Source organism: Leucoraja erinacea, chromosome 12, assembly GCF_028641065.1.
Source record: "Leucoraja erinacea ecotype New England chromosome 12, Leri_hhj_1, whole genome shotgun sequence".
Classification (NCBI taxonomy): Eukaryota; Metazoa; Chordata; class Chondrichthyes; order Rajiformes; family Rajidae; genus Leucoraja; species Leucoraja erinaceus.
In genome coordinates this window covers 44,960,451-45,104,629 of record NC_073388.1, presented here as the reverse complement: position 1 = coordinate 45,104,629, position 144,179 = coordinate 44,960,451, and the positions used below count along the sequence as shown (strand labels likewise).

At 43.5% G+C, this 144,179-nt stretch overlaps 1 protein-coding gene across 1 annotated transcript; it reads left to right on the top strand.

Annotated features, from left to right (window-relative positions):
- Window positions 1-25,976: 25,976 nt before the first annotated feature.
- On the top strand, window positions 25,977-137,617 carry mtnr1c (melatonin receptor 1C). Its single transcript, XM_055644026.1, has 2 exons — window positions 25,977-26,484; window positions 133,818-137,617. Exons 1-2 carry the CDS (start codon window positions 26,286-26,288, stop codon window positions 134,678-134,680), a joined length of 1,062 nt encoding a protein of 353 aa, XP_055500001.1. The 5' UTR covers window positions 25,977-26,285; the 3' UTR covers window positions 134,681-137,617.
- The last annotated feature ends 6,562 nt before the right edge of the window (window positions 137,618-144,179 follow it).

The following is a 144,179-nucleotide window of genomic DNA, read 5'->3' as shown; positions in this document are numbered from 1 at the left end:
AATGAATGAATGTTCACCAGGATCTGAGGAGACAGATGGACCTTCTTCAGTCTCCTCAGGAAGAAGAGACGCTGATGAACCTACTTGATCAGAGTAGAGGTATTGTGGGTCCAAGAGAGGTCATCGGAAATGTTGACTCCCAGGAACGTGTTTCTAGCTTCAGGTTCCTGGGAGTCAACATCTCCGATGACCTCTCTTGGACCCACAATACCTCAAGGCTCATCAGCGTCTCTTCTTCCTGAGGAGACTGAAGAAGGTTCATCTGTCTCCTCAGATCCTGGTGAACTTCTACCGCTGCACCATCGAGAGCATCCTTACCAACTGTATCACAGTATGGTATGGCAACTGCTCTGTCTCCGACCGGAAGGCATTGCAGAGGGTGGTGAAAATTGCCCAACGCATCACCGGTTCCTCGCTCCCCTCCATTGAGTCTGTCCAAAGCAAGCGTTGTCTGCGGAGGGCGCTCAGCATCGCCAAGGACTGCTCTCACCCCAACCATAGACTGTTTACCCTCCTACCATCCGGGAGGCGCTACAGGTCTCTCCATTGCCGAACCAGCAGGTCGAGGAACAGCTTCTTCCCGGCGGCTGTCACTCTACTCAACAACGTACCTCGGTGACTGCCAATCACCCACCCCCCCCCCCCCCCCCCCCCGGACACTTATTATTATTTATTCAAATCATGTGCTATGTCGCTCTTCCAGGGAGATGCTAAATGCATTTCGTTGTCTCTGTACTGTACACTGACAATGACAATTAAAATTGAATCTGAATCTGAATCTGAATATGAATATGACTTGCTCCACCAGTGCACCACGCTCGACTCCATAGACGTCTCAGAGATGGTGCTCATTATTTTGTTATTCTTCCACAAGCTGTCAGCAGTGGGTGCTAGACCACAATGTATCATCCTTCCCGTGAACTGAAACGTTTGATCGGCCGTTTCAAAGTTAAGTCATAAGCCAACCACTTGGTAGATTAGGGTCACATACAGGCCAGACCCTGAAAGGAACACAACCTTCCTGCACCGCAGGATATCAGCGAGGTTGATGTGTTCCACTGACCACAGTCTTTACTGATGCAGCTTTTTTATTTCAGGCCTGCTTAATGACATTAATTTAAATGTTGTGGGCCGTGGTGATCGAGGGCAATGGAGGAGGCCCTGCAGCAGCCTAGGTCAAACCTGGGTTTACCTGGATCAGGGGAGCTTCAGTACATCCAGCATGTGGACCGGACTGTGGTCTCTGGACTTTCTCTTTTGTAAATGATGCCAAAATATGGTGACATGTGCATGTGTGAGCAATGCAAAAAGAATTTCACAGTTCAGTGCACACATGACAACAAAACACTGCTCAAAAAGGATCTGCAGATGCTGGATAATCGAAGGTAGACAAAATTGCTGGAGAAACTCAGCGGGCACGGCAGCATCTATGGAGCGAAGGAAATAGGCAACGTTTCGGGCCGAAACCCTTCCTCTGACTGAAGAAGGGTTTCGGCCTGAAACGTTGCCTATTTCCTTCGCTCCATAGATGCTGCCGTACCCGCTGAGTTTCTCCAGCATTTTTGTCTACCTCTGACCACAAAGTACCACTGAAACAATGAACCATTGAACCAGTTGCAGTGGTGGGACCTGCATGAGAAACTGTGAGGCTAGTTGTAGTCCTTGAACCTGAGCAGGATCGTGGGGAACTTGGTCTCCATAGTGTCATAGAGTTACACTGTGCGGATGCCAACCATGCCAACCATGGTGTCTTCCTGAGCTGGCTCCATTTGCCTGTGTTAGGCCTATACCCCTCTATATCCTTCATAACTGTGTACCCATCCATATGTTTTAAAAGCTGTAATTTGAATTACCTCCACCAATTCTTCTGGCAACTTGTTCCATAGAGTCACCACCCTCAGCATGAAAAATCTTATGCCCAGGTATCCTTTAAATCTTTCCCCTCTCACCTTAACTAATTTAATTTAATTTGGCTAATAACGGTCATGTGTAATGAGCTACAGTGAAAAGCTTTTTTAGCATGTGCTATCCAGTCAGCAGAAAGACTATACATGATTACAATCAGGCCATCCACAGCATACAGGTACAGGATAAAGGGTATATTATTTGGTATAAGATAAATTCTGATAAAGTCCAATTAAAGATAATTTGAATGTCTCCAATGATGTAGGTGGGAGGTCATAACCACGCTCTAATTAGTGATAGGATCAGTTGATAACAGCTGGGATGAAACTGTCCCTGAATCTAGAGGTGTGCGTTTTCACACAGCTATACCTCTAACCTGATGGGAGAGAGGAGAAGAGGGAGGGACCGGGGTGGGACTGACCCGTGATTATAATGATGGCCTTGCCGAGGCAGCGTGAAGTGCTTTCTAGTTTTGGACCTGTGCTCTAGGTAAAAGGCTATGACCATCCACCTTCTCTCTGCCGCTCATGATGTTACAAACCTCCTTCAAACCATCCCTTAGAACTCTTTGCCCCAAGGAAAATAGTCCCAGGCTATCTAGTCTCTCCTCATAACTCAAGCCCACCAGACCCAGAAATATCCTTGTGAATCCTTTTCTGCACCTTATCTAGATTAATCCCATTTTCTTCCTAAGAAAAAAGTGCTTTTTAGCAGATAGCATGAGTAATTGTTTCCTTGACCACCCGAAATAAAAACAGAGAATGACTCTCTCTGGCTTCAAGTGCAAGGAAGATCCAACAGGTCAGGTGGCATCTGTGGAAAGAGAAACAGGGTTAATACTTCATGTTAAAGACCGCCATTTTCTCAATTTCTCCATGCACAGATGCTGCCTGACTCATTGAGCTTTTCCAGTATTTTCTGTCTTTATTTTAAATTCATATTTCCTGTATCTGTAGATTTATGATTTATATGTCACGAGCTGCCAGATGGAGTGGTTGAGGTAGGTTTAGATAGCAACATTTAAAGGACATTTGGATAGGTACATGGATAGGAAAGATTTGGAAGGAAATGGCTCAAATGCTGGCAAATGGGACTCGCTTAGATGGGCATCTTGGGTCAGCACGGATGAGTTGGGCTGAAGGGCCTTTTTCCATGCTCTGTGCCTCTGATTCCTTTGCACTGATATTTATTAAAATGATCTGAAACTTCCAGATTGTAATAACAAGGAACTGCTAAGACACAAATTGCTGAAGAAACAACAGCTCAGGCAGCATCTCTGGAGAAAATCGATAGGTGACGTTTCGGGTGGGGAAAGCTCTTTTCCAGCTTTTCTTCCCCACCCTCCCTGCAATCAGTCTGAGCAAGAACTCTGACCCAAAACGTCACCTATCCATGTTCTCCAGAGATGCTGCCTGAACCTGCTGAGTTACTCCAGCACCTTGTGTCTTTCTCCCAGACAGTATATTCATTTTCAAGGTTGAACAAGCAATTAATTAAATAAGCTGACAATTCCATCAGCAGACACGAAACTAAAAATAATCCAGGCACCAGCTCTGGAAGAGTTCCATTTAATTGCCTGTTTTGATCAACGTCATTGAGTCCTGCAGGTGTGAGTTCATGTCCAGAATCTCGGCTTCTATTCTAGGCTTGTGGCAATGTGGATGTGCTGGAGTGTCGGAGGACTCATCTTCAATGGTGGAGCAGATTAAGGAATGAATGCCTTTGTTGGGGTGTGTTGCCCTTGTTTCTCCACCATTGAGTACAATTTCTCTCCTATTTAATAGCCTTGTGCGGTCTGAGAATTCCTATTGCTTATTTCTCCACTTCAGTTGACTGATATTGTTCTGAGGGTCTACATCAAATGAACTTGGAGGAGGTGGAAATGGATGATCAACGAGCTATCTTGTGTGGACGGTCTCATTTGTGAGATATCATCATGCCTGTCACTTCAGACCTGAAGAAGAGATCCAGCCCGAAATGTCACCCATCCTTTTATTCCAGAGATGCTGCCCGACCCACTGAGTTGCTCCAGCACTGTATGTCTATCTGTCAGACTTAATCTAAGGATGTATTTCAATACTCTCAGATAACCCAATACTGACAATTAACACAATTCATACAAGTGATCTACCGCAGGCAGGTCATAAGGAATAGGAATAGAATTAGGCCATTCGGTCCACCAAGCCTACTCCGCCATTCAATCATGGCTGATCTATCTCTACCTCCTAACCCCATTCTCCTGCCTTCTCCCCATAACCTGTGACACCTGTACTAATCAAGAGGTGATCTACTCCCAGAAGTGATCCATTACTTGCAGGTTACCGAGTCCTCCCAGATGATCAGTAACATTCACAGTATCCCAGGACCTTCCTTCAGTCATCTGTTTGCAATTGAAATAACTGGAGGTACTTACGTCATTTTAGGGTGGCACGGTGGCGCAGCAATAGAATTGCTATCGTGCAGCGCCAAAGACACGAGTTCAAAGGTTTCAAAAAAAGCACCAAGACACACAACTACATAGAAGTTAACATAAACATCCACCACAGTGGACTTCCCACATTCATCACTGTGATGGACGGCAATAAAGTCCAATCTTCCTCCCTCATTCTTCTCCCGTGGTCGGGGCAGTCAAACCATCCGTTGGGGCGATCCAAGCTCCCGCAGCTGGCGGTCGAACGACATACAGGTTTGTAGGGTAATTGTTTGGCAAAATTGTAAATTGTCCCTAGTGTGTGTAGGATAGTGTTAGTGTGCGGGGATCGCTGGTCGTCGTGGACTTGGTGGGTTGAAGGTCCTGTTTCCGTGCTGTATCACTAAACTAAAGTAAACTAAACTAAACTAATACTCCAGGAGCAATCTTCTACCACTTAGCACATGTGCTGGCATGTGTTGGCACCAAAAACATGGCGATTCTTTGTGTACATTGATATTGCAAGCAAATACAAAGAATTTGACTAACTCGGTACCTAGGTAAATTTGACATTAAAGAATCATTGAAGTATCATGGGAGTGTTGAATGCGCTGAAATTTCCAGTTTCTAATTATCTTAACCGTAATTCTAGAATTTAACTTTCACAGGTTAATCAGGAGATTGTCAAATTAGGAGGCTGAACTGTTTTGTGCTTATCACCCTTTACAAATGATTGTTGCTTTCTGTTTGCTGATTTAAAAAAATTAAGTGTTTCATGACTATGGATGTAATTTTCTTCCCAGAATCATTACAAATAAGACACTGCATAATAAATATCACCCACTCGTGGATGATTGCACTTCTGTGCGGGCTTTGCCTACAGAGCTTGATTAACGAGACTTCTGATTGCCTAACTCAAAATGCTCACATAGAACATATCTATTTGGCTCATTGCAATTGCTCTGATTCTAATGCCCCTGTCCCACTTAGGAAACCAGAACGGAAACCTCTGGAGACTTTGTGCCCCACCTAAGGTTTCCGTGCAGTTCCTGGAGGTTTTTGTCAGTCTCCCTACCTGCTTCCACTACCTGGAACCTCCAGCAATCACCTGCAACCTCCGGGAACCACACGGAAACCTTGGGTGGGGCGCAAAGTCTCCAGAGGTTTCCGTTCAGGTTTCCCAAGTGGGACAGGGGCATAAGTGGGACAGGGGCATAAACCTTACCCTGCACTGTTTAATATATTTTAGTATAGTTTAGTTTAGTTTGGCGATACACGGCGGAAACAGGCCCTTCGGCCCACCGAGTTCGCACCGACCAGCGATCCCCAAACTCTGGCTCTATCCTACAAAATAGGGGCAATTTACAATTTTTAACTAAGCTAATCACCCTACAAACCTGCATGTCTTTGAAGTGTAGGAAGAAACCGGGGCACCCAGAGGAAATCTACACGGTCAAGTACAAACGGGGAGAACGTACAAACTCGGTACAGACAGCACCCGTAGTCAGGATCAAACCCGAATCCCTGGTGCTGTAAGGCAGCAACTCTACCACTGTGCCACCGCGCTGTGCTGTTTAATAGACTTCCTTAGAAAATAACCAAATCTCTTGCTGATGAGATAATGACCTTTGGTTTAATGGGCACTTGAATCGTACAGTCAGTCATGGGAAGATATGGACCAAATGCTGGGGAGAGTAAATTAGATTTAGGTTTATTATTGTCACGAGTATTGCTGCCGAGGACAAATAGGGATCCGGTATGGCGGGGCCATCATGAACAAAGTGAGACCATTATGACTACTTTGAAGTCTTTGTAACTTTGTCACCATCCAACCATATATGACTCTTTGCATACTTGGTGTGTAATGTGCAAAGCAAAGAATCTCACTGTACCCTGTTACATATGATAATAAAGTATCATTGATTTATTCATTCAGATACTTATTAGTATTAGAATCAATTGACTGATCCCTGATCCTCGATGAGTAAGATATGTTCTGATTCTCACCTGTGTTGTTTGATAATCTTTCTTTGTAAATACCAACTAATTCTCTTGCTGATCAGCATAACTCTTGCCTTAATGGGCATTTTAATCATATAGGCATGTAAGGGTATGAGGAAATTCATTGTTTCTTTCTCAGCTGATCGCAAAGGGGCTATTCTGAAGAGCAGCAGGAAATCTTTGCAATTTGTTCCTCATCCAATATCAGAATAAAGCATTATCGTCCTTTTAACATCTAACTTTCTATTGTCGCTTTTTACTGTGTGCGTCAATTAGCTTGTGGCTGTTTTAACATTGCAGTCAACTGTACATCCCAACCAGCAGTGTAAAAATGCTTTAAGTTTCCTATTGGGATAGGCACCCCATATAAAGAAAAATAAAATCACAAAATAGCTGGAAACACTGAGCAAGTCAGGCAGCATCTGCGGAAGGAGAAACAATGTTAGCATTTCAAATCGAAAACCCTTCATTTGAACTAAATAAATAAGGGTCTTTATGATCCCCTGTCAATTAGATCTAAATACCCCAAACGTTGGAATTTGATATGGTCTCAATGCATTTCAAACAAGGAAATGATCAATTGTAAATTTGGCATTATCACTGCAGTCAAAGGTTCTTGTTTTTGTACAGCTATGCCTTTACAACCTTGATTCTTGACCATTTTGTTGTACTCCTGATGGTCTCCCTCTATCCAAAGCACACATACACAGGAGGTCCGATCACTCAAGACCCCAAGACTCTGCTGCCAACTTCCCAACAGGTACCTTACTCCTTTCCCCAGCATCCTCCTGTTAGTTTTTGCCAATACCTGTAAAAATGTAATTCTCAATACACTTGACAATTAAACACTCTTGATTCTGTTAAACTCCACCTGGACAATGTGGAGCCTCTACATAGAGGTCTCCGCCTTCTATGTATAATGCGTAATTAAATCATTTAATTGAGGATGGAATAACATCATTGCAAACACAACATTTGAAATCCCCTGCATCTATTAGTCTGAAGATGGGTCCTGACCTGAGACATACCATTTATGTCCTGCCTGACCCGAGTTACTCTGTGTGATTTTTTTAATAACTTCATTGTGTCCATATGACTTTAGTGCTAGGAGCGGATGTGCCTTGCTGTGGGATCAGAGTGATATACTCACCTTTGTTTAGTTTAGTTTAGAGATACAGTGTGGAAACAGGCCATTCAGCCCACAGAGTCCGCATCGACAGCTAGTGGCTAGGGGAACCAAGGGATATGGGGAGAAGGCAAGCACGGGTTATTGATTGGGGATGATCAGCCATGATCACAATGAATGGTGGTGCTGGCACAAAGGGCCGAATGGCCTCCTTCTGCACCTATTTTCTATGACAGCGGTTACCCTTACACTAGTTCTATCCTGCACACCAAGGACAACTTACAGAAGCCAATTAACCTACAAACCTGTACGTATTTGGAGCGTGGGAGGAAACCGAAGCACTCAGAGAAAACTCATGTGATTACAGGGAGATTGTACAAACTTCATACAGACAGCATCTGCAGTGAGGATCGATCCTCTGGGTCTCCAGCACTGCCAGGCAGCAACTCTATCGCTGCGCCACCGTGCCGCAAAGTCTTGAAGCTGTTGGATGACTGTAGTTGAGCATGATCCATAGAACGGCATGGTCCAAACAGGATATTCCAAAAAAGGCTTCTTCAAAAGGGGGATGTGCTGGGGCTAGCAGAGCAGCCTTCCCCTCCCAGGCCGGTAGTCTGCTGGCTCTATGCAGGGGACGAGCTTGGCGACTTCTTCCTGCAGGCCGCGATCCGTGGGTCTCGAGTTTGGCCACGCAAGGGCCGTGACCTCCAGGGAGCTTCATCTGGGAGCTCAATAGCCTCTCTAACCCTTCAAAGCTTCAAGATAACCATGCTGTGTTAATTCTGGGTTCTAGTTAATTCCTACAACAACTGCTCCACCACTAGTAATCCTGTCATCTGCTGTCAGGAACCCAAGCTCCCACTTCTTTGATGCTTAGTCTTCCTTTAAGATAATTTTCCAAACCTCCCTATTCTTTGAAATGTGCGCTAATAACTCATTATATGTCTGAGCATAGTTTGGATGATTAGCCATGATAGTTTTGAATGGAGGGGCAAGCTTGAAAGAATGAATGCTTACTCTTGCTCCTAATTTCTGTTTTTACGTTGAATTTCGAAGAGTTTGCTTATCAGCCTGTCCCACTTAGCGATTTTTTAGGTGACTGTCGGCGACTAGCATAGTCCTGTCAGGTCGCCGAAAAACCGGCAATTGGTCCCCCGCCCCACGACAATGTCTACAACAAGCTACGAAAAGCTACAACCTAGTCGACGTCAAGCTACGGCAAGCGCCCGACAACCGGCGACTAAATCGTCGTGACTTAGGACATCCACCTACGACCACACCTACGACAACTTATGACGACACCTACGACAACCTACGTCCTTCCGCGACCGGCTACGACCCTGTCGGCGTCAACTGAAGCCAAATTACGTCATTTTCACCTCGAAAAGAATGGAGTCACCCATTTTTCCTGTAAAAGGGATTTTTTTATTGATCATAACATATGAAATTATTTGCTTTTCAATGCAGTGCAATGCTTGTGTTTGTGTTTGCTTTATTGATCAAAATATATGACATTTAAAACTTTGAATGTGATGCCATGAGACACTACTTTGAAAAATCTTATCTTCATACATCAATTTGCAGTCAAAATGTCAAGCATTTCCTTTACTGATGTTGAAACGTACAAATGTTTTAACAACAAAAAAAGTTGATCAGAACATGCAACAGTGTGTACAAAAATATTATAACCACATAAAAATTGAAATTATCTATAATAAACCTGTAAAGAATCATCACTTTAACAAAAGAAAAGTTTGATTGATTATTAGATTATAAAGAGCATACAACTGCTTAAAAAGTCTTATAATCGCATAAAATGTGAAATTGTCTATGATAAATCTATAAAGAATCATCACTTCAACAATAAAAGTTTGAATTATTATTACATTAGAAAGAACATACAACAGTGCATACAAAAATACCTTTATTATAATCACACAAAATTGTACTCCCATACCCCAAAGAGGTTCTTTGAGTATAAATAAACTTCAAACTTCCGATGTCCCCGAAACAAAATGTGCAATGTCCACGTACTATATTCGCGTGACCATGTGGAGCTGTGGACTTGGGTTTTTCCAATGAGCCAATGAAATTGATCGGTTAGCACTGGTGAGAACCTACGTCACCTGGCAAAAACCTATGTTAAACTGGCGACAACCTACCATAGCACCTACGTCAAGAGAAGTCAAGATAGCTTGTGCGTCAAACCCACTGTCGCCAAAAAATTTTCAATCTGTTGCAGTGACCAGAAAGATGCTACAACTCTGCGCAACTAAGGAGACTACTCACGGCCATACAGGCCACATCCCGGCGACCACCAGCGAACATGTGGCGACAGCCAAGTCACATGTAGTCGCCCAAAATTCGCCTAATTGGGAATGTCCCATTAGGTTAAATATTTTTATATTGGAAAATACAAAAACCTGCCCTATATTACAAATGCTGCCACACACAGGTCTTATAAACAAAGTGCCAGAGTAACCCAGTGGGTCAGGCTGCATCTCTGGAGAAATTGGGCAGGTAACATTTTTGGTCGGGACTACCCACTTTCTCCACAGATGCTGCCTGACTCGCTGAGTTACTCCAGCATTTTATGTCTATCTTTGAGTTAGATTTAGCTCTAAGGGCTAATGGAATCAAGGGATATAGGAAAAAAGCAGGAATGGAACACTGATTTTGGATGATCAGCCATGATCATATTGAATGACGGTGCTGGCTTGAAGGGCCAAATGGCCTACTCCTGCACCTATTGTCTATGTTCTATGTTTCTATGTTTGCTACAAACCAGCATCTACAGTTCCTTTTTATTACACCTTGATCAGTTATTGCATCTCATTTCTAGGAATGCTTATACCATGCTAATTCCACAGCGCCGTTCTATGCACTTGCACGCAATGCCTATCATAATTAACTGAGTAACTAAACTGATTTAAAAATAATGTATTGTGTTTAAAAGCCTTATAAAACAAATATCAAAACTAGATCTGTATTGCCATCTACAGTTAAATTGTAGTACTACATCTGCATTAATTTGGGCCTTTGAGTATCACCATCAATATTCCCTGTTTTTATTGTGATGTTGAATGTTATATTTTTCTAGTCATGCTTTTTTTTAAGCAAGGAATCCAGGTTTCTGGATTCAGTTATACACAATTTGGCTTGGCAAATGGCTTGGGAATCAAGGCACTGACAGTCTGGTTGCTAGATTTGTTGATGACTCATACATATTGACTCATGCAATTCGGACAAAGGGCCCTTCAGCCCAACTTGGTCAGAATTGACAAGTTGGGCCAAAAGCCTTTTTCCACCTGACCAAGTTGCTTAACCGAGCTAGTTCCACTTGCCTGTGTGTGGCCCATATCCCTTCAAACCCATCCTATCCATATAACGGTCAGATTCCTATAAAATCGTTCCCCATTTCACCTTAAACCTAAGCCCTCTGGTTCTCGATTCCCCTACTCTGCGCAAGAGACTCTGTGCATCTACCTGATCTATTCCTCTCTTGATTTTATACACTTCTACAAGATCACCACTCATTCTCCTGTGTCCCAAGAGCTCCAACTCTCGGGTCCAATTTGACACCATCTTTCCTAAATAACATGGTGCCCAGAACTGAACACAATACTCTAAATGCGGCCTCACCAACGTCTTATATAACTGCAACATGACCTCCCAACTTCTATACTGTAAATCTAGCCACATAATCTAATGGGCAAATATTGCAGTCCCTTGAGATGCAAAGAGAACCGGGTGCCGTGGCGTCTGATTTATGAAAAGCTACCACGTTATTAGAGGAAGGAATCAGCAAAGATAACAAGAGTTTTTTGTCCTCCCTGCCAGCCACCATCATTTCACCGGCGTGAAGGTCTGGAGGTCACACATTTGCTTCATTGAGTGGAAACAAGTCATCTGGATCCCAGGAGACTGCCTAAAGAAAATACAAAGAGATCTTTCATTGCTGTGGGAAACTAATACAACAATAGGGAAATTATGGTTCATTTATAGAGAGCACTTTTGAGACCACATTAGGAACATTGTGTACAGTAGTTTAGTTTAGTCCAAGGTTGTATGATATCTCTACATGATGCAACTCAGTTATTTTTTTGTATTATTGATTTAAAGCAGTAGACTCTGTCTTGCAGCGCCAGAGCCCTGGGTTCGATCTGGACTATGGGTGCTGTCGGTACGAAGTTTGTACATTCTCCTTGTGACCACGTGGGTTTCCTCCAGGTGCTCCGGTTTCCTCCCACATTCCAGCATTAAAGGACATCGCTCCCTCCGCTATGGTCCTTTATAATGAGGGTTTACTGTAAACAGACCATAACAGAGAGAGTAGTCGTTGTCTAACACCTGCAGGAAAACCACAGGATGTCTGAAGCCGACAAAGGTTGATCACGTGTACGAGCTGGCAGGCATCGACGAACCATCTCGAAGATGTGATCGGGCAGCTGCAGTAAAACGCTTCACTGCGGACACAGACCCCTGCCACCACTTGCACAATCACCAACATGCCAAGAAACGCCTGAAGGGTCGGAACAGCTTCATGGAACTAGAGCCAACCGCACCAGGCCCCAAAACCAAACTACAGATGGCACCAGGACACCACCTGCCTTATGCTACCTGAAAGCACTAAACCGCAACCTGGAGCAGTGGGACCTCTCGAACTCTGACAAGGGCAACGGTGGAGAGGTACAGACAATGGCCCACGCACTGATTTGTAGCGGAGAAGCATGCACTGTGGACGATCTCCGCAGAGGCACAGATGCGGCACTGGCTGTGGCAAAGCGATGGCAGAACGTCGTCTGACACACGAGCGAAAAAGCAGAGAGAATGGCATCTGTTATTGCTGATGACAGCAGATGATGGTTAATAGACAAAAGGACACAAGGTGCTGGAGTAATTCAGCGGGCCAGGATCTATGGAGAACATAAATAGGTGACATTGGGACTCTTCCTCAGACTGATTCCATTGGCTGAGTTTCTCCAGCACTTTGTGTCATTTTTGGGTCTGAAGAAGGGTTTCAGCCCGAAACGTTGCCTATTTCCTTCGCTCCATAGATGCTGCTGCGCCCGCTGAGTTTCTCCAGCACTTTTGTCTACCCACTCATTCGACTTCCAGCCTGTAAAAACAAAGAATCTAGTCTCCCAAACTAAGGTGCTTAATATTCAAATCTTCTAGCAGCAATCTCTCCCACTCAGAACACTTTGAATTAACAAAGACGGACAAAACCAAACCACTCAAGCAAGACTATACTCAAACAAGAAACTATTTCCCCAATTATAAGTGGACAAAGACCCACTCCAATGTAAACGATAAGCATACACTTATTATGACGATGAATCACGCGCTCTAATAAATCCTCCTCGTGGTATACACGGGCAATTGAATGATCTCTCCCCCGACACAGTGATCAAAAGACTACCAACCCTGATCGAACCACCACCAATCGGCTTCTAACAATACCGACAATCCCGATTTGAACAAATCCCATATATTCAATTTAAACACACTTTTACCCCAATTATCCAACACCCAAAATCCTTAAGCACCCACACAGTCAATACAAGTAGCGGTCCGTGATCTTAACACACTCCCAATATGTTTTACAAAATATTTATACAGTTTTGATCCGATAAAGATAATTTACAATACACTATAGTCACAACACACTCGTGCACAATTCACAAACACTTGATTTCAATCTGCGTTGAGCTGTTATCAACCAGTGAACCTCTCCCTCTGATACCGAAGATTTTCCTAGGGTACTCTTCGCTGAGGGGTACTACTTCTTAATTGACTACTTTTCCTCCTTCTGATACTTTTCTAAGACTGGAATTCTATTGGGGGACCTCTATCCCTCCACTCTCAAGGGCCTGTCCCACCAGCATGCGACTGCATGCGGCGAGTGCGATCAAACCGGAAGCGGGGGCCGCGCGGAGGTCGAGTGATCCCGTACAAGTTGACGTGAAGTTTGAGCAAAGTCCGCGGGAAGTTTGCGCTAGGCGTATGCCATCAAGACGCTGTGTACGGCGTCGAGACTCTGTGTATAGCGTCAAGACGCTGTGCACGCCTGTTGAGGCGGTGCGTATGGCCTCAATTCAGCTGCAAGCCGGCAGGCCATTGCCGCGCAGAATTTTTGAACAGTGTCAGTTTTTCGGAGCCCCGTACGATGTAGAGACCAGCTCCACACAACTCCATACGGCTCCGGCGATCGAAGTGGGACCGGCCCCGCGAGGCCATACGGCTCAAGCGACCACGTTAGGTCGCGCTTGCCGCATGCTCGTGGGACAGGCTCTTAATTTCTCAGAATCAGGGGTACTTTTTCCCGTCCGGTTACTATTCACCAAAAAATGAGGTTCCCTTCTCTCAGTTACTCTTCGCTATCAGGTACTAATCAACAATTGATCGGAGGGTTACTACTCACGGTTGATCAGTCGCTATTCGGAATAAATCTCAATCACGCTATACAAATTTTGAAGTTCTAAAAACACAGAATTCGAATTCTACCATACAGGTCAAAACCTCAATATGACATCCTGTATTTAGGTACTTTAATTCTGCAAATTTATGTTTGCAATCAGTTTTGGTGCGTACTACTCAACGTACGAACCCAAGGTTCAAATTAAAATTTACTCGAACAATTAAATCTCGAATGGACTAGAGTATTCCCGGCCAATCTATACTAGCCACCGAGCCCGATGCCTTTAAGAGAGTCCTCCTCCATCTCATCAGGGAGGGATTCGGATACCTTCACACAGACGTGGTCTCTAACCAACCCAGGTTTTACCTTGTCAAAAGGGCTTCCTTCTCACCTGCTTGGCATCAGGTGTCAGCGCCTAGCCTCTTCGTGCTGGCAGTTGTTGCCGATTTTCAGAATGCACCTTTTCAATCTGCGCTCCCAGCAATGATAGGTCAAATTCCTCACCGCTTAGCACGTATACCAGACTTGATTTTCAATATCCCGTCAATCGGATACCAATTCTGGGTAGGGCTTTTAAGCCAAGTCTGAATTTGTGGTTTTTGCCAGCAGCTGCAGCTACCAACTACGACCAGCTTTTGGACCTCTAACCAGGAAAGGGCTTTTAACCCAACCCCAGCAGGGCCTCTAACCCCACCCTGGTTTAAGGGCCTCTATTTAAGGCCCCCCCCCCAACCAAGCTTGCTAGACTCTGTTCTACGACCTCGTTGGGACCCGTACTCAAGCCCGTGAATGATCGATCTGATCCGACTGGCAAAGTGCCGAAAATCAATGCGAAAACTGCACCGTGGCGCCGATGTCTGCACTCGTGATCGGGACAGATCAACACGCTTAATCGTAAACTTGTGTTTGGGGGTCCGTTGAGGACCCGGACCAGCCCCCCATGTAAATAGCTCGTTCTAAGCTCCCTCCAGTCTAGTTTCAGTCAATAAAATACCGAATCAAGCACTTGAGCAACTAAAGTTTATTTAAGATAACACAACACAAATTCCCTTATACAATACCTAACCACCGCGGGTTCGATCCTTGTATCGGCTTGGCCAAACCCTTCTAGTCTCGTGCAAGCAGAGACACTCCAAAAGGGCACGCAGTCCCAAGCACTCTTCCAGAAGATCGACACAGGACCTCGTGGGGGCTACCTTTTATAGATCCCTGAAACTTGAGGGGCCGAACTACATGGAGGTGGTCTCTGTACAGTCCAATAACACATATCGATTACAACAGCACAAGATTGACAGTTCTCTAACCCAATAACATAGTAACTAATACATTGTATTTAAAAGGAGCTTCTAGAAGGAAGAAGCATAGATGAATAATGCAACATGTGCCTTGGGATTCAGACAACCCAGACAAAGCTTAACATTTCAACCAATCAACAACCATCCAAATAAGGCTTTGCAACATTATTTACACTATATATATATCTGGATTGCATTGACCCAATTAGCTCCATGCATTTTACACCTCATTGTCAGACTTCTGCAGATGTCCATTCTTTCTTTGCACCTCTTATCTGGGCCACAGCCAAACTGGCACAATTCAGCAGCTTGTTTCAGTTCTGCAAAGGCACATTTAACTTGACCAAAATGGCCTAGCAGCACACAAGCCCTTACTCAATTTTAATGCCATGGCTGCTCCAATTTAAGCCAGGATTAACAGGTTTGATCCTGACTATGTGTACTGTATGTACGGAATTTGTACATTCTCCCTGTGACCTGCGTGGGTTTTCTCCAGGTGTTCCGGCTTATTCTCACACACCAAAGACGAACAGGTTTGTAGGTTAATTGGCTTTGGTAAAATTGTACATTGTCCCTAACCCGAAACCTCACCTATTCCTTTTCTCCAGAGATGCTGCCTGACCCGTTGAGTTACTCCAGCATTTTGTGTCTATCTTCAGTGTAAACTAGCATCTGCATTTCCTTCTTACACAAGACTGTTTCTCTTCTGTCTTCATGTCCAAGGCCTGGATTATTGATCCAGAGTTAATGAATTTGAATGCAAACACGATACCTGGGATTTTACAATCAACGAATCAAATGAAAAAATCTAAATTAATGAGGCATGATCTGAAACGATCAATAATGATTTCTGAAAAATATTGGATTAGTTTAAAAACTGAAGAGGGTGACATCAACCCTTCAGCGAAATAAATCAAACATTCTTACATAGTGTGGCCTCGATGTGACTTCAGACTCATTAATGACTGATTCTTAATCTTGACTTGAGCTCAAGCACAATAGGGGTGGACAATAACACCAGCATTGCCAGTGGTGTCAACGTTCAGTTTATGAATGAATGAATAAATAAACAAATAAATAAATAAATAAATACATGTCTCTAATCCCCAACATCTCCCTAGTTTAATTCTTCCACACCCTCTACAAGTCCTACATAATGTTCCCAAAGTTTGGCTCCCATAATTGAACATAATATTGCAGATGAGAGCTCACTGGTGTTTTATAACGACCATAAATTCATAAGACGTAGGAACAGAATTAGGCCATTCGGCCCGCTGACTCTGCTCAGCCATTCGATTATGGCTGATCTATTGTTCCCTCTCAACCCCATTCTCCTGCCTACTCCCCATAACCTTTAACACCCTTGTGAATCAAGAACCTGTCAATCTCCACTTTAAAAATACCCAGTGACTTGGCCTCCACTGCCGTCTTTGGCAATGAATTCCACAGATTCACCTCCCTCTGAAGAACTCCCTCCTCATCTCCATTCTAAAGGTATGTCCTTTGTATTCTAATGATCTGGAATGTACTGAACAGGGATAAATAATCCACTGCGCATGTACCAGATCTTTGGCAGAGGTCACACCCTATCCTAAACCACTGCTCCTTTTCCATCGCCCCATCAGTTTTATTCCATTCAACCCTCCTCTGAATGTAACTAGTGAGTCTGCTTTCACGTCCCTCAATATTCAGCTGTGGAACCACATTACGAACAAGTGCTGGAGTAACTCAGCGGGTCAGGCGGCATCTCTGGAGCACATGGATAGGTGATGTTTTGGGTTGGAACTCTTCTTCAGAAGAAGGGTCTTGACCCGAAACGTTGCCCATCCATGGGCTCCAGAGATGCTGCCTGACCCGCTGAGTTACTCCAGCACATTGTGTCTTTTTGTTTGTAAACCAGCATCTGTAGTTCCGTGTTTCTATGTCCTTGCAAACAGCTGTCCATATATTACCCTCTTCCTCCAGCCACGGAGCCATTTTTGGATTCAACCTGTGAGCAATCCTCAAATCACATTGATTGTCTGATCAGAGGACTTTGCTGAAAGCCTCGCAATGCCTCCCATCCCCATATGCACCCTCAAATCTCTGTAAGACATTCTCTCCAGACACAACATGTAATTGAAAGTCATTCACTGAAGTTCAGCATGACTTGCACATGGCTTGTCAGTCAGCTAAAACTTCATGAAATGACACTACCTGGAAGATACGGCTCTAAAACAGACATCTTTCATTATTGTGTTCAAGAAGGAACTGCAGATGCTGGAAAATCGAAGGTACACAAAAATGCTGGAGAAACTCAGCGGGTGCAGCAGCATCTATAGAGCGAAGGAAATGGGCGACGTTTCGGGCCGAAGAATCAGTCTGAAAAAGGGTTTCGGCCCGAAACGTCACCTATTTCCTTCGCTCCATAGATGCTGCTGCACCCGCTGAGTTTCTCCAGAATTTTTGTGTATCTTTAATTATTGATGTTCTCCGGATAATTATAGCATTTTGGTCTTTTTGTTTGTCCACAGAACATAGAACAGTACAGGAACAGAAACTTTGGCCCACAATGTCCGTACCGAACATAATGCCAAGACCATCACTAATCTACCTGAGCTTAACCTATATCCCTCCCTTCTCTGCATATCCATGTGCCTTTCCAAAAGTCTTTTAAATACCACTGGTGTATCTGCTTTAATCACCACACCTGGCAGTGTGTTCCAGGCACTCACCACACTCTGTGTAAAAATGTTGCCCCGCACATCTCCTTTAAACTTTGCCTCTCTCATCTTAAATCTACACCCTTGAGTACTTGATTTTTCCATCCTGGGAAAAAGGTTCTGACTGTCTAACCTACCTATGCCTCTCCTAATTTTATCTACTTCGATCAGACCTACGGCAATTTTAGGTGTTCCAGAGAAAACAATCCAAACTTGCCCAACCTCTCCCTGTAGATGATATTCCTAATCCAGGCATTAATCTGATAAACCTCCTCTACCCACTTTCCAGAGCCTCCGCATCTTTCCCGGAATGGAGCGATTAGAACTTCACACGATTCACCAACTGTGCTGAACCAAAGCCCTATAAAGCTGCATCATGGCTTCTGCAACAATTCCTGGCTCTTATACTCAGTGCCCTGACCTACGAAAGCAAGCATAACATATGCGGCCATTACAACTCTATCTACATATATTGCCACTTTTAGGGAGTTATAGACTTGAACCCCAAGATTTATCTGTATGTCAATGCTGTTAAGGGTCATGCCATTAATTGTACATTTTCCCCTTACATTTGACCTCCCAAAGAGTAACACCACACACTTGCTCGGAGTAAATTCCACCCACCATTTCTGTAGCTGTTCTATATCTCACTGTATACTTTGATAGCCTTCCTCACAGTCTGCACCCCCAGCAATCTTGGTGTCATCTGCAAACTTACTAACCAATTTGTCTACATTTAAGTCATTTATATTTGTCACAAACAGCAGAGGTCTCGGAACAAATCCCTGCAGAATTCCGCTGGTCACAAACCTCCAGCCTGAATATTGCCCTTCCACCACAACCCTCTGTCTTCTAGTTCAGCCAGTTCCGAATCCATGTGACCAAGTCACTATTAATCTGGGTTGTCCATCCTCTCCTTTCAGCTAATATCCTCTACTCCAGGCAACATTATGGTAAGTCTCTTCGGCACCCTTGACATGGCATGCACATAACTATTCAGCAGAAGGTTCTTATAATTCCGAGGTCTCCACACCATTCCTGTAATGGGGTGACCAGAACTGCATGCAATGTTCCAATGAGGCCTCACCAAAGCCTTATAGTCAAGAGTGTTTTATTAGCATATGCTCTGAAATGGAACTATGAAATTCTTCCTTAGAACAGCAAACCAGATATGTAAACATAGTACTCTGTAAACACCATAGGAAACAACAAAAAGTGTTTTGTTGGGTGCTACCCGGTCAGTGGAAAGATTACTCATGATTACAATCCAGCAGTCCACCGTTTACAGTTACAGGATAAAGGAATTAACGTTTAGTGCAAGATAAAGTCCTGTAAAGTCCGATTACCGATAGTCTGAGGTAGATGGTAGGTCAGGACCGCTCTTTAGTTGATGTTAGGATGGTTCAGTTGCCTGATAACAGCTGGGAAGAATCCTCTATGCCTGAATCTGGAGGTATGCATTTTCACACTTCTGTACCTCTTGCCTGGTGGGAGAGGGCTGAAGAGAGAGTGACGGGTTAGACTCGTCCTTGATTATTCATCATTAGATGATGTTGGCTATGTCCATGCAAATTGTTCATAAAATGCATTACGTGGCTTGGTGCAATAAAGCACTGCTAGATGTGATCCTGCATGCAGGACACAAAGTAAGATGACATATACAATAAAACGCAGAATATTATTTTACCTTGTAGCTTGATAATACCTATTAAACAAATGCATGAATTTTATGACGTGAATCAGGATGTTAGTTAACAGATGGTGCAGTAAACAAAGGCTATTCATTATACAATAATTGTTACTGCATAATCATGGCAGTTTAGACACTGATTTTTTTTCCTGGATTATTAATTTAACCCTTTCCTGTTGTATGTTTTGAGTCTATACTATCTGCTTCCTCAAATGTCTTTGTTGACTTACTCAGACCACATAATTATGCTCAGACTACTAAATCCCTGGTCAATTCTTCCCTTCCCTCCCGCACCACCCCCTCCCTGGGCACTTTCCCTTGCAACTGCAAGACTTGTTACACAACGCTTTACTTCCCCCCTCGACTCCATTCAAGGACCCAAGCAGTTGCTCCAGGTGCAACAGAGGTTCACCTGCATCTCCTCCAACCTCATCTATTGCATCCGCTGCTCTAGATGTCAGCTGATCTACATCGGTGAGATCAAGCGTAGGCTTGGCGCTCGTTTTTCCCAACACCTCCACTCGGTCCGCATTAACCAACCTGATCTCCCGGTGGCTCAGCACTTCAACTCCCCCTCCCATTCCGAATCCGACCTCCCTGTCCTGGGCCTCCTCCATGGCCAGAGTGAGCACCACCGGAAATTGGAGGAGCAGCACCTCATATTCCGCTTGGGCAAGTGGCATAAACATTGAATTCTCCGATTTCCAGTAGCCCTTGCTGGCTCCTCCCCCTCTCAGCTCTCCCTCAGCCCTCGGGCTCCTCCTCTTCCTTTTCCCTTCTTCTCCCCACCCTACATCAGTCTGAAGAAGGGTTTTAGCCCGAAACGTTGCCTATTCCCTTCGCTCCATAGATGCTGCTGCACCCGCTGAGTTTCTCCAGCACTTTTGTCTACCCACTTAATTATGATGACTTGCAGGTCATAGTACAAAGTCTTCCATCTTACAAGAAGTCTGTGTGGGAAGTTCGGGGAAAACCAATGTGGTCAAACTTCCAAGGCAACTAATGGGGAAAAAAGAAGGAATTTCCTTGATCAAAAATCACAAAGTGCTGGAGGAACGGTTCTGGCAGCATCTGCGGCAGCTTGTTCTATACACCCACCATCCTTTGTGTGAAAAAGTTACCCCTCAGATTCCTATTAAATCTTTTCCCCTTCACCTTGAACCTATGTCCTCTGGTCCTCAGTTCCCCTACTTTGGGCAAGAGATTCTGTGCATCTACCTGATTTATTCCTCTCATGATTTTATACACTTCTATAAGATTACTCCTCGTCCGCCAGCACTCCATGGAATAGAGACCCAGCCTACTCAACCTCTCCCTATAGCACACACCCTCTAGTCCTGGCAACATCCTTGTAAATCTTCACTGAACCCTTTCAGATTGATAATATATTTCCTATATACTGGTGCCCAGAACACAATACTCTAAATACAGTCTCACCAATGTCTTATTCAACTGCAACATGACCTCCCAACCTCTACTCAATACTCTGACTTCTCGAACTTCTACCGCTGCACCATCGAGAGCATCCTTACCAACTGCATCACAGTATGGTATGGCAACTGCTCTGTCTCCGACCGGAAGGCACTGCAGAGGGTGGTGAAAATTGCCCAACGCATCACCGGTTCCACGCTCCCCTCCATTGAGTCTGTCCAAAGCAAGCGCTGTCTGCGGAGGGCGCTCAGCATCGCCAAGAACTGCTCTCACCCCAACCATGGACTGTTTACCCTCCTACCATCCGGGAGGCGCTACAGGTCTCTCCGTTGCCGAACCAGCAGGTCGAGGAACAGCTTCTTTCCGGCGGCTGTCACTCTACTAAACAACGTACCTCGGTGACTGCCAATCACCCCCCCCCCCCCCCCCCCCCCCGGACACTTATTATTTATTTTTTATTCAAATCGTTTGCTATGTCGCTCTTCAAGGGAGATGCTAAATGCATTTCGTTGTCTCTGTACTGTACACTGACAATGACAATTAAAATTGAATCTGAATCTGAATCTGAATCTGAATCTGACTGATGATGGCCAATGTGCCAAAAGCCTTTTTGACCACCTTATCTACCTGTGACTCGACATGCACCTGCACTTCTAGATCCCTCTGTCCTATAAAACTCCCCAGAGGCCTACCACTCACTGTGTAGGTCCTGCCTTTGTTAGACACCCCAAAATGCAACATCTCACATTTCTCTGTATTAAATTCCATCAACCATTCCTCAGCCCACCTGGCCAATTGATCCAGATCCTGCTGCAATTGTTCACAACCATCTTCACTATCTGCAAAACCACCCACTTTTGTATTATCGGCAAACTTGCTAATCTTGCCCTGTATGTTCTCATCCAAATCATTGATGTAGATGACAAACAGTAACGGGCCCAGCACCGAACCCCGAGGCACACCACTAGTCACAGGCCTCCAGTCCGAGAAGCAACCTTCCACCATCACCCTCTGCTTCCTTCCATGGAGCCAATTTGCTATCCATTCAGCTATCTTTCTTTGGATCCCGTGTGATCTAACCTTCCAGAGCAGCCTACCATGCAGAACCATGTTGAACGCCTTACTGAAATGCATGTATACAACATCTACAGCTCTGCCCTCATCAACCTTTTTGATCATGTCTTCAAAAAATTCAGAGTTCCCACATACAAAACCATGCTGACTATCCCTAATCAGGCCTGGCCCATCCAAATGCCTGTATAACCTATCCCTCAGAATACTCTCCAGTAACATTACAACTACAGATGTTAACCTCACCACCCTATAGTTCCCAGCATTTTCCCTGCAGCCCTTTATTGAATAAAGGCACAACATTTGCCACCTTCCAGTCTTCCGGCACCTCTCCTGTATTTAAGGACGACTCGTAAATTTCAACCAGGGATCCCGCAATTTCCTCTCCAGTTTCCCATAATGCCGTCGGATATATCTGATCAGGCCCTGGAGATTTGTCTACCTTCATACATGAGTACCTTTAGTACTTCTTCGACCGTAACACTCACTGCTCTCAAGTTACTTCCATTGACGGTATCACTGACTGCTCTCAAGACACTTCCATTGACTGCCCCAAGTTCCTCAGTTCTACGGTCTTTCTCCTTGGTAAATACAGAGGAGAAACTCACTGAGGACCTTGCTCATCTCCTGTGGCTCCACACACAGGTGTCCACTTTGATTCCTGAGAGGTTCCACTTTTCAACCGCACGTATTTATAAAATCTTTTGGGATTGTCCTTAATGTTACCCTCCAGAGCTAGCTCCTCGCCCCTTTTTGCCCTTCTGATTTCCATTTTCAGTTTACTCCTTAGTTTCCAAAATTCCTCCAGGGATGCACTTGATCCCAGCTGCCCATACCTGTCCCATGCATCCTTCCTGTTTTTGACCAATGTCTCAAGTTCCCTCGTCAGCCAAGCGTCCCTACGTTTGCCTGCTTTGCCCTTCACTCTAACAGGGACGCGCATATCCTGAACTTTTATCAGCACACTTTTAAAAACATCCCACTTGGCTGATGTTCCTTTCCCCTCAAATAACCTGCTCCAGTCAACTTGAGCGAGACCTTCTCCCATGCCCTCAAAGTTGACCTTACCGCAGTTGAGCATTTTACCATGTGGGACCTCTCTGGTCCTACCTGTAAATATCTTAAACCTAATCAAACTGTGGTCACTGGTGCCAAAAGGCTCATCCACACACACTTCATTAACATGCCCGTCCCAATTTCCCAATACTAGATCCAGCGTTGCCCTCTCACTTGTGGTGGCCCCTACATACTGTTTGAGAAAACTCTTCTGAACACTTTTGAGGAATTGCACCCCATTTAAACATGGTACACAACATACAACGTAATAAACAAACAAAGTTTAATAAATTAAATATATACTGTATATTAGTGCAAAACAAAGCAACAGCCTGAAGTCCCTAGTGCAACTAAGACAGTTTGTAGTTCGGGATTTGTTTGGTGTTTGTAGTGTTTAATAGCCTGGTGGGCTGTTGGAAAGAAGCTGTCCCTGAACCTGGAGATCATGGTTTTCAGACTCCTGTACATTCCTCCCGATGGTAGGAGTGGAATGACAGCACAGCCAGGGTGGTATGCGTCTTTGACGATGCTGGCTCCTTTTTTGAGGTAGTGTCTAATACCCTTCGATGGTGGGTAGGTCAGTACCCGTGATGGACTGGACATGGAGTTAGACACTTAGTATTAAGGACAGGGAGAGGCTCTTGACTCAGTTCTACTTTTAGACTTTAGAAATACAGAGCGGAAACAGGCCCTTTTGCCCACCAAGTAAGTCCACGTAGACCAGCAATCACCTTGTACACTAACATACTCCTGCACACTAGGGGCAATTTACAATTTTACCAAAGCCAATTAACCTACAAACCTGTACGTCTTTGGAGTGTGGGAGGAATCCGGAGCAACTGGAGAAAGCCCATGTACAAACTCCGCAGCATCTGGAGAAAGCCCACGTACAAGACTCTCTGGGAATCTTCTGTGGTGATTGTGAATCCATCCCAGAGACTTGGGGGATTCTTGTGCAGGAGATTGATAATATTTGGGATTCAGCTAAAGGGAAGATGTGGGGATTGTGCCGAGAGGGGGAGTTGCAGTTAAGGAAGAAGGTCACTGCGGTGAATTGTTGAATGGTGAAGCAGGTTCCTGGTGCCGTGCATCCTCCAACCAGTTTCACTGCTAATTGTTTAATTTAAATGCTCACAACGTGAAGGCACCTCACGAGTCTGCAGCTTGTTCTCGAAGTCTGTATTCCCTGGAAATGGGAGCAATTTCTGATAAATAATCTGGTTCTACTGTTCCATAATTTGGGGGTTGTGATCTCCATCCACCACCAACTGTTTTGATGAAGAACAAAATGAAAATTTCAAATAAAATCCTGCAGATGGTAGAGATCTAAAATAAAGATAAAAGGTTCTGGAAACAGTCATCAAGTCAGCAGCATCTGTGGAAACGAGGGCAAAACTGTGGAAACAGTTACATTTTCATTTCCAATACAAACGTAGTCCAACACTTAAACTTTCAAAACTAAAACGTAAACACATTATACTTTCAGTATCCTTTTAGAAGGGCGGTTAGCATTGAAGCACAGTTAACACATTGAACCTTAGTTGACATTAACTTTAATAATTATTTAATTTTATTTAATTAATAGTTATTTAACTTTAATAGTTAATATAGTTAACACATGACACCTAAGATAACACATCAACCTTAGTTACCATAGTTAACATATGGAAACTTAGATAACATGCTAACCATAGTTAACACGGTTAACATATTATCTGAGTTAACTCATTAACCTTTAGTTACCATAGAAACATAGAAACATAGAAAATAGGTGCAGATGTAGGCCATTCGGCCCTTCGACCCTGCACCGTCATTCAATATGATCATGGCTGATCATCCAACTCAGTATCCTGTGCCTGCCTTCTCTCCATACCCCCTGATCCCTTTAGCTCCAAGGGCCACATCTAACTCCCTCTTAAATATAACCAATGAACTGGCCTCAACTACCCTCTGTGGCAGAGAATTCCACAGATTACCATAGTTAACACATGGAAATTTAGTTAACGATAACCATTTGTTGACAGAGCTAACACACGTAACCTGACTTAGGAGTGTTATGTGTTAACCCATGTGTTCAACTGACTTAACACATTAACACATTAACCTTAGTAAACACTGTAAATGCATGGAACTTTATGTAACATATTATATCGGTTAATTTGTGGAATCTCGATTAACATATTATGGTAAATACGTGGGACATTAGTTAACACATTTACCTTAGTCAACACTGTTCAACAAGTTCAACCTTATTTAATATATTGGCCATAATTACCACAGTCTAACTGCAACTTTAGTTAACACATACACCTTTGTTAACACAGTGAACACATGGAATATCAGTTAACACAGTAACTTCAGGCCATGTAGTTAACGCGTGGAACTTTGCCTCTGGTTCTAATTTGAAGAGTTTGCTGTGGAAAGCAGTGCAAAACAAAGTTGTTCTCTGTATCTCGGTACACGTGACAATGGTATTAACTGAACTACAGCGATGACACTGATGTCAACTGAACTGAACTGCCCGCCGACAAATTAGATCAGAGTATAGCCCTCCTCTCTCGTCTGCCCCACCCACACATCCCTCTGGCTGGGATAGTCTGGTCGGTGGGGGGTTGCGCGGAGTTCGGGCAGAGAGTCCTGAAAGACGGACCGGTGGCAATGCAAGTTCTCACTGGATGGCGCTGTAAGCACGCGGTTTGCACTCGCTCAGAGGCTCAGGACGGAGAGATGGAGAGAGTCCTGCAAGCGGGCAGAAGGAGGAGGAAGAAGGGGAGGAGGGGGGAGGAGGGGGAGGGGGGGGGGGGGGGGGAGTGGGCATCGTTACAACAGGTCGTCAAAACTAGTGAAGCTGCCCCTCTCAGAGGCAGGAAGCCTCGCAGCAACACTGCACATGGGCAAGTTGGAGAAAGCTGGCGTGCACGGAGGAACGCTCAAGGTCCACCCATCGGAGAGAGAGGACCTCTATATAAAGGCGGTGCAATGGTGACAGGAGCGAGAGTGAAGACACCCAACATAAGTCTGCAATCCAGTTTGAGACGGGTGCTTGCGCGGAGCTAACTTTGAGAAGTAACGCTAGTTGGGCGATGGACGGATAGAGTGTGATGGGGAGGACTCTCAGAAGGCTTGTCCAAGACCCACACAGGGACTGAATGTGTCCTCCTGGAGGTCGGATCTCGAATGCAAAGCAGAGCTGAGATGTCGGGAGATGGGAACTGCTCGGAATCTGTCTCCTGGGCGTCGGAGCGGACTCCCTCGGCCGGCGTTGGGGTTACCACGGCACTGGCCTCGGTTCTGATCTTCACCACGGTGGTGGACATCGTGGGCAACGTGTTGGTCATCATCTCGGTCTTCAGGAACAGGAAGCTGAGGAACCCCGGTAAGACAGAGTTGGCCGCCTGGCCATCTCCCTGGTGAAAGTTGAAGGTCCCATCAAAGTCTGGTCCACAGGCATTCATTCGCTGGAGATGCGAATACCAGCACACGCGTGCGGAGCTCTAAGGGGTGGGACGGGTGAACTGAGGCTGACTCTGTAAATACTTAGGGTGACATTAAACACTTTGCCACAAAGAGCGGCGCTGAGTGTCACATCAACTCGGTGATATAATTGAGGAACATTAATTACATTAGAAAAACCCTCCTTTTTGACCATAATACATTGTAGCTCGAAGGACCTGTGCAGCACAGGTACATGATGCCAAGACCAAATCTGCCTGTATATCATCCACATCCCTCCATTCTCTGCATATCCATCTGTCCATGTTAAAATCTGTAAAATACCGCTGTCCTACCTGCTTCTATCACCACCCCCTGTTAGCGAGTTCCAGGCACCCGCCACTCTCTGAGTAAAAAAACATGCCCGCACACATCCATTAAACGTTTCCCCTCTCATCGTTAAAACTTTAATACCAGACCTCTAGTTTTTGATTGTTCCATCCGTTGTTTCTCTAACCCATACAAACGTTTTAATCAAATAAGGGAAAGTACTGGCTTGTGTATTTGGAAATTCGCATTGGAAGATTGGTCGTATTATAGTTGGAACACAACTAGAAACAAGTTCTAGTAGGTGCTAGTTTCCAAAGAAAAACACAGAAAGTGCTGGAGTAACTCAGCGGGTCAGGCAGCATTTCTGAAGATGTCTCTGGAGCTAGTCAGTAGGATCCCGACCCGAAGCGTCACATATCCATGTTCTCCAGAGATGCTGCCTGACCTGCTGAGTTACTCCAGCACTTTGTGTCTTTTTTTTGGAGTTTGATCACTTGTGTCTAATGTCAGTGGTGGACCCTGGACGATATGGACACAGTAACGATGATTTTGTTCTTTACTCGGTAACGTGGAGAGAAAAGTCCCTGGATCGTAAAATAAAACTTTTTCCCCCACGGTGTCTGAAATATCTACAGAAAATGCAAACTGATTCAGTAAAAAGTAAACTAGGAATTAAAAAATGCAATCGGGTTTACCACATAAACTCGGGAAGCTCCGGTTCCCACACTGTTCTTCAAGATAACTTGTACTCGATTACACTTGACCTTTTATCGAATACATTGTGCAACTCCGTGTTACCTTGTGTTATCGAGCAGGGGGTATCATAAAATATCGGCGCAGGACATGTTAACGCCAAGTAACGCGAAACTATTTCCAAGTACAAAGCAAGGAAAGCGACCAAAAAACTCGTTATGTGTCGCTTTCAAAACCAACGCATTCAATGCCAAAGCGTTGAAATGATTACTGAGCGAAACACCATGTGCTGGAGGAACTCGGCGGGTCTGACAGTGTCTGTAGTGGGAAATGGGCAGACCACATTTCAGGTCCGGACCCTTCTTCACATCCCAATTCTGAAGGAGAGTTCGGACTCCAAGCGTCCCCTGTCCATTCCCTCCCCAGATGCTGCCCGGTCAGCCGAGATCCTCCAGCACTTTGTGTTTTGCTCAAGCAAAATTCCAGCATCTGCAGTTCCTCTTTCCTCTGAAATAATTTCCTTCTGTTAGAGCTGATTTGGCTTATATTTTGTTCATAACGATTGGACACAGCAGTTAGGAAGAGTTTTGTTCTCTTGACTTAACTGAAATAGTGTGCATACACCTTGTCATGACTAACACATTTCAAACAGCTGAACTGTGTAGATTAACATTCAGATCACTAAAGCAGTGTTATTCTGCACTACAACACCAAAACAAGGATTACTATCATAATGATCCAACTGTTAGAGGCAATTACTGTATCAGTAGAAAGCTACTCATTCCTTGCACTCTTACTTATATGGCATTGTGCTTATGTATAGTATGACTTTACTGGATTGTATGAAAATCAAAGCATTTCACTGTTTCTAGGTACATTTCTTGACCAGAATGCTGTCTTTCGTAGCGGGGTTCAGCTACAAGTAGTTGGATAGACATTTTTCTCTGGAACACTGGAGGTTGTGGGGAGACTTGATAGAGGTTGTGAGAAACATAGATAGAGTAGACAGTCAGAATGTTTCTCGCAGGGTGGTAATTTCCAATGTTAGAGGGCATAGCTATGATCGGGGAGGGGGAACGTTTAATGGAGATGGGCGGGACAGTAATTAGTGGTGATCTGGAGGGGTGGTGGTGGTGGAGGCAGAAATGATAGTGGCATTTAGAAGGCGTTTAGACAGGCACATGGAAGCAGGCAGCATGGAATAGAGGGATATGGATCATGTACAGGCAGATGAGCAGTTTGACTTGGCATCATGTTTGGCACTAACATTGTGGGATGAAATGCCTGTTCCTGTAATGCACTGTTCTATGGTCTATGTTCTATGCCCTATGTTCTATGTGACAATAAGTTAACAACTACTAATTACTATGAGTGTATAGTTGACAGGAACGAAAGGAGTCAATTGTTGAACAATTACTAAAGGACGGGTGTAAGACTGGAATATGAAACTTTGGAAGATTCACCCACAATGGCAGACACATTTGAACTGTAAGACTAAGTTCAAGAAATGAATTTGACGGCATTGTTATGCTGCCAGACTTTTGTCAAAGTAGTACTTTCAATGGCACACGGTGTTAAAAAGGTGGCAGTTTAATTTGGGACTTAAATCCTGAATTATCTGTCGTGTGGAAATAATGTGCGTGACTCTAAAGAGAAGGCAGTTGCACCATCCGCCAGATAGTTCCAGCCTGTGAGAAGCCTCATGAGGTCCCACAGGAGGTCTATTAACATTGAGTGGAATCTTTCTTTACAGCGAGCAGCTGTGTGTCACCTGGTGCGAGTGTATCGGTGCAGAGAGACGTAGCTGCTAAATCAAACCAAGTCCGCTGAAGAATTCCAGCAATGCTGTGCACACTGGGCATTCTGGACTGCATACAGAGGAGCGGGTGAGGTCCACTGCCTGATGTGACAACATTTCCTGGAATGGCAACATTAGATTCCCATACTCCAGCTTCAATCACAGAATCCTCTGACCCTTGAGTGATTAATTAGCATCAATGTCACATCAAAAAAAAATCAAAGAAAGCTGTATTCCAGATGAAACTATGTACAAAACAGGATAGACAAAACAAGGTTTGAAGAAGGGTCTCGACCCAAAACATCACCCATTCCTTCTATCCAGTTCTGTTGAGTTACTCCAGCATGTTGTGTCTTTCTTCGGTGTAAACCAGCAACTGCAGTTCCTTCCTGCACAAAACAAAAACTGTGCAAAATTCCTCTGATATTCTCCACGGTTATACATACGTTGTTACCTTTATATTTGGTAGTGTTCCCAAAAAACATAAATATACATAGAAACATAGGTGCAGGAGTAGGCCATTTGACCCTTCGAGCCAGCACCACCATTCAATATAATCATGGCTGATCATTTAAAATCAGTACCGTGTTCCTGCTTTTTTCCCCATATCCCTTGATTCCTTTAGCCCTAAGAGCTAAATCTAACTCTCTTGAAAACAGCCAGTGAGTTGAACCTCCACTGCCTTCTGTGGCAGAGAATTCCACAGATTCACAACTCCCTGGGTGAAAAGGTTTTTCCTCATCTCAGTCCTAAATGGCCTACCGCTTATTCTTAAACTGTGACTCCTGGTTCTGGATACCCGGCATATTAGCCACTCATGTGGCTCCCTGGGGTGATATCCCTTCCCTTGTTTGAGGGGCGTGCCCACCACACCCTGCCCCAATGTGCAGCAGCGGAAGGCCTCTAGACTATGGTCCTCCATCACAGAGTCTTGGCGTTGGCTGCACCATGCTTATAATGGATAATCAGCTTGCAAGAACACAGTGGTAGGTCAGATCTGACCCAGAACTCCCAGGAGTCTGGTATCTCATGGGTCAGGGTGTGATTTGGATTTTTTAAACATAGCCTTCAACGCCTGTTGATTTTGAGAAAGAGATGGATGGTAATTTAGCATGGCCAATTTAATTTAGTTTCATTTATTGTCATGTGCAATAAAGTTTTGTTGCATGCTAACTAGTCAGCAGAAAGCCTACACATGATTACAATTGAGCCATCCACAATGTACATGATAAAGGGAATAACGTTGACAAAGGGGGCATGATAAAGGAAACCTGATCTGTAACCCTGGTGAACAGTGGGATAGATGAGTTTGTGTTTAGTTTATTGTCACGTATACTGAGGTACAGTGAAAAGCTTTTGTAGGATGGTTCAGTTGCCTGTTAACAGCGGGGAAGACACTGACTCTAAAATGATCAATACCATGGTGTGTGTGTGTGTTTCAGTATTACAAGTAGGACAGGGATTGCCAGGAAATGAACTGGGAAGCTTTAATGTTTTTAGGCTTCTATAGCCTGCTGTTTGCTTTTTTGCGTAGCCAACCAAATATAGTGGCAGAGTAACATTCAGTCACTAGAGTTCGAGACTCATAGCTGGTCACAGGGCTTCGATATCTACAACAGCAGTAGGTGAAGCATCCTGTCCCAGATTCAACTGGCAGCTTTAAAGCAGGTCATTATTGAGTAATTATGGATGATTCTTGTGGATCTGATTTTTATGCTCCTTAGATTCTGCTGAAGACATCGGAATGAGCACAGCTGGTAGAGAATGATGTTACTGGCAAGGGATGCCAGATTTAAGGATAAAGAGTTTTTTTAGGAGTTGGCTTTTGTACCAGTGAAAAAGATAGCTGATCCCTTTGCTGGGCGTGTAACACACTTAAGTTTGAAATTCCACACCCTTCAACACTTTTTCCTTTAATTTTGCACATTTTCTGTTAGCACCTTTAGACTAGTTTCGGGATACAGCTGGAAACAGGCCCTTCAGCCCATCAAATCAAGATGAGAAGGGTACAGACAAGCTGGAAAGGGTACAGAGAAGATTTACGAGGATGTTGCCAGGACTTGAGGGTCTGAGCTATAGGGAGAGATTGAGTAGGCTGGGACTCTATTCCTTGGAGTGCAGGAGGATGAGCGGTGATCTTACAGAGGTATATGAAATAATGAGAAAAATAGATCAGGCAGATCCACAGACTCTTGCCCAGAGTAGGTGAATCGAGGAAAAAGGACATAGGTTTAAGGTGAAGGGGAAAAGATTTAATAGGAATCTGAAGGGTAGCTTTCTCACACAAACGGTGGTGGGTGTATGGAACGAGATGTCAGAGGAGGCAGTTGAAGTAGGGACTATCTCAACTTTTAAGAAACAGTTAGACAGGCCCATGGATAGGACAGGCTTGGAGGGATATGGGCCAAATGCAGGCAGATGGAAATAATGTAGATGGGACATGTTGGCCGGTGTGTGGGCAAGTTGGGCTGAAGGGCCTGTTTCCACACTATATGACTCTCTGACTATGACCAGTGATTGCCCGTACACTAGTTCTGTCCTACACACTAGGGATAATTCACAAAGCCAATTACCCTACTAACCTGCATGTCTTTGGAATGTGGTAGGAACTGGAGCACCCGGGGAAACCTCACACGATTACAGGGAGAACATGCAAACTCCGTATAGACAGTATCTGTAGTCAGGATCAAACCCAGGTCACTAGCGCTGTAAGGCAGCAACTCTAACACTGCGTCACTACGCATGTCTCTCGGGTCAATGTTTATATTTCTTCTTACAATAATAAAATGACTCGGCATGAAGACAGATTTTTCTAACTTCTCTTGAACATCAGAAGTACATTTTTGATTGTCCCATAGGTAACTGAAATAGCAAATGCAATTCCTTGACATGCAATAGAATAAAATTGTTCCATTTTATTTGATCCCAACACTCCTTTTAGTTCCAGAGAAATTCATTTCATAAGCGCCTCACACAACCTGCGTTAAAGCTGCAAATAATAAGAACATTTTGTATTTCAATCACATTCAACAAGATTCCAGTTCTGATATTACAATAAACCTTACGTGATAAATTATGACAAAAACATAATCAATATGAATCTACATTTACCAACCTGAAGATTCTCTGAAAATACTTAGTTCATAAAACTTAATTACTTGCCAAAGCTTATTTGATTTACAATATTTTCACATTATAGTTTTATATATGGAAAATAATCGATATTCTGCATGGTTATGTCAATTTTATCCAAAATAACATATTTTTTGTTTGTATTGTGGTATAGATTAAATATATCTTCCAACCTTTCTCCTACCTAGTGTAGACACAAAATGCTGGAGTAACTCAGCGAGACAGGCAGCATCACGGGAGAGAAGGAATGGGTGACGTTTTGGATTGAGACCCTTCTTCAGACGAAGAGCCAGACTGAAGAAGGATCTCAGCCCGAAACGTCACCCATTCCTTCTCTCCCGAGATGCTGCCTGTCTCGCTGAGTTACGCCAGTATCTTCGGTTTAAACCAGCTTCTGCTTATCCTTCCTAACCAGTGTATCCATACTATCCACAAAAAAGTCTTAAATGGTGATATTCTGCTGATTTTAACTGGTCCATGTTGTAATTTATCTCACCGGAACTGTGCAGTGAGTTTTAAGAACGTAAAAGTCCAATTAATATTTTTTTACCGCTTGAATGACCAAAAGGTCACCCCATTATTGTCTTACTGCTTGAAGTATTGATGATGAAAACCGGGGGGAACAGCCAGATGTTCCAAGATAGGACTCAATTTTATGAAACTACTGCGGCATAAAGGTGAAATACACGAGGCATTTATTTTATTAAAGTGATGAAGAAAGATTATCGTGCCGATCCCAATATTAGTAGATTTACCTCATATTACTGCAGTGAACCTCGTTTGAACAGACCACTTTATAATGGATTTGGTTATAGCGTGTGGATCTGCTGTCCACCCCTGCCACCACTGACAAGTAGCGCCACTTTCACCACTGCCAGCCCACACAGCTTCCTCTGCCTCTGCCAAGCCGCGCCTGCCACAGCCACCACCACCGCAGACCCGTACCTGCACTCTGGCCGCCCACGGGCCGCGACCATCGACTCTGCCGATTCTCGCCTCTCCCCCGGCCACCAGCAGGTCACTCACCTGGATTTCAGGCCCAACTCCAGACCGAGAGGCTGAAGAAGGTTCTCAACACGAAACGTCAACGATCAATGTTCTCCAGAGATGCTGCCTGACCGCTGAGTTACTCCAGTGTATTGTAACCAGCAACTACAGTTGTTTGTTTCTACTAGTTACACAATGATAATCCCTTAATCCATTATAGTGGACAATCGGCAATAATGGACACCATTCTCCCCCCCCCCCCCCCTCCTCCTCCTCCCCTTGTAGCCCATTATAATGAGGGTTCATTGTATAATGATCTATATAATGCCCCTGCCATCTACAGCTCATTGTAACATTGAAAGGAGGAGAATCGTTGTCTTTCTATGATGCATAAAGGGCAAGGCTTTTGGTTTACTATGGACACATGTACCGAGATACAATGAGAAACAATATGCTATTTTGTGAAATATACAGGCAGATCATACCATTCCTTCTCTCCAGAGATGCTGCCTGTCCCGCTGTGTTACTCTAGCATTTTGTGTCTACCAGATCATACATACATGTGGCACAGTGGCACAGCTGGTAGATCTGCTGCCTCACAGCGCCACGACCTGGATTTGAACCTAACCTCTGGTGTGGAGTTAGCTGTTAGTGTGGAGTTAGCATGTTCTCCTTGTGACTGTGTGGGTTTCCTCTGGGTGCTGCGGTTTCCTCCCACATCCCAGAGACGTGCAGCTTTGTAGGTTCATTGGCCTTTGTACATTGCCCCTCGTGTGTAGGGAGTGCATGTGAAAGTGGCATAACATGGACATAGTGTGTGAATGGGCAATTGATGGCTGGAGTGGACAGGGTAGGCCAAAGGGCCTGTTTCCATGCTGTATCTCCAGTAAATGGAAACAAATACTTCAGATAGTCCAAATGAAAATGAGAAACAGTGTAGAACATAATGCTACAGCTAAAGAGCAAGTGCAGACAGAAAAAATGCAAGGGACACAGTGAGGCAGATTGGAAGATTTAGAGTTTATTCTTAACCTATGAGAGGTCCATTCAAGAGTTTGATAACAGCGCGGAAGAAGCTTTTCTTGAATCTGATGTTGCGTACTTTCAGGCTTTTATACAGTATCTTGTGCCTAACAGGCGCGGGGAGAACAGGAGTGTCTGGGGTGTGTGAGCCAACCATGATTACGTTATTATACTTGAAAGCGCATGGCCATATTTCAAATCTATTTCACACACCACAAAGAAAAATATTTTGCCGCCTATTGTGATGTGATAGCTCACTAACTTCCCCTCTGAAATGGTCAGCAAGGTATTCAATTGTTTAGTGGTCTATTCTGGCTTTTGTAGACTGAATTAGTTCCCCTCCATGTCGAACAGCACTTGGACAAAGTGTTGAAGAATATCAATGACATTGAACTTATTCCGGGTGGAGGAAGTTAAACATCTTTCACCAAGATGGATTGCCGGCACTACCAGTGATATAGTGGCTCATTCCTAACGGATGTTGATGCCAAATTAGACATGTAGACGGTATTGAGTGGATCAACACAAAAATTGTGCCATACATACAATTTGGGGCGGCACGGTGGCGCCGCCGTAGAGTGGATGCCTCGCAGCGCCAGAGATCCACGTTCAATCCTCTGTAAGGAATCTGTATGTTCTCTCCGTGTCCACGTGGGTTTTCTCCAGGTGCTCTGGTTTCCTCCCACACTCCAAAGATGAACAAGCTTGTAGTTTAATTGACTTTGATAAAAAATAGTAAATTGTCCCCAGTGTGAGGGATAGTGCTCGTGTACGGGGATTGCTGGTCGGCGCGGACTCGGTGGGCCGAAGGTCCTATTTCCGTGCTGTACTGATGCACCAAACTAAATTAACCTAATCTTAATAGGCTATTTAAACATAATTTCTTGATGCTCAATAGGGATGTGTAGTAAATATTTGGGAAGGCACAGTGACGCAGCTGGTAGTGTTGCAGCCCCACTGTTTGAGAGACTGGGTTTGATGCTGACCTTGGGTGCTGTCTGTGTGGAGATTGCATGTTCGTTCTATGATCTGTGGGTTTCCCCCATGTCACAAACACATGCAGGTTTTTAGGTTAATTGGCCTCTGTAAAATCGCTCCTTGTGTGTAGGGAGTTGTTGTAAAAGTGGGATAGCATAGAACTAGTGTGAATGAGTGATCGATGGCCAGTGTGGGCTGAAGGGCCTGTTTTCAAGCTGTATTTTTCAATCAATTCAATCCGTCAATTTCAGTTTGATGACCTTTCATTAGAACTAGGAAATAATGGAAATTAAACGTTTGCAGGGCAAAGGTGTACAAAGAATAGATTCTCCATCACATAAAACGTATTTGATTTCTACCTTTTCCTAGTTTTGACGAGAACTCTTTGACAAGGATCATTAACTATCTTTCACTCTTCACAGATGCTGCCTGACCTGCGGAGTGTTTCCAAACTTTTCTTTATTTTCTCTCGTTATTTTCAGCATCTGCAGTATTTTAGTTTTTGCAGTATTCATTGAATCTGATGTTGAAATAGAGTTGCAGATGAGAAATGTTACTCCAATGAGCCAAATATTCCAGTATGCCATTGAGTTTAGTGGTCCAAAGAAGCTGTACAGTAGCACTTGGGAGAAACTGAATATGGCGGCTTGTCTAGGTTGTGTGGAATCCTTCCAAACCCTCGAGGATTTTGAACTGATGTTCACTAATTACTGTGGTTAATACGATCATTAATTATGTTTGGACACTGCTTTCAAAAGTAGAGCATCGGAGATGAGATGATAAACTCTGAGGTTGGCAGGATGGAAAATAAACGGTGCTGTGGTTAAAATGAACTGTTTATCTACAGAGAAATAATTGGGATTTAAAATGTCAATACTGTGTATTGAATTTAGATTCTACTCACAGTCTCAACTCTGTGGAATTGTAAAGCAATGACCTTCTTTATGATGTATATTGTAAACTTGTTTTTTTAAAGCAATATATTTTTATAAGCTGGTAGAGCTGCTGCCTCACTGCGCCAGAGACCCGGGTTTGATCCTGACCTCAGGTGCTGTCCCTATGGAGTTTGCACGTTCTCCCTGTGACTGGGGGAGTTTCCTCCCAAATCAAAAAGATGTGCAGGTTTGTAGGTTAATTGGCCTCTGTAAATTGCCCCATATGTGTAGAGAGGGTATGAGAGAGTGGGATAACATAGAACCAGTGTGAATGGGTGCTCGATGGTTGGCATAGACTCGGTGGGCCGAAGGGTCAATTTCCATGTGCTATCTTTCAGTCAATTCAATCAAAATGCTAGCAACCTCTTTCAAGCTTGTTGAAAAGCACAATCATTGCACCCACCTGTTGCATCAAAGGAATACAATACATTGCTGGAATAAATTAATTTAGAGAAATGAAATGACTCAAAGTCAGATTCTAAATTTCAGATTTCAGATTTCAAATTTCAGATTTAAAACAAAACCTAATCGGGGAGTTTAGATAAAAAACGATCTATGAGAATGAAGTTTTCTTCATTTAAAACCACTGCTTGTGGCTTCATCTTAAATTATTACCTTGCAATTAGTCCAATGTTGAGCATTCTTCCCAGAAAGGACTGTTTCCAGTAAGATGTTAGCCTGATAGTGAAGCCAGGGGGATTATACAGGCATAAACTATTTCTACTGAGATGAGTTCAGTTTAGTTTATTGTCACATGTGGCGAGGCACAGTGAAAAGCTTTTTTGCTGCATGCTAACTAGTCTGTGGAAAGACTATACAGTGTTTAAAATCAAAATAAACTTTATGCAGGATTAATAATACATACAGAACAAGAAATGTGCAGAAATTCTTCCAACATTCGCAGTGGCCATTTATACATTCATTAGCATCATATTTGGTAATGTTGACAGAAATATTTTGGGATGACACAATGGCACAGCGGTAGAGGTGCTGCCTTACAGCGCCAGAAACCCGGGTTCAATCCTAACTACGGGTGCTGTCTGTGTGGAGTTTGAACGTTCACCCCGTGTTGTGCTGCAGCAAAGCAAGAATTTCATTGTCCTATCTGGGACACATGACAATAAAAACTCTCTTGACCCGCTTGACCTGCGTGGGTTTTCCCTGCGATCTCCGGTTTCCTCCCACACTCCAAAGACAAACAGGTTTGCAAGTTAATCTACCCCACCAGCCGTCACATACAAAAAGTAATCCTCCGTCAGTTTTGCCACCTCCAACGTGACCCCACCACTCGCCACATCTTCCCATCTCCCCCCATATCTGCCTTCCGCAAAGACCGCTCCCTCCATAACTCCCTTGTCAATTCTTCCCTTCCCTCTCGTACCACCCCCTCCCCGGGCACTTTCCCTTGCAACCGCAAGAGACACTTGTCCCTTTACCTCCTCCCTCGACTCCGTTCAAGGACCCAAGCAATCGTTCCAGGTGCGACAGAGGTTTACCTGCATCTCTTCCAACCTCATCTATTGCGTCTGCTGCTCTAGATGTCAGCAGATCTATATCGGTGAGACCAAGCGGAGGTTGGGCGATCGTTTCGCCGAACACCTCCGCTCGGTCCGCAATAACCAAGCTGACCTCCCGGTGGCTCAGCACTTCAACTCCCCCCCCCACTCCGTCTCCGACCTCTCTGTCCTGGGTCTCCTCCATGGCCACAGTGAGCAGCACCAGAAATTGGAGGAACAGCACCTCATATTCCGTTTGGGGAGTCTGCATCCCGGGGGCATGAACATCGAATTCTCCCAATTTTGTTAGTCCTTGCTGTCTCCTCCCCTTCCTCAGTCCCCCTGCTGTCTCCTCCCATCCCTCAGCCTTCGGGCTCCTCCTCCTTTTCCCTTTCTTGTCCCCGCCCACCCCCCGCCCCCGATCAGTCTGAAGAAGGGTTTCGGCCCGAAACGTTGCCCATTTCCTTCGCTCCATAGATACTGCTGCACCCGCTGAGTTTCTCCAGCTTTTTTGTGTAACCTTGCAAGTTAATTGGCTTGGTATAACTGTAAACTGTCCCTGGTGTGTGGGTGTTGTTAATGTACGGGGGTCGCTGGTCGGTGCAGACTTGGTGTGCCGAAGGGCCTGTTTCCATGCTGTATCTCTAAACTAAAAACAAAACTAAAATATCCTTACACCCGACAGCCTTGCCACTCACATGGCCCCCTAGGGTGATATCCCTTCTCTTGTTTGAGGGGCATCTTCACCTCATCCTGCCCCTCAATGTGCATCGGCACAAGGACCCTAGTCTGTGGTCCTCACCCACAGAGCCTTGGCGTTGGCTGCACCGAGCTTCATTGTTTCCCTCAGCACGTACTCCTGCAGCCTGGAGCGGGCCAGTCAGCATCATTCCCTGACGGACATGTCCATATAACCATATAACCATATAATAATTACAGCACGGAAACAGGCCATCTCGACCCTTCTAGTCCGTGCCGAACACATAATCTCCCCTAGTCCCATATACCTGCGCTCAGACCATAACCCTCCATTCCCTTCCCGTCCATATAATTATCTAATTTATTTTTAAATGATAAAAATGAACCTGCCTCCACCACCTTCACTGGAAGCTCATTCCACACAGCTACCACTCTGCTGGGAGGTCAAGAAGTTGTGGGCAGACCAGAGAGCGTCTTTCACCAAGTTGATGACCATCCAACAGCACTTGACATCCGTCTCTACATGATTACAATCGAGCCATACACACTGTACAGATACCAGATAAAGGGAATAATGTTTAATGCAAGGTAAAGTCCAGTAATGTCCAATTAAAGATAGTCAGAGAGTCTCCAATGAGGTGAATGAATGAATGAGTACTTTATTGTCACATGTGACGTCACAGTGATATTCTTTGTTTTGCATATGAACTTTGCCCACACCCCCCACGGTGGGCCCCCCACACTGGGTGCTCCTTTGCTTCCCCCACCCCCCTCACAGTGGTCCCACCACACCAGGTCCTCCTTTGTTCTTTCAGGACTGCTCTCTAGTTGTTGGTGGGATGGTTCAGTTGCCTGGGTGGTGAATTCAGGGGCAAGGACACAATCTATAAATTCAGAAGGTTTGTAAAGACACAATGCAGTCTCGGTCTAATTAAATAAGGAATCGCCCGCGGGCCTGACTGCACTAATCTTGCTCAATGGATGAGACGTTGTGAATGACTCTGACTTCCCATCAAAGGAGAGGTGAAGAGTTTGTAAGTTTACGGCAGTCAGGAAAGTGGGGTTAGTCATGTCAATAGCTTTTAAATATCCTGATGGAAAGAAAGGCGGACATTCCTCAGCAGGTGAGAGAAATAGAGTTGATGCATCAAGGCAAAGACATTCACACCTTGTCTTCTTCCTTCCTCTTCAACAAACTTTCTGCTTATTCCCCAGTCACACTGCTTGTTGACTTCAGTAGAATTGACTATGCAGCGGTGAATGAAGCCAGGTCTTGTGGTGCTTGTGATCAAATCAATCTGGTTCTCCCTCGGTCGGTCTAATACACTTTTGAGACAATGGATACAGACTTGTGTGTCATGGGTGTGAGCGACTTCCTGAAGTCTTCTCTTTTGCTCCTTTGTGTTTGGCGAGCCCGTGACCTTTCCCGATTAAAATTGAAACACGCTGGAAGGGGTTTTGAGCTGTGTGCCGTCTCCTGGTCGGGAAACGTTGCAGCGAGTTGTTGACATAGACTGATCGGATCGAGGAACCAGTCAAAGGTACAGTCATGTGTAATGGCATCCTAACTAACTTCATTATCCCAGCTACAGTCTATTCATTCAGATCGACCTGAAGTGTGAGGTGAAACGTTCATGCATGCTGGATCTAAATTAATCCAGTTTAAAAATACTTACTGATCTCATAGTGGTTTCACCACTGTATATAATGGTAGGCAGTGGCTGATAAACTATCAATTAACATGATCAGCAGAAATACGATGTGACGATTGTGGCATCACCACCCTTTAAATCCGGTGAGGGGTGGGGAGGGGAAAATTTAATTTTGAGTTCCTAAATTCCTAAATGATAGGAGCAAATTTAGGCCGTTCAAAACTACTCTGCAATTCAATCATGGCTGATCTATCTTTTCCTCTCAACTCCACTCTCCTGCCTTCTCCACATAACTCCTGATACTCGTACCAATCAAGAATCTATCGATCTCTGCCTTAAAAATATCTATTGACTTGGCCTCCACAGCTTCTGCATCTTTCGCCCAACTAGAGCAGTGGGGGGGGGGAAGGATTGGCTGGGGTGTGACGTCTTAGTGTTAGTGTACAGGGATTACCTTTTGGCGTGGACTCAGTGGGCTGAAGGGCCTGTTTCCGTGCTGTTTCTCTAAACTAAACTAAAACTCAGACCTCTTACCTGACACATACTTGACGCCTCGACAAGAGTGAGAACCTGGGACCAGGAGCTCATCTCCTGTGGATTAAATGGAGTCCAGTGTCTATGGAGCCTCGGACCCCAAAGCTCAGACTTGTTTATTGTTCCCTTGTTCACCTAGCTAATGGACGCAGTGAATGGACACAAGACCATAAGAAATAGGAGCAGAATTAGACCATTTGGCCCATCGAGTTTTCTCTACCATTCGATCATGGCTGATCTATTTTTCTCTTTCAATCCCATTCTCCTGCCTTCTCCCTGTAATCTTTGACACCTTTTACTAACCAAAAAACCTATCAATCTCACCTTTAAAAATACCCAATGACGGCCTTCAAAGCTGTCTGTGGCAATGAATTCCACAGATTCACCACAATCTGGTTATAGAAATTCCTCACCGTCTCCATTCTAAAGGCAAGTCCTTTTATTCTGAGGCTATGCCCTCTGGTCCTAGACTTTCCCATCACTGAAATATATCTTCTCCTCGTCCAATCTATCTAGACCTTTTGTTATTCAGTAGGTTTCAATGAGATGCCCTCTCATCCTCCTAAACTCAAACAAAAGGCATCAAACGCATTTCACACACATTAACCCAATCACCCCCCCTCCGAGATCATTCTCGTAAACCTCCTCTTCGAAAGAGACTCAAGGAACTGCAGATGCTGGTTTACAAATATAAAAGGTGCCAATTGCTGGAGTAACCCAGCGGGTCAGGCAGCATCTCTGGAAAACATAGATGGTCAGGACCATTCTTCAGACCGATTGTGGTGAATGGGGGTGGGGGTGGGAATGAAAGCTGGGCGAGAGGTGGGGGCGGGACAAAGCCTGACAAGTTATAGGTTGATTCAGGTGTAGGGTGGTTTGACCGGTAGATGGTAGAGATGAAGAGACAAGAAGTGTGAGATAAGGATAGAAGATGTGTGGAAATAGTGAAGCAAGAGGAAGGAATATAAGTGTTCAAGAAGGAACTGCAGATGCTGGAAAATCGAAGGTACACAAAAATGCTGGAGAAACTCAGCGGGTGCAGCAGCATCTATGGAGCGAAGGAGATAGGCAATGTTTCGGGGCGAAACCCTTCTTCAGGGAATATTCCGAAGGAATATAAGTGTAAGGGGACGGGGAGGGGGAAGCGGAGAAATGTGTGCAAATCCTATTGGGGCACAGAGAAGGAAAGGGGAGAAAAGTGTGTGTGGGATTGTTAATAGAAACAAAGAACTGCAGATGCTGGTTGATACTAAAGATAGACACAAAGTGCTGGAGTAACTCGGCAAGTCAACCCGTTGAGTTGTTCCAGCTATTTGTTTCTATCTTTGGGGGTTGTTAGTACAGCGTAGTTTGGTTACCTGAAATTGGAGAATTCAATGGTCATACCATCATATTGTAAGCTACCCATGTTTCTAACTCGGGGGAATATACTCTGATCTAATATTAGGAGTGTCACTGAGGCACATAGTATATAATTAGCCATGGAGGTCAACTTCAGAACATATCTGTAACATGAGTTTTTAAGCATTGCAATAACACCCCATGCATAAGGACTGACTGATATGAAAATGTGTTTTTCTTAATACCTCAATGTTCTGGCCCATATACATGTCAAATGTTGGATAGGTTGTCATGCATCACTGTTACAATCTGCCAACTCCTTACAATACAATACAATACAATACAATACAATGTATTTGTTGTCATTTGAACCCGGAGGTTCAAATGAAATTTGGTTTCTGCAGTCATACAAACAAGAAGAAGAACCAAGACACAACACAATTTACACAAATATCCATCACAGGATGGGAGGCATGAATTCAACTGGGACTTTATTCCTTGGAGCACAGGAGGATGAGGGGTGATCTTATAGAGGTGTATAAGACCACAAGAGTAATAGATAGGGTAAGTACACAGAGTATTTTACCTAGAGCAGGGAAATCGAGAACCAGAGGTGATGGGTGTGGAAGATTTAATAAGAACCTTGGGGGCAACTTTTTTTACACAAAGAGTGGTAGATATGTGGAATAAGTTGGCAGGGGAGGCAGTTATGGCAGGTACCATCACAACATTTAGACTGGTATAGGTACAGGATAGAATTACAGGGATATGGGCCAAACACAGGGACTAGTGTAGATGGGGCATGTTGGTTGGTATGGGCAAGTTGTCTGACTGCACTCAGCTGGATTGACATAAACCAACAGCATTCTGCTTACATAGTTTTCCAACAACAACTTCTACTTACATAAAATCTTTAACATGGTCAAAGGGGACTGTCAACCTAGAAAGTTGGAAAAACAAATCAATGATTTTTAAAGCTTTTTCTTACAGTAAAGTCACAAAAGGTGGTTCCTTCTAAAGCCAATTTTGTTTCTTCAATTTAAAATCGAGGGAAGCAGAGCATTGTGCTGGCAAGGTCCATCTCTGAGTAGATGTTACAAGGATTGCTCTCTCTGTGGAGCCTGAGATGTGCAGAACACCCTAATTAAAAGTAGAAGCCAGATGTACATTCAGAGAACAAATATGACACTTGTGTAACTCTCCGAGAGTAATGAAGCCAAGCTGTCAGGGAAGAGATGAGTGTTGCTGCAAAGATACAAGGAAACCCAAAAAGATAGCAGTGGCAAAGTACATCTTCTGACATCCAACCTCCTCAAACCTGTCTGTACAAACCTGTGGATTGAATCATCTACAATCGCAGCCTCTCTGGTGCCTTGATCTCGTATTGCCCAACCTACCATAAAGTTCAGCTTGCAACATCTTTCAGCTAAGTCTTACCTTACTTTATCTAACATGATTTTTATTTATATTAATAATCTAAAATCAGAAGATTTTACAAGGTAAAAAATAGTTCCATGTGAAATCACTTGTTTAGTTTTATTTTAGTTTAGAGATACAGCGTGGAAACAGGCCCTTCAGACCACCGAGTCAGTACACAAGTTCTATCCTGCACAGTGGGGACAATTTACAGAAGCCAATTAATCTACAAAACTGCACGTATTTGGAATATGGGAGGAAACTGGAGCACTCGGAGGAAACTCACGTGGTCACAGGGAGAACATGCAAAACTCCATATGGACAGCATTTTGACTTTTTTTTTTCAACTAGCATTTGATATTCATGTCTACATAAAGAGTCGCAGCAACATTTTATTATTGATGTCACCAAGCATGTTCTTTTCTGCATTCTTCTGCGTTAATACCAATGCCAATTATATTCTCCATTGCTATTCATTCCCTCAAAACTCCAAACCCTTTGGTGCTACCAACCTTTTACCCAAATGTTACCGTCTGATTTTTTTGGGATAAGCCCCTGTCCCACTTAGGAAACCTAAACGGAAACCTCTGGAGACTTTGCGCCCCACGGAAGGTTTCCCGGAGGTTGCCGGAGGTTGCAGGTAGTGGAAGCAGGTGGGGAGACTGACAAAACCCGCACAGAAACACAGCAAGTCCCCTCCGATCAGCAAGTATCCATACACGTGTTCTATCGTACACACTAGGGACATTTTACAGAAGTCAATTAACCTACAAACGTGCACGTCTTTTGAGTGTGGGAGGAAACCGGAGCATCTACAAACTGTGACTGATCCTGAATGTAGCAATGTTACAAAATTTTGAGATTTAAAAAATCAGTCTGCAATTTATCCCATCAGATAAAGCATACACATTTGACACCTAATTCACTTTCATACCTCAAGTAATAAAAAAAGTTATGGCCATTTTCATACTCGGAAATTAGCATCTTGTTCCCTATTGATTTTCTATGGACATAACAAAAAAAGCTGTGATTAAAAATTAAGAGAACTGAATGAAATTTTCGTTATCATAGATTGAACCACTCTGAAACAAATATAAAATAATCTTACTTGGAGGACCTGAAATTAAAGCATATAATTAGTTAGTTATCCAATTGTAGCTAATTTCAAACTTCAATTACTAGATCTAAACATCTATCCATTTCTTAATAAATGATTAACATTTTTAAATAGCCTGTGTCCAAATAATATTCACAAATAATTCACAATAAAACATGATTTTAAAATCTCATTTACATAAATTTATAGGCCAAATGGAAGGAATTTAGTGTTCAATTGCTGAAAATTAAAGTCCATTTTAAATCAGTTTTCTAGTGGGTTCCTGTGAACGCGCTGGTTTAGAACGTTCACATTGCGCTGGATTTGTGCCCTCAAATGCCCAGAAAAATACTGCGGGATATAAAAAGCCCAAAATGAACTACTCGCTATAGAAAACGTTATAAACGGGGTACTTAAGAAGCCCCTTTTAATGTAAAAATAAGGTACATACCTTTAATTGTTTGCTTTATAAAACCCTGGGGCTGCAAGGGGTTGCGGGTTGAGAGAGTGATTTTTAAACTACTATAACTATTATACAAGGCCATAAAAACTAATAATACCTTTTGCGACGGGGTCTTTCAGCGATTTTTCGTTAATGATTTACTAGGCTGAACATCTTTGATTGCAACAGCCTAGTAAAAATCGCGTTTTAAACCCGCCCCCTCTAAACAGCGCCAAAATCACACACACGGCCTGGGGCAGATTCTCAATGACGAGGTGATCCAGTAAAAGCAGATGTCGTTGATTTTGAAAGGGTGCGGAGAAGATAGGGTATGGAGGCGCAGCGGTAGTGTTGCTGCCTCACTGCTCCAGAGACCTGGGTTCGATCCTGACTACGCATGCTGTCTGTATGGAATTTGCACGCTCTCCCTGTGACCGCGTGGGTTTTCTCCAGGTGCTCCGGTCTCCACCCACATTCCAAAGATGTACAGGTTTGCAGGTTAATTGGCTTTGGTAAAAGTTGGAAATTGTCCCTAGTGTGTAGGATAGCGCCAGTGTTATGGGGATCGATGATTGGCGCGGACACGGTGGGCCAAAGAGCCTGTTTCCGCACTGTATCTGTAAACAACATTAAAATACAAGATTTACGAGGATGTTGCCAGAACTCAAGGGCCTAAGCTATAAGGAGAGGTTGAACAGGCTAAGATTTTATTCCTTGGAGCTCAGGAAGATAAGGGCTGATCTTATGGGTGTGCATAATATCAGGAGAGGAGGAATAGCTGGGGTGAATCAAGAACCAGAACATGTGGATTTAAGTTGAGAGGGGAAAGATTTAATGGGATCCTGTGGGGCAGCTTCTTTACACAGAGGGTGGGGGGGGACAAACTTTCAGTTGAGGCAGGATAATTTCATAACATTTAAGAAACATTTAGATAGGTACATGGATAGGATAGGTTTAGAGAGATATGGGCCAAACACAGGTAGATGGGACTAGTATAGGTGGACATTTTGGTCAGTGTGGGCTGAAGGGTCTGTTTCCACACTGTGTGACTGACTCTCTGACACCAGGACAATGGATCAAAGTTATCTACATAACATCACATCCAATCACCTTTTGGTACTGCATATTTTCTCACAGAATCATACAAGAATCACATGGGTGGCACGGTGGAATAGCGGTAGAGCAACCGCCTTACAGCGCTGAGACCCAGGTTCGATCTTGACAACGGGTGCTGTCTGTACGGAGTTTGTACGTTCTCCTCGTGACCTACGTGGGTTTTCTCAGATCTTCGGTTTCTTCCCACACTCCAAAGACGTACGGGTTTGTAGGTGACTTTGCTTGGTATAGAAATGTAAAAATTGTCCCAAGTGTGCGTAGGATAGCGTTCGTGTGCGGGGATCGCTGGTCAGTGCGGACATGGTGGGCTGACGGGTCTGTGTCCGTTTTGTATCTCTAAATTAAACTAAATTAAACTGAGGCCCTTTAGCCCATAATCTCCAAATTGGCACTTTGAAAGAAATATTTGGTGTGAAATTCATTGCCAGTCCATAACCCTAAACATAACATTTGCCATTACCCACTTGTTGCATTCTTCTACTGAAGTTAATTCCTGAAATCTGAGGGATGAATATCAAAGGCAGAATACAAGACTCTTTCGCTACATTATAGCATGACAGAACAAAGATACATTTCCCGGAACAAGAAATTGCAGATGTTGGTTTATACCAAAGATAGACACAGAGTGTTGGAGTAACTAAACGGGTCAGGCAGCACCTCTGGAGAAAAAGGATAGGTGACGTTTTGGATCGGGACCCTCCAATGAGATCCATTCCTGATCACATATCCTATGGGCCAGCATAACCTTCTTGTATAGTGCATAGCTGATTCCTTCTTCTCCCGCTTCGAAAAATCACAACAGCAGCACTCACCTGCTACAGCCCTGTTCCCACCCTCACCTGGCTCCTGTACTACTCCACTCACTGTCAGGGAGCACGATGTCAGACGGGTGCTCCTGGCAGTGAACCCCAAGAAGGCTACCGGCCCAGATGGAGTCCCTGGTAAGGTGCTCAAAGCGTGCGCCCACCAGCTCACTGTCATCTTCACCAGAATTTTCAACCTCTCCCGGGACCAGGCAGTTATTCCGTCCTGCCTAAAATCAGCCACAATCGTCCCAGTGCCGAAGAAGTCTCCCATCACCAGCCTTAATGATTACCGTCCTGTGGCCCTTACTCCGGTAATCACGAAGTGCTTCGAGAGATTGGTCCTCCAGCACATCAAGGACTATCTACCACCAGACTTCGACCCCCACCAATTCGCTTATCGCCAAAACAGATCCACGGAAGACGCCATTACCGTAGCTCTCCGCTCTGAGCTGAACCATCTGGAGCAGGGGCAGAGCTACGTCCGGATGCTCTTTGTGGATTATAGCTCAGCTTTCAACACAATCATTCTGGACATTCTCATTGATAAATTGGTCACTCTCGGCCTCCCCACTCTCACATGTGCCTGGATAAAAGATTTCCTCACCAACCGGCCCCAGACTGTGAGACTCGGCCCCCATCTCTCCTCCACTCGCAGGTTGAGTACCGGTTCCCCACAGGGCTGTGTGCTAAGCCCCCTCTTATACTGTCTCGACACCCACGACTGTAGTCCGGCCCACAACAACAACCGCATCGTCAAGTTTGCTGACGACACTACAGTAGTCGGACTTATTTCAAAGGGAGACGAGGCAGCCTACAGAGAGGAAGTCCTGAAGTTGACAACCTGGTGCTCAGAAAACAATCTGGCTCTGAACACCAGGAAAACAAAAGAGCTCATTGTCGACTTCAGGAGGCACAGCACCGACTTAGTCCCCCTACACATCAACGGCGAGTGTGTGGAGAGGGTCAACACCTTCCGGTTTCTCGGCGTCTTTATCTCTGCTGATATTTCCTGGACAGACAACATGACAGCGGTCATCAAGAAGGCTCAGCAGCGGCTGCACTTCCTGAGGGTCCTCAGGAAGCACAACCTGGACTCTAACCTGCTGCTGACCTTCTACCGCTCGTCCATCGAGAGCCTGCTGACATACTGCATTACAGCATGGTATGGCAGCTGCACCATGGCAGACAGGGTAACTAGGACAGCACAGAAGATCATTGGCTGCCCTCTCCCCTCCCTGATGGATATTTACACCTCCCGCTGCCTTAGCAGGGCAAAGAATATCATCAAGGACAGCTCCCATCCTGCGTTTGGACTGTTCGACCTGCTGCCCTCTGGAAGGCGCTATAGGTGCATCAAATCCAGGACAAATAGACTCAGGAATAGTTGTTTTCTGAAAGTCATAACTATTCTTAATTCACACATGCACTGACTTCACAGCCCAACACCCGGACTTCCATCTATTCTATCCACGTACTGAAATGTGGAACTGTAATGTGTATTGTAACTGTAATTTTTAATATTTTTTAAAAACATTTTTAATATTTAATATAACCTTTAAACATCTGCCTAAGAATACTACCTATTCATCCTTCACCATTTTGCCTTTATAGATATGTATATAGCGCCGCAGAATTGTGAACCTATCCCCCCCCCCTCTCCCTTTTGTTTTTGTTTTCTGTTTCTTGTTTTTTGTACTAAATTATATGTATGCACTGAGTATGAGCTGCTTTTAATTTCATTGTACATGTATAGTGACAATAAATGGCATATCTATATATCTATATCTATCATCACCATCAGATCGGTTTCTCTAACTCTTTTTTGGTTATACATTTCATAAATATTTAGTACATAAATAAAAAAAGTCTTACCCTTCCTTTGACATTTGTTTTGCATCAGTTTCTACTGGTTACCTGTGTAAATAGTTTATTTTATCTCTAAAAGTAAACTTAATTTAATCATGCATTGAACTGTCACGACCTCATTGACACCATGCTGTCCTCCACACCCACTCCAAAGCCTTGTCACACATCAACAGTTTCCATGCCACCACTGATCTTTATATAAACTGACTGAACGACACAATGACCAAAGAACCAGGACACAGACAGGAGTCATCTCAGCTAGATATAAATCAGTGGAAAATAAATGTTGATGCAAATGGAAGCATTTGGCATGTACACTGCCGTGCCTATGAGTTTAACAACAACAGCCATTGTTAAGTTAATAGTTCATTGAGCTAATAGTTCATTGAGACCTCAGTTTATTGGGAAGCATCACAGCGTGTTTTGGGAACAGCTCCATTCAAGACCGCAAGAAATTGTAGAGAGTTGTGGATGCAGCCCAGACCATCACGCAAACCAACCTTCCTTCCATTGACTACATCTACATTTCAATCTGCCTCGGCAAGGTCACCAGCATAATCAAGGACAAGTATCACACAGATCACTCCCTCTTCTCCCCTCTCCCATCAGACAAGAGGTGTGAATACACATACCTTCAGATTCAGGAACAGTTTCTTCCCAGCTGTTATCAGGCAACGGAACCATCCTATCACCAACTAGAGAGCGGTCCCGAACTACCATCCACCTCATAGGAGACACACAGACCATCTTTAATCAGTCTTTATCTTGCACAGACCCTTTGTACTTTACTGGACATTATCTTGTACTAAACATTATTCCCTTTATCCTGTATCTAAATACTGTGTGACAGCTTAATTGTAATCTTGTATCGTTTTTTTCACTGACGGATAGCATGCAATAAAACAGCTTTTCGCTGTGACAATAATAAATTAAACTACACACTGCCTCAGTTTGATCGGTGATCAATCCACTCATCATTGATTGTAGATATTGCCAATGATCAAGGAGAAAATATCGGCAATTTGTGGCATTACCCAATTATCACTGAAGTAATACCCAAAGGAATGCAGTACCAAACCTATCAATAATCAAAACCAAGTTGCTTTATTAATATTAACTAATAATTAACACTGCAATATCTTGTTTCTCGTCACAGTGTGACATTTTGGTATTAATTACTTTCCAATTTTCCGTCTCTTTTAATACCTCTCTCCCACCGAGGGTAGTGTGTATTTTGATCGATATTTCTGGCTGCACAATTGCTTCATTTCACGCAGTTCAGTAATTATTGTACTTTAATTTCCAGTCTATAAAAGGTATCAAATAAAATGCTGTATTCATTTTGTTTTGTATTTGTTGCACGATAGATGAGTTTTATAAGTAAAATGAATCAAATGATGCAAAACAGTTCATGTGGTTGACACATATGTGTGAAGTCCATATGTGTGAAGCAGTTGACGGCAATAGGTGCAAGTTTAGGTTTAGGTTTATTATTGCCATGTGTACTGAGGTGCAGTGAAAAGATTTGTTTCCATGCTATCACATAATATGATGCATAAATACAAACTGGTACAATAGGCAGAGCAAAGGGAAAGATGCAGAGTGCAGAATACAGTTCTCTGTATTGTAAAAGGGCCTGTCCCACTTTCACAACCTAATTCACGACCTCTGCTGAGTTTGCCCTTGACATACTCGTAGCATGGTTGTCACAAGGTCGTAGGAGGTGAAGGTAGGTCGTAGCAGGTCGTGATGCTAGTCGTAGGTACTCGTGGCATCAAGTAGGTTGGGGCGTTTTTTCGAGCCTGATGAAAAATGTCCACGAGTAAAAATGGTCATGAATTAGGTCGTGAAAGTGGGACACACCAGTTCCATGGACAAAGTACAATGTCCACAATGGGGTAGAGGTGAATCGGGCAGTCCACACAGACAGCAGGCGATGTCAGCATCAAACCCAGGCCCATTGATTGGCAACACTAACCACTGCAACATAATGAGCAAAAAGCAAAGTGCCGGAGGAACGCAGTGGATCAGGCAGCCTATGTGGAAGGCATGGACAGACGATGTTTCAGCTCAGTACCTTTCTTCTAAAACTCGTCTATCCAAACTCTCCAACTCATTATCTCTAAAATGCGCAGAAGCCGAGGGTTTAGGTCTAAGTTCAAAATCTCAAATCTCTAATGCTCGTTCCACTTTCTCCTTCCTACACTTGGGAGAAAGAGTTCAAATAGACTTAACTTTAGACTTTAGAGATACTGCGCGCAAACAGGCCCATTGGCCCACCAAGTCTGCGCTGATCAATGATCCCCGTGCACTCGCACTACACTACACCAGGCACTATTTTCTACCTAAGCAATTAACCTACAAAGCTCTAGAAACTAAGAACTGTGGATGCTGGTTCATATCAAGGATTGGCACATAGTGCTGGAGTAACTCAGCAGGTCAGGCAGCATCTCTGGAGAAAAAGGATGGGTGATGTTTTGGGTTGGGACCCTTCTTTAGACCTGGAGTGCTGGAATAACTCAACGGGTCAGACACCATCTCTGAAGCAAGAGTATAGGTGACGTTTTGGATCGAGACCATTCTGTACCCAAAACGTCACCCAGAGATGCTGCCTGACCCCCCTGAGTTACTCCAGCACTCCAGGTCTAAAGAAAGGTCCTAACCGGAAACGTCGCCGATTCTTTTTCTCCAGAGATGCTGCCTGACCTGCTGAGTTGCACCAGCACTGTGTCTGTCGAAACTACAAATCTGCACATCTTTGAAAATGTGGGAGGAACCCGTGGTCAGTCTCTGACGCTGTAAGGCAACAACTCTACTGCTGCACCACCGTACCACCCCATGCACCACTGTGCCGCACTTGAAACACTATTTTCTAGTTCTGGTGACATGCCTTTGACCTGAAACGTCAATTGGTTTCTCTTTCCACAGATGCTGCTTAACTGGCTGAACCTCTACTGCCATTTCTGTTTTTATTTCAGATTCCAGTATCTGCTTTATTTGTTTTTACTCTCATTAGATGGGTTTGCTTTTAACAGCCAAGGAAAACTTGTGCAAGAAAAAATTCAAAGTTAAGTTAGATGCACTGGAACCATTCCAATGGAATCTGCTCACATTGATACTGATCTCAAAGCTAAAGCATTAAAGATTCACAAAATGAGCATGAGCAAATCAGTACACATTTTTCAGTAGATGTCAGACAGGCACTTATTTATCATCCTTATGCAAATGAGAACTTGACTTGCTCTATCAATAACAAATATTTTTTCACTTTGTTCTTTTGTTTGGAAATGTGGTCATATGCTCTGCAGCGGTAAATGCGATTAATTGCATCAACTACATTCCAGTGCCTGCCAGCCATTTGTAATGTTAGCTATTTCATTAGAACTGATAAATTCTCACTCTCATATTCAAATTTTGTGGTTGTTGTGAGCGTGGGAGGAAAATTGGTGTGTGAGTGCACAGCTTTTCCTTTGTAATCGCCCTGGAAGTTAAATGAACTGAAATTAACTGATTAAAATGGAAGAGATGAGTGGGTGCAGTGAGTTAGCATTGTAACCTTTAATGCCTCCCATTTTCAAATGGATGATGCAGTGACAAGCATGAATTGAGATTGGTTTCCAAAGCCAAACAGGTGTGAGATTGTCAACCTCCTGTTGCGCTCCCAGCACTGGCATGTGTCTCCATTTGACTTAATGAAACTGAATGCCAAAAGTACAACACAAGCTGCAGTAGCAAAGCGTGCACAACCAAGGAAAACATTTCTCTCCCGTCAGCTGGGCGGTACAGTGGCGCAGCGGTAGAGTTGCTGCCTGACAGCGCCAGAGATCCGGGTTCGATCCCGACTACTGCTGCTGTCCGTACGGAATTTGTACGGTCCCCCACACTCCAAAAATGTGCAGGTTTGTAGGTTCATTGGCTTCTGTAAATTGTAAATTGTCCCTAGTGTGTAGGATAGTGCTAGTGTGAATGGGAGGCCGCTGGTCGGCATAGACTCGATGGGCCAAAGAGCATGTTTCCACGTTGTATCTCTAAAGTCTAAAGCTGTATTAGTGTCATGACCTTTTGGAGGACATATTAGAGGAAGGATGTGGAAGTTTTGTAGAGGTTCAGAAGAGGTTTACCAAGCCAATGACTGGATTGGAGGGGTTTAGCTCCATGGATAAACATGAATTGTTTTATTTGTGGTGTCAGAGGTTGTGGTATCACCTGATATAAGTTAATAAGATTATGTGCCACAGACAGGGTAGACAGTTGGAACCTTTTTTCCCAGGGTAGAAATGTCAAAGAATACAGCCATTAGCTTTAAGGTGAGAGGGGGAAAGTTTAAAAAAGATAAGCAAGGCATGTTTTTTGTACACTGAGTGGTGGGTGCCTAGAATGTGCCACCAGAAATGATAAAAGGTGAAAGCGGAGATGATAAAAGGATACAAATTGCTGTTCTCAGCAGGTCAGGCAGCATCTCAGGAGAACACATATGGGACATATTTTGTCTGAAGGAATGTCTCGACCTGAAACGACAACTATCCATGTTCTCCAGAGGTACTGCCTGACCTGCTGAGTTACCCCAGTATCCTTTTTGTGCATTAACCAGCATCTGCAGTTCCTTATTTCTACAAAGCAGATATGCCAGTTGTGTTCAAGAGGCTTTTAGATAGATATGTGGAAATTGGAGAGAGGTAGAGCAAGAGCAGGTGCAGAGGAGAAGTGTAGATGGGTATCACGTTTGGCATGGATATTGTGGGCGATTCCTATGCAGTATTGTTCCATGTTCTATGTTCTCTGTTGATCCATCACAGGAAGTCAATCAACTGCACAACTTTGGGAGCAATTGTCAAACCATGCAAGCTAAATTATTGGTCACCTTTGCACAGTGTCACAAGGTGATTGCATCTTCATAATAACATTACACGTTCAGTTCAGTTCAGCTTTATTTGTCATATGTAGGTTAACACAGGGTCAACGGTACAATGAAATGTGTTTGACAAGACAAGAGGTCACCTCAGCAATGATATTACAATAAAATGAAGGTAAAAAAAAAAGATAAGATGCAAGTGACATTGGTAGATAAAAGACAATAATAAATAAAATAATCAACTTATATGATGTGTTTATGAGTTCAGAAGCCTGATGACATGATGATAAAAACTGTTCTCAAGTCTGGTGGTACGTGCAGCCATGCTCCTGTATCGTCTGCCTGACGGTAACAAGGAGAACAGTCTGCGTGCTGGGTGGCTGTGGTCCTTGATGATGCTGTGTGCCTTCCGCAGGCACCGCCTGTGAAAAATGTCCTGAATGGCCGGGAGACAGTTGCCAGTGATGTGCTGTGCCGCCTTCACCACTCGCTGTAGTGATTTGCGGCTGTGGGCAGAACAGTTCCTGTACCAGACTGTGATGCAGCCCGTCAACAGACTCTCGATGGTGCATCTGTAGATGTTTGTGAGGATGCTGGCGTTCATGCCAAACTCCCTCAGTCTTCTCAGGGAAAAGAGTCGCTGGTGGGCTTTCTTAGTTATTGTGTCCATGTGCAGTGTCCAAGAGAGGTCGTCAGTGATGTGCACACCGAGGAACTTGAAGCTGCTGACCCTTTCAACCTCAGCATCACCGATGTGGATGGGGAGGTGTCCACTCCCCTGCTGTCTCCTGTAGCCCACGATCATCTCTTTAGTTTTGCTGACATTGAGAGAGAGGTTATTTTCCTGGCACCAGCTGTTTAGTGCCTTTACCTCCTCTCTATAGGCCGTCTCATTATTGTCTGGGATGAGGCCCAGGATTGTCGTGTTGTCAGCAAACTCTAGGATGATGTTGGAGCTGTGCAGTCGTGCGTGAACAGGGAGTACAGGAGAGGACTGAGCACACAGCCCTGTGGTGCGCCTGTGTTGATGATCAGTGAGGAAGAGGTGTGGCTGCCAATTCTCACCACCTGGGGCCTGCCCATCAGGAAGTCGAATATCCAGCCGCAGATGGAGGTCTCCAGTCCAAGATCAAGGAGCTTGGGGGTCGAGTTTTGAGGGAATGATAGTGTTGAATGCCGAGCTGTAGTCAATGAAGAGCATTCTCACATATGTATTCCCTTTGTCCAGGTGGGTGAGCGCAGTGTGAGTTGCCATGGCGATGGCATCGTCCCTGGCCCTTTTTGGTCTATACGCAAATTGAAGAGGGTCCAAGGTGTCAGGGAGAGAGGATCAGATGTGAGTTTTGACTAGCCGCTCGAAGCACTTCATGATGTGTCAGTGCGACAGGATGGTTGTCATTTAAACAGGAGATAACTGGTTTCTTTGGATACAACTATGTATTGTCAACGTGGTTGAAGAAGCAAGCAACATGTGGTTTGAAGGGTTTTGCAGAGTGACACATTTGAATCACGACAGAGATACGAGAATGTTTAATGCTGTTGTATGGACTCTTGCCTTTGTACAATGAAGACTGGCCATGTTCCATATTGGACTAAATGATTTTGACATCATGTCTACCGACACCAGTTATTTAGTGATTTTATTGAGGGAAAGATTTTCCAAAGACGAGACATGTTAAGCGTCTCATATAGAGTTTGAGGAATATTTCAAAGATGATTACGGGGATGCTGCCAGGAATCGATGGAGAGGTTAGACAGGGAGGACGTTATACCTTGGAGTGCAAGGAATCCTCGGAGGATGAGGGGATGATCTTATAGAGGTGTATAGATAGGGTAAATCCATAATGTCTTTTACCCAGAGTAGGAGAATCAACAACCAGAGGACTTAGGTTTAAGGTGAGGGGGTAAAGATTAAATAGAACCCGAGGGGAAAGTTTTGTATACAAAAGGTGGTAGGTATATGGAACGAGTTGCCAGAGGAGGAAGTTGTGGCAGGTACTATCATATTTAAAAATCATTTGGACAGATACATGGATCAGATTGATTTAGAAGGACATGGGCCAGGCAGCTGGGACTAGTGTGGATGGGACATGTTGGTCGGCATGGACGAGTTGGGCCGAAGGGCCTGTTGCCACACTGCATGACTCTGTGACTATATGATACAGAGCTCTAATACAACACAGAAGCAGGACATGCATTTATTTGGTTTCCCAGAAAATTGTTCAAAACCAATTAATTACTTTTCAATTTCAGTCACAGTTAATTTACAGACATTTTGGCATTAAATTTGCATGCATTAAATTCCGTATAGATCACTGAGATGAAGGCATGTAATTGGGGTTGGTTGGGTTGGCTGAAGGCTGAATTATAAGCTGGACATCAGGAAAATGTACCTCTTCTTTATCAAATAGTGGCGCAGCTGGTAGAGACACTGCCTCACAGCGCCGGAGACATAGAAACATGGGTGCAGGGTGGACCATTCAGCCCTTCGAGCCAGCACCGCCATTCAATATGATCAAGTACGTATGTTACAAAACCTACCTGAATCGTCATTGGGCCCTGTCCACGATTTTGGCCTGTTTGGAGGGGGCACGCACCAGATGTTCAGCCTAGTAAATCATTAACGAAAAATTCAATATGATCAAGGCTGATCATCTAAAATCAGTACACTCTCTCTCACTCCGACTCTCGCAGCCCGGGTTTTCGCCTATACATCCCGCAACCTCTCGCAGCCCCAGGGTTTTATAAAGCAAACAATTAAAGGTATGTACCTTTTTTTTACATTAAATGGGGCGTGTATATAACCCTGTATATAAAGTTTTCTATAGCTGGCATTTGAGGGCACTAATCCAGCGCAATTTTCTAAACCAGCGCGTTCACAGGAACCCCTAGAAAGTCGATTTAAATGGGCCCCAGTAATTGAACACTTTAGCCCAATTAGATATAAAAATCATGTTATATTGTGAATTATTTGTGAATAATCTACACTTAGGCTCTTTTGATAAACATCCATGATTTTCTTTTTTGAATTTGGCGTTTAACTCTCTACCTTTTTTTCTTTTCGTGACAATTGCCATCTGAGGAGTATTACTGATTTTATGCCATGTACAGCTAGCAGCTGATCTTCTCCATAAAGACTTGGTCTTTTGCTAGAAATTGTAATTTATTTACCTATCAACTGACTACAGCATATTATACCTAAATGGATCTTGAGAATACACATTTTGAATTTTCAAGACAGTCTGTGTTTATTACCATTTCTGTCACCTCGGTCAATTTTGTAATTCTAGCTAATTATATGAGTGTCATCCCAGAATGCTTCAATCTAGGTGATAATTTCATTTTTTCTTAATTCTTAAGAAAGTTACGGGCTTTTGACTATCCAAGATCACAGCTTTTTTTGTAATGTCCATTGAAAATCAATAGGGAACAAGATGCTAATTTCCGAGTATGAAAATGGCCATAACTTTTTTAATACTTGAGATATGAAAGTGAATTTGGTGTCAAATTAAACTTGTTGTTATGCTTTATCTGATGGGATAAATTGCAGACTTGATTTTTAAAATCTCAAAATTTTGTAACATTGCTAGATCAAGGCTGATCATCTAAAATCAGTACCCCGTTCCTGCTTTTTCTCCATATCCCCAGATTCCTTTAGCCCAAAGTACTAAATCTAACTTTCCCTTGAAAACATCCAGTGAATTGGCCTCCACTGCGTTCTTTTCTGAGGATTCCACAGATTTACAACACTCTGGGTGAAAAAGTCTTTCCTCATCTCAGTCCTAGATGGCCTACCCTTTATTCTTAATCTGTGACCCCTGGTTCTGGAGTCCCCCAACATCTGGAATGTTTTTCCTGCATCTTGCCTGTCCAATCCTTTAATAATTTTATATATTTCTATAATATATCCTCTCATCCTTCTAAATTCCAGTGAATACAAGCCCAGTCGGCCCATTCTTTCACCATATGTCAGTCCCGCCATCCCGGGAATTAACCTTGGTAAACCTATGCTGCACTCCCTCAATAACAATAATGTCCTTCAGCAAATTAGGAAACCAAAATTGCACACAATACTCCAGGTGCAGTCTCACCAGGGCCCTGTACAACTGTAGTAGGACCTCCTTGTTCCAAAACTCAAATCCTCTCGCAATTAAGGCCAACATGTCATTAGCTTTCCTCACTGCCTCCTGGGTTCGATCCTGACCTCAGGTGCTGTCTGTGCGGAATTTGCATGTTTCCCCTGTGACCTTGTGGGTTTCTTCTGGGTGCTCTGGTTTCCCCCCACATCCCAAAGATGTGTGGGTTTGTATACTAATTTACCTCTAAAGGACCCCGAGTGTATGGGAAAAGATTTTATAGGAATCTGAGGGGTAGCTTTTTCACACAAAGGGTGGTGGGTGCATGGAATGAGCTGTCGGAGGAGGTTCTTGAGGCAGGGACTATTGCAACGTTTAAGAAGCAATTAGATTGTAGATGGATAGGACAGGTTCAGAGGAATATGGGCCAAATGCAGGCAAGTGGGACTAGTTTAGATGGGACATGTTGGTCGGTGTGGAAAAGTTGGGACAAAGGGGTTGTTTCGATGCTGTATGACTCTATAAGCAATAGACAATAGACAATAGACAGTAGACAGTAGACAATAGACAATAGGTGCAGGAGTAGGCCATTCGGCCCTTCAAGCCAGCACCGCCATTCAATGTGATCATGGCTAACCCCTTAATATCGGTTGCAAGTAAAAGTCAAATTGTCAATACAGAATAGGTACATTTCTTATGGATTCAACTTGTTTTATGACCAACTTTAGTGATTTGGATGTCATGTTGTAACGCAAAACAGTTTCAATATAATGACAAGAGCTGCTTAAAAAACCATATTTATGTTATAGTGTTACTTCTTCTCCATTTCAGTGGATTCTAAATATAAAACAATCTCTTGTGTAACTACTCTGCAATGTGTGCGTGATGAAGGAATTATTCCACTGGCCTGGTTCTTCAAAGGGAAACTTAGTTGTGGAGAAAGTTGGTAGCAGTCATGGGTGCCAGATGTTGTAGTTTAGTTTAGTTTAGAGATACAATGCGTAAACAAGCCCTTCGGCCCACCAAATCTGCGCCGACCACTATCTCGGGACAATTTACATTTCTATCAATCCAATTAACCTAGAAACCTGTATGTCTTTGGAGTGTGTAAGAAAACCGAAGATCTCGGAGAAAATCCACGCGGTCATGGGGAGAACAGACAAACTCCGTACAGATAGCACCCGTAGTCGGTCTAATTGGGGTCTCTAGCGCTGTAAGCACCATGGCAGCAACGCTACCGCTGTGTCGCCCTGTAATGCTTTGAAACAGTGAGGTTTTGCATTCATTAGACCTGGGATAGATATTGTAGAATCACCCCATTCCACAGCAAGAAGGTAAAGAGTCAATGTTCAATGTTCAATGGCCAATGGTCAATGGTGCTTTATAGTCACTTGTGCAAACATACTGCAACATATTTTCGCATACAGTTGAGTAAAGTATTGCCATACTTTCCATATTTTCAAGCACAATCCCCGATTAGCAAAGCGTACAGAAATAATCCTCATCTTCAATAATCCTCAATTTTCTTCATCTCTGTTCTAAATGGCTTACAACTTATTCTTAAACTATGGCCCCTGGTTCTGGACTCCCCTAATATTGGGAACGTTTTTCCTGCCTCTAGCGTGTCCAAACCCTTAATAATCTTATATGTTTCAATAAGATCTCCTCTCATCCTTCTAAATTCCACAGGATACGTCCAGCCACTCCAATCTATCAACATATGACAGTCCCGCCATCCCAGGAATTAACCTTGTGAACCTACGCTGCACTCCCTCAATAGCAAGAATGTCCTTCCTCAAGTTTGGAGACCAACACAGCACACAATACTCCAGGTGTGGTCTGGGGCCCTGTACAACTGCAGGAGGACCTCTTTGCTCCTATACACAACTCCTCGTGTTATGTAGAGAACAATGTCATGCCATTCGCTCTCTTCACTGCCTGCTGCACCTGCATGCTTACTTTCTGTGACGGATGAACAAGGACCCACAGATCACATTGTACTTCCCCTTTTCCCAACCTGACACCATTTAGATAATAATCTGCCTTCCTGTTTGTGCCACCAAAGTGGATAACCTCACATTTATCCACATTAAACTGCATCTGCCATGCATCTGCCCACTCGCTCAACCTGTCCAAGTCACCCAGCATCCTCATAGAATTCTCCTCACAGTTCACACTGCCACCCAGTGTCCTATACAAACCTGTCCATACATACATACATACATACATAGATAAGTGCCTTTTAAATACTATTATAGTACCTGCCTCAGCTACCTTCTCTGAAAACTTTTCACACCACACAGTTCACACCAAAAAGTTGCTCCTGATGAGCTGGGTTGGCTTGCGACACGAGTGAGCCATCGGAGTAAAAGATCAAGACTAATAAAAAGCAAATAAAACCTGATAGACAGAAGCAATGGGTAGCTAGTCTGACACCATGTAGAGAACTGTACTGACACAGTCTGGTGTTCAAAGTCAGCTTTAATCATCAGTCATGGTGGTGCAGTACAATACATTGTTAGTTCATCTCTACCACCGGTGTAACTACATAATATGGGAAGTGAGTGTTAATATAAAGTGTACAGTAAGGTGGAGTTAGTGTTAGTATATTACTCTGATTGGTGCACATGCACTAACCAACCTCCATTCCTTTTAAATCTTTCCCTTCTCACCTTAAACCAATGTTCTCAGTTTTTACATTCCCGACTCTAGGTAAAAGACTGTGCATTCACCCAATCTATTCCCCTCGTGGTTTTGCACACCTCTATAACATCACACTTCATGAGGATGAGATGAGAAAGTGGGATAACGTAGAACTAGTGTGAACGGGTGATCGATGGTTGACGTGGACTCTGTGGGCTGAAGGGTCTGTTTCCATGATATATCTTTAAACCATTAACCAAAAATAATATACATACAAGTCACATTGCTGGAAATCGAAAATGACATTTGACTTTTTAGAGCTGCCAGTACATCGTCCCAGAACCTACCATTGCAGAAAAGCCATGTCTGTACCCAACATCCTTGACCCATACAGCAGTGGGACCAATTTCCATCTATCAATCTTCTCTCCACCAGTAATGATTTGGTACATCACTAACAAAATCAGCGTTGTTCCTGCATTTTTCATGTATTCATTAACAGTTTATACTTAGAAAAGAGGACACAAAGTGCTGGAGGAACTCAGGCAGCATCTCTGGAGAACATGTATGGTACATATTCTGTCTGAAGAAGGGTCTTGGCCCAAAGCGTCAACTATCCATGTTTCTCCAGAGATGCTGCCTGTCCTGTTATGTTACTGCAACACTTTGTGTCTTTTTATTTTGTAAACCAGCAACAGCAGTTCCTTGTGTCTATACTTAGATAAGCATAGCTGGAGATCTTGATCAGATTACAGATAATGGCTGCCACTTCCCATTTTAAATAACAACCCTATTCCATTGTGGATTATAAACCACAACCTTAATGCAAAAATAACGGGCTGATCGTGCTTTATTGTGGAGTGCATTTTTTGTTGGAATCTGCCGCTTATTCATTGAATGCCATCAGTATATCTTTGATCCTGTGTCTTTGCACTTCAGTGTGGAGGTCAGAGAGGGGCTGGAGATTATAAATCGGTGTGAATAACCTCCTTCATTATCACCAGGCTCATTGATATGGCAGGGGCTGTAGAACAAGCAATGTCAGCGATTCTTTTGAAGGTCGTGGAGTTTTGTTAGAAAGGTAATTGATGAGCATAATTTGTGAAGGTGAACTTACAAATTTGGACTAACAGCAACCATATGGCCCTTTGAACCCGCGCTGCCACTCAATCAGGATTGCAGCTGAGTTGATTGTTGCTCCCAACTTCTCACTGGTAACTTTTCACCAACTTTCTCACGAGATTCGATCTATTTTTCCCTCTCAACCGATTCTCCTGCCTTCTTCGCGTAACCTTTGACGCCCTTACTAGTGTTTCAATGGTTCAATAGTGCTTTTATTGTCACCTATGGTGCCCTCCATAATGTTTGACACAGACCCATCATTTATTTATTTGCCTCTGTACTCCACAATTTGGGATTTGTAGTAGAAAAAACACATGTGGTTAAAGTGCACTGTCAGATTTTAATAAAGGCCATTTTTATACATTTTGGTTTCACCATGTAGTAATTACAGCAGTGTTTATACATAGTCCCTACCATTTCAAGACCCTTCTTCTGGAAAAAAGTTCCAACCCGAAACGTCACCTATCCATGTGCTGCAGAGATACCGCCTGACCTGCTGAGTTACTCCAGCACTTGTTCGCAATGTGGTTCCACGGCTGAATACGGAGGGAGGTGAAAGCAGACTCACTAGTTACATTCGGAGGAGGACTGAATGGAATAAAACTGATGGGGTGATGGAAAAGGAGCAGTGGTTTGGGATAGGGTGTGACCAAAGATCTGGTACATGCGCAGTGGATTATTTATCCCTGTTCAGTACATTCCAGATCATTAGAATACAAAGGACATACCTTTAGAATGGAGATGAGGAGGGAGTTCTTCAGAGGGAGGTGAATCTGTGGAATTTATTGCCAAAGACAGCAGTGGAGGCCAAGTGACTGGGTATTTTTAAAGTGGAGATTGACAGGTTCTTGATTCACAAGGGTGTTAAAGGTTATGGGGAGTAGGCAGGAGAATGGGGTTGAGAGGGAACAATAGATCAGCCATAATCGAATGGCTGAGCAGAGTCAGCGGGCCGAATGGCCTAATTCTGCTCCTAAGTCTTATGAATTTATGGTCTTTATAAAACACCAGTGAGCTCTCATCTGCAATCTTATGTTCAATTATGGGAGCCAAACTTTGGGAACATTGTCTAGGACGGAGGGGGTGTGGAAGAGTTAAACTAGGAGGATGTCGGGGATTAGAGACATGCATTTATTTATTCATAAACTGAACGTTGACACCACTGGCAATGCTGGTGTTATTGTCCATCCCTATTTGTGCTTGAGCTCAAGTCAAGATTAAGAATCAGTCATTAATGAGTCTGAAGTCACATCGAGGCCACACTATGTAAGAATGTTTGATTTATGTCGCTGAAGGGTTGAAGTCACCCTCTTCAGTATTTAAACAAATCCAATATTTTTCCGAAATCATTATTGATCGTTTCAGTTCATGCCTCATTAATTTAGATTTTTTCATTTAATTAATTGATTGTAAAATCCCAGATATCGTGTTTGCATTCAAATTCATTAACTCTGGATCAATAATCCAGGCCTTGGACATGAAGACAGAAGAGAAACAGTCTTGTGTAAGAAGGAAATGCAGATGCTGGTTTACACTGAAGATAGTATGTATGTTACAAAACCTACCTGAATCGTGACTGAGCATCTGCCCCACCCCGTGTGTGTGATTTTGGCGCTGTTTAGAGGGGGCGGGTTTAAAACGCGATTTTTACTAGGCTGTTGCAATCGAAAATGTTCAGCCTAGTAAATCATTAACGGAAAATCGCTGAAAGACCCCGTCGCAAAAGGTATTATTAGTTTTTATGGCCTTGTAAAATAGTTAGAGTAGTTTAAAAATTACTCTCTCACTCCGCAACCTCTCGCAGCCCCTGGGTTTTATAAAGCAAACAATTAAAGGTATGTACCTTATTTTTACATTAAATGGGGCTTGTATATAACCCTGTTTATAAAGTCTTCTATAGCGAGTAGTTCATTTTGGGCTCTTTATATCCCACAGTATTTTTCTGGGCACTTGAGGGCACAAATCCAGCGCAATGTGAACGTTCTAAACCAGCGCGTTCACAGGAACCCACTAGAAAGCCGATTTAAATTGACTTTAATTTACAGCAAATGAACACTAAATTCCTTCCATTTGGCCTATAAATTGATGTAAATGAGATTTAAAAATCATGTTTTATTGTGAATTATTTGTGAATATTATTTGGACACTTGGGCTATTTAAAAATGTTAATCATTTATTAAGAAATGGATAGATGTTTAGTTCGGTAATTGAAGTTTGAAATTAGCTACAATTGGGTAACTAACTAATTATATGCTTTAATTTCAGGTCATCCAAGTAAGATTATTTTATATTTGTTTCAGAATGCTTCAATCTATGATAACTGAAAATTTCATTCAGTTCTCTTAATTTTTAAGAAGGTTATGTGCTTTTGACTGTCCACGATCACAGCTTTTTTTTATGTCCATAGAAAATCAATAGGGAACAAGATGCTAATTTCCGAGTATGAAAATGGCCATAACTTTTTTATTACTTGAGATATGAAAGTGAATTAGGTGTCAAATTAAACTTATTGTTATGCTTTATCTGATGGGATAAATTGCAGACTTAATTTTTTAAATATCAAAATTTTGTAACATTGCTAAAGATAGACACAAAATGCTGGAGTAACTCAACGGGTCAGGCAGCATCTCTGGAGAAAAGGAATAGGTGAGGTTTCTGGTTAAGACCCATCCTCAGAGTCAGGGAAGAGGGAAGCTCGAGGTATGAAAAGGTACGGAAAGTATCAAAGCCAGCACTGATGGTCAAGGAGCCCATCATGGTTCATTGTTGGCTGTGGAGGAGATATGAATAGTGAATCTAGCAGGGCAACAAGAGATGGAGAGGAACAGAGATAGAGGGAATGCAAGGGTTACTTGAAATTAGAGAAATCAATATTCATACCACTGGGATGTAAGAAGACTATTTACATTTATACGTCAATTATCGTACATACATCTATGTCTTTGGAGTGTGGGAGGAAACCGAAGATCTCGGAGAAAACCCATGCGGTCACGGGGAGAACATACAAATTCCGTACAGACGGCACCCGTAGTCGGGATGAAACCCGGATCTCCAGCACTGCAAGCGCTGTAAGGCAGCAACTCTACCGCAGCGCCACCGTGTCGCTCTGTCACCTGTCTATTCCCTCCACAGATGCTGCCTGACCTGCTGAGTTCCTCCAACACTTTGTGTTTTGCTCGAGATTCCAGCATCAGCAGTTTTTTGTGGCATCACTTTTTTTTTGGATGTTTTGAGAATGAATTTCATTTTAATCTCCTCAGTAATAGCTACGCTTACCTCTCTGTTGTTTTTCACAGAATTATGTTACGGATCAATGTAAGTCACTTTATAAGTTGGAATGATTCCACAACTGCAATTTCTTAAATATGCCTTAATATTCATCAATATTGGTCACGTGGCTTCAAATATTTTCCACTTCCACAGAACAATATCTACAAAGTAGATGTCCTTCAGCCCAGAATGCAGAGCACATTATGTATTCAGGTGCATAATATTCATACTGGAAATCAGATGTAAATTGTTATCCACTGCATGGAAGCATTAGTGGTTGCAATATCCCTTTGTGCACTTGCACGAAATTCCACCCCACAGATGTTATGCTTCTAATAGAGATTTTTAGCGCTCAAAGAATCATTTTACCACTGTACTGACTCGCTGATTCATACTTAGTGGCTGTAGTTTCTGCTCAGATTCAGAAACCACTTCCACTGGACAGAATGTCAGAAGCGGATTCATCATCATCTGCGGGCACTCGAAATTGAGTACGACTGTCCTCTTTTGGGAGGACGCCTGTGCGTGAGTTTGTTTAACGTGGGGAGACTGTTGCACAGACAGCCACCACACGGTCCTTGACAAATCTGGGTCAGGATCCAGTGGCATGGAGTCCAAGACAACCGGGTACCTTTTTCTGCTCCACTAAGGTCAGCCATCGTCTTCCGCCTGTTCCACCGTCGAGGCCTTGGTTGGATTGCTCTTTGTCGGGGACTACACTCTCGACCTTTCCGCCATCGGTGCTCCAGACGGCATCGCTATCAGGATCTCAGGACCACACAAGCTTCTCCACCACGACAAGGTGACAATCCATGGAGAAGTATTATTGTGGAGTACCTTGTGGACAGAAGTGGAATTACCTCGCACTGCTTAACATATTTAGTGCAAGTGGACAGACTTCAATCCCAGTGTTTGCAGACTACAGAGGTAGAATGTTTATATGAATACTGCAGCTTACAAATATATGATCGCAAACATGATATTCTTCGAGATTCTTCCCCGTTTTTATATGGTCAGCCATTTTCTGGATTCTTATTGTCAGTGAAGGGCGCAACATAAATGAAAGTTTGTTTTGTTTCTTTCATTCACCCCTCCCTTCCTTTTTTTCTTCCATTCTTCTTTCCTTCTTTGTTTCCTTCATTTTTCATCCCTTCTTTCCTTTTTTCTTCTTTTCTCTCTCTCTCTCTCTTTCTCCCTTCCACTCTCCCTCTTTCTGTTGTGTGATTTATTTTGGTGGGCAGACCCGTCCCCGTTGGCCTCGATCAGCCATTGGGAAAGGGGGCTTTTGGATTGAGACCCCCCCCTTGGAAGCTGGAAAAGAATCCTGATACATGCTGTGATTCTCTGTCACCACCTAGTGTCTGCTTGGAGTATCATTCCATGAGAAAGGCAAATGCATGTGTTCACAAATGCAGCTGATGAACTGTTTGTTGTGGGCAGTGTGGTGAACTGGGTGGTGAGAGAAGAAACAGGGCAGAAGAACAGAGAAATTGCTTCATATATCATCAGCCATTAATATCTTCAATAGCTTAAGTGTTCTCCAATGTATTACAGTTTTGAAATTACATTGGCTTGTAATGGTATGAGTTGTTTAGAGTAACATAACATTCCTCTGCTATTCTGACTTGACACATTTAACATGAACGGACAGAAATATCATCTGCACTGACTTAAGGAGTTGGGTTGCAAGCGCAAAGTATATTATGCAGCTTAATTTCAGGATCTATGAGTTCAGCAGCATAACAAATATATCTTGCATTTATATAGCCTCCAAAATGCAATACAACCTGATAGAAGGGCGGCGCGGTGGTGCAGCGGTAGAGTTGCTGCCTAACAGCGCCAGAGACCCAGGTTCAATCCTGACTACGCGTGCTGTCTGTACGGTAGTTTGTATGTGACCGCGTGTGTTTTCCAGTTGCTCCGGATTCCTCCCACGCTCCTGTGATGTACAGGTTTGTGAGTTAATTGGTTTCTGAACATTTCCGAATTGTGTAGGATAGTGCTAGTGTACGGGGTGATTGTTTGCTGGCCTGGACTCCGTGGGACGAAGGGCCTGTTTCCACGCAGTATCTCTAAAGTCTAAAGTTTATAAAATTACAAGAGGCATAAATAGGCGACAGTCAGAACCATTTTTCCCAGGGTGGAAATATCAAAGAGGAGACAGTATTGGTCTAAGGTGAGAGGTTCAAAGTTTAAAGGAGATGTGCAGGGCAGTTTCTTACACAGAAGATAGTGGTTGCCTGGCATGTGCTGCCAGGAGTGGTGGTGGAGGCAGACATGATAGTGGTGTCAAAGAGGCTTTTGGAAAGGCATGTGGATGTGTTGTGAATGGAGGGATAGAGATCCGAAGGTGCAGTGAAATGAATTTGCCAGCAGCGATACACTTAAAAATAACGCACAATGCACAATAAAATTTAACACAAACATCCACCACAGCAATCTTCACTGTGGTGGAAGGCAACAAAGTTCAGCCAGTCTTCCTCCTTGTTCACCCGTAGTTGGGGTCATAAACCCTCCGTAGTCGCCGCTACGGCCAGCCTGATGTACAGGCCCTCTCGTCGGGATGATTTAAACTCTGGTCAAATGCACTCCTCGGCTTGGAGGATCGGAATCGTCACTTTCCTACCAGAGACCGCGGCTTCAGGATATTATAGGCCGCAGGCTGGTGGTCGGAGCTCTTCTCCAGCGAGGGAACCAAGGTAAGTCCGGATGGTAAGTCCACGCCCCGCCCGCGGCTAGAAGCTTCGCAGACCGCGGCGTCAGGATGTTATAGGCCGCAGGCTGGCGGTCAGAGCTCTTCTCCGGCGATCCCCGGCGAGATCACGTGCAGGCAGAGGAGTTTAATTTAACTTGGCATCATCCTCAGCATGGGTATTGTGGGCTGAAGGGCCTGTTCCTGTGCTTTAATGTTCTATAGTGGTCAACAGCAAAGGAGTTCATTATATCAGTGCCTGGACACATGCACCAAGCTCCCCTCCACAGCCAACTCATTTTTAACTATAGAAAAAACAACAACATCCATTCACTGACAGGTCAGCCTGCATGCAGGGAATGGAGGGACAAGGATCATATGCAGGCAGTGGAGTTTAGTTTAACATGCATCATGTTCGGCATAGGTAATGTTGGCTGAATCGGCCTGTTCCTGTGCAATATTGTTCCATGTTCGATGTTCTAAAGTATTTAACAACAGCGAACTCCTGCGTTCTATGTAGAAGTAATAACAAACATGAAAATAAGCAAAAGATAGATGCAAAAAGCTGGAGTAACTCAGCGGGCAGTCAGCATCTCTGGAGAGAAGGAATGGGTGACTTTTCAGGGTCGAGACCCATCTTCAGGCTGACCTGTTGCGTCTAGTCTATCTTTGGTTTAAACCAGCAACTGCAGTTCCTTCATACACAAGAAAATAAGCAAGACAAGGCAGGTGAGCAAAAACCAGTGTATGATGTTAACAATTACATTAAAGAAGACAATTTAAGATCAAGAAAGGGTTAAGGGAAGAGATAGAGTATCCTGGGCTTTTAAAATAAAGTTAACATTGTTTCTTCTTTTTCAAACAATCTTGATGTTCAAAGTTGAAAGTCCATTAGACCTTTAATTTCAGTGCTGCCTTGGTCTGATTTAAAAAAAACATTGAGGCAGTCATGGGTCTGTTACCTCTTCTGACTGATGCATTGATCTGCCACTTGATGTATTCCATTGCTATCAGCCTTCTGTGGATTTCCATCGGGATAGGTGCCTGTTGCAGGCAGGAAGAAATGTAAACGTACCTACTAATCACTCATCTCTTCATCATTGGGATCTGCCTTCTAGCTTCCATGATTTGGAAGCCATCAATGATTAGTCAGTACTGTTGCAACAATTTTATCACCACTGCGTGTCACAATGATCACTCTACCTTTACCAAGCTGAGTGATCCTGTGAGTAAGCATTCATGAAGGGCACAAGCTGAGATGGATTTTAGTTTTGTTTAGTTTAGTTCAGAGATACAGCGAGGAAGCAGGCCCTTCGGCCCACCGAGTCCGCGCCGACCAACGATCACCTGTATGCTCGTTCTATCCTACACACTAGGGACAATTTACAGATGCTGATTAACCTACAAACCTGCACGTTTCTGGATTGTGAGAGCAAATCGGAGCACCTGGAAAAAACCCACGCGGTCACAGGGAGAATGTACAAACTCCACACAGACAGCACCGTTAGTCAGGATTGAACCCGGGTCTCTGGCGCTGTAAGGCTGCAACTTTATTGCTGTGCCACCGTGCTGCCCCACCCTGATCATTGAAAGTGATTTAGATGCACCCAAATTAATTTGGATGAAAGATTCCTGGCAGTGGTACAGCAAAGCTAGATGGCAACTTGCTTATGATTCATTAACAAATACTTACAATTTAATGGTTAAATAATGATGTAAATGAGAAATGTCACAAAAATCAACAATGAAGTAAAATGCATCCAGGAAAATCTAAGATCATTTCATTGTAAAACTGGAAGACTGACTTAAGAAAAGACACAAAGTGCTGGAGCAACTCAGCAGGTCAGGCAGTATCCCTGGAGAACATGGATTGATGATGTTTCAGGTCGGGACACTTCTTCAGACTGAAGAAGGGCCTTGACCTTAGATCTTACCAGGGCAACATCCAGGGATACAGACTGACCCACTAAGTTACTCCAACATTTTGTGTCTTTCTTTGGTAAACAAGCATCTGCAGTTCCTCATTTCTACAGACTAAGTCAAGATGGAGGACAAGTCCACATCTTTTTCAGAACATGCGATGCAGGAAGTGGATACAACGACCTGCAGATACTGGTTTACAACTAAAGACTCACAGTGCTGGTGTAACTCAGTGGGTCAGGTAACATCTCTGGGGAACATGGATAGGTGATGTTCTGGGTTGGGTCCCTTTGTCAGACTTGTGTGTTTGGTGCAGGGAGGTTGTGGCAGTGGCTCAGGGCCAGGTCAAGGTCAACGAGCAGGGGAGCAGCAGATATCACAGAGGGGGAGCAGCGAGAGAGAGTCTCACAGAACTCCCATTGGAGAGAGTAGAACGCCTTCGAAGTAGGCTTACCTTGAGAATATTTTGCAGTGGAGCATGAAAATGGAGACACAGGGAACTGCAGACGCTAGAATCCTGAGCAGAAAATATGTGTCAGGTAGTATGACCAGAGGAATTGGACAGGGAATGTTTCAGGTCAGGGTCCTTCTTCAAACAATGGGTTGTTCCAAGGTAGACACAAAATGCTGGAGTAACTCAGCGGTGACAGGCAGCATCTCTGGAGAGAAGGAATGGGTGACATTTCGGGTAGGGACTCTTCTTCAGACCTGAAACATCACCCATTCCTTCTCTCCAGAGGTGCTGCCTCTTGTGTGGAACATTACAAAAACGTACAGCCTACCCACCTCCCTTTCATTATGGAGGTTGCATCTTAGTATGGGCTGCACAGCGCTATGTCCCACCATGCAAGGCAGATGTACCGAGATATTGAGATGAAAATATAATCCACATGAAGCTTCCAAGTTTCAATTATTTCTCCTTTGTCAACACGGCTCCTGTGTCTGTCACAAATGTGCCGCAGTGTGATCCAATTTCCAGGCACTGATACTGATTACACCAGAGAAGATTGCAAAAGGGCAACTGAAGAGAAATCAGTGACAGAGGCTCCATGATCTCCCTGTTTGACTGCGAACGTGTGTACTGAAGGGGTTTTATCAGGTTCCTTCCAGTGAATACCTTGCTGTACCACGCCAAGGTTGTCAGTGTGAATCCTTTCTCTCTTTTAATTGTTCATTATGTTTTAAAAGATTCCCTGTTAAGAAGTGTTATGAACTGTATGGATTCGAGAAAAAGACATAGTGAAGATTGAATAATTTTTTCATTGGGTGGTGCGTGTGAACGAAATTTACACTTGTTCAGACTGTGAGTAATTGTGATCAGGAATGTACTACTTGACAGATTAGAGGAGACAGATGCAGTCGGGGCAATCATCAAGGCATTATACAGCTACTTATGGGAATCATGCCAAGCTTCAGGTAATGGGATTGACTGAAATGCTCCCCATAAATCAGAAGCTGGCTTGATGGGGCGAATGCCCCCCTTTTCAATGCAGTAAGAATTTCAAAAGGCGAAAAAGATAAATCTTAAATTTTAAAACACAAAGATCTTCTGCGGTGAACTGTATTTCCCCAGGACCCTGACCCTTTATCCGATTTAAGGGAAGTTTAAGACAAATTATTTAGTTAACTTGTTCAGTTTAGTTTAGCTGAGAGATACAGCGTGGAAACAGGTCCTATGGCTCACGAAGTCCGTGCTGAACAAAGATCACCTATACATTAACCATATAACATATAACAATTACAGCATGGAAACAGGCCATCTCGACCCTTCTAGTCCGTGCCGAACATGTATTCTCCCCTAGTTCTATCCTACACACCATAGGCAATTTTCAGAAACCAATTAACCTGCAAGCCTGCATGGCTTTAGAATGTGGGAGGAAACCAGAGCACCCGGAGAAAACCCAAAGGGAGCACGTACAAACTCCATACAGATAGCACCCGTAGTCAGGATCGAACCCAAGTCTCCGGCACTGTAAAGCAGTAACTCCACCTCAGTGCCATTGTGTTGCCATACTTATATTTGATGCCATTAATCATAAGGTCATAAGGAATAGGAGTAGAATTAGGCCATTTGGCCCATCAAGTTTACTCCACCTTTCAATCATGGCTGATGTATCTCTCTCTCCTAATCCCATTCTCCTGCTTTCTCCCCATAACCTTTGACACTTGCCCTAATCAAGAATCCTTAAAAATATCCACTGACTTGGCCTCCACAGCCTTCTGTGGCAAATAAGTCCACAGATTCACCACCCTCTGACTAAAGAAATTTCTCCTCATCTCCTTCCTAAAAGAACGTCCTTTAATTCTGAGGCTTTGACCTCTAGTCCTAGACTCTCCCACTAGTGGAAACATCCTCTCCACGTCCACTCTATCCAAGCCTTTCATTATTCTGTATGTTTCAATGAAGTTCCCCTCATTCTTCAAAACTCCAGCGAGTACAGGCCCAGTGCTGAAAACACTCATCATAGGTTAACCTGCTAATTCTTGTAATTCTGGACCCTCAATTGAGCCAGCACATCCTTCCACAGATATGGTGCCCATAATTGCTCACAATATTCCAAATGCAGCCTCACCAGCACCTTATAGCGCCTCAAGTATAGTCTTTCCGCTAACTTGATAGTTATACTATCATGCAACAAAAATTACTTTCACTGTACCTTGGTACATGTAACAATAAATAAAAGTTAACTAAAAACAAAATAAATTAAAAACAAACTTATATTTATACATATCCCAAGCTGATAGATCCTCAGATGCTAAATTCCTGTTGCATTTCAGATTTTGTCCAGGCTCGAAATTTCAAGCCTAAAGGACAAATAATATGGAGTAACACAAAGACGCAGCAGAATTTTGGAAACGTCATCCCGTCACCCATTTTTCCTTCTCTCCAGTGATTTCATTCAGCTGTCCACGATCACAGCCTGTCCCCGCCATAACTGAGTTATTAAAGAGGATAAATTGCAGACTTGCCCACTTATAGACTCACGATCACTACGGTACTATCATGCAACAAAAAATACACGGGCTACTACGTTCTTACAACTTATATTTATACATATTTAAAAGTAAAACATTTTTACTTTCAGAGAGTAAATTTGACATGGAAATCTATCACGCCGCATGTTGAAAGATTTCACGACTCCTTTTAACTGCCTGTCCGCTGAGTTAAAGAGTGCCCCGAGACTACCTGGCGTTAACGTTAAGAGTCGCTAAGTTACGTCCACGAGTTCCGACGTTCCCACTACGCTAATTTTGCGCTAATTTTGCGCGATTACCACGTGTTTGATTTGTTTTAAACTTGGGATCACTCGTGGGTGGACTTGCACCGTGAGACAGGGGTTTAAGACTAATGCTCCTGTCCCGCTTAGGCGATTTTGTAGGCGACTACAGGCGACTAGGCTGTCACCACATGTTCGCCGGGGTGCCGCCTGTATGGTCGTGAGTAGTCTCCTCAGTCAACCAAAGAATCGTAGCGTTTTTCTGGTCACTGCTGGATTTTGAAATGTTCAAAACTTTTCGGCGACAGTTGGTTTGATGCCAATGAGCGTAGCTTGACTTCTCCTGGCATAGGTGCTGTCGTAGGTTGTCGCCAGGATGACGTAGGTTGTCGCTGGTGCTGACTTTGGTGAATTCCAGTGGCGACTACGTACCACAACCGGCGACAGGTACCGGCGACTGAATTGTCTTCCCTTGTCGTAGCTTGTCGCGGGTGGACGTAGGTTGTCGTAGGTGTGGTCATAGGTGGACGTCGTAATTGGTCGCCGGTTGTCGGTAGCTTGCCTTAGCTTGACGTCGACTAGGTGGTAGGTTGTTGTAGACATTGTCGTAGGGGGGTCCAGTCGCGTTTTTTTGACGACCTGCTACGACTATGACAGTCGCCGCCAGTCGCTGACAAATTCACCAAAGTGGGACAGGCCAATAACTTGTGTTCTCACAACACGCAAACTGGAGGATCAGCACCTGATCTTCCGTCTGGGCAGCATACAATCCAATGGTATGAATATTGAATTCTCCAATTTTAAATAACCTCTACAACTCTCCCCCCCAACCCTCCCCTGTGCCCCACCTGGACTTAAAGCCTATTTCTTTCTCTCCCCACCCCACCCGCCCCCACATTCCTTCCTCTGGCTTTACAATTCACAACTCTTGATTCTTTTTGCCTCACACCTTTTTAACATCTGCCTATCAACTCCATCTCCTTGCCTATGTTCACTTCTTACCTGCCACACTTTGTTCTGACCCTCCCGGATTTCTTCCACTCTCCCCCCCCCCCCCCCCCCCCCCCCCCCCCCCCCCCCCCCCTGCAATCAGTCAGAAGAAATGTCCAACCTCATCCACATTCACCAGAGATGCTGCCTGACCAGCTAAATTACTCCAGCACTTTGTGTTTCCTTTTATGTTCTTGCTTTCCTCGTTCTGACGAAGTGCCCTGAATATGAATTTTAAACTTTATACTTTTGGAGATACATTGAAAATCAGATGAGGTGTCACAACCTCACCTTTAATGGTTCAATGGTTTAATGCTATTTTATAGTCACATGCATGCTGGTACAGTGAATTTATTTTGATGCATACAATTTAGTAAAATCATATTCACGATGTGATTACAAAACTACTCGATGGGAAAAGAAGATTCTCTTAACTGGATTTACCAGTGATTGTCTTATATTTTTTGGCCCATTATTTGGCCCTCGTGGCACATTGGCGCAACGGTACAGATTCTGCCTTACTGCCCCAGAGACCCAGGTTCGATCCTGACTGTGGGTGCTGTCTGTATGGAGTTTGAACGTTTTCCCAGTAACTGCATGGGTTTTCTCCGGGTGCTCCGGTTTCCTCCCACACTCCAAAGATGTGCAGGTTTGTGTAATTACTTTCTGTAAATTGTCCCTAAGGAAATAACTAATCTATGGGTGATCGCTGGTCGGTGCGGACTCAGTGACCCTGCTTCCACGTTGCATCTCTAAACTAAATGCAAATTAAATCTATGGGTGGAAATGTCCTCTCCTCAGCTACAATGTTAACATTAAAAAAACCTCTATCAAGTCATCAGAAAGCAGCAAGACAAGTCCCATTCTGAATGACTTTTGCTCATGGCTATAATCTCCTAGTACTGGTATCGTTCTGTTGAAAACTCACCAATGGAACTTTAGAGTCATAGAGTCCTAATGCCCCTGTCCCACTTAGGAAACCTGAACGGAAACCTCTGGAGACTTTGCGCCCCACCCAAGGTTTCCGTACGGTTCCCGGAGGTTACCGGAGGTTTCTGTCAGTCTCCCTACCTGCTTCCACTACCTGCATCCTCCGGCAACCACCTGCAACCTCCGGGAACTGCACGGAAACCTTGGGCGGGGTGCAAAGTCTCCAGAGGTTTCCGTTCAGATTTCCTAAGTGGGACAGGGGCATTAAGCCATTCAGCATGGAAACAGGACCAACTTGCCCATATCCCTCAAAGCCTTTCCTATCCGTGTACCTGTCCAAATAGCTTTTAAATGTTGTCATGGCACCTGCTGCAACCACCTCATCTGGCAGTCCGTTGCTTACAGCCATAACTCTGTGTGAAAAAAAAATTGTCCCTCAAGTTTCCATTAAATCTTCCCCTCTCACCTTAAACCTGTGTCCTCTGGTTCTTGATTTCCCTCCTCTGGGTAAAAGACTATGAAACTACCCAATCTATTGCCCTCATGATCCGATATACCTCTATAAGATCATCACTCATCCTCCTGCAGTACAAGGAGTAAAATGAGTAAAGTCCTGGCCTGCCCATCCTCTCCCTGGTAAGAACTTCTCAGCTATTACTGAGAAGTCACGGCTCCTGATTATCTGTTTAAGAATGTACTGCTGCAGTTCTTAAATCCTGCCACAGGGTGGTTTCTGATACTGTTCTGTGTGCTTGTGGTGTAGTTTCTAGTTTGTGTAGATTTTTGCTTCTACAGGGTGGCACAGAGGCGCATCGTTAGAGTTGCTGCCTTACAGCCCCATAAAACAGGGTTCGATCCTGACTACGGGTGCTGTCTGTACGGAGTTTGTATGTTCCCCCTGTGACTGCGTGGGTTTTCTCCGGGTTTTCAGGTTTCATCCCACACACAAAAGTTGTACAGGTTTGCAGGTTAATTGGCTTCTGTAGAGTGTAAATGTCCCCTAATGTGGTTGGATATTGCTGAAGTAGGGGGTGATCACTGGTCGTGCGGCATCGTTGGGTCGAAGGACCTGTTTCCACGCTCTATCTCTAAAGTCTAAAGTAAAGTTTAAATCAAACAACATCTGATAGAGCTGCTGTTCTTGGGTATTTTCACCACAATGATAATTTTATTTTAGAAGTACAGCATAATTAGAAATGGCCTCTTTTACCCACTGAGTCCACGCAGACCATCGATCACCCATTCACACTAGTTCTATCTAATATCACACTTTCTCATCCACCCTCTGCACATGAGCAGTGATTTACAGAAACTAATTAACCTACAGACCCGCACGTCTTTGGAATGTGGGAGGAAACCGGCCACTGGAGTTCATTAGAATTAGCTAAAGTAAAGATAGAGTGAACATTGAAAGTCTAAGGAACTGTGTGCTGTGGGGAACTGGCACAGCGGAAGAGTTAAGGGCTGGGGTAGGTTAGACATAATCATATTGGCAGGTCAGGATTGAGGAGCATAGTGGTCTGCTCCTGTTTTTATTTTGGGTTTTCTTTGCTCATTTTTAAAGGAAGTAGGATTGAGGGTCACTGCAGTTCTGCGCTGTAGTCCCCAGGAGTCACAGGTTATTTTTTAATTACCTAGAATAATTGATATTACATTGTATTACTGATTATTGTATATTTACTTGTGCTGTTGTGTGAATGTGCCTATAAAGCGGCAGTGTGTTACACATTTCATTAAACACTCTTGACTTGCAAAACAACTAAACTTCACATTTCACCATTTAAAACAGAACTCTTTTGTGAAAGGCTCTTGCTAAATTTCGTAGTGAAAAAACCCCAGGCTATATTACCACTGAAAACAATTTTATTGTAAGAGAAAATCACAAGTTAATGCATAACAAGAAGTGGCAATCAAAATACGTTGGAATAACTGAACATTTGAAAAATTCAAAAAGTTGAGAAATTGAAATGGAAAAATTGGGAAAATTGAAAAATTGAAAAATTGGCTCTAGATAAAGATAACGCGAGTCTTTATGTTGGATCCCTCTCTGATGAAGGCTCCTGTCTGTAATAACAAACGCTTTCTTTTCCTATCCGTTTGTTCTAAAACTGAAACATCTGGTGTGGCTTTGGAGCTTGCGTTTGTAAAGGAATAAAATATGTACAACAGTATTTTTGAATTCAACAAAGCAGAGTATAACGTTTCAATAAAGCTGTAGGTGATAGTTTATGCATCAAGGCATATCTATCTGTTGAGAAAATTGCTATCCTATACTGAAAAAACATCATGAATCTGGAAAAATTTAAGTGAGAGCTGTCTGATGTAGTAGATCTAAAATTAAAATGAAACATACTGTAATGCAGGGAGAGGATATTGATCTGATAAATATATTCCAGAAATGCTTTAAAACGTTTCAAATTATTTTATAAAGATAATAACAAACTTTTTATAATTGAAATCTTCTTTTATTCTGTGTCATCATTTCATTATTTATAATGAGTGAATTATTTAAAAATCCAACTCTTGATAATTTACTCTGAACCAAAATACTGGGCAGACAAAAATGCTGAAGTTACTCAGCGGGTGAGGCAGCTTCTATGGAGAGAAGGAATAGGTGACGTTTCGGGTCGAGATCCTTCTTCAGACCCTAAACATCACCCATTCCTTCTCTCCATAGATGATGCCTCACCCACGGAATTATTCCAGCATTTGTGTCTACCTTCGATTTTATCCAGCATCTGCAGTTCTTTCCTACACAAAATGCTGGGCATGTTGTTTAATTAAAGCTTTGACTAGAAACATCTTGCTTGCTTAAAAACAGAGGTATCCCAATCACCTCACACGAAGGTGTGTAACATCAACTGCGAATGTGCATGTTTGATTGAGCGATACACCATGGAAACGGGTCCTTCAGCCCACCGAGTCCAAGCCGACCTCGATTACACGTCTCGCAATTTTTACAGAGGCCAATTGACTTACAAACCTGCCCGTCTTTCGGATGTGGGAGGAAACCAGAGCACCTGGAGAAAACCCATGCAATCACAGGGAGAATGTACAAACTCCACACAGACAGCACCCGAGGTCAGGATCAAACCCGGGTCTCTTGCGCTGTAAGGCAGCAACTCTACCACAGCTCCACCGTGCCACCCTGCTCTTTGGTATCTTGGCTAATTAGCAGATGAACCAAGCTAATTTCTTTCTAAATACTCAGTTGCAGTTTAATGTGCGTCGCTGGCATTTATTGCACCTCCTGGTTTACCTGGAGAGATGCTGCCTTGAATCACCGTGGTCTGTTTGATGAAGTAGTGATGGCTGGGGATTTACAGGAGGCTGACCCAATGATGATGATGGAGCAGGCAATCCATCATACGGAGCCTTTTACTGAACAGCACTCCCCTGGTGCACTGAGGCAGCAGCTCTACCCCTGTGCCACTGTCATATTTCATGCGGTACAAGTGGATGTCATTTAATTTAGTTGGTTAGCACAGACTTGGTGGGCCGAAGGGCCTTTTCCTACACTGTATCTCTAAACTAAACTAAAACTAATCTCCCCCTCCCCCCATTGTAACCTCACCACCAGCAGACTGACTCGACAAGCCATCTCACTACATCAAATTAAATATAATGTGATATGTTACCTCACCCCAAATCACTCAAATTGAGATACATCAGAACGCACAGCATGTGCACAGCATGATCTTGTGGTTTACTTGATCCGTGATTAGGAATTGAGTTTGCTACTCCAGGTATATAATGGGTGCAGAGGCATCCACTGATCATTACATGGAGCCCTAACCGGGAGTTAGCCAGGCTGCTGAATGAAATACACCTCATGTGAAGGAGACAGAATGAGAGAGCAGCTGGAACAGGGATGGATGGAGAACCTTGGAGACTTGCACTTCACTTCTAATTATTGAACACATCAGTGAAGGATAACTGTGACAACTGCATGCCAACTCATTCTGACTTATCTCAATTTGTGTGATTTGGGGTGACTTGTAACATATCACATTCTATTCTCTTAGATGTAGTTAGATTGCTTGTCGTCAATCTGTTGGTGATGAGGTTACAATGAGAGAGGGAGGTAAGTTTTAGTACAGCGTGGAAAGAAGCCCTTTGGCCCACCGAGTCCACGCCAACTAATGAGCACCCATACAGTGGTTCTATCCTACACAATAGGGACAATGTACAGAAGCCAATTAACTTACAAACCTGCACGTCTTTGGAATGTGGGAGGAAACCGGAGCACCCGGAGAAAACCCGCGTGGTCACAGGGAGAACGTACAAACTCCACACAGGCAGCACTCATAGTCTCTGGCGCTGTAAGGCAGCAACTCTACAGCTGCGCCACACTGTCGGTCTGCTCCAGGAGGTCTCCCTGTCAGTTTGCTCCTGGGCCTGGCCAAGTCAGCCGTCCAAAGGTCCAGGCAGCAGGCAGTCGAGGGTTTTGACCGAGTCGGCTGCCCGCCCCTCTTCTGGGCCTACGTCCGTGCATGTGTGTCCCTGGAGAGGAAACATGCAGGGTCCACAGGGACTCTGGAGGCCTCCGTGAAGACTGGTCGGGGGAGGTGGGGGATGGAGGGGATCAATTGATAGGGATCAATTGTCCCTATTGATCTTTGCAGCACTTTGTAACTATGCTTGCACAATGAAAGCTTCTTGTTAAGGAAATAAATAGGTTATAATTGCCAATTGCTCATTTCTAAGCTTCCCCCCAGTCTAGTTTCACTGAATCAAGCACTTGAAACAACTACATTTTATTTTACCAAATGCGCGTCACAGATCACATACTGTACCTATCCCACCGCGGGTTCGATCCCCGCGTCTGCCTGTTCAAGCCCTCTAGGCCTCGCTCAGACAGAGGCACTCCAGAAGGTTACGCAGTCCCGAGCGCTCTTCCAGAAGTCGACGCTGAGCCTCGTGGTCGCGGACTTTTATATGTCCCGGGACCTCGAGGGGCTGAACCACATGGGGGTGGTCTCTCAATAACCCAATAACAGATATCAATTAACCCCATACATAACAGGAATTTCCCTAACCCAATGATACAACAGTTCAACACATTGTATTCACAACGGACTTCGAGAGGAAGTCAACATTTACCCTGATAACAGAAAACCCAGACAAGGCCAAACACCTCATCCAATCACCACTTGGAAAATTCAGACTCTGCAACATTATTTACAACTATTTACAAGGTGTACGTCTGCCTGGTTTGCAGCCATCCAATCCATTCTATGCATTTTGCACCAGATTGACAGGGTTTTCAGATCTTCCCATTCTTTGCTTGCAAATTGTATCTAAGCTCCACACTCTGGCACCTCTTCGTAGCTTGGCCCAGCTCTGCGGAGAGTAATTCCAATTTGACCAAATCTCCCAGCAACCCTGAAACTTAACCCCATTTTGAAGTCCTAGCTGCTCCAATTTAGCCAGGATTAACATAATGAGGGAATAATGTGTTTCATTACATTTAAGCACCCTAGTAATCTTGGTCCTAACCAGATATACATAAATGTGCTTTACATTTCCCATCCATCAGTAACATAAGATGATGTTTCTTCTCAGAATCTTGTCAAGCATCCCGAGTTTTCATGGGCATGACTTCACAAGTTCGGTCTGAGGAGTCTTCGCCTCCCGCATTTTCGTGGGCGCTAATTCCCTCCATTCGTGTTCCTGCCCAGTCTTCCATCACCTTCCACAGTCAAACCTAAACCCTAGAAAATCCTAAGAAGCTTGGAACAAAGCAAATTACCATCATGCACTCATGCTTTCCCTCACATTCGCTATTTCTATTTCACTTGAACCTATTCCTATTCTATTATCTATCGAACCTATTATATTGTGCTCTATTACTGTTCCCTTTTCCTAATCTGTTCCCAAATATATTCTTTATTATTCTAGGATCAACACTAATTAGCCTTCTTCATACTCACACGGTGTTATACTATGTATATCTGGTGACAGGTAATCATATAAATTTCAGCTCTCCCTAGTGCCATTTCCATTCCTCAGTTGTTATCTCTTTTTACGTTAGATACTATGTTTCCCTGTCGTACTTCTTCCTTCAATGAGGGTTTTCTGAGAGTCAGATTTGATGTATCTTTTCCGATTTGGAAGGGGTGATGTTCCTGGTTAATGTACAGTACTGTTTCTTTGGCCTGGTGAGGACGCCTTTTAACCTTATCAGATGGCATTGCTGCTAACTGGCAGGTCAGGGCTACCGAAATGGGTTGGACTGTTGGAATGTCTCTTCCCCTGATCCCCCTCCCAGTGTCCCCATCCTCTACCTTCAGGGTGACAGGAGTCTTGGAATCCATCGGTTTCTGTGACCCGTGGCCTCCTTCTCTACCCCCTTCCTTCCTGATGATATTCTCTCATGGGACACGACCGACTCCAGTGCCCTAGTCTCCCACAACTAGAAACACTGATCAGGCATGATTGCCCTTCAACCTCGCAGGCCAAACCTAGGAAAGGTTGGTTCTGTAAATGTGAGGACCATCCGGGCCTTGAGGCCTTCTTCCTCTTTATCCTCATTTGTTCTTATCTCTTTTATTCGGACCTCTAATCTCCGGGCTGCCGTTGAACCAGGCTGCCTTGCTGTCTGATTGTCTGTGGTCTGGGGAACATTTATACCTGATGCGGGCATCTCCCTACAAACACATTGTCTACAAGGAGTTCTTATTAAATTCTCTTCCATGGTGAATTATTCTGACACCATAATATTATTTATGTCCGGGCCAATCCATCCATATTCCCCCATTAACTCAGCCCCTGAAAGGCTATTTGTTTGATCCCAATACTTCAAGAAGGATTCTTTCATTCTTTCGCTACTGGAATCCCTAATTAATTTCGACACCCATGTCGATGAAGTCTTCTTTCTAGCTCCTTGGTGTCCCCAATTGTCCTCCACCTGTGGGGCAATCCTAGGAGATAGAAGATCACTTCCCGATGTTTCTATGTTAGATTTAAATTTAGGGGGAGGAGCCGAAGTTAATTTTGACTCCTCCCATGCGCCCCGCTCGCAAGCTGCGCACGGTTCTTCTGAATTGGGAATCTGAGAGTTCTGTGAGGGACACTGTGGCTCTCTATCTACTCTGAAGAACTCTGCCCACCCTGGCATATAATTCCCTTCAAGGTGTGCAGGCCCTTTCTCTTTCTTACCCAATTTACCCGATTTAATTTCCGTCGACACCTTCCCTTTAAGAGCCGTTTCAGTAGTCTCCCTTCCGAAATATGACACTATCTCCTGCTCCTGCCCTTGGCTTATTAATTCTCCTTGTCCCCGCTCTGAAATGTCCTGAGAAGGATCAGTTCTATCATCATCTCCTATTCCCAATTTACAAGCCACCATTCTTAGGGTGGACAGTAAAATAATTTATTTATTTATTTTTCTTTTAGTGAAGAATACTTTCCACATCTGAATTAACTCATTTGTTTCTGCACATCATTTTTAACGATCGTCTCTATATAGTTTATCCCGATTAAAGACTTTATTCCCCCCAATGGTCAAAGTTGTTCTTTCAAAAGTGCGTTTAATTTCCTTGAAAATCCCCTCAGTCTATCCCCTTCATTTGGAAGCTCCCCGTAAATTATCCTTATTGGGCTTTCCAATCTGTTTGATCGAACTTTCCCAGAGACATTCCCCATCTTGGAACAATGGACAAAACACAATTACAAAATAAAGGTTCTAGACACTAACACCTCTTTCTCTCACTACTCCCGGACTCAATGGAATCTCTCCCACACAATGGTCATCGATCTTTCCGATTCGCACCCACTCCAGCAATCGCATCCTTTCAACTATCTCCCCATCACTCCTGTTTAATTGTTCAAACCACTCGCTCCTATTCAGTCTCTCCCAACTCTCTTATAAGTTAAATCACAATCACTGCATTCAATTCCAAACTTTCAAACAAAGGGTCTAACTCCCACTCACAGTCTCTCGCTCGCTTAATTAACTTCAAGTTGGCACAAACAAACAAACCTAAGCCATGCTAACAAAACTATAATTAAGAATGAAAATATTCCCCTGATTATCAATAACCCAAAACACACCACAATATAAACTATAAGCATCCAGTAAACCCCACTCTAATTAATCTTCCTCGTGGCTCAATCAATCAGTAGGATGACTCCTCCCCCAACGCAGCAATCGACGGAGTACAACCCCTGATCAAACCAGCCCGATTCAGATTCTTACACAATGATATTAAACAAATACGGATATCTAACTTAAACACACTCTCTCTTCAAGTTTTAAATCGGTAAACACTCACACAAGCAGCAACACAAGGACGGTTCGCGGACTTAACACGATCTAAATCTTAACATTTAATTACTCTAAATTTATTTACATACAGAGAATATTTACAAAATCCGGATCCTATGACAATATGGAAAGCTATTTTTACAATTTACAAAATTATTTAAAACACTAGCGCACAATTCACGAACACTCAATCTCGACTCCGCGTCACGCTGTTATCATGCAGTGAAGCTCTCCCTCCGATACCGAAGATTTCCCCTTCCTAGTTTACTCCTTGCTGAGGGGTACTATTCCCTAAATGATTACTTTTCCTCCCAAATGTAAAACTACCCTCTGCTAAGACTGGACATCTATAGGGGGACCTCTATCCCTCCTCTCTAAGTTCAACAGAATTAGGGGTACCCTTCGCTATTCGGATTACCTTTCGTCAAGTAGGGAGGCTCCCATCTCTCAGGTACTCTTCACTATCAGGTACTAATCAACAATCGACCAGAGGGTTACTATTCGCTGGTAGACAAAAGTGCTGGAGAAACTCAGCGGGTACAGCAGGAGCGAAGGAAATAGGCAACGTTTAGGGCCGAAACCTTTCTTCAGTTTGATATCGATTAACCCCATACATAACAGGAATTTCCCTAACCCAATGATACAACAGTTCAATACATTCTATTCACAATGGACTTCGAGAGGCAATCAATTTGGAAACATTTACCCTGATTTACAGAAAACCCAGACAAGGCTCAATACCTCATCCAATCAACACTTGGCAAAGTCAGACTCTGCAACATTATTTACAATTATTTACAAGGTGTACGTCTGCCTGGTTTGCAGCCATCCAATCCATTCTAGGCATTTTGCACCAGATTGAAAGGGTTTGCAGATCTTCCCATTCTTTGCTTGCAAATTGTATCTAAGCTCCAGACATTCTGGCACCTCTTCGCAGCTTGTCCCAGCTCTGCAGAGAGTAATTCCAATTTGACCAAATCTCTCAGAAACCCTGAAACTTTATCCCATTTTGAAGTCCTAGCTGCTCCAATTTAGCCAGGATTAACATAATGAGGGAATAATGTGTTTCATTATATTTAAGCACCCTAGTAATCTCGGTCAATGTCTTTATAGGGAAACAGTGCAGGGGAATCGAATTATATAATGGTTAATTATCATGGTTAATTATAATTAGTTATTTCAATAAAAACAAAAAATGCTGGAAACATTCAGTGTGGCAGTCTGCCTCTGTGTGAAGAGGAACAGAGCTCTCGTTTCTAGTTGAGTGTTAACTATACCTGTTTTATGCTATTTTGTTGTCATTTTATGGGACGGCACTGTGGTGCAGCGGCAGAGACATGGGTTCGATCCTGACTATGGATGTTGTTGGCATGGAGTTTGTACGTTCTCCCCGTAACGGCGTGGGTTTTTTCCTAGGTGCTCTGGTCCATGCTCCCACACTCCAAAGACTTACATGTTTGTAGGTTAGTTGTCTTTTGTAATTTGTCCCTAGTGTGTGATGTGTTCCCATGCAGGCAAGTGAAAAGTATACCTTCCCAATCCTTGCAAAGTGGATGACATGGTGGCACAGCGGTAGAGTTGCTGCCTTACATCATCAGAGACCAATGTGTGCGCCAGAGACCTGTGATCGATCCTGCCTATGGATGCTGTCTGTCTGGAGCTTGTACGTTCTCTCTGTTTTCTCTGGGTGCTCCGGCTTCCTCTCACACTCCAAAGATGTGCAGTTTTGTAGGTTAATTGCCTTGGGTAAAATTGTAAATTGTCCCGAATAGTGTACGATAGTGCTGGTGTACGGGGTGATCGCAGGTCTGTACAGACTCCGTGAGCTGAAGGGCCTGTTTCTACACTGTATCTCCAAAGTCTGAAGTCTAAAAAGAACTCAAGGTGATATGGAAAAAGCCTAAAGATATTTGGGAAGCTGATGCTGTCTTCTTTACATGAACGTTTGTCTTTTCTTGTTATTTTATATCTGTGGGCATTCTGCAGAAGCAGAACTGAATCCAGCCGAGTCTCCTGTGGGACCAGAAATTAGAATACTGTGTGAAATCTAAGATTAAAATGAAAACTACATGGCGTGCTCAGTAGGTCAAGCAGCTTCTGAAGAAAAGTAATTGTGTGCAGGCAGTAACTCTTTTCTTTTAGCAAATATTACTGGCTGATCAAAACACAAAGTGCTGGAGGAACTCAGCGGGTCAGGCATCATCTCCCCTCTCCCATCAGGCAAGAGGTACAGAAGTTTGAAAACGCATACCTCCAGAGTCAGGGACAGTTTCTTCCCAGCTGTTATCAGACAACTGAACCATCCTATCACCAACTAAAGAGCAGTCCTGACCTCCCATCTACCTCTTCGGATATCTTCAGACTATCTTTCATCGGACTTTGCTGAACTTTATCGTGGACTAAACGTTATTCACTTAATCCTAATCTGTACAATAAATATTGATTGTAATCATGTATAGTCTATTCGCTGAATGAATAGCACGCAACAAAAAGCTGTTCACTGTTCCTCGGTACATGTGACAATAGCAAACTAAACTAAACTAACCCTAGATATTGTCCAGTTCTAGTCTCAACATCATGTTGGTACATGTTAACAGGAGCAAGCACAAGGAATTGCAGACACTGATTTACAAAAAAAAGACATAAAGTACTGGAGTAACCCAATGGGTCTGGAGAACATGGATAGGTGACTTTTCGGGTCAGAATGATAGGAATGGGGTGGGTGGGATGAAAGCTGGAAAAGAGAGATGGGAATGAGACAAAGCCTGGCAAGTGTAGCCCAGAGGAAGGGTCTCGAATCGAAAGCCCACCTATCCATTTCCCCAAAGATGCTGCCTGACCAGCTGAGTTACTCCAGCACTTTGCGTCCTTTTGTGTATTAACCAGCATCTGCAGTTCCTTGTTTCCACACGTACGTATTATTGGCATTTTTGAAAGTTAAATCTCCTATTTATTTTAAACTATTTGGGCAGCTGACTTCTATGAATCCAAGTTTAGGGGCAGCTTTAGCAGATTCACAAGGAAAGTCTCTGTCTTAGAGGTGCTCGATTACATGAAATCTATTTCTTCCTTATTGTTTATCAAATAAAGCTCCTAATTAAACAAATGGGGCTTGAATTACTCGGAGCTGTGCCACCTGAGACTTTGAGGATGTCATGCCTGCTGTAGAGTTTGGCAAGGTCTGACAGCAAGCAAATTCCGTAATGAAAAAAAAAATTTGTGAGATGCAATTGAACAACAGACTCGCAGTGAAAAGTTTGACTGAGCACAAGGCTGTTGTTTGGGATAACAATCTCAGGCTATGTATGAACTTTTCTCAATGGTTTTAATCTACCGCAGTTACACAATGGACTGCAGACCTATTATGAACACTGCTTTGCGGCTTTCATGTTAGTTAATCTGGCCTTGAACCACTCTTCAGACAAATCCATGGCAATAATTAAAGAAATGACAGGCAGATTACATGAAACTTTTTGTATGGTTAGACACCAATTCCCAAGGTCATTTTGCATAAAGCAACATTTAAAAAGATTTTCGTTTGAGAGCAAATTCAATTTTAAAGTCATAGAGATATAGAGTCATAGAGCACGGAAACAGGCCCTTCGGCCCAACTTGCCCGTGCAGACTTGTTCCATCTACACTAGTCCCTGTGATTGATATCCTTCTAAACCTATCCTATCCATGTACCTGCCTAAATATTTGTTAAACGTCATAGAGTCATACTGTGCTCTTCAGATTCTGAAGATGGATCTCGCCCCGAAACGCCACCCATTCCTCCTCTCCAGAGATGCTGCCTGTCCTGCTGAGTTACTCCAGCTTTTAGTGTCTATCTTCGGTGTAAGCCAGCAATTGCAGTTCCTTCCTACACATATAGCGTGCAAACAGGTCGTTCAGCCCAGCTCTTCACTGTACCTCGGTACACGTGACAATAAATGTATGTTTAGGCCTTGAGATAGACACAAAATGCTGCAGAAACACAATGGGACAGGCAGCATCTCTGGAGAAAAGGAATGGGTGACGTTTCAGGTCGAGAACCCTTCATCTTCTCAACCCGAAACGTCACCCACCCTCCTCTCCAGAGATGCTGTCTGTCCCGCTGAGTTACTCCAGCTTTATGTGTCTATCTTCAGTTTAAACCAGCATCTGCAGATCCTTCCTACACATTAAGTTTAGGCCATCACAAGTTCTTAAGGAGATAGCACAAGAACGCGTCATCATTCTTTGGTTTAAGTTTATAATACTCAGGAATTTCCAGAAGGTCAATAGGTAAAGAAGTAATATTTAGCTACATTCTGTGCCATAATAAAAATTGGAGGTACAATTTCCTTTCAAGTTAACATTTGGGCAATCCTTTTCTTCCTGCCTCTGCAAACAGTGGAAAGAATTCCAACACAAATAACTTAATTAGAGTCATACATAAGTCATACAGTGTGGAAACAGGCCCTTTGGCACAACTTGCCCACACATTAATTAGAAATGATGTACTTTCCATTGAATTTGTGGACCCTAATTGAATTAAAAATTGGAAATACAAGTAGCTTTGCATTTACCTCATCTCTTTCTGTTGCCGACTTGATTTTCATTCAACTGGCAGGTTTTCAAGTAAAACTTCTGCTTTTAAAATAAAATTAAAAGAAAATACACTTTTCCTATTGTAGGCTCCCTTTCATTCCTAATATATGTCTGGCTAAAACACATATGATCTGAAACTTTGCCACTGCATGAATTTACCTTGGAGAAGTAAGCTTTCCTGGATGAAAAACAATTTTTTTCCTTAAAGCAGAGGTCTCAAAAAATGGTCATAAAAAATGTTGCTACTGAGGCAAAGAGATGTCCATAAAATAAATTGTATTTATTCACTTCATCATCAAGACCATCAACAAGCTAAACGAGGCATGGAATCATAGTCATACAGCAGGAAAATAAGTCCTTCAGCAAAAGTTGCCCATGCCGACCCATCTACACTAGTCCCACCTGCCTGTCTTTGGCCCATATCCCTCTAAACCTATTCTTTACATGTACCTGTATGTGTCTTTTCAATGTTGTTAAAGTACCTGCCTCAATCGCCTCCTCTGGCAGCTTGTTCTATATACCCACCACTGTCTGAGTGAATAAGTTGCCCCTCAGATTCCTATTAAATCTTGTCCCTGTCACCTTAAACCAATGTCCTCTGTTTCTTGATTCCCCTACTGTGTGTAAAATACTCTGTGCATGCACCCAATCAATTCCTCTCATGGTATTACACATTTCTATAAATCACCCAACATCCTATGTTCCACTGAATGAAGTCCTGGCTTGTCGAACCTCGCAATATAGCCCAGCCCCGCGAGCGTTAGCAACATCCACGTCAATCCTCTCTGCCCTCATTCCAGTTTGATGATGTGAGCTTTTTATTTGTTACACGATCAGTAATTTTAACTGTGAATGTTTTTTTTTGTTAAATAATCTTCACTGTCAAGCCCAACATTTATTGTCCATAATTCATTGCTATTAGCGTGACACAATGGTGCTGCTGGTAGAACTGCAGCCTCACACAATTCCAGAGACCCAGGTTCATCCTGGCATTAGGTGCAGTCTATGTGGCGTTTGTATCTTCTTCCTCTGGGGTTTCCTCCGGGTGCTCCAGTTTCATAGAAATATAGAAACATAGAAAATAGGTGCAGGAGTAGGCCATTCGGCCCTTCGAGCCTGCACCACCATTCAATATGATCATGGCTGATCATCCAACTCAGTATCCTGTTCCTGCCTTCTCTCCATACCCCCTGATCCCTTTAGCCACAAGGGCCACATCTAACTCCGTCTTAAATATAGCCAATGAACTGGCCTCAACTACCTTCTGCGGCAGAGAATTCCAGAGATTCACCACTCTCTGTGTGAAAAAGGTTTTCCTCATCTCGGTCCTAAAAGATTTCCCCCTTATCCTTAAACTCTGGACTTCCCCAACATTGGGAATAATCTTCCTGCATCTAGCCTGTCCAACCCCTTAAGAATTTTGTAAGTGTCTATAAGATACCCCCTCAATCTTCTAAATTCTAGTGAGTACAAACCGAGTCTATCCAGTCTTTCTTCATATGAAAGTCCTGACATCCCAGGAATCAGTCTGGTGAACCTTCTCTGTACTCCCTCTATGGCAAGAATGTCTTTCCTCAGATTAGGAGACCAAAACTGTATGTAATACTCCAGGTGTGGTCTCACCAAGACCCTGTACAACTGCAGTAGAACCTCCCTCCTCCCACATTCCAAAGACATGTGGGTTTGTAGATTAAAAGGTCTCTGTAAATTGCTCCTTTGTGTGTTGGGGGTGGATAATAACATGGCACTAGTATGAATGATGGGATTGGTGGTCAGTATGGACTCGCTGGGCCAAAGGGTCAGTTTTTATGCCATATCACTAAAACTAAATAAATTATGGTGGTGAGCCACTTACATTAAAAAAAAATGAATGAACTTTGTTTTGTTTGTTATCGTCTATTGAATACTGTGTTTGCAAACCCATTGTGTTATGCAAGAATTTAATTGTTCTGTTTTGGAACATATGACAAGTAAACACAATTGATTCTCGACATGAATTGCTGTAATCCTTTTTGTTTGTTTTTTTGTAAGCTACCACCTACAGTTCTTTGTTTCTACTCTTTAGTAGGAGTTGGCGATTTTCTGGCACTTTAATAGCGGGAATATTACCAGCCCAAGGCAAGACACAAAATACTGAAATCACTCAACAGGGGTAGGTGACGTTTCTGGTCGGGACTTTTCTTCAGGCGGTCTGAAGAAGGGTCCGACTCAAAATGTCATCTACCCATGTTCTCCAGAGATGCTGCCTGACCCGCTGAGTTACTACAGCATTTTGTATCTTTCCAAGATAAACCGGCATCTGCAGTTCCCTGCTGCTACTTACCAGCCCATGTTTGTGGGTAACCTGTGTGGGCCACTAGTTTATATCCTGAGCAGTTGTGAATGGGATTGAATATCGTGAAATCATCAGCAAACATCTCGACTTCTAGCCTTATGATTGAAGGAAGGGTATTGAGGTTAGTGGAAGATGGTAGCACATTGCCCTGAGCAACTCTTGAGGTTGCAATGGCCCATCTTCACCCCACAGCTATGTACACTTGTGTGATTTATAACTCCAACCACTGGCAAGTTTTCCAATCAATGTCCATTGAGTGCTGCCTAACCAGAGCTGCTTGATGTTAAGGATAAATGCTGCCTTCATGCCAAGGATCCAGACCAAGCCTGGCAAGTGATAGAAGGATACAGCTGAGAGTTGTGTGTATGGATTCATCTAACACTTCCCACGCTTTGTCCCGCCCTTCCCCCCTCCCCTCCTCTCCCCCCCCCGCCATCTCTTTTTCCAGCATTCTCTCCCCCATTGCAATCAGTCTGAAGAAAGATTCCAACTCGAAACACTGCCTGACCTGCTGAGTTGCTCCAGCACTTTGTGTTCTACGGAGGGCCTGCTTACAAGCTAGGATCTGGCAATGCCTACTCATTGCACTCCACCATTTTATACGATCATCAGCTGGGAAATTGGTGCAGCAAGTGAGAGCATTTGGGAGATTGTCTGAGAGGCATAGCTGGTAGAGCAGCTGCCTCACAGCTCCAGATACCCTGGGTTCAATCCTGACCTCGAAAGCTGTCTGTGTGTGGAGTTTGCACGTTCTCCCTGTGACCGTGTGGGTTTCCCCCCGCGTGCTCCAGTTTTCTTCATCATAGAAACATAGAAAATAGGTTGCAGGAGGAGGCCATTCGGCCCTTCAAACCAGAACTGCCATTCATTGTGATCATGGATGATCGTCCCGAATCAATAACCTGTGCCTGCCTTCTCCCCAGATCCCTTGATTCCACTAGCCCCTAGAGCTCTACCTAACTCTCTCTTAAATCCATCCAGTGATTTGGCCTCCACTGCCCTCCGTGGCAGGGAATTCCACTAATTCACAACTCTCTGGGTGAAAAAGTTTTTTCTCACCTCAGTCTTAAATGGCTGATCCCTTTATTCTAAGACTGTGGTCCCTGGTTCTGGATTCGCCCAACATTGGCAACATTTTTCCTGCATCTAGCTTGTCCAGCCCTTTTATAATTTTATATGTTTCTATAAGATCCACCCTCAGAGAGCCTAGTCTTTTCAATTTTTTCCACATATGACAGTCCCGCCAACCCAGGGATCAATCTGGTGAACCTACGCTGCACTGCTTCAATCATCTCAAAGACGTACAAGTTTATCGGTTAATTGGACTCTGATTACAGAATGCAAGGACATTATGGAACAGAATAGGAAGAATTGGACAGGTACATGGAGGAAAGGTGTGTTGAGGTATATGGGCCAAATGCAGCAAATGGGACCAGTGTAGACATGGCATCTTGGTTGGCATGGACGAGTTGGGCTGAAGGGCATCTTGGTTGGCATGGACGAGTTGGGCTGAAGGGCCTGTTTCTGTGCTGTATGACTCTTTGAATTGTAATCACGTATCTAGTTGATCCAGAGCACTTCAGCTGTGCAACCTATACACTATGATAACATTATTTATTGCTTCACTAACACCTGTAGGTTCCCTATGTTCTTTTTTCCCCATCATGTTTCCCCAGTATGTAAGATTTTGAGTTAAACAGATGATAAATTACTCATCCTCCTTATAATTTTTAAAATTTCCTACTTCAATATCATGTACATAAATCATCAGTACTGCACCAGTTAAAATGCTCGAAAAAGGGCAAATAGCGGAATTTAACATAGTATAATGAATTAAGTTAATCACACAGTTAAACTCAATAAAGTGTATGGACTTAAACAAAAGAAGTGCAAAGTTGTGCCAGTTGCTTTATGCCAAAGATGTGGCAGTTGTCATGACAGTACCACAAAACACCAGTGACCCAGGATCAATCCTGACCTCGGGTGCTGTCTGTGTGGTGTTTGCACGTGTTTGTACATGTCGTGTGCGTGGACTCGGTGGGCCGAAAGACCTATTTCCATGCGAAACTAAACAAAACTAACCTAAGCTAAACAGTCACATTTTAAATGAAAGAAATGAGATTAATTACTTTAATTTAAAACGGAAACTCCATACTAGTATTGGTAAAAAAACATTCCAAATGTCGTGACGAGCAAATTATTACGGTATAATGTTTATTGACTCTGCGGGATCTGTGAAAATAGGACCACACAAATTTCTTATTTTCCAGGTGTCCTCTTCAATTAAAGGTTATTTTTGTGTAAGAAGACCAATATGCATGAAATAGAAATACATTGTGCAGTGATAATCGGTCTAATTTGTAAGGCTCTATGCATTGTGTCATATAATTTGAACAACATTGTCACCTAATCCCTTAATAGCTATCTGCCGGTTTTTGAATTATCATTTTCTATGGGTAACCTGGAAATTTGTTTGCATGAAGCTGCTTTATGCAACAAAGGCTTTTGGTGTGAAACATGATGAGGGCCATTTTCACTGAAATGCAAACCTCAAACCTGGTGGAAGATTTGAGGGGGAACGTTTAAAGGAGTTATGCGGGGCAAGTTTGTTGCACTGTGGGTCGTGCATGCTTAGAACGCACTACCAGGAGGAGTGGGTGAGGCTGATACGATAGTGACATTAAAGAGACTTTTGGATAGGCAGGGAATGGAGGGTTATGTGCAGGCAAATACAATTTGGTTTTGGCATCATGTTTGGCATGGACATATCCTTGGCTTGTACACTCTGGAGTTTAGAAGGATGAGTGGGAATCTTATTGAAACATATAAGATTGTTAAGGGTTTGGACACGCTAGAGGCAGGAAACATGTTTCCGATGTTGGGGGAGTCCAGAACCAGGGGCCACAGTTTAAAGATAAGGGGTAAGCCATTTAGAATGGAGACAAGGAAACACTTTTTCTCACAGAGAGTTGTGAGTCTGTGGGATTCTCTGCCTCAGAGGGCGGTGGAGGCCGGTTCTCTGGATACTTTCAAGATTGAGCTAGATAGGGCTCTTAAAGATAGTGGAGTCAGGGTATATGGGGAGAAGGCAGGAACTGGTACTGATTGGGGATGATCAGTCATGATCACATTGAATGGTGCTGCTGGCTCGAAGGGCCAAATGGCCTACTCCTGCACCTATTGTCTATTGTCTATTGACATTGGGGGCCATAGGAACTGTTCAGATGTTGTACTGTTCTATGTTCGAAAATTCTGGTTGTCCTGTATGTATTAGTGGCATAGTTAATCTAAATTGCCATCCTAAAAGCACAGTAAATGTGCCATCAATCCCAACTCCACACAATCCTCCAAATACATTGTCAGGATAGTGTTGACATAATTTGAGGTGAGTGTATAAATCTTACCTTGGGCTCCAAAATCTTATAGTTCGGTTGAAAGGAGAAGGTTCAATAAAGTGCCATCGGAAACAAACGTTCCAGACAACACACACTGGGATCTTTGGAGAACTACATAAAGGCAGCTGCATTGTAGGTTGTAGAGCTCAAATAACTATTTATTCAAGCAAGCAGAAGTAAAACACAGAAACACTATCAACTATCAATAAAGAAACAATACAAAATAACTCTTACATCCCTCTGCGTATTCGAGTCTCCTGTCTGCACTGGCTGGCACCAGCACACACCACGGTGCAATCTCTCTCACTCTCTCTCTCTCTTTTCTAGTTTGGTGTGATGTATCAAGGTAAATGCAATTTCGTCCAAATGTTGACATTGTTTGACATGAGTATATAAATCTAACTCTGAGCCCTAAAATCTTTCAGTTCAGTTGAAAGGAGAAAGTTCAGTAGAGTGCCATTGGAAACAGATCTTCTCGGCAAGAAACACAGGGATCTTCAGCGAGTGATATCACTTTCAGGCAGCTACATGTGTGTGACTAGAACTAATGTGAAGGAATATCACATGATAATTTTGCACAAAGCTGTATTATGAACTAGCACACTCTGTAATAAATGAACCACAATTTGACATCTGCAAAACAAATCTTTTTTTCATTTGAAAGATACAAAAAAACAACTGTAAAACTCAGATGCAACACAGGAAAAACAGCAGTGTCCCAATTACAGATAGAGAAACTGTGCTGAAAGGATATAATGACCAAAAGGCAAATATAAAACAAGAAAATCAATCAAACCTCCAAACTTGACATTTATAAATCAGTATGAGGAATATTATTATTACTATGCAGCATTATGGGACTTTGGTTGGATGGCATTTGGAATATTGCGTGCAGTTCTGGTCGCCCCATTACAGGAAGGATGTCGAGCTTTGGAAAGGATCCAGAGGTTTACCAGGATGTAGCAATGTTACAAAATTTTGAGATTTAAAAAATCAAGTCTGCAATTTATCACATTAGATAAAGCATAACAATAAGTTTAATTTGACACCTAATTCACTTTCATATCTCAAGTAATAAATAAGTTATGGCCATTTTCATACCCGGAAATTAGCATCTTGTTCCCTATTGATTTTCTATGGACATAACAAAAAAGGTGTGATCGAGGACAGTCAAAAGCCCATAACCTTCTTAAAAATTAAGAGAACTGAATGAAATTTTCAGTTATCATAGATTGAACCATTCTGAAACAAATATAAAATAATCTTACTTGGAGGACCTGAAATTAAAGCATATAATAGTAAGATTAAACGAGTACTTACCAGTACGAAGTTTGATCTGTATTTTATGAGGAGTTACGGTGAGGGATTAAGTGAAGACCCCAGCTCCAGTGCGCATGCGGCATACTTCGAAGCAGCGGTGTGAAATCACAGAATAGACACAATATTTGAAGTAAGATAGTAAAGATCACGAGACATCAGTTTACTAGTTCGATCTGTATAATGAGGGTGGGAGCGGCGGGCACTTAATCCCTCACCGTAACTCCTCATAAAATACAGATCAAACTTCGTACTGGTAAGTACTCGTTTAATCTTACTATTTTACTTCGGAGTCACGTGAGTGATTCCGTGAAGACTTCAAAGGTCTGTGATTTCAAACCGTGTAACAGTTTTTATTTCACTCACTGCCGAAGTTTATGAGGGAGGAAGTGTTATCGTAATCAACCAGTGGATCTGCTTTCAAAAGAAACAGAAAGGTATTTGTTAACAATAACAACATAACAGAGCTCCTCTGAGCTTAAATTAATATTGCAGTTTGTAATATTCTCCTGCAATTAAATCAGGTTTATCAACGGTTTATAATAAAAAATGTCCTGAACGCGGTTCCCTTGACCATTCTGCTGTATTGAAAATGTGGTCAACCGGGATGTCCATTCGTTCAGCCGCTGATACCAATGCTGCCCTAGTGGAATGGGATTAAATGTATTATTATCTATTTCGGCAGCTTTCAGTACCTGTTTGAGCCACCTTGGAGTGGTTTGGCTCGTACCCCGTTTTGGGTTACTGTGGTTGACCCATAGGCTTTCCTCTCCCTCTAAGATAGTGGGTTGTGTCTATATATAGTAGTAGATGGGTCACCACACTCAACCTGGACTCTGGTGGGTAGGCCCGGAATCCCACCAGTGAATCGGGCGTTCCTGGTCCATATAGCCATATAACGACTACAGCACGGAAAAACACAGGCGATCTCGACCCTGCTAGTTCGTGCCGAATCCATATACCTGCGAGTTAGATTTTACCAGACCTAAATATGAACTTGATGCGTCTGGGGTAATCACCATGTATCCAGTCTAGTTTATGGAGTGACCGGACTCTTTGAGCGTGTACGAGAGCCATAAGCATGAGCCTTTTTTAAAACATAGATTAAGCAAGCTGAGGGATCTGGCTGGTGCCATTCTCTGAGGTATGTCAATATCACACCAATATCCCATACATGGGTATATACCTGGGTGTTTGGGGCTTATATTATAGTTGCCCTTTATAAGTTACCTTCAGTGGATGGGATCCCATGCTCTGCTGACATGCGGTTTTAGATAAGCAGATAAGGCGCTCCATGCTGTATTTACGGCACTGTAACTCACCTTTTAGTCATGGTGTAGATGTTCCAGGAACTCCAATATGTCAGTGGTTGAATAGTTTGTTGTCCCTGCGTCGTGGCAGTATTTTACCCATGTTAGCTTTTAGTGACTGTTCGCAGGGATGCCGACATGGTGGTAATGGTTCCTTTGGATAATCCCAGTCCCTGGTAAGGTCTATTTCCCTGGCATGGGTGGCTTATGCCTGATACTGGGTTGAGTCAGCAACCATGGTGTACTAGGGACTCCATAGGTGACTCGCCCACCGTGTCGTGATGAACTGGGAACCATGGCTGTAGGCCGGTCGGGCACGTTCAATATCTCGGAGACAGATCCCATCTGTATTGCGAAGTGCCCGACTGATGAGGCAGAAGGGAGGAAGGCAAAGCAGAAATTCCCCCTTCCAGCGTATAGGCATCTATCGCTGCTGCCTCTAATCTGGTTCCTAAGTCACATACATGGGTTACTGGTGATTCCGTCTTGTGCAACCAAATTGATATCTGGCTTTCAAACTGCTTAATAAATTTAGCAGATATTTTGGGTTATGACATCTATTCAATGTAATCATAAATTTTACCCCGTGACATGGTGTCTCCCACTGTGTTCTAGCTTCCTAGGACATAGGCAGCTGATAGTTAAAATGTCTTTTGACACACCATTGCCAGATTTGTTTGACCAATTTGTTGCACAATAATGATTATTATGCTCCCCATATGGTTGATATAAGCCACCACCATAGTATTATCAATCCGTAACCACATATGTACGTGCTGCATTTGAAATGCATATGCTTTTTAGCCCAATAGGCGATCACCAATCCCAAGAAGTTGATGCCCGGTATGTGTAGTAACGATGTTTGTGACTTGGTCCATCTGTTACCTGTGCTGGATATGGAGTTTAGTTGCTCCCCAGCCTAAAGTACTGGCATTGGTTTTTAAAATAACCAAGTTGGGATTGGTGATGATAATAGGGCTGAAAACTATGCCAAATATATGTCTGCCCACCACCTTAATTGTGATATAGCTTCAGTGGGTACATTCATGATTTGATTATAGTGACCCAAGTACCTTGGCAAAGTAACAGTCATATGGACGGAATTATTATTGAAGCCCAGATAATCCTTGGTAGTAACGCTTCAATTCTGGTTTATCTGGGCGTGGGATGAACCTCAGCTTTAGGGAGCTGTTTCGTAGCTAGAACTGCTCCACAGCTAATTCCTTTGTTTCCCCTAATATGAGGATATCATCCAATATGTGCCATGATTATGCTTGTTTTCTTAATATTTTCATGGCCATTTATAATAGTTTAGGGCTGAGGTTTAGACCATATGAAATGCTATATGCTCCCATGGTTGCCCTAACCGGGATATCCATGACCCAGGTAAATATATTTAGGTATCTATAATGATCCTAGTGTATGGTATAAGATAGTTAGCATCTCCCATATCAATGCTCCCCATAGGTATCCTAGGGAGATCAGATGTCTGGCAGTGACAAAACTCCACCTCCATCTTAAAGTGGATATACTCAACAGATTTATTTAGTGATATTAGATCAATGATGATGCTACATTCATCATCTTTTATAGTTTTGGTGAATATATTCGATACAAATTCCAATCCGTTTAGTAATGTGCCTGTTTAGTTCAGCTTCCTTCTCACTTCTCTTTTCTTAGAGGGAGAAACAGCCCTTTTGGCGCATTGCTGAACTGGCAGTAAAATGCCCAATTTGAATTCGTTTTTATCCTCTAATGCTGTTGAGTATATTTTGGTTATTTGTGACAGCATCCCATGCTTAGCCCACTCCCCATGCAGTTTAGTAGAACACCCTTGTTTTAGTGTAAACTGGGAGGAACCAGACTACCTACCTCCATGCTTGTTGTTTTTCATGAAGGCGTAGTTTGCTGGTATGCTGGTGCTGTCGGTGGGGCGGCGCATCTTCCCACGGCTCCGCTCTGGGCCCCGTCTAAAAAGAACTATGGGGGATCTGCAGCGGTCACCAGGCTTTCACCAGCCTTGTTTGATATTGCTGGTGGATGCCGAGGGGTGCTGCCAGCTGGGTGTTGGATGTGATGTCCTGCTCGTCCCATAGCCTGCTCCCTCTTCCCCGCAGCAGCGGTTTGCATAGTCCCATATATTCGGGGTTGCGGGCAGGTCTATATGCACCATCGTTCAGTCGAGTATCCCAAATATGGGAACATCTTAGGCGTCAGCACCAAAGGCGAGCAAAGGTGGTAACATCTTGACCTTCTGTAGAATTCGCTGCTTGTCTGTGAGTCTACGAGACCCAGCTGCCTGCGGATTTGCCTCTGGAAAGGCCTGCTCCTGCAGGGCTTTTGTTGGGAAGATGGTCGCGTGGAGGAGCCATGTAGTGGCCCACGACACCCAGTGGCTCTTCCTGATCCTGCTCCCCTGGCATACTGCTGTTCTCGTCCGCCTGCCCAGCGCTTAAGCCAGCCCAGCCCTGGCCTCCTTAGCCCTTAAAAAAGGAGCATAAAGGATGCGCTGAATGGGAGGAGGCAAAGCACTCCACTCCCTGTTGCATCAATCCCTCGACAAGGGAGATGGCTAGTGCAATAGCACTGGGGTAGGAGTCAGCTCCCTTGGCATTCATGATCCCTTTACACCGGCGGCACAGGGAGCGGCTCGGTGTCGAGTGAGCGGGAGCATTGAAATAGCTCCACCGCTACCGGTGGCTGCCTCCCAGATAAGGACCCTCGTGTGGAGTTGGGCAGGCAGTCCTTCTCCTGGAGGTGAACTTCATGACCTCCTCTGGCTTGGGGAGACAGACATACTTATTTTTGCCTTCTCCAACCTGTTCCAGCTTTGGAGGAAGATGGCTCCTGTAGAACCTGTAAATTGGTAAGATTTCCCCTTACCTGTAAGTAGAGGCTGCCTGCCGTTTTCCAGGCGGCGTTGTGGCGGTTCCCGGGCGGTGATTCTCCTGGTCAGGAGTCTGCAGGGCTGCCGGTCGGGTTTTTTAAAATTTTCCCGCCGGTCCGCGGCTGTACGGAACAGCTGTTCAGCGGACCGGCATTGGCGCAGCTCCTAGCAGCGGTCCGCAGCGTTAGCGGTCCGGGTGGCACCTTTTCCCCGTCACTGTCGGCCCCACGCTGGAGTCGAAACGGGGCCCGCTCACCATGCCTCACTTTGCTCCCCCTGGAGCAAAAATCACAAGGCCCGATTAAGGTAAGTACTTACCTCTCGTCCCTGGATGCGGGAGCTAGCCCGACTCCCGCTGGCTGCCGCGTTCTGCACGCTGTGCGATAATGCCGCATGCGCACTGGAGCTGGGGTCTTCACGGAATCACTCACGTGACTCCGAAGTAAAATTAGTTAGTTACCCAATTGTAGCTAATTTCAAACTTCAATTACTAGATCTAAACATCTATCCATTTCTTAATAAATGATTAACATTTTTAAATAGCCTAAGTGTCCAAATAATATTCACAAATAATTCACAATAAAACATGATTTTTAAATCTCATTTACATCAATTTATAGGCCAAATGGAAGGAATTTAGTGTTCAATTGCTGCAAATTAAAGTCCATTTTAAATCGGCTTTCTAGTGGGTTCCTGTGAACGCGCTGGTTTAGAACGTTCACATTGCAGTGGATTTGTGCCCTCAAATGCCCAGAAAAATACTGCGGGATATAAAGAGCCCAAAATGAACTATTCGCTATAGAAAACTTTATATACAGGGTTCTTAAGAAGCCCCTTTTAATGTAAAAATAAGGCACATACTTTTAATTGTTTGCTTTATAAAACCCTGGGGCTGCGAGAGGTTGCGGGTTGAGAGAATGGTTTTTAAACTACTATAACTATTATACAAGGCCATAAAAACTAATAATACCTTTTGCGACGGGGTCTTTCAGCGATTTTCCGTTAATGATTTACTAGGCTGAACATTTTCGATTGCAACAGCCTAGTAAAAATCGCGTTTTAAACCCGCCCCCTCAAAACAGCGGCAAAATCACACACACGGCCTGGGGGCAGATTCTCATCGACGATTCGGGTAGGTTTTGTAACATACCTACAGGATGATGCCAGGATTAGAGGATATTAGCTATAAGGCGAGGTTGGACAGACTGTAGAAGGGTATCGGCCTAAAACGTCAGCTATCCATGTTCTCCAGAGATTCTGCCTGACCTGCTGAGTTTTTTCAGCACTCTTGGACAGACCTGGATGGTTTTCCCTGGAATGCTGGAGGTTGTGGGGCGACTTGGTAGAAGTAAATTAAATTATGAGAAGCATAGAAGGGGTAGACAGACAGATTTATTTCCCAGGATGTAAGTAACAAATACTGGAGACCATAGCTTTAAGGTGAGAGGGGCAAAGATTAAAGGAGATGTGTGGGGAAGATTTTTTTGTACACAGAGGGTTATTTATTTGCGTGAAGTTCCGGTTGCCCCATTACAGAAAGGATGAAGGGGAATTTCATTGAAACTTACCGAATAGTGCAAAACCTGGAAGCCGTAGCTGTCTATATTATCCCTCTTTCTCATCTACTGCCTACACACGAGGGGCAATTTCACAGTCCAGATGATCTATCAATCCGCGTGTCATTGGGATGTTGCAGGAAACCCACGTGGTTAATATGGAACGGAAACTAAACCGCAGAAACATGATCTCAAAAATGCAGCCAACTCATGAAACTGTTTGAGTTTAGGATTGTAAACCCTAGGACTCAAGATAGCATCAGAAACGTGGTGTTTCTTTGTGTACTCAGATCCTGGTGAACTTCTACCGCTGCACCATCGAGAGCATCCTTACCAACTGCATCACAGTATGGTATGGCAACTGCTCTGTCTCCGACCGGAAGGCATTGCAGAGGGTGGTGAAAATTGCCCAACGCATCACCGGTTCCTCGCTCCCCTCCATTGAGTCTGTCCAAAGCAAGCGCTGTCTGCGGAGGGCGCTCAGCATCGCCAAGGACTGCTGTCACCCCAACCATGGACTGTTTACCTTCCTACTGTTTACCCTCCTACCATCCGGGAGGCGCTACAGGTCTCTCCATTGCCGAACCAGCAGGTCGAGGAACAGCTTCTTTCCGGCGGCTGTAACTCTACTCAACAACGTACCTCGGTGACTGCCAATCACCACCCCCCCCCCCCCCCCGGAGACTTATTATTATTTATTCAAATCGTTTGCTATGTCGCTCTTCCAGGGAGATGCTAAATGCATTTCGTTGTCTCTGTACTGTACACTGACAATGACAATTAAAATTGAATCTGAATCTGAATCTGTACTGATGGTGAAGTCAGGGGATTGTGCCTCTGTCCCACTTAGGAAACCCGAACGGAAACCTCTGGAGACTTTGCGCCCCACCCAAGGTATCCGTGCGGTTCCCGGAGGTTGCAGGTGGTTGCCGGAGGTTGCAGGTAGCGGAGGCAGGTCGGGAGACTGACAAAATCCTCAGGGAACAACCGGGAACCGCACGGAAACCTTGGGTGGGGTGCAAAGTCTCCAGAGGTTTCCTAAGTGGGACAGGGGCATAAAGGTGAGAGGGGCAAATTTTAAAGGAGATGTGCAGGGCAGATGTTTTTGTACACAGAGGATGATGAGTGCCTGGAACACGCTGCGAAAGGTGGTGGTGGAGGCAGATACATTTAAGACACTATTGCATAGACACGTGGAGATGCAGGAAATGTGGAGCGATGTGGGTTATTGGTTTTCACATCACGTTCGGCAAACACATTGTTTTATGTTTGGTGATTTCACCCTTTTATCTTGCCTCATGATCATGGGTTTGCTTATGGGCCTGCCCCACTTTGGTGATTTTTCAGGCAACTGCCGTCGACCTCAGAGTCTCCTGCAGTTGCCTAAAAGTCACGTAAGTGGGACAGGCCCATTAGTACCAACAACCATCATAGTCTCTTACTGGATCGTGGTTGACACAAAATCATTTTGAAAGTCTATCGGTAGTTTGTAGCCAGAAACATCTGCAAATGTGTGACTTGATAACTTGTAAATGTTTATCATTATTGGCATGTGTACCAAGGTGCAGTGAACAGCTTTGTTTTATGCTCTTCGATCAAAATTAGATAATACCATACATAATTACAATCCTAAACTCAAACAGTTTCATGAGTTGGCTGCATTTTTGAGATTATGTTTCTGAGGTTTAGTTTCCGTTCCATAGTAACCACGTGGGTTTCCTGCAACATCCCAATGACACGCGGATTGATAGATCATCTGGACTGTGAAATTGCCCCTCGTGTGTAGGCAGTAGATGAGAAAGAGGGATAATATAGAACTTGTGTGGAGTTTGTATGTTCTCCCCGTGACCGCATGGGTTTTCCCCAGGTGCTGTGGTATCCTCCCATACACCGTAGGTTTGTAGGTTAATTTGGTTTGGTAAAAGTTCTAAATTGTCTCTAGTTAGTTTAGTTAAGGTTGGCTTAGAGATACAGCCCGGAAACAGTCTATACCAACCAATGTTCCCCGCACATCAACATTACCCTACACACACTAGGGACAATTTACACGTATACCAAGTCAGTTAACCTACAAACCTGTACGAGTGTGGGAGGAAAGCGAAGACCTCTGAGGAAGCCCACGTGGTCACAGGGAGATTGTACAAACTCCGTACAGACAGCACTCGTAGTCGGGATTGGGATAGTGTTCGTGTGCGTGGTCACTGGTCGGTGCGGACACGTGGGCTAAAGGGCCTGCTTCCACGTTGTATCTCTAAACTAAACTAAACTAAACTAAGCTATCAAGTTTTTTACGAATGAAAGAGAACTACTCAATTACTCCGCCTCGCTACTAGTTAATAATTCTTTCAAAAAGATGCAAAAGGCCACAGATGCTGGAATCTCGAGAAATAGACAAAGAATGTAATCATTCAGCGGGTCAGGCAGCTTCTGTGGAGGGAAATGGATGGACAATGTTTTGGCTTGGGACCCTTCTTCAGAATGAGTAATATGGGGGAGAATCCAGGTAAAGAGAGATATGGGTGGGGGAATTCCTGGAAAGTGATAGGTGGATACAGGTGAGCAAGGGTGATCACCAGATGGGTTCAATGGTTATTTATTAACATTGTACATGGATACAGTGAAATTCTTTGTGTTGCACATAATTCAGTAGATTCATACTATACATAAGCACTCCAGAAACACACTGGAATTCCTCACTGAATGGAGAAATCTTTTAAAAAAGGGACGTTTTTGCAGTCCAACGTTGTCAAACTTCGAACTGTCACTGCCTCTGTCCCTCTTCCATTGACAAAATCCTTTAAAAGGTTGCTTCAAACACTTCTCAGCTGTCAAAGCAGAGACACCACCCTTTCTCTCTCTCTCTCTCTTTCTCTCTCTTCTCTCTCTTCTCTCTTTCTCTCTCTCTTTCTCTCTCTCTCTTTTCTAGTTTGGTGTGTGATGTGTCAAGGTAAATTAAATTTCTTCCAAATGTTGACATTGTTTGATATGTATATAATTAAAAGTGTCATCTTGACCACTTCCTGTCTGCGCTGTGTATTGATTTTAGATAAAATGCTACAATATATCGCTATGATTTTTGGCCATCCTATTCACAGTCCTCCTCCACTAAACAGGCCCTGAGGATTTTTCCCATCGATGAAATGTAAAAAAGTTATGAGTGTTTAAAAAATCTTGAGATCCTCTCGCCTGTCAATCACCGCGATGAAGGTAACGCCCCTTCCTGGGGGTGGGGAGGGGGTGGGGGGTGGGTGCAGGACTATAAAACACTGCATGCCTGGACATGACTCAGTCACTCTGCAAGATCGCGAGGGAGAGGCCACGACTCTCATTCTAAGCTGTGAATCAACTGAACTGTGAGTCTGCAATGTACATGCAATAAATGATTTGTTAGCCCTTAATGAAAATGAAATGAGTTGTTTGGCCTACCCTGTGTTTGAAACTGCAATGGCAATGGAAAGGAAATGAAAATGCAATGATCTGTTCGGCCTGCCCTGTGCTTGAAACTGCAATGGCAATGGAAATGAAATGAAAATGCAATGAGTTGTTAGGCCTGCCCTGTGCTTGAAACTGCAATGGAAATGGAAATGAAATGAAAATGCCATGAGCTGTTCAGCCTGCCCTATGTTTGAAACTGCAATGGAAATGGAAATGAAATGAAAATGCAATGAGCTGTTTGGTCTGCCCTGTGTTTGAAACTGCAATGGAAATGGAAATGAAATGAAAATGCAATGAGCTGTTTGGCCTGCCCTGTGCTTGACTGCAATTGCAATGGAAATGGAAATGAAATGAAAATGCAATGAGCAGTTTGGCATGCCCTGTGCTTGAAATTGAAATGGAAATTAAATTAAATGAGTTGTTTGGTCTGCCCGAAAACACTAATTTCAGCCCACAAGGCCCCTATTAGATGAGATACCAGTTCCTTTTGCCCCAAATGCATGTATTAGCCCAGGAGGAACATTTTGGCCCAAAAGGCCCCTGCCAGGCCAGGGAAAGTCCCGAAAAAGTGCCATGCACTGAGATTTCACTCAGATTTTTTTTTATTGAGCCCCTCCGGCCCATCAGACCTGTACTAGCCCAGGAGGAGTCCCTTTGGCCCATCAGTAAGTATTCCCCCTGCAAGTATTAAACCTCACTCCAGTATATTTCTCCCTCCCTTCATTGGCTCCCTGTGAGATCCAGGCCAGGATAGACTTTCCTCCTTCATTGCTGTGATCTGCAGAAAAAGATGAAAAATGTCTAAAATTGATCCTCCACCCTCTCCCCCTTCTCTCTCACAGACTCTCTCACCTGTTTTGGGCAGAATTTCTAGCAGTTTCTGGGCTGCCACCCCACCAGGCCTGAGTGACTGAGCTGCCAGTCCACCAGGCCTGATGACTGACCTGCCAGCCCACCAGGCCTGAGTGACTGAGCTGCCAGCCCACCAGGCCTGAGTGACTGAGCTGCCAGCCCACCAGGCCTGAGTGACTGAGCTGCCAGCCCACCAGGCCTGAGTGACTGAGCTGCCAGCCCACCAGGCTGAACATGGGACCCAACGGGTCCCACTTAGTCTAGTGAGAAAATACATCTAACCCTGCGCCCTAAAATCTTTCCGTTCAGTTGAAACAAAAAAGTTCAGTAGAGTGCCATTGGAACCAGATCTTCTAGGCAACAAACACAGGGATCTTCAGCGAGTAATATCACTTTCAGGCAGCTGCATGTGTGTGACTAGAACTAATGTGAAGAAATATCACATGATAATTTTGCACAAAGTTGTATTATGAACTAGAACACTCTGTAATAAATGAACCACAATTTGACATCTGCAAAACAAATCTTTTTTTCATTTGAACGATACAAAAAAGCAACTGTAAAACCCAGAGGCAACACAAGAAAAACAGCAGTGTCCCAATTACAGATAGAATAACTGTGCTGAAAGGATATAATGACCAAAGGGCAAATACAAAACAAGAAAATCAATCAAACCTCCAAACTTGACATTTAAAAATCAGTATGAGGAATATTATTATTACTATGCAGCATTATGGGACTTTGGTTGGATGGCATTTGGAATATTGCGTGCAGTTCTGGTCGCCCCATTACTGGAAGGATGTCGAGCTTTGGAAAGGATGCAGAGGTTTACCAGGATGATGCCAGGATTAGAGGATATTAGCTATAAGGAAAGGTTGAACAGACTGTAGAAGGGTCAACTCTCAACGTCAACTCTCCATCTTCCCCAGAGATGTTGCCTGACCTGCTGAATTATTTCAGCACTCTTGGACAGACCTGGATGGTCTTCCCTGGAATGCTGGAGGTTGTGGGGAGACTTGGTAGAAGTAAATTAAATATGCGAAGCATAGAAGGGGTAGACAGACAGAACTTATTTCCCAGGATGTAAGTAACAAATACTGGAGGCCATAGCTTTAAGGTGAGAGGAGCAAAGATTAAAGGAGATGTGCGGGCAGATTGTTTTGTACACAGAGGGTGATGAGTGCCTGGAACACGTTGCGAAAGGTGGTGCTGGAGGCAGATACATTTAAGACACTAAATGCAGATACATTTAAGACACGTGTACATGCAGGAAATGAAGGAATGTGGATTATTGTTTTTTACATCATGTTTGGCAAACACATTGTAAGCCGAAGGGCCTGTTCCTGTGCTGTATTGTTCTATGTTTTATGTTTGGAGATTTCACCCTTTTATCTTGCCTCTTGATCATGGGCTTTCTTTTGGGCCTGTCCCACTTTGGTGATTTTTCAGGCGACTGCAGTCGACCTCAGAGTCTCCTGTAGTTGCCTAAAAGTCGCGTAAGTGGGATAGGCTGAACTACCGCTGCACCCCCGCTGTAAGGCAGCAACTCTACCGCTGCACCACCGTGCCGCCAGCCCGATCTAGTAAACGCTGCCCAGTCCATCATCGGCTCTGACCTCCCTACCATCGAGGGGATCTATTGCAGTCGCTGCCTCAAAAAGGCTGGCAGCATCATCAAGGACCCACACCATCCTGGCCACACACTCATCTCCCTGCTACTTTCAGGTAGAAGGTACATGAGCCTGAGGACTGCAATGTCCAGGTTCAGGGATAGTTACTTCCCCACAGCCATCAGGCTATTAAACACAACTGTAACAAAACTCTGAACATTAATAGACCATTATCTGTTTATTTGCATTTTATCTGCTTATTTATTCATCTGTGTATATTTATATAATGGTATATGGACACACTGATCTGTTCTGTATTCATGCCTTCTATATTCTGTTGTGCTGAAGCAAAGGGAGAATTTCATTGTCCTATCTGGGACATATGACAATAAACTCTCTTGAATCTTAAATCTTGAGGTGAAATTGAGTCAAAAGGGGTGTGAAGGTGCCATCAGCAAAGGAAGGAAGAGGGGGATTGAAATATAAAGGAGGGAGAGATATAGGTGGGCAGGGACTAGGACAAGTTGAGAGAAGGGGGGGTTTAAGGATGACAGAGGACTCAGAGTTGGAAGGTGGGTGATGAGGGGGAAGGAGGAGGGGTAAGGAACAGGGTGACAGACGGGGCTAGTGGGAGGGAGGTGCGCCTGATGGGGGAGAGGAGGGACGACCTCTTCTGTCTCTGCCGAGGTTCAGACCATGTGCGATTGCACATACGCATGTCAGACGCATCCCTGTGCGTGTGTGTGCGGGTTTAGCACGGAGCTGCACATTGCACTGTGCTCCATGTACACCACTAAGTCCATAGCTGCATGTAGCAATTGATTTCACACTGCGTCACGCCCAGAACATGCCCTACGGGATTAGATTTCCATTCCGTCATGCTTTAATTGAGACATCAAACTGACGTCCACTGTCTCAAATGCAGGGCCGGATTCATGTATAAGCTTGACAAGCTTAAGCTTAGGGCCTCGAGATCTAGGGGGCCATCCTAGAGCTGGATTTACCACTAGGCTTCATAGGCTGAAGCCTACGGCCTCGAAATCTAGGCGGCCTCCGTCCACGGCAGGACACCTACCGTTCTCAGGTTGGTTATTGCGAACTGAGTGGAGGTGTTGTGCAAAGCGATCGCCAAGCCTGCGCTTGGTCTCACCAAGGTTGATCATACGCTGAATAATCCAACCACATTTTTGTTTGGAAGTGGAAAGAAATAATAGAAATTGCATTCATTGCAAAGTGTAAAAAGAGTTGAAATACTGTATAGTAATTTTGCTGCATGTCACTGTGATATATATCATGTCTTGATTGGTGTATATGTTTAGTTTCTGACTTTATTTGAAGCAGAAATAATATGTGAATGCTTCATTGAGCATAATCCCAACTGGTAATTATGCACTTTGTCTGAGCACATTATCGCACGTGTCATGCAAGCCGTCTTAAATGACCTCCTAAACTGTCATTTGGCAACTTAAAAAGCTGCCAAGGTTGCCCGGCTGACAACAGAGAAAAAAAATTAAGTGAGCCCTGCAAGGTGTACAATATTTTTCACACTGTCATAGGCCTTTCCTACATATGTTGTCACAACGCACTGTTGTCTCTAAACAACCCTTCAGTAATTTTCCTTGAGCTCCATTTCAGAATAATAGTGTTTTAAGCCAATAACTCGACACTAGCACTGGCAATAAATAAATATATAAAAAGCGCAGCTTTCCAGCCCCTTACCTCATTGGCCACGCCGGCTGCAAATCGGTGTCAATCTGGTGGACCATCTTCCTCTAGTCGTGGGGGTGGGAGATTGGGAGGGGCCTCACAAGTGGAACAGCCTAGGGCCTCTCTTCATCTAAATTTGGCCCTTCTCAAATGGACGTAAAGTACAGAACGTTTCCATTTTGGAGATGAATAGATCTGGTGATTATCACCGTCCTGTTTGTGAAAGAAGCCAGTCTGCATATTGTCTGTGCTGTTGCGTGCATGAAATATTAGCCAACAAGATTATAATTAGATTACTGCACTTTGCCCACTTCCCAAAGAGGTGTAAGCAACTAATGAAGGCCTCACACCACGTGAATGAAAACAATAACTTCTTATTGTTGAATGATGTACTGTATCTGAGCTTACAGAGTTAGCCCATATAACAATCATCACACTTTAAAAAAACAGTCATTAAGTGAGTAGGAAGGAAAGCAGATGCTGGTTTACACCAAAGATAGACGCAAAGCTCTGGAGTAACTCAGCGTGTCAGGCATCATCTCTGGAGAAAAGGAATAGGTGACATTTCGGGTCAGGCAGCTTACAACCCAGCGGTATGGATATTGATTTCTCTAATTTTAATTATCCCTTGTGTTCCCTCTCTCTCCGTCCCACCTCCACCTTAGTTGTGCTGCTAGCTTCACTCTTCATATTCCTTCGTTACCACCTCTCCCACAGCTAACAATGGACCATCAGTGCTGGCTCTGATTTGTTCTGTACTATTTTCATAGCTCTAGATTCCCCCTCACCTGACTCTCAGTCTGAGGAAGGTCTCGACCCGAAACGTCACCTATTCTCCAGAGATGCTGCCTGACCCGCTGCGTTACTTCAGCATGTTGTGTCTATCTTCTGCTATTAAGTGAAGTGCTTTGGGAAGTTTTGCCTCAAGAGACAATAATGGCAATATGTCCCGAATGTACCTTATCGTACATTAATAAAAAGGACACCTTTCGAAATATGTACAGCCTGTCTCGTGGGGGACCCGAGGTAAGAAGAAGCCATCAGTGCCGGCCCGCGGCCAACTTCTACCGCGGGCCCGGCGTGGACTTAACATCACCCCTGGAGGGGAGCTTCGACCGCTGGCCCTGCAGTCTGCGGTGCTTCTGGCTGCGACGTGGAGGGAACTTTAAATCTTCAGACGCCGGCCTGCGGCCTACACCAACTTAAAGCCGCGGTCTCCAGTGGGGAAGAGCCGACTGTGGACTTACCTGGACTCGTACCTTGTCCTTACCATCTGGACGCCCGCTGCGGAGGGTTGAGGTCTCGACCACGGGGGGAAATGGAGGAGGACTGGCCAAATTCTGTGCCTTCCACCACAGTGATGAATGTTGTGGTGGATGTTTATGTTAAATTTTTATTGTGTTTTTGTGTGTGCTCTTTATCATTGTACCGCTGCTGACATATTCATTTCACTTGCACTTTTTGTGCAATGTGACAAATAAACCGTATTGTATTGTATTGTATTGTAACATGACCTTCCACTCTTATGTTGCTATGGAGGTTGTTGTGGTAGAAGTCATAAGATACCACCAATCCCAATGGTTCTAGGGCTTTGGGGAGTGTTGTAGAACAGAGAGACCTAGGGGTGCAGGTACATAGTTCCATGATCAGGTGAAAAGTATGGTGAAGAAGGCATTTGGTATCTGCTTGCCTCATTCTCCTGGGTGTGCACTCATCGAGAAACACTTTGTAACATTTCAGAGACCTGACAGAAATTATTCTTGCCTTCCAATTATTTATTTGCGTGAAGTTCCGGTTGCCCCATTACAGAAAGGATGAAGGGTGTTTCATTGAAACTTACCGAATAGTGCAAGACCTGGATAGAGTGGACGTGGAGAGGATGTTTCCACTAGTGGGAGAGTCGAGGACCAGAGGGCACAGCCTCAAAATAAAAGGGCATACCTTTGGAATGGAGATGTGAAGGAATTTATTTAACCAGAGAGGTGGTGAATCTGTGGAATTCATTGCCATGAACGGCCATGGAGGTTAAGTCTTTGGGTATTTTTAAAGCGGAGATTGACAGGTTCTTGATTAGTGAGGGTGTCAAAGATTACGGGAGGAAGGCAGGAGAATGGGGTTGAGTGGAAAAGATAGATCAGCCATGACTGTAGCAGACTCGATAGACTTCTACTAGGCGAAGTAGACTCGATAGGCTGAATGGTCTATTGCTGCTCCAATGACATAAACTTATGAAGGATGTGGAGATTTTGAAGTGGACAAAGTTAACCAGAACACTCTGGATTAGATGGTATTAGCTACAAGGAGGGATTGGACAAACTTGAAGTGATTTCTCTGGAGTGTTGGAGGCTGAGGCGAGACCTGACAGAAGTATATAAAATGATGAGAAGCATAGATAAGGTAGACAGTCAGAATGTTTTTTTTTTGCTTCAAAGACAAAAGGCCTAGTTTTAAGGTGAGGGGGGCAAAGTTTAAAGGAGATATGCGGGACAGTTTTTTACGCAGTGAGTGCTAAGTGCCTGGAGCACGCTGTCAGGGGGTGGCCATGGAAACAGATATGACAGCGGCATTGACAAGGCTTTTATATAGGCAAGTGGATTGCGGGGCAATTGAAGGCTATGCATCACCTGCAGTCAGAAGGGATTATTTTAATTTAGCTTCATGTTCGGCACAGACATTGTGGGTCGAAGGGGCTGTTCCTCTGCTGCACTGTCCTATATTCTACATGCTTCCAAATTGCACTCATTCATCAGGCCGTTCACTAACTGCTGAAGTCAGCTTTTATTTTGCCACCAAGCCAGTAGGTGTCAAAAGGAGGGAAGAAAGTTGAATTTCCTATCACCTGCTGGGTTGGAGACAAATCTGCAGCATGACAGCCGAGTTGAGAAGCTGATTAAAGGCCATGATTTCTGTGCCGTCAGGTTACAGGGGTTGGGGCTTTCTGTTGTGGCATCCAACTTCTGGGTTAGCAAAGCCTGCAGACTATGACAGAATCTCAGTCCTCTCCACACAGTCCTGCAGGCTGAGCATGATTGTTAATGATAAAAGCAGGTGGAAGCTCATCTGGTTGAAATGACACTCCTTATTAGTTATATTATATATTATTTATTTCTTCGATTCAGCAATTCATTAAACTGCCATAATGGTTGGCGTTATCAGCTTGTTCACTCCTTCTGAACCTTCTGAATTTTGTAGTCGGCAGGGCAGCACTCTGCATATCGCCAACTTGGACAATTTAACATTTTTATCAAGCCAATTAAACAAGCCAATTAACCTACAAACCTGCACGTCTTTGGAGTGTGGGAGGAAACCGAAGATCTCGGAGAAAACCCACGCAGGTCACGGGGAGAACGTACAAACTCCATACAGACAGCACCCGAAGTTGGGATCGAACCCGGGTATCTGGCGCTGCATTTTGCTGTAAGGCAGCAACTCTACCGCTGTGCCCCCGTGACGCTAAAGCTGGGGAACCAGTTAATGCAGACACAAGAAGCTGCATGTGCCGCTATCTTGAGCAAAACACAAAGTATTGGAGGAACTATTGGGTGGTGCAGTGGCGCAGCGGTAGAGTTGCTGCCTCACAGCGGCAGAGACCCAGGTTCAATTCTGACTATGGGTGCTGTCTGTACGGAGTTTGCACGTCCTCCCCGCGCAGGTTTTCTCCCACATTCCTCCCACGTTCCGAAGACATCTAGTTTGTAGATTGATTGGCTTCTGTAAATTGTCCCTAGTGTGCAGGATAGAACACTTTGGGGATCGTTAGTCGGTGTGGACTGAAGGGCCTGTTTCCACTCTGTGTCATTAAAAACTAAAACTTAAACTAAAACTCAAATGGGTCAGGCAGCATCTGTGGGGGGAATAGACAAACGGTGTTTCGGGTTGGGGGTATTCTTCAGAATTAGAAACAGTGAATGTTTCGGGTCAAAAAAAGACACAAAATGCTGGAGTAACTCAACGGGTCAGGCAGCATCACTGGAGAACATAGATTGGTGATGTTTCGAGTCGGGACCTTTCTTTAGACCTAAAATGTTACCTATCCATGTTCTCCAGGGATGTTCCCTGACCTAGAATTACTCCAGCACTTTGTGTCTTGTTTTGTAAACCAGAATCTGCAGATGCCAAGATCACCTCTTATCTAATCCAGTATTTTTCCACCCTGGGGGCAAGGTTCTGACTGTCTACCCGATCTATGCCTCTCATAATTTTATCAGGACACTTCTATCAGGTCTCCCCTCAACCTTCAGTTTTCCAGCGGAAACAATCCAATTCCGACCATTGCCTCATGATGAAGGATCTTTGAACTGAAATGTTAGCTGTTCCTCTTTCCACAAATGCTGCTTGACTTGCTGAGTGTTTCGAGGATTTTCTGTTTTTATATCAGATTTCCAGCAACTGCATTTAAAATTAAAATTTTAGCACTGAAGATTACCTTTCATAAATAATGTATTTTTTTCCATGGCCAACATATACTGTATGTTTATCAGACTACTTGTATAGAATGAGCAGCGCAGCAGTACAAAGGATTCCAGTGATAGGAACTTGACATTTAGTTTAGTTTAGTATAATGTCACGTGTACCGAGGAACAGTGAAAAGCTTTTTTGTTGCACGCTATTCAGTCAGCGGAAAGACTATACATGATTACAATCATGCCACCCACACAGATATACAATAAAGGGAATAATGTTTAGTGCAAGATAAAGTCCAGTAAAGTCCAATTGAAGATATTCTGACAGTCTTCAATGAGGTAGATTGTAGTTGAGGACCAATCTCTCTAGTTGGTGATTAGATGGTTCAGTTGCCTTACAACTGCAATGTGCATCTTAGGGTGAAATGCATCAATCACATTAAATACATTAAATGATACAAGTCAATGCCGTGGTAAAAGCTAGCTTCTTCCAGCTTCGGACGATAGCTAAAATAAGACAATTCCTTCACTTTGATGACCTCGAAAAGATCATCCACACACTTATCTCCTCCCACCTAGATTACTGCAACTCTCTTTACACTGGCATCAGCCAATCTTCCCTGTCCCGCCTGCAACTGGTCCAAAACGCCGCAGCGAGACTCCTGACGGGCACCCGAAAAAGGGACCACAATCCTGGCCTCTCTCCACTGGCTCACTGTGCGGTTCCGTATACATTTCAAGACCCTCCTCTATGTCTACAAAGCCCTCAATGGGCTTGTCCTCTCCGACATTAAAAGTCTTCTCACCCACCACTCCACCTCCAGGTCCCTCAGATCGGCCGACTTGGGGCTGCTGAATATCCCGCGGTCTAGGCATAAGCTTAGGGGCGACCGCGCCTTTGCGGTTGCAGCTCCTAGACTGTGGAACAGCATCCCCCTTCCCATCAGAACTGCCCCCTCCATCGACTCCTTTAAGTCAAGACTAAAAACTTATCTATACTCCCAAGCCTTTCCTGACGTCCACTGAGCGAGGGCTATATGTATGTAGTTTGTTTGTTTATACTATTCTTATAACAAATGTAAAGCACTTTGGCCAACGAGAATTGTTTTTTAAATGTGCTATATAAATAAATGTGACTTGGCTTGACTTGAATCAGTGAATATGTGGTAATCTGGAATGATTATCTGCAACACTTATCTGAAATGGTGTGATGAGGGATTGCTGAATCATCAGGAAATTCATCGGCTCCTCCCTTCAATTTGACGTTCATTTTGCCTGTGGACCACAAGCTTGAGAAGCTTGGGGAACCTTTTCATGTTGGAATGCCACATTAAGTTAGCTGTAATCTAATAAGGCCGCATCCAAGCAACTTCAATTAGATATACTTCAAAATGTACATTATTTTGTAAAAATCTAACTACTATGTACTAACTTCAAGAAAACGAAAACAATTTGTTGATTCTAAAGTTAACTAACCCTTTTAATGACTTTGTGTGATTGCTTTTTGTGGGAAAGCATTTGAATATTTGGTTGCAACATGGAGGTATGCAGTTTCAGATGATCTTCTAGATGGGTGTCTGTCATTTGTGGCCTTAAGGGCGGCTTGATTTGGGTTAGGTAGGAGAATGTAGATTCGCAGCAATGCGGTTGAAAAGCAGGAAAGCATTCTTCGTGCATGTTGATGAAGACGTGGGTATTCTACTGCATTTTTCCATTGTTCAATCGGATCTTTTTTAGCATCAAATAAGGACTTTAAAATGTCATCTTCTGAGAGCTCAATCAATTCCATCTGTGATTCTTCAGGAGCTTTGGAGACATCACCTAGGTGAGGTTGAAATGCTAATTTGAGTGTGATGTCATGATTCTCAAAGTCAGTGATCCTTTCATTGTATTCTTTAATGAATGTCTATAACAGCTGCGTATTCTTCAAATGATTCGCATGAATCCTCCTGCTCATCAATGACCTTCGCTAACTGGGGAAAATGTTCATCCGAAATTTCATTTTGAAGTAGAAGAGTTTTTAAAAAAGACAGCTTTTATCGAAATGCTTTGATTTTTTGCCACATCATGTATAGACTTAGTTTTACCTTGCAAATAAACATTCAAGTCATTTTGCTTTGACATTATATAACATAGAAATGCAGTATTTCTTTGGAAATCTTCTTTCAATAATTCACATTGCTGATTCTGTTCTTCATGAAATGTAACTATCTGTTCTTGCAAAGATGAAACTTTTGCTAACACCTGTCCCTGCGATATCCAACGCACTTTACAATGATACGGCAAATCCACACTGAATGCCTCATCGTCCAACTTTAGCGGATTACGAAACTGACGATACCGTGTTGCATTTGCACAAATTTAGTTAACAATACTTATAACTTGTTGTAAAGTGGCACTTAAAATAGTAGATTTAGCCCAGAGATTTTGCTGATGTAAGATACAATGAAAAGAAATGAGAGCATCTGGATCTGATAATGTCTTTTTTATCTGTGCAATAAACGTTTTCCTGTCATGGAAGGTGCACCGTCTGTACATACAGTCACTAGTCGGGGAGGATTATTTCATTGAATCTTCTTTAACTCTTTGGTATTTTAAATACGTTAATTTTAAGATTAAAATAAAAATAATAAAAGACGAACAAAAACATATTAATAAAAATAATAGGATTTGTTCTACAAAATTTGGATTCATTCAAAAGGCCGCACTTAATGGCCTAGAAGGCCACATTTGGCTTTCAGGCCGCAGGTTCCCCACCTCTGTTCTAACCCATTCATATTTAACTCATACTTAACTTAACCCAGCATACTTAGGTCTGAAGAAGGGTCTTGACCCGAAACATCAACCATACCATTTCTCCAGAAATGCTACCCGACCTGCTGAGGTACTACAGCATTTTGTGTCTATCTTTAGTGTAAACCGGCATTTGCAGTTCCTACACATTTTATCAATAGACAATAGACAATAGGTGCAGGAGTAGGCCATTCGGCCCTTCGAACCAGCACCACCATTAAATGTGATCATGGCTGATCATCCCCAATCAGTACCCCGTTCCTGCCTTCTCCCCATATCCCCTAACTTTGCTATTTTTAAGAGCCCTATCTAGCTCTCTCTTGAAAGCATCCAGAGAACCCGCCTCCACCACCCTCTGAGGCAGAGAATTCCACAAACTCACCACTCTCTGTGAGAAAAACTGTTTCCTTGTCTCCGTTCTAAATGGCTTACTCCTTATTCTTAAACAGTGGCCCCTGGTTCTGGACTCCCCCAACATCGGATACAAGTTTCCTGCCTCTAGCGTGTCCAAACCCTTAACAATCTGATATGTTTCAATGAGATACCCTCTCATCCTTATAAACTCCAGAATGTACAAGCCCAGCTGCTCCATTCTCTCAGCATGTGACAGTCCCGCCATCCCGGGAATTAACCTTGTAAACCTACGCTGCACTCCCTCAATAGCACGAATGTCCTTCTTCAAATTAGGGGACCAAAACTGTACACAATACTCCTGGTGTGGTCTCACTAGAGCTCTGTACAACTGCAGAAGGACCTCTTTGCTCATATATTCGATTCCTCTTGTTATAAAGGCGAGCATGCATTTGCTTTCTTCGCTGCCTGCTGTACCTGCATGCTTACTTTCATAGACTGATGTACAAGGACCCCCAGATCCCGTTGTACTTCCCCTTTTCCCAACTTGACGCTATCAAGTCTGAAGAAGGGTCTTGACTCGAAATGTCACCTGTTACTTTTCTCCAGAGATGTTGCCTGACCCGTGCCTATTTTGGGTGTAAACCAGCTTCTGCATTTCCTTCCTACACATACTTAACTTTTGCTGGTTTAAATCCTGTCAACAGAAATATATGGATTATATTCAGAGCGGACATTGTGTGCCGAAGGGCCTATTCTTTGTTCCATATACTCTGTTCTATGTAAATCTTCCCAGAAGAAAGTAATTAGTTATTGTTTATCAAACCAAACCTAATCATTAAAGAATGTTTTAATCTAGTTATCCGCATTTGCAGTAAATATTTCAATAATCGTTGGTAATTTAATTTCCAAATCAAGGCATTGTAGAATACATTACTGAGTTTAAGAAGGAACTCCAGATGCTGGAAAATCGAAGGTACACAAAAATGCTGGAGATGCTGAGTTTCTCCAGCATTTTTATGTACCTTAGAATACATTACCTGTTTGTTAAAATGGAGATACAAGGAACTGCAGATGCTGGAATCTTCAGCAAAATGCAAAGTGCATTTGGGCATCGGGCAGCATTTGTGGAGGAAATGGATAAGCGATTGGGCTCTTGTTTTATCAGTGTCTAAGAACAGTTTAGTTTAGTTTAGTTTACCGATACAGCATGGAAACATATCCTTCAGCCCACCATGTCCATACCAACAAGCACCATTTACTAGTTCTATCCTACACAATAAAGACAATTTACAGAAGCTAATAACCTACAAACCTGCACGTCTTTGGAATATGGGAGGAAACTGGAGTTCTTGGGGAAAACTCATGCAGGTCACAGGGGGGAATATATAAGGTCCGTAGAGATGGCACCCGTAGTCAGGGTCAAACCAGGTCTCTGCCGCTGTAAGGCAGTAGCTCTAGTGCCGTCCGGACTTATGGAGAATCTTAATAGGCCAAGCTATTTTTAAGGTAAAAGAAGACACAAAGTGCTGGAGTAATGCCCCTGTCTCACTTAGGAAACCTGAATGGAAACGTCTGGAGACTTTGCGCCCCACCCAAGGTTTCCGTGCGGTTCCCGGAGGTTTTTGTCAGTCTCCCTACCTGCTTCCACTACCTGCAACCTCCGGCAACCACCTGCAACATCCGGGAACCGGACGGAAACCTTGGGTGGGGCGCAAAGTCTCCAGAGGTCTCCGTTCAGGTTTCCTAAGTGGGACAGGGGCTTTACTCAGCATCTCTGGAGAACAAGCATAGGTGAGGTTTTGGGTCAGAACCCTTCTTTTGACTGGACGTGAGATGTTATGTGTCCATGTTCTCCAGAGATGCTGCCTGATCCACTGAGTTACTCCTGCATTTTGTGTCCCTTTTTGTAAACCAGATTTCTACAGTTCCTTTATTTTATATTTTTATAGTAAACTTATTACTGGAAATGAAGTGCAGATTGTCACCAAAAGATGTTAACTGATTTAATAAATGGATATGAATGTAGACACTAACTGATGAATTATTCAGCATTTGAAAGTAGTGCATATGTTTAGAATATGTAAACATAGTACTCTGTAAACAATATAAGAAACAAAAATAAATCAGTATATATATTTATTTATATCACCTACAGACCCGCACATCTATGGGATGTGGGAGGAAACCGGAGCACCTGGAGGAAACCCATGTGGTCATAGGAAGAACGTACAAACTCCACACAGACAGCACCCGAGATCAGGATCGAACCCGGGTCTCTGGCACTGTGAGGCAACAGCTCTACCAGCTGTGCTACCGGGCTGCCCAGTTCCCATGTAAACCTTTGCTCTGAGCTTGGTTTGATCCTGTATAGTTAGGACTCTTTTGCAGGCTAACAAAATGAACAGATTAGCAGTAAAATACAAGTTTGGCAGCTACGTTTGAAATGTTACTGAGATGAGAATATGAGTCATTCACTGTACTTGGAGAGGAGTATCATTTGCAATCGCCCAAAAAGTGGATTTTAAGACATGAAATCGATTTTGGAAGAAATATAATAGTTAGGTTTGGCACCGAGCTTCATATTAATAATAGTGGAATGCTTTGCTGCAATTTAGCTGTTCTTGATACCAGGGCATCATGAAGTACTGAAGATCCAATGACAATATTTGGACATGGGAGTCATAAATGTTACATAGTGAATACAAGCTACCATAAACCTCATGGTGATATTGAGACTCGAACCTCCAGCCATCGAACTCCGAGACGACAGTAACATTCATTGATTGATTGAGAAAAAGTGTTAACGATTAAGGTCAATGACATGCGGACAGGTACATGGATAGGAAAGGTTGAGAGGGATATGGGCCAGACATGGGCAGGTGGGACTAGCATAGATTAGCAAATGGGCCCATGCTGTATGACTCTATGACTCTACAACTCAATCATTGAGAAATACAGCATGAAATCAGGCCCTTCGGTCCATCGCCCAGGCTGACCATTCACACTAGTTCTATGCCTTCCCACTTTCGCATCCACACCCTACACACTATGGGCAGTTTATAGAGCCCAATTAATCTACAAACCCACACGTCTTTCGGATGAGATAAGAATAGCCAGAGCTGACATCAAATGGAAACTTGATGCACAGATCCAGTGCCAAGTGAAGTACAGCAAAACTCTATACAATGTTCCCATTCATACCTGTCAATCAAAATACATGAATTGGGGAAATTTAAATTATATTTTGCGTTGAAACCAATGAATGGTCTACTTTCAACCACTATTTTCTCCCCTATGTACCTCCAGAGTATGTATATGCTACAAATATTTACAGAAACATATCCGTACAACGATTTCTATTTGCAATTATTTCTCTAGTATTTTCTGTGTTTATGAAACTTCTTGCTTCTTATCAGGATAATAATTTGTTGATTTGCTTCCAGACACTGATTCATGAGTTACTACCACCATTTTGAAGTAGCGGAAGCACACGTGTATACTTAGCTGTCTCTAAGCCTCCCGCTCGCGTTACAAATGCTTTCAGCTCCCATGATTATGTTGCACAATGTCAGTGCATTTCCATGCTGTACCAGGTACATAACTAGCATCAGCAGGAACAAATTACTATTGGGCCCACTTAGCTGCAATATCTTCCCTGAACCACTGCCCCCTTCCACCGACCCGAAATGTCACTTATTCCTTTTCTCCAGAGATGCTATTCTGCCCTACTCAGTAAAGGGCCTGTCCCACTTTCACCACCTAATTCACGACCTTTTTTACTCGTGGACATTTTTCATCAGGCTAGAAAAACGCTCCGGCCCACTTGATGCCACGAACAGGCCCTTTACTCCAGCTTTTTGCGTCAATCTTCGGTTTAAACCAGCACCTGCAGTTCCTTCCAACACACCTATTCACACTAGTTCTATGTCACCCCACTTCCTCATCCACTCCCTACACATTAGGGGCAGGTTACTGAGGGCAGTTAACCTACAAACCCGTACGACTTTGAGATGTGGGAGGGAACCAGAGCACTGGAGAAAACCCATGGTTTCACAGGGAAAATATGCCATCTCCACACTGACAGCAGCCGAGGTCCGTTATTTATAGGAACTAAATAAATCCAAGTTGGTCTTTGTGTTGTTTTTTATTTAATTAAAAATGAATGATGATTTTGCAAATTTATCACAGCAATTAATCTTGGGTGTGGGGTGCTTGGAATTACTGCTGTATTTTAATGAAAGAAAATGCAGTCACAGATTTGCTTTGACCAAGGTCCCAAGTCAGGTTTAATTTTCAGATCCATCTCCAAATTACCAATAATTTACGGGTAAGGTATGTTGCACCTTAAAGTTATTTATGGATGAATGACTATCATTAAGAAGCAAATTTGCCCCTTATATAAAGATAAATTATTGAATACTCATAATGTATACATGCATGGTTACAGATTATCCCAGTGTCCACTGCCTTATTCTGCAAACATTCCAATTAGTTGCTTTAAGGTTGTATTGGATTGCTTAATTAAACTATCTACAGCTGACAAATAAACATCTCCAATATTTCCCCTTCTCATACTCTCAAATCCCTCTGACATTTTGCGAAACTAGCTTGCCTTGACCCGTAAAGATTTCCTTTGTCAGATCAGCCGAGGAGAATTTATCCGCTGGAGACAATGCTGTGTTCCCATCTGCAGTGTTTTTTGTTCCAACAGAACACTTTTAGGGAATCTTCTCATGTAATCTAATGCTTATTGAAGACCACTGATTCATAAAGTAAAATGATCTATAGTTATGTTTTTAAAAGAGCACCATATGCGGAGGATTGGGTATAAAACAGGTTGACTTGGTGGTGAATTAGATTTTGTAACAAAGCTCCATCTGCCTTCTCTGGATGATGTGAAAATATTTAAACAAGGAACTGAAGAGTTTTTCTGTGATCAAGATTATTTTTTTCCATTGTAACACAAAACATTATCATAGTCCAGCCATTTGGTAAAATTGATTGCATTTTTTTTACACCACCTTTCATTATTTTGGGACATTCTGTGATCAATGAAATTGCTGTAAAGATGCAACTTGTTGACCAAGAATAGATAATTTGGCTGTTCCCATTCTTTTAAAAATCCACAGAGTTGAAACCTGCCATACCCAGGTGTATGCAATTGAGATTATTTATGGAGCTAATCACTTTTGTTGTGATCTATGTTCTCGACATATTTGTGAATATGAATGAAAGAATGAATAGTTTATCTCTCTCTTTACTAAAACAAGTAATTATGGCATGTTACATCAGGAATTAGTGGCCCCAGGACAATATGACATTCCATTTCCTTACCTGTTAGACTGGAGAGACCCAGTTCCAATAAAACTACCAGTTCCTTTTGTCAAACCATCTGTCTAAGGATAGATGCAAAATGCTGGAGTAACTCAGCGGATCAGGCAGCATCTATTTTAGGTCATAACCCTTCTTCAAACTATGAGTAAGGGGGAAGGGAAATTAGATGTTAGTCATCAGTGTTGGCTCTGATTTGTTCTGTACCTTTTCATGCCTCTAGTTTCCCTCCCCACTGACTCTCACTCTGAAGAAGGGGTTTGATCCGAAACATCACCTACTCCTTCTCTGCAGAGATGCTGCCTCACCTGCAGAGTTACTCCAACATTTTGTGTCTATCTTCATTGTGAACCAGCATCTGCAGTTCCTTCCTAACATCTGTCCAAGGAAATTGGAGACACAAGGAACTGCAGATGCTGGTTTACCAAAAGAAAAACACAAAATGCAAAAACACAAAGTGTAAAACAAACCACAAAGTGGATAGAGACAAAATGCAGAATTCACTCAGTGGGTCTGGCAGCATCTCTGGTGACGTTTTGAGTCAGAACCCTTCTTCAGTCTGAAATTTTGACTTATTTTCCCCAGAGATGCTACCTGACCCATTGAGTTACTCCAGCAGTTTGTGTCTATCTTTGGTGCACACCAACATCTGCAATTCCTTCCTATACACAAAGGGGGTCAGCTATCTGAAGAAGAGTCTTAACCCTGAAATTGGGTTATTGCCCATTGGGCTATTGCAGTTCTTTCAAGTTTGAGTTTCAAGATTCAAGATTCAAGATTCAAGAAATTTATTGCCATGTCAACAAGTTGATAGGAATGTGTCTTGGTTCGCTCTCAGACAGTACAATACAACCACCACATACACCACAATAAAAAATACAGACAATACCGTACGAAGGACAATATATACAGAAAGGACAGTACCCAGCAGTGTCATATTAAGCGTAAGTGCAAGTGCAAAAGAAAGTGCAAAGTGGTTAGTACAAATTCAAATATCTGATGGCTTGGAGGTAGGTGCTGTCTCTGAAGCAAGATGTTTTACTTTTAATGCTTCTATATCTCCTTCCTGATGGGAGGAGATTAAAGAGGTAATGTGCCGGGTGAAAGTGATCTGTTATGATTTTTTTGGCCTTTCTGGTGAGTCTTGTTGAGTAAAGTGATGTCATATTTTTATTTTTAGTTTTATTTGGTCTCGGAAAGAAACAGGGTGGCCTGGTGGCACAGCAATAGAGTTGCTGCCTTACAGCCCCAGAGATCCTGATTCAATCCTGACTACGGGTGCTGTCTGGACGGAGTTTGTACCTTCTTCCCGTGACCGTGTGGGTTTTCTTCAGGTGCTCTGGTTTTCTCCCACTCCAAAGACGTACAGCTTTATAGGTTAATTGGTTTCAGTAAAAACATTTTAAATTGCCAGCGTGCAGGATTATGCTGGTGTGTGGGGATTGCGTGCAGTGCGGGCTCGATGGGCTGAAAGGACTGTTTCTCCACTGTTTCTCTAAAGACTCTTAATGAAATTCCAGCCCCATCTCAGCTTGAGTTATACAGCAATATAGATGAGCTCTCAATTCAAACTTTGCTATAGATACAGAACTCGTGCGCTGGTATTCTGGTTGTAAATCAGATGACAATGTGCACATGAAAGAGAAATATTTATCGTTTTCAATAGAATTGCCTCATTTACTTAAAACGTGTTCAAAGAAATCCACAAAGGTCATCTTAAATGAATCAGTTCATATAAGCCAGCTGCATCATTGGAATTTTAGTGTAAACGTTTCAAATTTCCTTTCCAAGCAGCATGTCACAAGCTCCTTGTTAAATGATGTTTTCAGTAAACTTGAGTGAATAGTAAAATTGAAATTGGAAAATGATTATTTATATCTTGTAAATCATCAGTGTGGGAAAATTGAATTTACTCCTGCTATCAGTCCCAATAGGGAGATAAACAGTCGAGTTTAATGAATTCCCACTGCAGTGAATAGTTACTTTGATAGCCAATCTTCTAACTAACTTTAACACTTGAAAATTAATCACATTTGAAGTTCTGGACTTGAAATGGAAGAAATTGAAAAGCAGATAGATACCAATGGATTTTGAAGTGAAAACTAAATACTTTGCTGATGTAGAGGTTCTGCCCAAAATCGGGCAAGCTGGACAATTGGCAATTTTACCGAAGCCAATTAACCTTAAGCTCTGTACGTCTTTGGAGTGTGGGAGGAAACTGGAGTACCAGGAGAAAACCTACGCAAATCAGGGGGAGAACTTACAAAATCCTATTACAGACAGCACCCACAGTCAGGGTTGAACCCGGGTCTCTGGTGCTGTAAGGCAGCAACTCTACCGTTGCAGTTCTGTACTGTCCTCAGTCCCAGTCTTAATAGTTATCCTGACATTGTGACTCTTGGTTCTAGAACTCTCTCCCTCCACCCAAGCAGCCAGGGAAAACCTTCCCCCCCTACATCTAGCTCGTTAGGCCCTGTTAAAAATGTGTATGCTTCAATGAGATTTCCTCTCAGTCTTCTAAAACTGAGTAATACAACCCCAGTCATTCCGATCTCTCTTTATCTGATAATCGCATTATCTTATGCACACAGAGTCTTACAGCATGAAAACAGGCCTTTCATCCCAACTTGCTCACGCTGACCAACATTATTCCCACATGCTTGTGTTTGGCCCATATCTCTCTAAACATATCCTATCCATGTACCTGTCTAAATGTTTCTTAAACGTTGTGATAGTACCTGCCTCAACTACCTCCTCCGACAGCTCGTTCCTGACACATATCGTCCTTTGTGTAAAAAAGTTGCACCTCAGGTTATCATTATTGATTTTCCCCTCTTGGAATTTTCTCTTTCGATGCAGAAAGAGACACAATTTGAATGCAATACACCAACACTGGTCTACATCAAGACTGCATACGAGTAATAAGCCCATGCACCCTAAGCATCCTGTGTTGCAGATCAATATACCCATTTATCTTCTTAACTTTTTCCCACACCTGCACGTTTGCTTTCAGTGACCTTTGTACACAGTCACGCACATTCCCTATGTACATCAGCATTTTCCATTCTATCACTGTTTTAATAATATTCTGGCTTTCCGTTTGACCTACCAAAATGGATAACTTCACATTCATTCTAGTTATAGGGCATCTGCCCATCCACTTGCTTCAATTGTCTCGAAGCTTCTTTGCATCTTTTCACAACTCATGATGCCACTCTTTGTGCCATTGTCAAAATTAGAAATATTATATTCGGATTCCTTTTCCAAGTAATTTCTACTGTGAGAAGCTGGGAACTAATCACTAATCACTGATTCTGGTGGTAATCAAATAATCACTCCCTGCCATCCCCAAAAAGATCCCTGTATTCCTATTATTTGTTTCCGATCTCTGTTTCCCAATCAATTCAGAGAGTTTCTTCTCAGCTGTTGTTAGGCAGCTGAACTGTCCTCCCACCAACTCGTGAGCAGTCCTGACCTACCATCGACCTCATTGAAGACCCTCGGACTATCTTTAATCGGACATTACTGCACTTTATTTTGCACTAAACGTGCTTCCTTTTATCCTGTATCTGTACACTGTGGACGGCTAGATTTTAATCATGTATAGTCTTTCTGTTGATTTGATGGCACCTAACAAAATAACTTTTTACGGTACACAAAAAAGCTGGAGAAACTCAGCGGGTGCAGCAGCATCAATGGAGCAACGGAAATAGGCAACGTTTCAGGCCGAAACCCTTCTTCGTTGCCTATTTCCTTCGCTCCATAGATGCTGCTGCACCCGCTGAGTTTCTCCAGCTTTTTTGTGTACCTTCGATTTTCCAACATCTGCAGTTCCTTCTTAAAAACTTTTCACAGTACCCCAGTACACGTGACAATAAACTAAACTGAAATTAAATCTATATTTCCGCCCGCCCCCCCCGATCCCATTAGCTTTATTTAACTTTGCTCTTGAGTCTCCAATGTGAGACTCTTATCAATGGCCTTCAGAAAATCCAAATACACCCTCAATCGCTGTTCCTAACTCATGTATTCCACCAGTTACATCCTTAAAAAACTGGATTTGTCAAGCATGACAGCAGATTTGTCAAACATGATTTAACTTTCATAAATCCCTGTCGACTTTGTCTAATCCTATAGATACTTCTGGAGGAATTCTGCTAGAGAGTCAATCATGGTTGTATCATTTGATGTAACAGACACAAAGGTCTGAAAGCCTATGCCTACTCCTATTTTTCATGTTTCTGGTTATCACATCCTCAGTAATAGACTCGTACCATTTCCTACGACTGACACAAAGCCTACTGGTTTCCCTGTTTTAACGGAGGTCTGAAGAAGGGTCCTGACCTGAAACATCATCTATCCATGTTCTCCAGAGGTTACCTGATCCACTGAGTTACTCCAGCACTTGGTGTGATTATTTTGTTAACCAGCTTCTGTCGTTCCTTGTTTTCTACACTCTGGTTTCCCTATTTTCTCCTTTCTCATTTTCTAAATTGTGGGATTACATTTATTACTCTCCAGTCAGCAGGAAGCATTCCACAAATGAGAGAATTTTAGTAGATGACAACCATCATCTCCACCAATCCCCTGAGTACTTCTTTTAGTATTCCGAATGCAGATAATCAAATCTTGGTGATTTATCAGCTTTCAGTCCCATTAAATTATTCACTATGTCTATTTTACAAACACTAATTACCTTTCGATCAACAACTTGGTCCTATGCCTTCTGGTTGCTATTTGTGTCTTTTTTCGAGGAAAGCAGAATTTGATTAATTGTTCTGTTGTCATTCCGTTCCCCAATTCAAATTACCCTATTACTGACTATAAGAAACCTACACTGATCTTTGCTTTCTATTTACATATCTGCAGAAGCTTTTGTAGTATGTAGAAACAAAGAACTGCAGATGCTGGTTTAACAATAAAAGACACAAAGTGCTGGAGTAACACAATGGGTCAGGCGTCATCTCTGGAGAATAAGGTTGGGTGATGTTTTGAAACGTCACTTATCCATTTTCTCCACAGTTGCTGCCCGACTCACTGAGTTATGCCAGGAATTCAATTCAATTCAATTTAATTCAATTCAATTACATTTAATTCAATTCAATTCAAATCAAATCAAATCAATTCAATAATACTTTATTATCACATGTGTCTCGGTACAGTGAAATGCTTTGTTTTGCCGTCAACCCAGTAAAATCATTCAGCAGACCTCACCTAGGCAGTATGTGTAGGAAGGAACTGCAGATGCTGGTTTAAATCAAAGTTAGACACAAAATGCTGGAGTAACTCAGTGGGACAGACAGCATCTCTGGAGAGAAGGAATGGGTGACGTTTTGGGTCGAGACCCTTCTTCAGACTGAAGGTCCTATATAGGGACAAAAGAAGGATCTCGACCCGAAACGTCACCCTCACCCTCTCTCCAGAGATGCTGCGTGCCCTGCTGAGTTACTCCAGCATTTTGTGTCTATCTTCACCTAGGCACTACACAAGAGTCGCCCCATTTCTGGTGCCGACAAAGTTTCAAAAGGTCCATCGAACCGTGTTATCTTCTGCTCGCAGCGGCGACCCAGGCCTGCTTTCGCTTGTTCTTGGCGGCTCCTTGCTGGGACCCCCCTTCCTTCTCGCCAGCTTTCTGTCTATCTAAAGAATCTTTTAAGGTCCATTTTTATGTTCTGGGCAAGTTTACTGTTGTTCTTTTAATTAATCACAAAATCATTTTTTTGCTGAATTTTAAACCATGCCCAATCATCAGCTCTGCTGTTTTGTTGCCTGAATCAGATGATAATCAATATGATTCCGATAATCATAAAGTATTACTGTTGCAGGTCCTACATTCATTCCTTAAATATCCATTGCCTCTCCGGACTGGTACATTTCACTGAAGCTCCCTGGTTGATCCTGGTGAATTCACTCCCCATACCATTGCTGTTCCTTCAGTGTAGATTAATATGTAGACTGATCTACTTAAGTTTAGTTTGGTAGATCAAACTGCAGAAGGGTCCTGATCCAAAACGTCACCTATCCATTTTCTCCAGAGATGCCTGATCCGTTGAGTTATTCCAGCAAGTTGTGATTACTTTAGTTTAGTGGAAACAGACCCTTTGGCCCACCAGGTCCGTGCCAACCATCGATCATCCAGTCACACTAGCTATATATTATCCCTCTTTTGCATTCTACACATAAGGGGCAATCTTGCAGAGGACAATTAACGCATAAACCTGCACGTCTTTGGAATGTGGGAGGAAACTGGAGCACCTGGAAAAACTTCAGTTTCAGGTTACAGTGAGAACATACAAACTCTGCACTGACAGCACCCGAGGTCAGGATCAAACCCATGTTTGTGGCACTGTAAGGCAGCAGCTCTGCCTCTGTGCTACTGTGCCACCCATTGATACTTCACTTTGCATCTTAATGAAGAACTCAGTGATGTCATGGTCACTCTTTCCTAAAAGGCAAGACGGAAACCGGAGCACCTGGAGAAAACCCACGTGGTCACAAGTAGCACATGGTCAGGATCACACCTTAATCTCTGGCGCTGTGAGGCAGCAACCCTACCTCTACATCACTGTGCCTTTCCATAATAAGCTCTATTTCCCATTTTATAACAGTTGATTTGAACTAGTCTGCTACCTTGTTGAGTCCCAAACATTGTGATCTACATAATCATCTCAAGTACATTCTGTAAATATGTCCTCTTATTACCACTAATTTAAATGTCCAGTCTATTTGTAGGTTAATGTCCTTGATAAGTACAATAGTACCTGTTATTACCTATGATTTCCCCATTTATGATTTGTCCATTGTTACAACTTTGGCTGGCCAATGAATAATTGCTTCCAATGTTTTCTAGCCTTTGTTACTTTATATGTGGGCATGTTGATTGTAATTCTACGTCCCGATGTGCTGAGCCAAGATAACTTCTCACCATTGTTGTTCTTACCAACAGCATTAATTATCTCCTTTTTCTGTTATCGTCTTTCCTAATTGTCAGTTTGATTACTCAGCTATCAGCCACATTTGCTTAATGATAATTAGATCATATCTGCCAACTTCTATCTGTGCCACTAATTGATCGGCTTTGTTACCAGTCTTGCAAGCACTTAGATATACCTCCCCGACTCAAACTGTCCGACTTATCCATGTTCTCTAGAGATACTCCCTGACCTGCTGAGTGTAGACTTTAGACTGCAGAGATACTGTGTGGAAATAAGCCCTTCAGCCGACAGAATCAGTGCCGACCAGCGATGATCCCGTACACCAGCACTATCCTGTACACTAGGAACAATTTTACAATTTACAGAAGCCAAATAACCTGCAAAACTGCTCATCTTTGGAATGTGGGAGGAAACCAGAGCACCCGGAGAAAACCCACGCAGTTACAGGTAGCGCTGATTGCACCTGTAGTCAGGATCGAACTTGAGTTAGGCATGTGAAAATAATGCATTGAGGGGACTACGAAGAAGAGGAATGGTCCTGGATAGGATTATCTGATCACTTTGAATGGCCATGATGTGTGTTGCAGTAACTAGATAAGATACTGTATCTCCTGGCTAATGGTATTGACGTGGAAGTGATAACAGCAGAAGCAGTGTTTAGCATCATGCTGAGAGTGGAATGCAATGAGGGAAGGATGAAGCTGTGGTCACTAGTGGAGAGAAAAACAGAGATACAAGGAACTGCAGTTGTTCGAATTATGACCAAAACACAAAGTGCTGGAGTGACTCAATCGGTCAGACAGCATCTGTGGAGTGAATGTATAGGCGGCATTTTGAGCAAGGATCTCCGTACTGATTTGTTAAAACTTTAGTGGATTTACCTTGCACTAAATGTTATTACCTTATCATCTTTCCATACATGGTAAATGGCTCGATTACAATCACGTATTGTCTTTTCGCTGACTGGTTAGTATGCAACATAAAGATTTTCACTGTACCTCGGTACACGTGACAATAAACTAAACTGAACTGAACTGAACTGAAGTGATAGGTGGATACATGTAAGAAGGGGGTTTTGATTGCGTAAACGGACAAAGGCTAGTTATTAAAGTAACTCAAAAGGGTGTTAGATAAGGAAAAGAGGAGTGAAATGTAAAGCCAGAGGGAGTGATATCCATAGACGGGGACAGGGAAGAAGAGGGTAGTGGTGAGAAAGAGGATGGGATAATGGGAAAAATGGGTGTGCACTGGTTTGGGATGGGCACAGAATAGAGAGAGCGGTGGGGGTGGTATTACTTAAAATTAGAGAATTCAAAGTTGATACCGTTGGGCTGTAAGCTACCCAAGCGCAATATGAGGTGCTGTTCCTCTAGTTTGCATGTGGCCTCTCTCTGGCAATGGAGGGTTACTGATTGAAACAAAAATGATCTACTCATTGAGATGCAGCAGGGTGACGCAGCATAGGGTTATTGCCTTACAGCACCAGGGACCCGGGTTTGATCTTGACTACGGTTGCTGTCCAGGCGTTCCAGTTTCTTCCCTCATTCTAAAGACATGCAGGTTTGTGGGCGACTTGGCTTTGGTAAAATTGTCCCGAGAGTATAGGATACAACTAAGGAACCGGTGATTGCTGGCCGGCGTGGACTGGGCCAAAGGGCCTGTTTCTGTGCTGTATCTCTAAACTAAACTAAACTAATCTTTAGGATAGAGATGTAAAAGGTGAAAAAAGATTGGGGATTGAATAAAATCAAATTACAATTAATTGACAAATTTCCATTGTGAGGTATAAATACTAATGTAGATTGGTCAACTGATGGGCCATTTCTCAATTCATATTATGATTCACTAATCACTTTACTTGCAAAGATAGTGAAAGTTATTGCCGAGTTAAAATTAAATTTCATTTCTCATTTTCTATCAACTAGGCTTTATTTATTGTCACTTTGTTTCTACTGGGGATGAAATATTACACTGGAGTTTAATTTTCTCACCAGAATTTATCTTTAGTTGCAGTAAGTTATCATGCGATGAAGATCAGTGTATTTAGGAGGAAAGCATTATTGAATATTATTCTTCTGTTTTCATTTCAATAGTTCTTCATTCTGAAATTTGACTGAATTTTATTCAAATTGCGGCAAAACGTAAAGACAAAAGGGATTATCACACTCATCACTGAATAATTTATTCTGCTAATAGAAACACTGTATTGGGACTAGATCGACTGAAAGTATTAATCACAGGTTGGGATCCGGTACTGCCAATTTTGCATCAAATATCCACGCTTTGGTATTAATGGAAGGTGCAAACTCTCATTATAGCTAGTAACCTCTAATGCAAGTAGCATTCTGACAAGCCTCTTCTGCTCCCTCTCCAAAGCCTCCACATCCTCCTTGTAATGGGGCGACCAGAACTGTAGACAAGACTCTTGATGCAGCCTAGCCAAAGTCCTATAAAATTGCACCATGAATTCCTGACTCTTACATTCAATGAATGAATGAATTAATAAGTTTATTGGCCAAGTATGTACACATACAAGGAATTTGCCTTGGTGCTCAGCTCGCAAGTAACAGTCACGGTGGCACAGCGGTAGAGTTGCTGCCTTACAGCAAAATGCAGCGCCAGAGACCCGGGTTCGATCCCGACTACAGGTGCTGTCTGTATGGAGTTTGTACGTTCTCCCTGTGATCTGTGTGGGTTTTTCCGAGAACTTCGGTTTCCTCCCACACTCCAAAGACGTACAGGTTTGTTAATTGGCTTGATTAAAAAAAGGTTAAATTGTCCAAGTTTTCGATATGCAGAGTACTGCCCTGCCGACTCCAAAATTCAGAAGGTTCAGAACAGCACGACATGCAGTAACAATTAAAAATGACACATAAAACATTAAAGCATTAATAATAAAACATTACAATTTAAGCATGTGAATGAAATAAAATACCAGAGCAAAATGATGCTACAGACTTTTGGTTATTGAGTAGAGCAACTACTCGTGGAAAAAAATCTGCTTTTATGTCTGGCTGTGGCGGCTTTGACAGTCCGGAGTCGCCTTCCAGAGGGAAGTGATTCAAAGAGTTTGTGGCCAGGGTGAGAGGGGTTAGAGATGATCTTCCCCGCTCACTTCCTGGACCTTGCAGTGTACAGTTCATCAATGGGGGGAATGTTGCAACCAACAACCTTCTCAGCTGATTGGACGATTCGCTGCAGCCTCCGGGTGTCATGCTTGGTGGCTGAGCTAAACCAGACCATGATGGAGAAGGTGAGGACAGATGGAGGAGGTGAGGACAGATGGAGAAGGTGAGGGCAGCCCCAACTGATGAAGGCAAGTATACCAGATGCCTTCTTTAATACTCTACTTGTGTTGCTAATTTAAAGGATTTGGGTCCCTTTTGCATCCCATATGCTTTCTTTGTAGAGTATTGAGCTTCACACTGCGGTACATTATTGACTATTGATATTCGAAGGTGTTCTCAGCAGGTTACATACTTGATAATGAAAGTTGAGTAACATTTGCTCGAAATGTGACAATTAAGTACCATTGAACCATTCATCCATTGGAGGATAACGGAGGAGTTATCATGGTACCTGTACTTCATTCTCACATGTGCCTAGGTGCAGTGAAATTACTTCTTTGCATGCAGTTCAGTAAAAATCATACTAAATATATAGAAACATAGAAACATAGAAAATAGGTGCAGGAGTAAGCCATTCGGCCCTTCGAGCCTGCACCGCAGGTTGAGCAGACTAGGACCTTATTCTTTGGAGTGCAGGAGGATGACGGGTGATCATGAGGTGTACATGATCATGAGAGGAATAGATAGGGTTAATTTACCCATAGTAGGGGAATTGAGAACAGGAGGATATACCTTTAAGGTGAGGTGAGAAAGATTTAACCCGAGGGTAATTGTTTCATACAAAGGCTAGTGGGTGTATAGAACAAGCTGCCGGAGGAGGTAGGGATAAGGCAGGTACCATTAAATGCAGACCGATGGGACTACTGTAGATGGGGCATGTTGGTTTGCATGGGCTAGTTGGGCCAAAGGGCCTGTTTCCACACTGTATCACAGTCACACAATCACAATAATACTTTATTAACCAAGTATGTTTTGCAACAAACGAGGAATTTCATTTGCCAAGTCAGTCATACAAATAAAAAGCAACGGAACACACAAAACACATTTTAACATAAACATCCACCACGGTGACTCCTCCACATTCCTCACTGTGATGAGAGGCGAAGAAAAGTTCAATCTCTTCCCTTTGTTCTGCCACGGTCGGGGGCCTCGAGCCCTCTGTTGGCGGGATGATCGTGACTCCCGTAGCCGGCTGCGGGCCCTCCGCGTCGAGGCGATCATCTCCTGCATCGGGGGTTTGTCAGCTCCCCCACGCCGGACGATCAAACCCCTTCATCAGGGCTGACTCTAAAACTCTATAATCTCCTGTTTAATTACAATTTTACCTGCCAAACTATGATTTTAGTTTACTCAAACTAGACCTCCTCTCATCCCACTGGAACTGGTCCTCCTACAATTGGCTTTTTAATTTATACCTTCAGATGATCTATCTTGTTTTCCAAGGTTATTTTAGATTTTACAGTATCACGGTCACTGTTTTCAGAAGTCGTGGGGACCCAGAGTTGTGCATCACCGGAAAGGGCATTTCTGCCCATCACATCCATACTGACCTTATTAGCCATCGTAATCCCTTCACTAATATTAGTTCCCTCTGTATGATCATATTGTAGAAGTATATCCAGCAGTGCAAGCTTCCTTGTTGAGCCAAAATTGAACTTGTTAAGAAAGTTCTTGTGGATATGCTTCGGAAACTAATTCCTCATTTGTGTCCCTTATGTTATTGCCATAAGGGTCCATATTTAGATACTTGAAATCATTCTTTGTCATATCATGGGTTTTGTTTATCATTATAATTTTTGTAGAAATATCGTTATTTTCCTCCTTCTAACAGTTGGCCTGAGTTGCAGGTATCATCTGGTGTCTGTGACAATAAATGCATTTCATCAACAGATTCTCATATCATTCAATAGAAGTAAATGAATGTTCTATTAAACATTTCACCTGTAGAGAAAAATATTGGTGCAGCAGTGTGTCTATAAATATTGCTTCCATCAATGTCCTCATGACTCTTTGAGTGTGACATCTGGCAGTCATTTTTATTGTTCCATTTGTGGACCAGCATAACTGACAATGTCAGCATTTATGTCCACGTCTAGTTATTCTTCAGGAAATGGCGGTCTAATGCTGCAGGTGAGGAGCAAACCAATTTAGTGCCAGGAGACAGCAGAGAGTTTGGAAACTTCTGCTGCCCATGGAGCTGCAAGGATCGAAATGATGATTATTGTGGAAGGAGTGTTGCCACATTTGTGCAATTCAAGCAATTCCATGAATTCATTGAAACAAAGAACTGCAGATGCTAGTTTACACCAAACATAGACACAAGTGCTGGAGTAACTCACTCAGCAGGTCAGGCAGCATCACTGGAGAAAAAGGATGGGTGATATTTCGGGTCAGGACCATTCTTCAGACCCATTTCCAGAGATGCTGCCTGCCCGCTGAGTTACTCCAGCACTTTGTGTCTATCCATGAATTCGCACCTTTGTACTTTGAGAACATAGACTGATTTAAGAAAGTGACCCATTACGATAGTTCTAAAAACACACAAAAGCAAAATTAACTAGAATGTCAGAATCCTTTTGTCTCTGGACTGACCCAGCTGATGGAAGCACCCTGTCCCTCAGTATTTAAACGCAGCAAAGCCTATTAACGTTTACTATCTTTACACATTCTTGGATGGAGAATGATATACAGTTACAGTAGTTGCTGACTTACAGAGACCCAGGTTCGATCCTGACTGTGGGTGCTGTCTGCATGGAGTTTGCACGTTCTCCCTGTGATCGTGTGGGTTTTCTCCGGTGCTCCGGCTTCCTCCCACACTCCAAATATGTGCAGGATTGTAGGTTAATTGGCTTCTGTAAATTTTTCCTATATGGGATAGTGCTAGTGTACGGGGCGATTGTTGGCTGGCGTGGACTAGTTGGGCTGAAGGACCTGTTTCCATACTGTATCTCTAAACTCAACTCAACTAAACTAAACTGATGAATGAATAGGATGACTTATTTTGTTTCTATAAATTGCCCGTTTTTTTCTTTGCAGGCAACATCTTTGTCGTTAGCCTTTCAGTAGCTGACTTGGTTGTGGCAATTTATCCTTACCCACTGATTTTATTTGCCATCTTCCAACATGGATGGACTCTGGGCGATATTCACTGCCAGGTTAGTGGATTTGTGATGGGTTTAAGTGTAATTGGATCCGTTTTCAACATTACAGCAATCGCGATCAACAGGTATTGTTACATCTGCCACAGCTTCAAGTATGATAAACTCTTCAGCTACAAGAACACTATCTGCTACCTGTGTCTGACCTGGATCTTAACTGTTGTTGCCATCATACCAAATTTTTTTGTGGGCTCCTTGCAATACGATCCTCGTGTATTCTCGTGCACATTCACCCAAACAGTAAGCTCTTATTATACAATCATAGTGGTGGTTGTTCACTTCCTTGTCCCTATCAGCGTGGTATCCTACTGCTATCTGAGAATCTGGGTCTTGGTCATCCAGGTAAAGCGGCGAGTTAGACCCGATGAGCCAAAGTTGAAGCCCAGCGACTTCAGAAACTTCCTCACCATGTTTGTGGTCTTCGTGTTGTTCGCAGTTTGCTGGGGGCCTCTGAACTTTATCGGCTTGGCGGTAGCCATCAACCCCCCGGCCGTTGCGCCCAAGATCCCCGAATGGTTGTTCATCATGAGCTACTTCATGGCATACTTCAACAGTTGCCTCAACGCTGTCATCTATGGACTTCTCAATCAGAACTTCAGGAACGAATACAAGAGGATACTGATGTCACTGTGGTCTCCAAGACTGTTCTTCACTGACCTGTCAAAGATTGGGACGGAGGCTATGAAGAGCAAGCCTTCCGCGGCACCAACCAACAACAATGTGGCAGAAGTAAATGTGTAAGATAACATTCGCAATATTGTCTGCTCACTTTGATTTATATTGTCATTGTGCCTTGCATATTTTGCTTCATCTATTACAGCAATATCATTTACTTTACTTACCATATTACTGTAATTTCAAATGTTCCAAATGTTAATTGCACATGAGCAATAATTGGAAATGCTTCTGTAAAAATGTTTGGCTAAATGTACATTATTCACAGCATATTTGCACGATGGGTTATGGACTGTTCTTCATGGATGATACCACCAATTTTTCTTGTGTGTCCTCAAGAGTGCTTTTTATGGGAAAGAAATAACTGTCACAATTCTATCTGGTTTTATTTTTTTCTCAAATGCACAAAAATGCCAAACCTCGAACATGTTTTCTGTTCAAAACCCCAAACTAGTCTAAATCCAACATGTTTGCCTCTCCAAATCCAGTTAAACATATCAGCTATAGTATAGCCATTTTTTAAATGTCAATTTAAAGGAGATTTTTAACAGTCTGGATAAATGGGACATATATTTTTGGAATTAGTATATGGAATGCTAATGAGGAATACAGCTAACTATCCTGAAGTGGCCCATAGAAATTTCCTTCCATATAAATAAGGGTAAAATCCATGTCCTATATTGAGGGCTAAAGTGCTTCTGCATTGGGATATTTTGACTATAAGATAGATAGACCTAATAAGGGGAAGTTTTTAAGAAGAGGGTGTTGCTGAGTTGGAACTCGCCGTCTGTTAGTGTGATGGAAAAGTCAACTAGAGTCATAGGCATACAGAGTGGAAACAGGCCTTTTGGCCCAACTTGTCCACGCTGACTAACATGCCCCTTCTGCACTAGTCCCACCTGCCTGCATTTGCCCCACAGTCCACTAAACCTGTCCTATCCATGTACCCATCTAAATGCTTCTTAAACTTTGCGATAGTACCTGCTCAAATAACTCCTCCGGCAGCTCGTTCCATACACCCACCTGTAAAAAAGCCACTCCTTAGATTTCAATCAAATCTTCTCCCCCTCACCTTAAAAGTTTAGAAAGTGCATTGGATAAGATACAGGACTATGGGACATGGGGAGGGGGGTTGGTTTGTAAAGAGCTAACATAGACTCGATGGACTGAATGGCCTTCCTCTTTGTCAAAGCAATTTTAATCCGATGATTTTCAATGATTATCTATTGGGAGCAACATTCCTCTTTTTAAATGGAACAGGACACTTCAGGCTATTCTTTGGAAATAACTGTCTTGTTTGTGGAAATAAGGATTGCTGCAAAGATTCTGACTGACAATGTTAGAGGCTATTTCACAATATGAATATGCAACATTGCTTAAACATACCCCTACCCCCATCCTCCATTCCCACCACGACATCTGAAATTCTGCTCCCAGAAACATTACAATCATTCTCTCAAATACTGTTCATCTTTCAGGTCTTCAGAAGTGGGAATCGTTAAAGATAAAACAAGCTTTAATAGGCAGAGAAAGAGGGAAGGAGGGGAAAGAGCAAAAGGGAAAGTTGATTGAAAGATACAGCATGGAAACAGGACCTTCGGCCCACTGAGTGAGTGCATGTTGACCATTGATCATCCGTTCATACTAGTTTCATGTCATCCCACTTTCACACCCACTCCCTGCACAGACAGGGCAATTTTAAAGAGGTTAGATAACGTGCAAATCCGCATATCGTTGGGATGTGGGAGGAAACCGGAGCACCCAGAGGAAACAGGCGTTCACAGTGAAAATGTGCAAACTCCGTACAGACAGCATCTGGGGCCAGGATCAAACCCAGATCTCTCTCGCTGGGAGGCAGTGGCTCTACCAGCTGTATCACTGTGTTGCCCTGTAGTCTGTGAAGTTAACATGCAGGTAGATCAAGTAATTAGGAAGGAAACCAGCCTTTATCTTTGACCTTTATCGCAAGAGGATTTGAATATATCTTCTTGAGATATCTTGCTACAATTATATAAGGTTCTGGTGAGATTGTGGCTGTAAATCTGAAATTATACAGTAAAGGTCTGGTCTCCCTATTTAAGATGGATGGAGGGAAAACAGTGATAGTTTTCTACTATGGCTGAGGTTCATTGTTTCAGAATTCAGGACCAAATAAAAAAAATTGCAACTACAGAAACTATAGTAAATCACCCCAATTTACAGAGGTGCATCGCAAGGCAGTGCAGAGGTGCATGGTGTAATGGTGGCGCAGTGGTAGAGTTGCTGCCTTACATCGCCAGAGACCCAAGTTCGATTTTGACTATGGTGTTGTCTGTACAGAGTTTGTACATTCTCCCTGTGACTGTGTGGGTTTCTTTGAAGTGCTCCGATCTGCTCCCACATTCCAAAGATGCGCGGGTCTGTAGGTTAAGTGGCTCCTGTAAATTGTCCCTTGTGTGTAGGATGCAGAAGTGAGATAACATAGAATTAGTTTCCGGGTGATCGTAGTCGACATGCATTCTGTGGGCCAAAGGGCCTGTTTCCATGCTGTTTCTCAAAACATTTCCCTCCACATTACTTATCATTGCACACAAAATATATCTGCTTATCAACAAACCCCCTCAACTATGTCGACCTGTTATCTGCCATGCTCTATCCAGCCTCTCGACTTCTCCAGCTTCCTTCTCCCCCCCACTCTCAGTCTGAAGAAGGGTCTCGACCCGTAGCATCACCTATCCATGTTCTCCAGAGATGCTGCCTGACCTGCTGAATTATTCCCACACTTTGTGTCCTTTTGTGTATGAACCAGCATCTGCAATGCTGTTTCTATATGGAACAGTACAGCATGGAAACAGGTCCCTTGGTGCATGATGTCTATGCCGAACACAATGTCATATTAAACTACTTCCTTTTGTCTGCATATGATCCATGTTCTTCCTTTCCCTACCTATCAAACCACCCCCCTCGCCCATATTCATTTATTACTTGCCACATTTTGTCCTGCCCCTCCTCAATTCCAACTTTCTTCCCCCCCTCACCCCACTCCTCTCCCACAGCCAAAATCAGTCTGAAGAAGCTTCCCAACCTTGAACGTCACCGATGCATGTTCGCCGGGGATGCTGCCTGACCTGCTGAGTTACTCAAGCACTTTGTATCTTTATTTTGAAATAAATAAAAATTGGGCAGTATTTTTGTTTCTGTGTGGCTTTGATGTAAGGATATTGTGGCTCTTTTCAAAATAGAGCTCTGTTTTAAGTTATGAATTAACATTGAATTTATACGTGGATAACCGACTCTTCCAAATTAAATGCCATAAACCTGCATAGGTTAACAAATGCTTTTAAAATGAGAAATTGCATGACGGTAAGGGAAGGTGATATTGGTTGATGCCTTGGACTTCCTCAAAGCACCAGTCAGATTTCCTTCACCCTTCTCTGTTCTATGTTCACGAGAGGCCAATATACACATCCTAGATTCCTGAGTGCTTTGTACAGTAAGTAAGAGCAGAGATCCAAGTTATTGTGTCTTCCTACAGTAGGGTGGCACAGTGTTGCTGCCTTACAACGTCAGAGACTCAGGTTTGATCCATGGGTGCTGTCTGTACGGGGTTTGTACATTCTCCCTGTGTCCGCTTGGGTTTTCTTCAAATGCTCCGGCTTCCACCAACACTCCAAAAAGGTACAGGTTCGTCGGTTAGTTGGCTTTGATAAATTATAAAATCATCCCTAGTGTGTGTATGTTAGTGTATAGGGTGATCACTGGTTAGTGGGTACATAGTTTGCCTGCTGTATCCCTAAAGTCTAAAGCCAAAAGACTTAAAGCTCACTCTGTTTTCATCCGATGTTCTTTCCCTGGGCTGGATTAGATGTGAGTTGGGAGCCTCGGGTTGGAATAGATGGAAGCTATCAAAGCCGATACAAACAAAATAGGTATTATTGTATAAACATTCCTCTAATCCCTATCCCAAACCAGCTTGAAGAGTGCGCCTGAGTCTCTGGCGATGTAAGTTAGCAACACCGTTGTAGGAAGATACAGTAACCACCTAGTGGAAGAAGTATCTACTGAAAGTGGAATTCAGCCATAGCTTGGGATTGAATGATCCTCTGAAGGAGGAGGGTGGTGAGGAGGAAGGAGGAGGATAAATCATGGGGCAAATCATTGGAGCATCAAGGTGGCACAGCTCACGTTGGAGGCAAGAGGTCAGCAGTTCTTGACTGAACGCCCTTGGGCGTTACCTTTAATCCGCTGACCACTTTAATCCAGTTCATGGAGCCTCTGACATGTAGGGAGCAGCCCATGGTATTCTGGCCTGTCAAAAAAGGGCCATTGAGTCTAATCCCACTCCCAACCTCTTGATTTTCATCCAAGCTTCATCATTCTCCAAGGTCTTTTGTAAAATGGGATGGAGGTTTCTGCCTGGAGCACCTTAATGGGGGGGGGGGGGGAGACAAACTCAGCAGATCAGGCAGTGTCCGTGGAGCAAAATGGAGAGATGACGTTCCAGACTGTAACGCTCTTCAGCCTGATGCTGTCTGACCAACTGAGTTCCTCCAGCAATTTATTTTCTGCTCAAGGTTCGCTATCTGCAGTCTTTTCCACTGGATGTTTCCACTGGTGGGAGAGGCTAGGACCAGAGGCCATAGCCTCAGATTAAAAGGACATACCTTTACAAAGGGGATGTGGGGGAATTCTGTTAGTCCGAGGGTGGTGAATCTGTGGAATTTTTTTCTGCAGAAGGCTGTGAAGGCCACGTCAGTTGATATTTTCAGGCGGAGATTGATAGATCCTTGTGTAGGAAGGAACTGCAGATGCTAGTTTTAACCAAAGATTGACACAAAAAGCTGGAGTAACTGTGTGTTAGACAGCATCTCTCGAGAAAAGGAATGGGTGACGTTTCGGGCCGAGACCCTTCTTGATTAGGGTTTTGGGAAGAAGGCAGGAGAATGCGGAAAGATGGATCAGCCATGAATGAATGGCGGAGTAGACTTGATGGGCCAAACGGCCTAATTCTGCTACTATCATTTATGAACTAATGACCATGAACTTTTAAGTCTCAATTTCACTGGGAGAAGGTTCCAGTTTTGGCTGAGATCTCCCTGTCACTTTTCTGACTGCAATGGAGCACCAAGCCCTGAGCATCAAACTACCATAATCTCAAGCTGGAGTAACAGCCAGGCTGTGAATGATCTCCTTCCTTGGCCAAGACTATATCTGGCTTCATCAAAGTTCACACCTACTCCCATTGATTTCTACACTCAGATTGTAAAATACCAAAATCGTTCATAATTGCAGTATTTATTCCCTCAATATTTAATCTAAGCTTGTGTTTACAGAAATGATTTCAGTCTGAAGCAGGAACTGCATTAATGCCATGATGAATGATCATGACCACAGAAGCATGTAGAATTTTTTAGAAACATTATTAAACATCAAAGAGACCAATGCCCGTTAATTTTTCTCGCCTTACAGTAAGTGTTTGCTCGATTTATTGGCTTTCAATTTTCATTTTCAAAATAAGTATCTGTTAAAACATTGTCAGGAGAACAAACCATGTTTCTATTTGATGCAATGCAATCCAGTTAAATATGGACCGTCAAAAACAAGTACATCTTTAACTCTGCCAAGTGTATCAAGGAGTCTAATGAAATGAACTTTGATGCTAAACGACATGAATAAATTAAAAGCTCGCTCAGCGATATGTTTTAAGGACATTCTCAAAGGTGGGAGAGAGAAGAAGGGGAAACGGAGGGAAAATTAAGGCCTCCCAGCGGAAGAGAACATCGCCAGTTGTCAGATGATTCAGGCAGCGGCAGAGTTGTTGCTTTACAGCGCCAGGGACTCGGGTTCAATCCTGACCGCGGGTGCTATCTGTACGGTGTTTGTACGTTCTCCCTGTGACCTGCGTGGGTTATCTCCGGGTATTCTGGTTTCCACCCTCACTGCAAAGATGCATAAGGTTTGTAGGTTAATTGGCTTTGGTAAAATTGTAAATTGTCGCTTGTGTGTAGAACAGGGCTAATGTATGGGGATCACTGGTCGGCGCAGACTTGGTGGGCCGAAGGGTTTGTTTCCTTGCTGTATCTCTAAACTAAACTAAACCCGGAGATATCCCACGCGGTCACAGGGAGAACATACAAACTCAATACAGACAGCACCCGTTGTCAGGAACTGGGGTCTCTAGCGCTGTAAGGCATCAACTCTACTGCTGCACCACTGTGCCACCCCTAGTGCTTAACTGCTTTCCAATAAAGTTACAGTTGCTGGAGGTTGCAGGTGGTTGCTGGAGGTTGCAGCTAGTGGAAGGTAAGACATCCCACTACCTGCAACCTCCGGCAACCACCTTCAACTAGCATCGCAACCGGCTTCAACAAAAAAATTACCGATTTTAAAAACGGAAACCTGTTTTTAGTCGCGGCCGGTTTCGAATTTTTTGAAATAATCGCCGGAACATAGAAGAAGTGGAAACCACTTTCGACCATCAGGGAGACTGACAAAAACCTCCGGGAACCTCCAGGAACCTCCGGGAACCGCACGGAAACCTTGGATGGGGTGCAAAGTCTCCAGAATTTCCGTTCAGGTTTCCTAAGTGGGACAGGGGCATTACAGCCCCACATTCCACACCCCTGTTCCCTTTCTGTCATCATAGTAAACATTCCAACTCATTGCCATCCTTTAAGAAAGTAACTTTGTCTTTCAAGTGACTTAGGACAACAATATGGTGCTAAACAACCAGATCATCCTGTGTTATAGCTTCTCATTGCTGGCACTTTACTTCTCATTGTGCTTGGAGTCATAGATCGAGTCATAGGACCATGCATCGTGGAAACAGACACTTCAGCCCAACTTGTCCATGCCGACCAACTTATCCCACTAGTCTACACTAGTCCCACCTGCTTGCATTTGGCTCATATCCCTCTGAACATGTCCTATCCATGAACCTGCCCAGTGCTTCATAGGTGATGGAAGTGCTTGGAATTCTGGCTGGCACAAGGAACTGCAGATGCTGAAATCTTGAGCAAAACACAAAGTGCTGGAGTAACTCAGCAGGCCAGGCATCATCTGTGGAGGGAATGGACAGATGACATCTGGGGGTTGGGATCCTTCTTCGGACTGATAGGAGGAGTAGGGAAGAGAAATTTGGAAAAGAAAGGCGGGCCAAAACCTGGCAAGTGATAAGTGGATACAGGTGAGGCGGGTTTGACTGGCAGATGGGTGGATAAGTGTCAAAGGCTAGAGATGAAAAAAAGACAATGGGTATCAGATAAGGTGAGCAGAGGAGGAATAAAATGGAAAGCTGGTGGGAGGGATATAGGTGAAAAGGGATGGGAAAGTGGAAAGAAACAGGATAAAAAGGATGATGGGGAACTCGGAGATGGGAGATGAATGTACAAAGGAGGGGAAAGGAACAGAGTAACTGAGGGCATGGGAGGTGGGAGATGGTGGAAGATATGGGTGCAAACCAAGGTTGGGTGGGGGGACATCACTTGAAATTAGTAAATTCAATGTTCATACCCAAATGGCACATGAGTTGCCCTTCCTCTGGTACGTTGTGACCATACTGTGGCAACGGAGGGAGCCACAGAGAGAGAAGTCGGTGTGGGAATGGGAAGCTTGGTCCAAGAAGAGCTTGAAGTCAGATGCTGGGGCCTTGAACCATCTGCTCCACCACTGATTCACCATCAGGTTCAGCAACACAGTGGTGCACAGTGCCATAGTTTACACCCCAGTGGTATAAACATTGACTTCTCTAACTTCAGATAGCCCTTGCTCTCTCTCTTCATTTTCCCACTTCCCCCTCCCTTCCCAGTCCTCCCACTAGTCCCACTGTCTCCGCCTACATTCTTTCTTTGTCCTCCCCGCTCCCCTGACATCAGTCTGAAGAAAGGTCTTGACCCGAAACGTCGCCAATTCCTTCTCTCCATAGATGCTGCCTCACCCGCTGAGTTACTCCAGCATTTTGTGTCTACCTCCAATTTCATCCTATTTCTGCTCCATTAGTCTATCAATAAGATCAGAGAACATTGTATTGACGGTATTACTATTATACAACTTTCCCTCATCATTAACCTGCCCACTGATGCTTATTTTGGGTACAAGAACCATTTGGCTCCAGACTTCATCGCAACCTTGGCGGTGTGGAAACGTAGACAAATGAGCAGATTCCCAAACCCGGAATTGAAGAATCCAAGTAAAACTGGGAATCAAGAAAACACACTCCGTTGGATGGAGCCATACCTGGCACAGACTAAAAGGGATGTATCTGCTGGGGGTTGCAACCTCAAGGCCTGCACATTGCTGCAGCAATTTTCCCAGGGCAGTGAGCCAGAACCATTTTCAGCTGCTTCAACGATTCAGTGATTCAAAGATACTTTATTGTCACATGTACCTAGGTACAGTAAAATGCCTGGTTTTGCATCCACCCGGTAAAATCATATAGCTTGCCTCACTTAGACCATTATCGCAACATTTTATGTCATAAGGTTATGATAGGAGTAGAATTAGGCCATTTGGCCCATCAAGTCTATTCCGCTATTCAATCATGGCTGATCTATCTCTCCCTCCTAACTCCATGCTCCTACCTTCTCCCCACAACCTCTGACACATGTACTAATCAAGAATCTATCTATATCTCCCTTACAAATATCCACTGATGGCCACAGCCCTCTGTGGCAAAGAATTCCACAGATTCACCATCCTCTGACCAAAGACATTTCTCTTCATCTCCTACCTAAAATAATGTTCATTAATTCTGAGGCTATGACCTCTAGTCCTTGACTCTTCCACTAATGGGAACATCCTCTCCACTGCCACTCTATCCAAGCCTTTCATTATTGTGAATGTTTCAATGAGGTCCCCACTCATTCCTCTAAATTCCAGCAAGTGCAGGCCCAGTGCCGTCAAATGCTCATCATAGGTTAATCATAGGTTAACTCATTCCTGGGATTAAGCCTCCTCTGGACCCTCTCCAGAGCCAGCACATCCTTCCTCAGATATGGATCCGACAAAGTTCACCGAACAGGCCAATCTACTGCCTGCCACCGCACGTGGGAGTAGGACCCCCCACCCCCATCCCTCCCCCTCCCACTGGGTCCCCCTTCATCCTCAGCAGTCCCTCCCCGCTGGGTCCCCTTCGTTCTTGGTAGCCCTCATTGCTCTCTGACGGCCCTCTGCTTCATCACTCTCCCAGACGTGGGGGCATTTGTTGATGTAACACCTCTGACAACAAGATAGACCGAGGGTCTCCAATGAGATAGATAGCAGCTCAGGAACATTCTCTAGTTGTTGATAGGATGGTTTATTTACCTGATAACAACTGGGAAGGTGTGAATTCTCATATTTCTGTACCTCTTACCTGATAGGACAGGGGAGTAGAGGGAGTGATTGGGGTTCAGAATGATAAGTGTGAAACGACATTCATAACACACTTATGACAAGCAATGATGTTCTCCAGTAAAACCACTTCTACTGCAGTACTATCACCATATCAGTTGTGAGCTGACACCATTCACTGGAAACCCAAACACACTCGTAATGTAGCTACAAGAGCAGATCAGAGGCTAACGGACATGTCCCACTTTCACGACCT

What these genes read in the sequence shown, in the direction of transcription:
- mtnr1c (XM_055644026.1), top strand. Translation starts at nt 26,286, where the DNA reads ATGCAAAGCAGAGCTGAGATGTCGGGAGATGGGAACTGCTCGGAATCT. An exon ending in CAGGAAGCTGAGGAACCCCG is followed by an intron (nt 26,485 to 133,817) that starts GTAAGACAGAGT and finishes TTTTCTTTGCAG; the next exon opens with GCAACATCTTTGTCGTTAGC.